General features: G+C 39.5%; 1 protein-coding gene across 4 annotated transcripts; it reads right to left on the reverse strand.

Moving 5' to 3' along the window:
* Window positions 1-2443: 2443 nt before the first annotated feature.
* On the reverse strand, window positions 2444-115957 carry LOC136883449 (calponin homology domain-containing protein DDB_G0272472). 4 transcript variants are annotated; one of them, XM_067155744.2, is made up of 6 exons: window positions 115690-115811; window positions 115436-115562; window positions 102630-105292; window positions 52047-52541; window positions 37356-37401; window positions 2444-4425 (listed from the first exon to the last, which is right to left on the reverse strand). In XM_067155744.2, exons 2-6 carry the CDS (start codon window positions 115458-115460, stop codon window positions 3287-3289), a joined length of 4368 nt encoding a protein of 1455 aa, XP_067011845.2. In that variant the 5' UTR covers window positions 115461-115562; window positions 115690-115811; the 3' UTR covers window positions 2444-3286. The 4 variants fall into 4 exon arrangements, with proteins under 4 accessions (XP_067011845.2, XP_067011846.2, XP_067011848.2 ...); XM_067155745.2 differs by having other exon boundaries at window positions 115451-115562; window positions 115690-115810; XM_067155747.2 differs by lacking the exons at window positions 115436-115562; window positions 115690-115811 and adding an exon at window positions 115903-115957.
* Window positions 115958-144179: the final 28222 nt, after the last annotated feature.

The following is a 144179-nucleotide window of genomic DNA, read 5'->3' on the forward strand; positions in this document are numbered from 1 at the left end:
GCTTTCTGTAGTATTTTGCAGTCCCAGAGGCGATTTCTGACTCGACTGTAGAAGTTCGATGCTTTCTGTGTCCTGCTGAGTATTTCCTGCCTAATAGTGTTGTCTTTCGAGATTGTGCTTCCGAGGTACTTGAAGTGGGATGCTGATTCGATTTTTTGCTCCTTCCAGAAATATATTTGAGCTTGTTCCTTTCCTGCTGATGGTCATTTCCACTGTCTTTGTTTGGTTTTAACATTCATATCCTTTAAGTGATAGCAGTTTGTTTATGTTTTCCTCCTGCGTAACCGGTGTGAACTGTGTTGAATACTTGGTGTTCTATGGATCTCATTTTATTGAGTGTATTAGTGTAGTTGTAGTGACCTAGTTCAGTTTAAAAGTTGCTCTGCAGATGTAAGAACTATGGCAAAAAAACATGAAAAAATCAGAATGGGCAAGGTGTCGCTAGAACAGGAGAACTGGCAAAAGGATCTGGGTAGATTTAAATGGGGCATGTAGGAAGAAATTGTGTTTTCTAATATCCAGGCACTTTAATACAATCCATTAGCTGTGATGATGGGTGGATTGTGATCTTAATTTATTTGCATGCAACTCTTTGGTCAAGGAATTAGTTACTCCCTGCCTCAGAGGCGAAGATCAAGCAAGTGTTTGCGTTCAGTGTGATGACTGCGTGTTGTGTAGTATTTGATGAAAACTGAGGATAATGAGATATGGACAGGCTGAAACCTGTGTCAGTATACAGCCTGCTCCTATCGAATAACACCCCGGGGGCTTCTTAAAGTTCAACATCCCCATCCAATGGACAAATCACCATCAGCAGCATTAAGTGCTCTTACCCCATAGGTTTAAGATTGAACCCAGGCTTTTGGCACACAATCTAGTGATTAGGAATTGTATACCACTAGCTCTCCCATCCTGCTGGCCACATTATGATGGAGCATATTTTTTGTACTGATGGGAGTTTGTTTTAGTGCTACAAGGTTTAATTTTGGTACATACGACATGCCCAACAATGAAGAGAGTACAGAAATTGCTATGGATCCGAGTGTCAGTTGCATGTAACGGTATGTTATGATTTGTGTAAAGAGCTGCTTTAAGTGAAGGGGGGAAAAGTAAATTGTTTTAAGCAAATACTTAAAAATGATCACTGCACTTGAAAGCAAAATATAAAAGAGGCAACAATGGTGAACTTACTGGAAAAATATCTACTGAATATACTGTAATAAAAAATACTGCAGAAGGAACATTTTATTAGTACATCAAATAATTTCATAACATAACTCGAATATAGAAACAAAAGATTTTGAAGCTATTCTCATAAAATTAATAGCTATTAGCCATAAACATTTTCGGAGTTTTCAAATTTTCAAATTTCAATCATGGCTAAGACTCTGATGAAGGTGTCATAATGATGTTTACAGTTTGGTTATATTTATCTTAGTCTCTTTATTTGTAATTCCACTATATAAATACCAATAAAATGTCTTATAATAGTAAATAAAGAAGGTTTCAACACAACAGTGCTATAGGTTGAGGTCAAATAGGAGACAGAGAGTAATAAGGAATGTTAAAAAAGTAACCAAACTCTGAATTTACGGTCACTCTCTATGGGGCTAACCTGCAGCCTAGTTAGTTTTTATCTCCTTCAAAGTACTCTCCTCCTCTCTTAACAACCATGCACAATGCTACTTCTACTAATGAAGCTGCCCTGGTAAGCAATTTAGGGGATCATGCGCAGTTCTGCCTGCAATTTCAGTTTGATCTCTACAACTGACAGAAATAGTCGTTCTTTCAAGATGAATTTCAGGTTGAGGCATAGGTAACAATCTGCTGGGGCTATATGAATTGAGTAGGGCAGGCAGGGAAGCATAGCTGTCTTCAGGTTCATGAAAATATTCACGGATCAACAGCGATGCATGAGCTGGTGTACTGACATGGCGGACGTTGCAGGAGTTTCTTCTCCAAAAGTCTAGCCTCTTTCTCCTGAAATTTTCCCTCAAATGCCTCAAGATTGAGATAATACCAATGGTTTGACCCTCAGGCAAGAATTTATAGTGCGCAAAACGGCTGATGTCAAAAATGCATCAAAAACACTTTCAGATTTGACCAGATTTTTTATGCTTTCTTTGGTCTCTGCACATTCTTTCCATATTACTGTGATCATTTGATATGTCTCCAAAACGCTTTCCCAAGTTTGAAGAAAATGTTGATCTGCTGGTCGTAATATTCATATATCACGGCAATCGCATCTTATACTCAATGCGTTGTAAACCAACAGCTGCTTATTGTTAACTAATTGTTTCACAAATGTGCAGCAAACTGATAGTTGCACAGAAAGGATACCACTATAGTACCACTTAATGGACACTAAGAATTTGCATCTGTGCAGAATTTTCAAAGTTTGGTGAAACTTTTTTTTTTCTTTTGGTAGTGTTGACAGTTAATATTTTGAAGTTTTTTTCAGTTTGTTGAAACATGAAATACAAAATTTATCACATTACATACCTTTAATGTGTTGTCTTACAGGGGTTCACCTTGGTGTTATGTCTTATTTTGTGTTTTGAGAAACTGAAAAATCTTACAGGTTATATAGTATTTTTCAGTGTTTGGTCACTTTTAAAACAAGCGTCGTATATTATGCAGCTCAGGATGCCAATACACACACCAAACAGTGACCTTTATACATATATCGGTCACTCACGCAACAAAATACCGTAAATATACAATAATAATATCCTTAATTACAAATCAATACTATGCAATTTACATGGTTGAGATAAGTCTCAACAGAACAAACTACGCAAGATCAAAAATGGCTGGTCTTACCTGATAAACTTTAAGAATAAGAAACATTTGCTCAACTCAGGCACTGAATATGGGAGTCTTCTGACATTAGTAATTTTGTTGTTTGCTGTTCATTTAGACTGCAATGCATTTCTACTTTCCCTTAGAGGAAAATTTGAAAACATAAAACAAAGGAATATACTACTAGCTTTATTTGCAAGACAATTTAAGAATGAAATTTCTTGATAATATTTCTGGAAAAAGGAAAGTAACAACAAGCAGGATGGACTAGTGTAGGTGGAATAACAACTGTGCACTGCACAACACAACATATCACATAGATCTAGACTTATAAGGAAATATAATTCACAATAAGCTGTTCATACTCATACTAGTCCAAGGCAGCATATGCCACCCTATGAACATTCTGGAATCTATGCTAAACATAGAGAGATCACACCTTCACATGAATTCTTGTGCTTGAGCCATGAAACACAATGGATGACTAGCGGGTCTGCGAATAGGGACCCGAGGAGTTGAAGAATGGTCCAAATTTGTCGATTCTCTGCTGGTTTGATAGTCCCATGAAGTATCTCTGGTACTCTTCTCGGGTCATTCCAGATGGGATCGATGAGAATCTGTTGTGGAGATCTGGATTATCAGGGCCACCAGACAGCGCCAATGGTTCCGGATCACCGCCATACGGATGTCCAGAAGAACTCAGTGGTCCCAAACGAGACCACACATCTTTCGACTTGTGAGCTGGGATATCCTGTTCTGGTCTTGCAGCAAACATGTCAGATGCAGACTGTCGTGATGACTTCAGGATTCCCTTCAGAGGTAAGCCTGAGAATGGTCCGCTACTGGAGTGAGCTGGTCTATTCAAGTTTGGTGCATTGAGGAAATCAGATGAACGAGGGTCAAAAGGCATGGATTCTCGCCTGGGTGGACTCATGTTAACAGAACGCGACTCTGGCAACACATCATTACGGGCAAAGTCACGGAAAGGCAAGTTACTGGGAAAATTCATAGACTGACTGAAATCAGAGGGCCGCCCATGCTTAATGTCTAGAGGCAGATCCTCTCTCATCATTCTAGAGAATTGCTGGTTCTCAAATTCACTACCAACTCTGCTTCTGTTTGCTGCATGAAACATATCACTTTGAACTCTATTCTGCATATCAAGCCTATGAAAATCATTTTCACTAGAACTCTGATAATCAGACTGAGTTGCAACAGAACAAAGGACAACTTCATTTGTTTGTACACTAGAATCAACAAAAGTCTTTTTGTTGTACTCCAAACAGCGTTCGCACGGTTTCGGAGGCTCTGGAACAGGAAGGCTTCTTTCAGCTAACAACGATCGCACAGCATTCAGGACAGTCTTCTTCACGGTAGCAGGCTGCTTCTTGGGCTCGGGAGGTTTGGTGAAGCTGAAGGTCAGGTTCTTTCCGCTCAATAACGGAGAGAGATATGCATGGGGTCCACTTGCCTGATTGTCCAGTCCAATGTTTTGGGATGCCACAGGAACGAAAGTGAAGCAGCCACCATTCACAAGATGTTCATCTGCCTTGAGGATTTGGATTGCCTTCTCGCAGCGCTGGATTACAGCATCACGCTCACTTCCAATTTGTTGCTTTGAAACTGCAATGTGATGTATCCATAAGGTTCACTTCATACTATGCTGTCAAAAGGTATAGTACAGTGGACTCCCAACTATTACACAGGTCTACAGAGACAAACCCTACTGAATGACACACACAACAAAATTCTATAAAGTAAGAAATTATCAAACAAAATCAGAATAGGAACACTGGACAAACACAGTATTCTGTCAGTTGTTTCATTTCACACCTACCTTCGTTTAGTGAATATACAGGGTGTTTCTGTGATAATCACACAGAATTTCAGGGATGCTGGAGAAGGGCGCAAGTATCAATTTGAGGGAGGGGAACCATGGTCTGGACATGTCTCAGTTGCCCCGTATAAGCCAAATTTGTTTTGGGATACCACGAACGCAGGATAATAATCCTTATAAATATTTGTGTGATGTAATACCTTTATACACCCGCACTACATACACACGCAACAAAGACATTCACAAAAGCTGTTTAAAATTGCGTCTCCCAGCTTTGATGCAGGCAAGACAACGTAACAACACTGGCATCATTCTAACAATATCCCAGGTAGTGAGGATTTTTTCCAGGAACTCCTCTTCAGTCTACTGGTGGCTGGTAAGAACTCTTCACAGGATTCCACAAAAACAAATCAAGTGGGGGTCAAATCAGATAAACAAGCTGGTCACGCAACAGATCTCCTCTTCCTATGCACTTGTCCAGGAATATCTGATTAAGGTGTTCAAGAGCAGCATATGAAAATTGGGCTGGGGTCCCATCGTGTTGAACTCACTTGCAATGATGAAGCTGCAACCTATGAAAAAATACTTTGGTGTTCAAAGTGCGGTCAACGCATTTCCAGACCGGGGTTCCCTGTCTCAAATTTATTCACATGCCCTTCAACATCCCTGCACTGACTTACTGTTGCCCAGGTGGTTTCTGGTTTAGTTTCCAGTTCTACCAAGACTTTTCAACCCCTATTATGAGGTCTTCAACAATGAAGATAACTATAATAAATAGCAACGACAGTCTTAAAAATGGACTTTGTGTTTATCTGGAATAGAAAATTGTGAGAAGTATTTCAGGAATAGTCAATAGTTTGATTTACACCCATCTGCTTCCTGAGTAAATGGATCGGGGCCAGCATTTTACAGTACAGGCAAGAGCAAGAAATTATGCCGATTCATCTAGTTTTCAGTCTGCCTCTATAACGTACCAGTTAGCATTATTAGCTGCCGACCTCGGAGGACCGGGTTCGGTTCCTGGTACTGCCAGAAATTTAAGATTAGCAGGAGGGCTGGTAAGTAGTTAAAAAAGTACATGGAGATCACCTCCACTGAGCCGTGGAACACAACTGATGACTACTGGGTCTGCGAATAGGAACCTGAGGAGTTGAAGATTGATTCAAATTTGTCGCTGCACCATCTCGGGACGAGGATATAAATTTCCTTTTTTTTTTTTTTTTAAATCTAGTTTCCAATGGTGTTTTCCCTCATGTAATGTTGGCACAACCTTTTTCAGGTACACCAGCCCCTTTTTGAGTCAGTCTGTTATTGGTTTGCAGTAAACTCCAGCACACAAACACCAATCCTATGTACAATGGTCAACTGGGGTGAGACTGACCATAACTGTGGTGGGTCCTTTACTACAGGAAAGTGCCCATAACCGGACCCCTCCCCCTAATGTGGACCCCCGGTCTCCTGGCTTTGTATTCTCCTGAACACTAGCGGGACAGAGTGTAAATAGTAGTTTAGGTATCTACCACTTTGTAGCGAAGCGCACATGCCACCTGCTTCACGTGTTGCTTATCAGTTCGCCATTACGTGTTCTGACAGTGGTAAAAGTTTTTACATTGTGATATACGATTTGTTATTTCTCCCAGATATAGGCAGGTAAGCCTTTCAAACTCTTTATATTCGTAAATTGTAAGGTTTAAGGTTAATGTTTATCACGAAACCATTTCATATAGATCTGTAGTTAGAAATGTATTGGGTTAATAAAATGTTGGCTATAGTCGCGCATACTGGACCCCCCCCCCCCCACAGTTGCCTAAACCGGACCCATTTTTTTTCATGCTTAAAGTCTGCCTGTATTTGTAAACACTCTTATTCACTTGGAATTCTGTTGCAGATTCCAAGAGGACAATGGGGAAGGTTGATCAAAGAAAGTGGAATCCGTCTAAAATGACTAAAGCTATTGGCGCTGTTCGGAAAAAGAAGATGAGTTGGAAGAAGGCCAGTAAACAGTTTAATGTTCCGAAAACAACACTCATGAGATTGTCCAACATGAAGTACGGTACACCTGAGGAAGCAGCAAAAACAAAAGAGGCAGACCTACAGTTTTGGGTAAAGATCTTGAAGAAGAGCTGGTTCACTACTGTCTTGCTGTAGAAGGTTCTAAGTGTATATAATGTGTATACATATAGTTTCTCTCTACGCTCTATATGCCATGCGAAATAAATAAATTAGAAGGTTCTTTTTTTGGACTTACTCGTAATGAAGAATGGCCGTACAATTGGCAGAGAGAAATAACACTGACCATCGTTTCAAAGATGAAATTGCTGGGAAGAAGTGGGTTAAACTTTTTCTTCAACGCCACAAAACCAAACTGTCAGAAAGAAAGCCTACTGGATCATCCTATAGCAGTGCTCTTGGGTTCAGCAAAGAAAACACACGGAAATTCTATAACCTTCTGGAAAATCTATATGAACATGGTAAATTCACTCCTGACAGAGCTTACAACGTTAATGAGAGTGGCATTACTGTGATACAATAGTAGCGAAAGTAATTAGGCTTAAGGATACAAATCAAGTAGCCACTTTGACATCAGGAGAACATGGGGCCCTTATAACGATTGTTGTTGTATGAATGCTAGTGGCTCATTTGTGCCCCCTTTAGTAATTTTTCCAAGGAAAAATGAGTGAACAGTTGAAAAAAGGGGCTCCGCCAGGAGCATATATCCAGATTTAGCTTCATCCAGTGTTACAAAGAAGAAAAAGTGTACTAAACTAACAATGCAATGTTTGACAACAAAGACCAACGTTAACAGTCGCACCGGGTCTGCAAGACCCAGAACAACCTGTAACGCTCAAAGTTTCCAAGGCAACTGAGAGCGGGCTACTGTGTTCGGTTGGAGGTCGGGAGCCAAGAAGTAACCAGGGAGGAGGGAAGTGCTCAGTGCATTCCAACAACAGGAATACCAATAAGTAGCCTATATCCACCCGGGTCTGGTAGACCCAGTGCGGCCACTCCAGGGATATCCATGATATGTGTTAAGTAAAATCAGAGATAAAGCTGTTTTCAGATGATGATATTCTGTACAGAGTAATGAATACGTTACAAGATTGTGAGCAACTGCAAAATTACCTCGATAATGTTGTGAGATGGACAGTGGGCAATGGTATGAGGATAAATGGGGTTGAAAGTCAGGTTGTGAATTGCACAAATAGGAAAAGTCCTCTTAGTCTGAATTACTGTGTTGATGGGGTGAAAGTTCCCTTTGGGGATCATTGTAAGTATTATCCGCACACTTTATCTTGGCGCATTTGCGTACGGTGGTGAGGAGTAAGGGGGGAGCTGTCCCGGTATCGATAGTGCTGCCTGGTGCTGCCAACCGAATGAAAATGAAATCTGAATTGAATCGAGAATATGATCGATTGATATGAAATTTCTAAACCGTTATCATCTTAAGCCAACAACTATGTCACATACACATTATATAACATTATAAAACATTTCTCGATGCGAATCTTGTTCCTAGCATGAATTCTATACTTTGGTTTTGTTGTGTAAACAACAACAGTACTAGTACGTAAAGTGTACGCCAGATGTCGCACAACGATGCTTAAGCGATTCATAGTTTGTGTTTCAAAGGTTGCCAGTACGAATCTCGAAGATCGACGAGGTCGACCGATTCAGTACTAGGGTGTAAATGCACTAACATAAAGTGTGCGGATAATACCTAGGTCTCAATATCAGGAAAGATCTTCATTGGGGTAATCACATAAATATGATTGTAAATTAGGGCTACAGATCCCCACACATGGTTATGAGGGTATTTAGGGGTTGTAGTAAGGATGTAAAGGACAGTCCATGTAAGTCTCTGGTAAGACCTCACTAGAGTATGGTTCCAGCGTATGGGTCCCTCACCAGGATTACCGGGCGAGTTGGCCGTGCGGTTAGGAGCGTACAGTTGTGAGCTTGCATCCGGGAGATAGTGGGTTTGGACTCCACTGTCAGCAGCCCTGAAGATGGTTTTCCGTGGTTTCGCATTTTCACACTAGGCAAATGTTGGGGCTGTACCTTTATTAAGACCACGGCTGCTTCCTTCCCACTCCTAGGCCTTCCCTATACCATCGTTGCCATAAGTATGTTCCGAGCTGTCAGTAGAGTGATGGCGTGGAATGAAATCAGTAGACGAATAAGTTTGAGCGGTGTCTTTAAAAGTAGGAAAGATCAAAATAGGAAGATAAAGTTGGAATTCAAAAGGACGAAGTGGGGCAAATATTCTTTTATAGGAAGGGGAGTTAGGGATTGGAATAACTTACCAAAGGAGATGTTCAATAAATTTCCTTTTTCTTTGCAATCATTTAAGAAAAGGCTAGGAAAACAACAGACAGGGAATCTGCCACCTGGGCGACTGACCTAAATGCAGATCACTAGTGATTGATCTTTGCAGCGCACCCTTCAGGGTGGATCCAAACCAACTCCTTCACGCAGTGGTTTCGACACTTCATTGAGTTTGCCAATCCTACAAAGGAAAAACCTGTCCTGTTGCTCTTGGATGACCACTTTAGCCACACACAGAATATTGATGGGATCAACTTGGCAAAAACAAATCATGTTACCATTGTGTCGCTGCCACCTCATTCCTCACACAAATTACAACCTATGGATAAAACTTTCATGGGTCCTCTCAAGGTTTACTCATCATCATCATCCTAAACCATCTCCACCGAGCTCGATAGTTGCAGTCGCTTAAGTGCGGCCAGTATCCAGTATGCGGGAGATAGTAGGTTCGAACCCCACTGTCGGCAGCCCTGAAAATGGTTTTCCGTGGTTTCCCATTTTCACACCAGGCAAATGCTGGGGCTGTACCTTAATTAAGGCCACGGCCGCTTCCTTCCCACTCCTAGCCCTTCCCTGTAGAATCGTCGCCATAAGGCCTATCTGTGTCGGTGCGACGTAAAGCAACTAGCAAAAAAACATCTCCAGTTTCCTGGGTCTGGTATATGAGCCTCCTCCATTTCATCCTGTCCTTGTACCATTCCTCCTCCACCAACTTGTCCCAATCATGACCTCTCGGCCAGTAGCGGTTTCTGGTATAGCGCAATGGAGCATTGAACCTCCAGTTTATATCAAAATGTACTCAACTACTTAATATTCATAAATCCCTTGTCAATCTCAAAGCTTTTGCTTAGCCCATCTATCCGTAATATACTCATACTGGCTTTCAATGCATGTGAACTGCACACGTTCCGTGGCTGGATACTTGTCTGGAATGAACCCCCTTGGAAGGCGATCTCTCCGTTCGTACCTGGGCAAAGGGATTGGCGAGGTGTGCGGGGACATCGGCCGGCACGTAGACAAGACCAGGATATCGCAGAAACAGATATCCATGCTTTATGCATGCGCAATACGCCACTCTCTCAAGTCGTGTTATCGGGGGTGTTGGGGCAAGTATGTGCCTGCCATCTGTTGTCCTTACAAGAATTCAACTACGTAGCAGAAAATAGTGCACACAATTAGCGCTAGTGTTGAAGAGCATCATTTCTACCAGCAGTCACATTAAACTGCCAAATTCCAATTGATGTCTTTTGCCAAATACATCAATACTTACTAAACATCTATTCATTTGCCTTCTTTGGAAAAAAACTTAAAAATCACCGAAGCAAAGAGTAGCGGGAATGTAATACCAATGAAAACGCTACTTGCCTAGCCATAGGAGTTCTTAAAATTAAGTTACCAACATTGTGAACAGTGCGAACATACACCCCTAAAGTTTACTCGTGTTTTTCAAGTGTGATGCAGGTGTTTACAAAAGTTTGCAATAGCTATCATAATTCTTAATATTATTGTACGCTGTGCAAGCGCGAGTGCTTTGTGCCGGTCAGAAACTTAATTTTTAGGACATAGAGAACTTACAATATTTTGTCCGTGTGTGTATTTTTGTCCACTGTAGTTGCGTCCATAATCTTTGTTCCCGGGAAAGGTAAGGAGCTACATAATGAGTTTGAACAGAGATATGATACTTAAGAAGACAAACTTTTCTTCTCTCCCTCTCTCTCTTGAGCGTAAAGTTAAGATTAAGAGTAAGGATGCTGGACGCCCAATGCCTGATCTTGATATAATGAGGCATCCTAAAAGTATAATAATGGCGTATGGTCTCCGGGGAGACCTGGTGCAGGTCTTTTCATGTGACATCCGTAGGCGACCTGCGCATCATAATGAGGATGAAATGATGAAGACGACACACATACCCAGTCCCGGTGCCAAGGAAGTTGATCAATCATGGTTAAAATTTCCCGACCCTGCCGGGAATCGAACCTGGGACCCCTGTGACCAAAGGCCAGCACGCTAACCATTTAGCCATGGAGCCAGACATCCTAAAAGTAATGAAATCGTGCGTAGATTCAGAATGGATATATATATATATATATATAAAAGAATCGAGTGGATCTGTCGGTGCGAAATTACTAACATGTTGATTTGTTTTCCTTTTTTTATGATTAATGAGTGATGAAAGCGAAGGAACTTGGACCAAAGTCAGAGTGGTAGATTTAGGACATCTGTCACAAAAAAATAAAGAAACACAAAAGTTCTAAACCTCAAATGCTTGCCCAGTTACAATACGATCTCTTTTTTTTTTTTTTTTGCTATGGGCTTTACGTCGCACCGACACAGATAGGTCTTATGGCGACGATGAGATAGGAAAGGCCTAGGAGTTGGAAGGAAGCGGCCGTGGCCTTAAGGTACAGCCCCAGCATTTGCCTGGTGTGAAAATGGGAAACCACGGACAACCATCTTCAGGGCTGCCGATAGTGGGATTCGAACCTACTATCTCCCGGATGCAAGCTCACAGCCGCGCGCCTCTACGCGCACGGCCAACTCGCCCGGTATATTCGATCTCCTGGGAAGACACGATAACCGTCAGTAATTTGACTGTGCTTACAGGCAGTTTGTGGAAAGAAACAACGATCAAGTACGCAAAAATCGTTATGTGCTGTGTAAAGTTCTGTGGCGCGTTTGAGATGGCATTGCGCGGGCATGAAGAAACAAGTGAATCATCGAATCCTGGCTTATTTCGAGGCCTCGTTAATTTTAGTTCTGAAATTGACGTTGCATTAAGAGACCATCTGTCCAAAACTACTGTTTTCAAAGGCTCCTGGAAAGACATTCAGCATGATTTGCTTTCGTGCATGTTTGAAATATGTCGTGAGAAAAAAAAGAAAAACAGCACAGCGCACTTTATTTTGGTTATCGCAGATGAGACCACCGATATATCAACTACAGCACAATTTGTTACCGTTCTTCCCATCGGTAAGCCAGTTGAAAGATCCTGAGGTTTCCTCTCACCCTCTAGTCATGATGCTAAGAAAATAGCAGTGTGTTTAAAATTTTCTTTGAGCGAAGTTGTGGATAATCCAGGTAAGTTGATTTCACATGGTTATGATGGAGCAAATGTAATGAGTGGTCACCATTCAGAGTGCAAGTTCTCATCAGGGAAGATTTTAGGCATGCACGTTATGTTCACCGTTATGCCCATTCTTTTAACTTATGGCACAGGTGACAGGGGCGAGAGGAGATATTAAGGGGGGAACTTTTCTTCTGTTGAACCCCCAGCGACAAACGTCATGCGCCGCCACTGCTCTCAGCAGTACATCGTTCTTAACTAAATCTCTCTATTTCCTTCGTGGCCTTACCACGGATCGTCCTGCTTCTACTTTTCTGTCAATTTCCTTCCTTGCAGTTCTGTTAACTGGCATCCTCTTCATGTGACCAAACCATTTCAGTCTTGATATCTGAATCTTATTGAGGAGAGGATCATCTATTCCTACTCCTCTAATTTTCTCATTCCTAATCTTGTCTTTCCTGGTTTTCTGGATCATAGTGCATAGGAATTTCATTTTAGCTGCCTGGAGTTTGGAATTATCTCTATTGGTTAGTGTTGTGGTTTCGAAAACTGTATGTAAGAACTGGTGTATAATGAGACTTGTACAATGTCATTTTTGTTTTCATAGGTATTTGCTCATCCCACAGCAGGTGTCTTACCTGGTGGTAAAATTGTGTTGCCTTATTGATTCAATTGTTCACCTCATGTTTTGCTAGGTTGTCATTTGATAGAACGCTACCCAAGTATTTGAAAACTGGAACGCTGTCCAGTTGGGCTTCATTTAACATGACTACTGGTTCTGCTCCTTCCCCACACACTTTCATCACCACTGTCTTGGTCTTACTGATGTTTACACCAATTTCTTAAACTCCTCATTCCAGCTTTGCATTCTCTCTCCCAATTCCTCTTCCGAGTCACTCCAGATCGCAACATCATCTGAAAATGTGAAGGCTTTGATATCTCCATGTTCTTTCCTTTTAGTAATTTCATTACTACATCCATCACAATAATAAATAGAAGCGGTGACAATGAGCTGCCCTGCTGCTCTCCTCTCTTTGTTTCAAACCAGTCCGACAAACCACATCCTACTTGAATACAACTTCTATTCCCATTATACAACATTTTCACTTTGTCTATGAGGCTGTCTCGCACTTGAAGTTCACTCATGCATTGCCAAATTATTTCCCTTGGTACACTGTCGTAGCCTTTCTCGATGTCCAAAAATATTAGAAATAAAGGCTTGTTCTTCTCCCAGTATTTTTACATTAGCATCCTAATTGCAAATATAAGGTCTGTAGTTGACCTTCCTGGTCTGAAACCATACTGCTCTTCTTCCAAAATTGGTTCAACAATATCTCTGATTCTGGTCTCTATTATTTTTTCAGGACATGAGAGAGTAGTGTAATACCACGATAATTAGTACATTTTCGTCGGTTTCCTTTTTTGAACAGAGGTACAATGATGCCCATCTTCCAGTCCTCAGGAATAGTATTTTCCTCCCATACCTTGTTGAGCAGTCTGTAGAGCCATTGGATTCCTGGAATTCCTGTCGCTTTCAGCATATCTGCACTTAGTTCATCTATGCCCACTGCCTTTCCTTTCTTCAGGCTCTTGAGCACATTTTCAACCTCAAGCCATCTAATTGGTGGTTCAGTTGTGGTTCCCCGACTTGGCTCTCCTCTATTCGTTGTTTTCTGGATCTCCATTCAGCTACTTTTCAAAATAGATCTTGAGTTCCTGTTTAATTTCTCCCTCTTCTTGTGGCCAGAGTTCCACCATCATGTTCTATTGCTTTTATGGTCTCTTGATCCCTTTGCTTGTTTTTCACTACTCTGTATAGCAATTTCATATTTCCTCTGCTGTCCTCTTCCAGTGTGTCTGCAAACTCATTCCATTTCTCTTTTTCTTCCCTTACAATATTCTTTACTGCTAGTTTCTTGTTCCTGTATACTCCTTGGAGTCTGTATTTCTTGTTCATTGTGTTCTTGTCCCTGTTTTTGTTTTTCCTTGTCCAGTGCCATCGATATTTGGTTTCTTTCTTTCACTGCTGTTTCCACTCTATCATTCCATCATGGTGTCTTTTTTCTTTTGATAGAAATTGTAACTCCACATAGGTTTTTGGCTTCTCCCACAAAGGCGTCTTTGAAAGCTTTCCACTCTTCATCAATGTTGGTTAATTCACTCTTCGACAGACTCTGTTGAATCCTCAGTTTGTATTCTTCCTTAATTTGGACTTTGGTAAACTTCCAAGTTTTAACCCTTGGTCTTTTCATAATAATTTTCTGCATTTCGTTAGTCTTATGTTTGAAGTCTACCAGCAATCTGTGATCACTGTCCATGTTTTCACTAGGGATGATCTTTACATCTGTGATGTATCTACCACCATCTTTATTTGTGATTACATAGTCAATGTTCTATACTGGCCATCCCAACTGAACCTTGTTACTCGGTGACTGTCTCCTTTTGAGAAGAATGTATTTTTGATTATAAGATCATTTCTTCTGCACAGATCTAACAGTTGTTCTCCTTATGGGTTCCTTTGTCCAAATCCATGTGGACCAATGATGTTCTCGTACCCCAGTCTGTCTACCCCAACTTGCACATTTAGATCTCCAATAATAATAAAGTTTTCCTCATTAATTGTACCTTCCAGGTCTTGCCGAAATTTCTCTTAATCCGGGAGATAGTGGGTTCAAACCCTACTGTCGACAGCCCTGAAGATGGTTTACTGTGGTTTCCCATTTTCACACCAGGCAAATGCTGGGGCTGTACCTTAATTAAGGCCACGGCCTCTTCCTTCCCATTCCTAGGCCTTTCCCGTCCCATCGTCGCCATAAGACCCATCTGTGTCGGTGTGACGTAAAAAAAATTTCCCAATATTGATATTTTTCTTCTATTCATCATATCCAGGAGTTGTTCTACCTTTCCAGTTAATGATAGAATGTTCATAGTTCCAATTCGGTATTTAAATCCCTTATTTATTTTGGGTTTCCTTTCAGAACACTGTATATCATCAGCCTTGCAATCATTGTACTTTACAATTGTCTGAGAGGACGTGTCAGTCCGGTCTATAATCTTCTTTCCAAGTTTCTTTTTCTTATTGAAAGCGATTGTACTCAATACTCTCCTGCTGACTTGCTAGGCCTAACGCATAAAAGGATTTTCTTTCAGGGTTTACTGCCTTAGCCTTTGAGGATGCCTTCCTCATCCTACAAAACAGTAGGTTCCATTTGTACACCCCCAGAAGGATGAGTTGCCTCTTCCGCCATCTCCACCGTACCGAAGTCCATCTTCTCCGCCGCAGGTGCCGTTGAGGTCTTCACTCTTAAACCAGGGCAAGGGCCCTCCATATTTATGTCCCAGGCACAATAATCGTTCTGTCAGTGCTTTTGATGTAATGGAACTGTTTGGCAAAGCCTGTATTAGATGCCAAAACAGCTCAAATAGCAATCAATGGATTTAAATTAACAGGCATATACCCCTTGAACAAGAAGCTGTTCTCAGATGCTGAATACATTGAAGAGGCAAACAAAAAACCGAGAAAAGAAACAAACAGGAGGAAATCGCAGCTTTACAGAGAACAGAGAAGAATGTGATGTGGACGAACCACAAGTTATTGTTGATTTTCATCCAAACCAACCATCTTTTAGGCAGTTCAGGGTGTTCCTTTGTCATCCATCACCTACACTTGAGGATCCACAGGGTTCCACAACTTCTAAGATAAGCCCGTTTGACATTACTCCCGTTCCAAAAATAAAAAAGAGGACCCGTAATAGGGGATGAAAGACCTGTAGTTCTACGGTTATCACATCTATGCCTTTTAAAGCCCAATTGGTAGAAGCTAAAAGAGCTAACGAAGCCAAGGAAACTGAAAAGCAAGCACGGAATCCTGCTCAAGGACGTAATAGCAATCGTGGCCGGGGACGTCGTTCAGCAGTAGAACCTTCAAGAAAGGAGAAAGGACTCGTGAAAAGGCAACTCAATTTTGAGACAAATGTGAAAGAAACAAGCTCCGAAGATGAAAACATCTCGAACATCTGAACTGGAGCATCTCCTGGGCATTTCACCATCTAAAGATGATGCTTGGTGCATATTTTGTGACAGCAGTTTCGGAGGGTTCCAAAGGACAACTTTGGGTCATGTGCGTTATGTGCTCGCTGTGGGCCCATGTGGATGGTGCTGGGGTTGAAAAGGACTTGTATATTTGTGATTTTTGTGGCTGAACGATTTAATTATGCTATATATTTTTTGTGCCTATTTTGAATACGAGGATTGAGGCAAAAGTCATGGCAACTATTTTTTTCTTGTAGATATGTGAACGGATCACAAACTTATGTGTCGTGTGGAAGTTCTGCAGGCATAGTGTGTATGCAGAACAACAGATGGCTCTGTGATAGCTGGTAGTAGCGCAGCGAGGGCTATGAAATCAGTCGGTTGGTGTCAAGCGAGATGGACGTAACCCATGTTGAGCAGCACGCTTACATAAAAATAGCCGTTCTCCAAGGGAGAAATGCGATGGAATGTCATAGTGAATTAGTGGAAGCCCTTCGGAATAATGCCCTACCATACAGTACAGTAGCATGGTGGGTAGGAAAGTTTCAGGAAGGACGTGTGTCAACCAGTAATGAGCAACGTTCAGGACGACCTGTCATTGTGCGGACCGACGTGGCACGTGCCGTCATCGAGCAGCTCCTGGATGAAGACAGACGATGGATGCTACTGGAGTTAGAGAGGGCAAGTGTCATCGAGAAACGCACCGTCCACAGGATATTGCATAACGAGCTGCAACTGCGCAAAATCGCATCGCGGTGGGTACCGCATGCACTGACGGAAGTTTAAAGGTGGTTGCGCTATGCAATATGCTCCGACCACCTTGCCACTGGCAACAGGACAGCGATCAATTCTTGTCACCAAAATCGTTATCGATGAATTTTGGGCCAGGGCATACAAACCAGAACTGAAACGGCAGTCCACGGAGTGGCGACATGCTGGATCACCAAGGAGGCAGAAGGTCCGTCAGAATCCTACCCCAGTCAAATTGATGGTGATCGTCGCATATGACGTCAGGGGTGTCATTGTTTGCCTCTTTGTTCTACATGGCAGAACAGTGACTGCACAGTACCACAGGGACTTCCTGGTGTGACAGGTACGACGTGACGTTCGGGAAAAACGTCCGGATCTTGTGGACAGTGCAATAATCCTGCACGACAATGTGAAACCACATAAAGCAGAGTGTATAGGGCAGCTACTATGACGTTGGGGATGGAAAGAATTGGAGCACCCACTGTACTCTCCCGACATTTCGCCTTGTGACTTTGATCTCATTCGAAAGATTAAGGAGCCACTACGTGGTAGGCGGTTTGCAACACGAGAGGACATTGCTAATGCTGTGTGCCAACAGGTGACTCGATTCACACATGGTGCGCAAATGCTGAGGCAGATGGTATTCAGCGCCTTCCACATTGTTGGCAGCGTGTGGTCGTGTGGCAGTAGCAGGGGACTACTTTGAGGGTCTTTAGGCCCAGGTTTTTCATGTCAACTTTATGTGTACTGTGTTGTTATTCTTTTACACCGAGAAGGCCATATTGCCCTGTATACTACCGTAATAAATTAGAGTGTTACGATATTTCAGTGCTATTCATTGTCCACACATGTAGTTAACACCTTGTCCTTTCGTCTGTACATGTCACATTTAAAAATTAAATAATTGAAGTTCAACCAATTCAATACATAAAAGAAAGAAATGTAGTAATTACATTCTTATTTAAATGGGACCGGTTTCGACCTTAGTCCAGGTCATCGTCAGCCGTAAAAACGAGTAGGCGAAATCACACAATGTTTATGAATATTGGAGAAATGGGTCAGTTTCACACTCTGTCAGGCACAAAGTCACAACACTATTAAATAATATATGAAGATTATAAATAAACTTGAAGTCGCAGACGAATAGATTTGTAGAAGCAAACCGCCAGTTCCCGGTGATCAGCGCGGCACATTCAAGGTCATGCGCTGCGGTCTCGAACGCCAAAGTAGAGTGGAGAATGTCTTGAAGGTCCAACAACAAAAACAATGTTTTTTTGAAGTCAACTGTTTTCCAAGAACTTAGCAGGAGCACAAGTTCTCATTCAATTATACTGATTTGCGTCGTATATTTTTTATATACGTACTTAACTTCCCGCAACCGAGACAAATATTGGACCTTCAAGACATTCTCCACTCTACTTTGGCGTTCGAGACCGCAGCGCATTACCTTGAATGTGCCGCGCTGATCACCGGGAACTGGCGGTTTGCTTCTACAAATCTATTCGTCTGCGACTTCAAGTTTATTTATAATCTTCATATATTATTTAATAGTGTTGTGACTTTGTGCCTGACAGTGTGAAACTGACCCATTTCTCCAATATTCATAAACATTGTGTGATTTCGCCTACTCGTTTTTACGGCTGACGATGACCTGGACTAAGGTCGAAACCGGTCCCATTTAAATAAGAATGTAATTACTACATTTCTTTCTTTTATGTATTGAATTGGTTGAACTTCAATTATTTAATTTTTAATGTTAATAATTTCAATACGGAACAATGAAATTTTTATCTTTAAATTACATGTCACATTTTTCAACTGGACTGGTATCTTCAAGAAAAAAAAATAGTTGCCATGACTTCTGCCCCAACCCTCGTATTCTATGCATATATTTTACACTGAAACCTGTAATAGTTATATTATACTTTGAAAACTGATTAGGCTATGTTTTCTCTGATTTAATACATTTTTCTAAATTTTGTTTAGTGTTATTTAGATTATTTTTTACAAGGGGTCCGATTTCGGCAACTTTTTTTGAATTGCCCAAGTGCACGATTTTAGGAATTTTTTTAAAATACTAATTTTTAATTATATTTTCTAAAAGTAAAATGTAAACGGTGCATAACCTTTTGAAGTAAATATTACATGCTCTTAAAACAATTTCTTAATATTTTCTATTTTTTCTTAATCAGAAACAAAATGGGGTCCTGTTTTGGACACTTTCCTCTAATATTTGATCTACCCATTCTCATTATGTTATTCTTTCCGGCCTTTTCCCCAATTACCTGGAGTCAGCACTTTGGATCTGGCTCGGTTTTACGACTACATGCCTTTCCCGATGTTAGTCCTATGCAGAAAGATATATTCACTATTGCATGTTTCTGTGGAAGTTTGTAGTGTGATGGGTTGTATGTAAAGGAACATATGTATTAAGAATAACATGAACATGCAGCCCCAAACAAGAGAAATTAACCAGATGCAGTTAAAATCCCCAACCTGGCCAGAACAACAACTCAGGGCCCTCTAAACCGAAAGCCATTACACTGGTCATTCCGCCAAGGAACTGAATGATACATTTTCATTAAGCACAATTAAATAATTATGATTCATTATACACTGCTCAAAGAAGAAATTTGGTCACTTCTTCATATGTTCATACCTCTGTGGTATGTATACATCATGAAATGAAAACAAGCATCCAATGAAAACTAACTTTCTCTTTGCAACAATTATGAAGTGAAATGAACAATTTTTTTGGACACTCAACACACAATAACATTGCAAAAAAAGTAATTTTTTTTTTAAATGTCCGCCTCCATGGCTAAATGGTTAGCGTGCTGACCTTTGATCACAGGGGTCCCGGGTTCGATTCCTGGCAGGGTCGGGAATTTTAACCATCATTGGTTACTTTCTCTGGCATGGGGGCTGGGTGTATGTGTTGTCTTCATCATTTCATCTTCATCACGACATGCAGGTCGCCTACGGCTGTCAAATCGAAAGACCTGCACCTGGCGACCCGAACATCTCCTCGGATACTCCTGGCACTAAATGCCATACGCCATTTCATTTACATTGCAAAAAAATGTAATAAACAAAGTGGTCCCTGGTTATACATCAAAATGGTTATGTGGTAATTAAGCATCTTAATAAGGAGTATTGCAACAACTCCACCTTATACTTTTGATGCACACCGTAACAGATCCATTTCCATAAGCAATGGTAAAAAATGAATGAAATCGATACCCACCAGACAACCATCTGAACAATGTAACGTGAGACAGGATTTATCCAAGAATAGCAAAGAATGCCAGTGTCTCGGCTACCAGTGCAGCTAAGCTCTAGCAAACTGCAGTCTCCTGCCACAATGTCATCTGTCCAGTGCAAGTACTTGAGCGGATCGTCAGGATCTTAAATGAGCCCCCTTGAAGACTGTTTCTGACTTTTTGGTCACCAACTTGTACTCAAGCCAGCTGTAGGTAAACCTGTAGAGTTTATGCTGTACCTTGGCAGTTTCAGAAAGCTTGTAGATGCACACAACAATTCTGCCCTAGGGTCCAGTCTCCAGGAAATTCCCCCTGTGGGTGGGGGTGGTAGAATAACACCCACGGTATCCCCTGCCTGTCATAAGAGGCGACTAAACGATGCCCCAGGGGCTTCTTGGGAGTGTGGGTTGGCGACCACGGGGCCCTCATCTGAGTCCCGACATTGCTTCCACTTACTTGTGCCAGGTTCCTCAATTTCATCTATCCTATCTGACCTCATCTGGTCAACTCTTGTTCTTTTCCAACCCCAATGGTATTACAGTACTCAAGGCCTAGGAAGTCTCATTTTCATCCCATTCGTGGTCCTTGTCTTTCTTTAGCCAATATTTTGCGAGGAGTCTGATTCCTTTCATTTTTTCTCTGATTAGTGTTATATAGAGGTTGCCTAGTTGTACTTCCTAAAAAAAAAAAAAAAAAACCAATAAACACCACCACCACTCCCCTGGAAATGTTTCCATAGATACCAAATCATATTCTGACGGTGCAGCCCTCTGTTATGTAAATACGACATGAGCATTCATACAATGTAGTCAGGAGCATCTGAAGGCACAACCAAATTTTTTCTTTAGCAGTGTATTACTTCTATTACCACTTCTTCAACAACAAATCATTTCTAACAAATAGTTATTGCAGTATAATTATTTTAAATGAAAATGTATTCACTTGTATTTACATTCATGTAAAGGAATAGAACTATCCCAAATTATACGTCTACATTTACAACCTAATATTTAAGCAGTTTCATCTCAATGATAAACACAGTACTTTGCAAAACATAAAAGGGGCTGAAATATTTGTTTTCAAATCGCTTTCTAGCAATTCACTGGGCATATAATTAAACAAAGATAAAGTGAAACCTGTGTGAAAGACCACCCTTCAAAGACTGATTTTTAAAGGAAAAGAGTTAAAATCCCACCAGTGAAAAGATTGTTTGAGGTGGATGTGAACTTCATTTGAGTGATATCGATTGAACCCTAAAACATTTGAAGAGAGGAGTATCTGGTTCAGAAGAGCCACCGAGGGTTTCTTTGAAGACGTCAGCTAAAACCACTTTGTACACGTGATGGAGACAAGCCCAAAAACTAGACCATAATTTTCTGAACATAACTAGTGAAGCCACACGTGGTTGCAACCCCTAAACATGGTCTGTTTTGGCTGAATTTTTTTTCCTGCAATATGTATTTTAGTCAAATGAACAAAGAGAAAATAAAATTTTTGAAAATAGTTAACAGCCTCATTTCTGGACCACATTAATGCACCTATATGCCAAATTTGAAGACTATCAGATTAAATCTGTTGTGAAGGGATCATTTTGAATTCTAGAGAAATACTTTGGAGTAATTTCTACCAAACGAAGGCCCTGCATTAATAATTTCTGACTCAAGACTTGATATTACTTAAGTTAAATGCCTCACCTCATAATTTCTCAATGTCTAAACAAGCATGTTCACACGCTCACTTCCTTTCCTTTCACTGCCCTTAGATACTTTCCAAATATTACAACTAGAATGTACTACACTGGAAAATTCAAAACCACATGTGTGATTCAAACATCTCTGTGGGGCCTTTAAAAAAGGTGGCAAGGGAAAGACTCTCTCTCTCAAAAATTTGGAGTATTTTCTAATGTCCAAATCTCATTTTCAGTTTGTGGGCAATTTCTGGATCAATATTTCAATAGGGCTCCCTTTAGAAAGCCAAATTATTTCATTTCGTAGTATAGGCTACCTCTTCAGTGACGCCTAGGGCATCTATGATAACTGGTGGTGGAGCTGTTGGGGTTCGGACCGGCCTTCGGGCTGAATACTCAACATACAACATTCAGAAAACTGAAGGGTGTACACAAAAGGTAGAAAAGAGAAGGAAAATAATAATACCTTCCAGCCTGCATAAACCAGAATAACAGTTGGGATCCACTTCATAAAACACTTAACATTTGGGGTAGAAAACTATTTTACCGACTACCCTCGACAAGAGTGTCAAGGAGAAAAACGATTTACAGTTTATCACATCACATTAAAGCATAACAAAATATGTAATCTAATTTGGTTCAAAGACAATGTATTCATTCTCAATAAATCAGTAACAAATACCTGAAGATCACTAAATCATTATCAGACTAGTAAACAACTATAACCTTTATTCACTTCTGCTTCCTTTTACCACTATCATGTCCATGTTACTGACAAATTCTTACCTGTTGTAAGTCATACTGCAACATAAAAAAAAAAATTAAAAATAAAAATAAATTTACACAGTAGTTTCTGAAACACATTAATGAAGTTAGATATAACTGATACAATTCAGGATCTTCCCATTCCATCAGTGGAGTAAATTTCACTCTTGTGCACTCTACAAGAAACTTCTGCGGTGAAGTGCAGTGCAGTGCAGTGCAGTTGATGCAACTCAATCTTCCCTTTCCTTCAGCTGAGACAGGATTTACCGTGTGCCACTGCAAGAAGCTTCTGGTTGAGAAGTGGAGGCATTTATAGAAGACAGATGATGAGGAGATGGCTGCTTTGTTGTATTTCACCTTAAAACAATAATCACCAGCGCAACCAAAGATGGATGAAGGAGCCATTGCTGATCCAACATGGGCAGTAAAATTCTGTCAAGGCTGCAGCATAGTATTCAAGTCTACGTTCTTTATGACAACACACTAATATCCGAGAGTTGAGAACCACTGAAACAATGTAGGTCAGTGACCAGCGAGCTAGCTCACGTTTGTCCTTCTGTGTGATAACACAAGGATCTCTCTTTATGTAAGGGGCTACTGATGAAGGACTGAATCATATAACATAATTAAAATAACCCACATATTAAAGCAGTATTAACCCTTATCATTGCCTGACATGTTTTCCTGTATGGTTCTTTGGGTGCAGCCCTCTCGAAATTTTACTTATCTCCAATGATGAAGATACAGTCGAAACCGGTTAAAACGACTCCGAAGGGACCGCCAACCAATGGTTGTTGTAGGCAATAGTCACACAAAGTGGCTCGTGTTTTTCTCCCTAAAAATCTCACAAGATATTATATTGTTTTAGGCTGCACACTCACATGGTTAATTAACAGAATAAAAAAAAAACCCCACGCTAGTGAAATAAGTACTGTATTTGGAATACAGTATTTGTGGAGTGGGACAGAAAGGAATTTTCTTCTGATGTTAAAACAGCACGTACAGCAATAATATGTCAGCAAAATAATAAGTGAGGAAAGAAGTAGAAACAATGGAAATTGATCAATAATGTCGCACACGGTCTCGGCAAAATTAATGAGACGTTCTCTCTGCCCTTCCAAATTGTAGAAATCATTGAGTGAGATACACCCAATTCCTTCGTGATACTGACGTGTTTCCCCGTTTTGTATTCGCCATATTATGTGTGACTTTTCTTCAATATTAAACACTTTCTCTTTCTTTTGCAACATTTCCACAGCGATGCTTGCCTTGACTATTCAACTGACAGACTGATTTGAAATCTACAATCTACTGAAAAGTTTTAAAATAATTTTTACATTGTTGTCAGCAATCTCAAAAAATGTAACGAACAAAAATCAACCTTGGATGTTGTAGTCTATACATTTCTTTGAAAATGTGATAAAAATACATCGTTTTACACGATATGTAATAAGCGTTGTCGTACTAAGCGATTTTTAGAATACCGTGTTTATATAGGATTTAGACGGGACTGTTAGATTTCGCCATTGTATCCAATACGTCGTTAAAAGTGATGTCGCAATAAACGGTTTCGACTGTAGTTGATATTTGTATGAACTCTATGATCTGGTACAAACCACCATCAATTAGGAATACACAGACCAACATTTCACTAATGCTGATGACAAGAATTTCATTCAGTTTAATGATTTCTATGACAACTCATAACATAATGTTCTCTGCATTTATTTACAAAATGGCACTGCAGGTAATTTTAGAGCTGCTGGAAGTGAGTGACAATACAGGTGATGAAAGCGACGACTTATCTGAATAGAATAAGGCTTTATCCAACTCTGGAAAAGATGGGACTACTACTATCGACTTAAATGGCGCTGAAAATGCAAATGTAATACTTTCACCCTTCCTGCCAGAATTTAATATGAAGTTTATTACATGCAAGTGAAAAAGTCGAGATCATGCTGAATGGATAACAGAAATACTGTACGTGAATAATAAAGATTTCCGTAAAATCACTGCAGCACCAGACTGCACGCTGCCCCACAATAAACCGAAAAGTGTGCCAGATCACTTATGTTGTTCTTCATGCCCGAGTTGCTTGCCAAGTTGATAACTTCTACTCATAAAAACACAATATAAATAAAAACTAATAATAAAAAAGTACGATACTGTGAAAAATTACAAATTTTTGATTGGGTGATTTGAAAGAAATTTGTAGTGTTCATATTTAATATAATAATTATGTGTGTAAATATCTGTTGCCAGATATTAGCAAATGCAACTTGATGGACAATACATTACAAAAGTACAAGAATTCAAGTACTTTGGGAGCGAGATCTCAAACACGGGTGGAGCAGGGCAAATACTTAAAGAGTGGCCAAAACCAAACAAAAAAAAACAAACCCCATGGCACTACAGCCCTTGCGGGGTCTTGGCCTACCAAGCGACAGCTGCACAGCTCGAAGGTCTGCAGATTACGATGTGTCGTGTAGTCAGCACGACGAATCCTCTCGGCTGTTATTCTTGGCTTTCGAGACCGGGGCCACTATCCCACTGTCAGATAGCTCCTCAATTCTAATCACATAGGCTGAGTGGACCTCGAACTAGCCCTTAAGTCCAGGTTAAAATCCCTGACCTGGCCGGGAATCGAATCCGGGGCCTCCTGGTAAGAGGCAGGCACCCTACCCCTACACCACGGGGCCGGCTTAAAGAGGGGCAATGGGTCTAAATTCTATAACCTCATATGTTTATTGATTTTGGACAAGTACCCCTACAAACCAAGATATCCTTGTATAAATTGTATCTTATTCCCATACTCACAAATGGCCTAGAAACCTGCATGCTGCAGACTAAAGACATTAGTAAACTGCAGCTCTGTGAAATTAATTTTTTTTTTAGGAATGCCATGCAGAAAACAGGGCAAGATCATGTGAGAAATAAGGATGTCAGATCATCTTTGGGAGTGAAGCAGCCCCTGGAAGAAAGACCAAGGTCTGCAAAGCTTAAATGGTTCAGGCATGTAAAGAAAATGCCAGGCACTCTAAACACCAAATGCATACATGAAACAATCAACAGCAGGAGACCTGTTGAACGACCATGGAAAAAGTGGCTGGACCAAAAGAAAAGAGACAGACAGTAGAGGAGGGGACTGGAGAGTGATCATGGAGGAAGGAACTACATGGAGAGACAACGCTGGCAAGAGCTTGTTCAACACCACCCTTCCTGCCAAGCTGGTAGAATTACATGATGAGCATGATGATGATGATGATGATCCCTCCACCTCACTTAAGATGGAAGTAAGCTCTACTAAGGGAAGCTAAGAAAATCTTTGCATCACCCTCTTTGCCACTGCACCAGGAATTCTGCCATCCATCACAGCAGCGACTTCAATCAAGAATCAAGAAGACCAGCAAGTGTCACTGCAGGGCAACTCATTGCAGATGGATATGACCTAACTGAAAACTGGAAGCAAGTGATCAACAAAAACATCGGGAACAAGTGCCCACCATCTTGATCCCACAAAGAAACCAAATGGTTTTGACCTACCGAGGAACCTGTGGTGCCATATCAAAAGGTTAAGGACTGGGCATGGTTGTTGCAATTATTTCAGGTACAAGTGGGGTTGGATCAGTTCACCAATGTGATTGTAACCTAGAAGAACCGACGATTGAGCACCTGGTCCAACGCTGTCTTCTTCATTTGTACCCTGGCATTCCTGATGATTTGTTCGCTCTCACACCTCGTTTATCTGAATGGCTGAGAAGGATGGACTTTAAAGTTTTTTTAGTGTTGCTATTTTGCTTTATGTCACACCGACAACTTTAAAGTTTGATTTTGCCTTGTGTGTATATATTGTATAAAATCACCATAGGATTAAATAAATAAATCAGGTCATCGGCCCCTAATGGTATGAAACGAGACGAAATGTAACGACAATGTGAAAGTTCAAAATTCGTCCACAGACCAGAATTCAAATCTTGATGATGAAGAATGAATGGATGAATGAATGAAAACCTACAACCTGTTTACCAGTCACTGACTGGGTCAGGGATGGAATGAATGAGCCCCCATCTTGTGGCGAGGATAGGAACTGTGCTGGCTGCCGAAGCCTGTTGCACTCCTCTGGGGCAATGATTAATGACTTACAGATGAAATGAAATGATACTGGAGAGTGTTGCTGGAATGAAAGATGACAGGGAAAACCGGAGTATCCGGAGAAAAATTGTCCCGCCTCCACTTTGTCCAGCACAAATCTCACATGGAGTAACCGGAATTTGAACCATGGAACCCAGCAGTGAGAGGCCAACGCCCTGCCGCTTGAGCAACGGAGGCTACAATGAATGGATGAATATGAATTTAAAATTATCAGCGGATCCAACTCCAATACTGAAAAATATTTCCAGAATCAATCCACTAACTAGAATTCAAAAAACCGATCATGAACAATGATGATGCACTTAAAACAATCAGTGGATCTGACCCGCAATGCCCCACCTTCCCAGAAACTATCTTATAACAATACTATATACAGATCTAGAGATTGCTTCCATAACACAGTCCTGAATCAATGATGCTTGTTGTCTAAAGGGGTCCAAAATCCAGGTCAAAGGCACCTCATAATGGTACTTATCGCTAGTAAAGTAGAACCATGGTATATCACAGGCAATGCAGACCCACGGTGTCACTCGGTGGTACTAAACCCAGGTACTGTAAACCAACAGTGAACCACTCTCTTTTCTTCTTCTTCACCCATTCCCGTTTCCAGATTCTCTCTGGGTAGGGTAGTGTACCAAAGCCCTCCACCTTACTAGATCTTTCCGCCATTCCTCTTCTAGTACTTTATTGCTATCGGCTCCTCTATTTGCAATACAGTCCACAACAGAGCTCCTACATCGCATTCTAGACCATCCCCTAGGCCTCTTTACAGTCTCTGTATCCATGAATGTTCTCTTTGGTATTCTCTCTCCTGGCATTCTCATCACGAGTCCAAGCCATTTTAGCTTTGCTATATTAATCTCTTCTTGAAGTTTACACACTCCCACACTTCTCCTGATTTCCTCATTTCGTATTCTATCTCGCCTTGTCTTTCCCTGTATGCTCCTCAAGAACCTCATTTCAGCAGCTTGTATCTTACTTTGGTTCCGCATAGCCAACGTCCAGGCTGCTGAAGCATAGGTCAGTATAGGTTTACAATAGGACGAGTATAAGACCTTCTTGCACTTGAATGGCATTTCTTTGTTCCAATGTCTCTCACACATTGGTAGAAACTTGCAGACTGCTGTATTCTTAAATCAATTTCTACATCCAAATTTCCATCTTGTGACACCATGCTGCCCAAATATTAAAAAATTTTCACAACTTCAAGAGGTTCATTTCCTATTTTTATTACTCCCCTGGATTTTCTGTTACCTCTCGTCATGATCAAAGTTTTCCTTTTCGCAGTACTAATCTTCTTTCCAAAATTTATCTCCTCATTCCATATATCAACTTGTGTCTGTACTTCCTCTTCATTATCTCCTTTATTTACTTGCTCGAGCATTATCTTCTCCTTGATATTATGTAGAATTCTATCCATGATGATAGTGAAAAGTAAGGAAGACAATACACTTCCCCGTCTTAAGCCTGTCTCAATTCTGAACCATTCAGTTTGACCCACTCTGGTTCTAACACAGCTTTTGCAATTCTGACACAATGCTATTAGCATCTGCATTGTTTCATTCCCAATTTGTGCGTCTCTGCTGCTACTAATCACAAACCTATTGTGTGCCTAACACAGTGGTACTACTCGCAATTCCGTTAACAACCTGGGAAAAATCCGTTAGTTTCTTCTGTTTCTTTCACCCTCGACTGACTGCGTGTAGGATAGAAGAATAGTCAGTGCACTTAAAGCCTGTTATAGTGACAATCCACAAGAGGGTTCATACAGCTCCAACTGCCTATCGTCAAAGCATCAGGGATGGACAAATAAGTCACTATGTTAATGTATCGAAGTCTGATGGAAAGATATACTGTAGTATGTTAAAGAACAATAACACACAAACATTAAAATGTGTATTACACAGCTGACGTTCAAAATTCGAGTTCAAGAATATTTTTAGCTTCTATGGAGGAAATGTCTACTTCAGGAAATGGAGAAATTAGTGTAATCAATTTTTGAGTAATAGAGAAATAAATACGTGTGAAGAATACAACAGACGGCAGGGAAATTGAAATTACTTCGAGGTGGAAATTAGAGTAATGGAAGTTCTAGATATCAAAGTTAGGCCGTAACCAGATTTTTAGATCACTTTAACAGCTTTCATCCAAACATTAAGTTTACCAAGGGGACTGAACGTGGAAGATGTTTGCCATTCTTGGATGTTCTGTTTCTAGGAAATCTGATGGAAGTTTAGGTCGTATGGTTTTCTGTAAACCCACCCATACTAATGTAGATATTTTCATTGATCCTCTCATCATCAATGCCCTTGCCAAAAACATGCTGTTCTTAAGTCTTATCAGCCGAGCAAGGGAGGTTTGTGAGGAGGATGACTTAAAGTGCACACAAGTTTTAAAGAGCTCTCAAAAGTGGGGAGGGGCAGGGAGAGGAAATTAATAGTTTATTTTCGGGGTTGAATTGTGTTGTTGTAAAGTTTGCTGATGTTTTGAATACATTGCAGTATACAACACGGTTCAACCCAGAAAATAAACTAAATAATTCTACACACTATGGAAGCTTCAACTCTAAGATACGAAACCTTTACGGGGAGGATGTTCTCAAAGCTACTAGGCAGTTCAACAACCTTCAGAAGAAGATGAGTAACTACCTGGCTCGACTCGCCTTTTTGAAACGCTGCAGGGACAACAGCATTATACCAGCATGTGTGAGACTGAAATATCACACCAAGAACCGACGGACAGACCCTCATTCTTCACGGAACCAGCATTAAACTTCTCAGGAAATGGATCAGTTACACCAGACAGACTCTAGACCACCTCAACAATAACTTATTTCACCTCCATTTGCAACTTGCCAGCACTTTGTCTCTCAATGACTGGACCACGTTAGACAGCATTAGCAACACACAATAACAGCGTACACTGAAACTAGCACCTGCGAAACAGAACTAGAAATTTGACCACCTCCTACTAAAACAGAAACCAAAACCACCTGTTTCACTACAGAAGAATGTAATAGTTAGGGACCTGAAAAAAATCGCATTTGCGATAAATGCGAATTTTTGAATCTTGTACTGAATCTAAGCCTACGGTAATTCTAATGTGGAATAAAACATTTTTATGCATAAATAGAAGTGCGACAAAATGCGAATTGTGACCCAAAATGCGAAATTAGTATAAATATGCGATTTTGGTGCGAATTCTGCGAAAATGTGCCATTTTACTGGCGAAAACGACATATTTCGACAAAATCGTCAGAAATACTCAAAATATGATGCATAAATCTTTCGACCGTTCCGATCGATGAAGAAAAGTAGCCGATCGATTGCTGCTTGCTGACTTTAATCGAAATTCACAATGGCAATAGCACAAGGGGAATAAGATCTGTATCATTATTATCGAAATGTAAATAGAGTGTTACGGAAAAAAACGAGATAGGCGCAGCGTTGTTTTCCTGTTGTTCAAAATTGACAGTAGTTAAGAGACATATTCTCTTTGGTGAAGAGTAGAAAGTCGAGCAATTGTTTAGGTTATGGGGTGCACGACAAAAACTGCGCACGAAAGGGCTCAGCAATATGCAAAGGATGGTTTGTATGCCACAGATTCAGCGATAGTTGTTTTGCAAGTATTGTAATTGCCGAGTTGGGTGGGAAAAAAAGGATAGCATTGTGAAACATGTTAAATCTGTAAAACACGTGGGTAAGCGACGCGATAACGAAAGTTCAATCCCTGTTGATAGTACGTCTCAAAGAAAGCAATCTTCTGTGCTTACACAGTTAGATAAGACAAAAAATGTCCAGAGATAACTTCTCGAAACGCACAGTTGAAGTATTTGCCAAAGCAAATATACCTCTAGAAAAGCTGGAAAGCAAAGAGCTAAGAGCCTGGATTACTAAGTTTTCAAATGAAGAGCTGCCATGTGTAAGAACTCTACGTGAAGTATATTTACCGGGTAAGTTTCGATTTCATTGATCGGGTACGGTTTAGGTATTTCGACATCAAAACCACGCGCAAAATTGGATACCGAATTTGAGTGCGATTTTCATATCGAACTATCTTACTCGTACCCAATTGATCCAGTAATTTTAAATTATTTTGTTATAATTTGAGGTCGTTCTTCCTTTCTAGAAGTTGCATCTGACCACCAGAAAAGAACAGCACAGGCTCTAGTGGGGAAGAACATCAACATACTCTGTGATGAAACTACAGAATGGGCCGTTGTATTTTTATCATCATATTCCAAGTGCCAGCCGGATCGAAAAGAGAGCCGCACGTTGTTTCTGTAAACTATCTTGATGCAGGAAATGCTACAAACTGCTCTCTTGCTGTTTTAGAAGCTCTCATATGATGCAGTTGAAGTGTTTGTTAGTGACAGTGCCCCGTACATGACCCGGTGTTATGAAACATTAAGTGTGGTCATAGGGGATCATTTAACGCATGTACAGTGCTGGACACACAAGATCAGCTTGGTTAGCAATAGTTGGGTTGCAGTGATGACCGATTTAAATCATGGTTGCGATGGTAAAGTTTGCATTTTTGAACACAAGAAAGCGAAAATATAATTATATACAATTCTTAACATCGAAGTATGGTGCTTCAAAGGAAGCAAAGCTTTTTCTTGTACCTGTCTTCTATTTGAGTGCTTACTTTACTGGTGGTGTTACATTTTTCAAGATGTCTGACATGAAAGACATCAACAACTGTGGTATTAAGTACCTGACTGATCTGAGTGACCGAGAAGTGAATAGGCTTCACTCCCACATGGTTTTTGTCACAGATCATTCAGCTGGATTGGTTGACCTCCTTACTGAACTTGGGTCTCTTTATCCTACCTCTCATCTCCTTTACCCCAAACTGCATAACCTTGACGCAGTTTTACCTTCATTTGTGAGAGGAATTTTTCTGCGGCAACTAATAATGCTTTGATTAAGCGCACTCCTCTACAGCAGGCTGCATGTAGAGACAAACTTGTCAAAGCTGCTCATTCTTCACAGTGCAAGCTAGCCACATTTAAAGCTAAAGACCCCAACCATAAGCATTTTGTGTCAATTTCTCAAGCTTTGTATCCAAGAAATATAATTTTGAAGAACACTGATAAATTAGATGAGCTTGAGAAATTGTTTGGAGTAACAGATCTCTCACGAAACTATATCTGATCTGGTTACTGTTCTCTGAAACATGCAATTCAAACCCAGATGAAAGAAAGTGAAAAATGTGATGTCATGCTTGCATTAACTGCAGTTCAGACAGAGTTCAGCATATTTGCTAAATACTGTCTTGAGTTGTTGTGGACCGCAACGAACAATGTAGATAGCGAGCGCGTGTTGTCTCATTACAACACAGTTGTTACAGACGGTGCAATTTGAAAAAATGCAATGCCAAAGTACTGACAATGCTTTCGTTTGAACAATGAATTTGTATTGTGTGTGAACCAAGGACAATAATTGCACTTCATAAACTTGGAATCGTTAAAATTAATAATACCATGCAATTATTTTAACTTTGTAAATAGATGCTAATTTTGGAAAAAAATAGATGCTCATTTTGAAACAAATAGATGCTAATTTTTCAGGTCCCTAGTAATAGTTAATCTTACAGATAAGCCACTCAGTGAACCTACTACCTCGGCCTTGAAAAAAGGACTCGACTACGCAGTACCTCGTAATAGGATACCGGTGGAAGAAATAATTAGCAAAGTTGATTTGCAATCCGACACCTCCCTAACAAATCTGCAGAAGAGATCAGACAGGATATATCATGTCTACCGAGAATCGCAAAACTGCCGCCATCCAATTTGACCATAGAAGAAATTCATGCCTTCAAAACACGTCAAGATATGGAAACAATAATCCTACCCGCAGATAAAGGCAACGCTACTGTGATAATGACATGCACTAACTACACACAGAAAATAGAACAATTACTCACCGATTCTACACACAGGAAGATAAGAAACCCTACCAACCACATTAAGAACAAACTCCACAAACTAGTATACCAGCCGAAATACAGAAGAAGCTGATCTCCTCGGATTAGATACCTCCTAAATTGTATGGCCTCTCTAAAATCCATACAGGAGGCACATCTCTGCGACCTATCGTGAACGCTATAGGATCTCCGACGCACGATATTGACCATTACCTAGCTGGACTAGTTCAGCCACATACAGGACACACTGAAAAATACGTGAAGTACTCCCGACATTTCATCCAGCTTCTTAAGGATCAATTAATTGAAAATACGGACTTATTAGTAAGTTTTGACGTCATGTAACTTTTCACCAAGGTGCCGCTAACAGAGGTATTTCCGCTATTAGACCAGAAACTTCCAGAAGACCTGTCAACACTAGCTAAAGAATGCATAAATGCCACTTATTTCTACTTCAACGGGGAGTCTTACGAACAGAGAGAAGGGGCCGTGATGGGGTTGCCGCTCTCTCAAATAATAGCAAACATGTATATGGAGAACTTCCAACAGAAAGCCTTAGCCACATCTACCCTGAAACCGAAATGTTTTCTCCGTTATGTGGATGACACGTTCGTGATCTGGCCTCACAGGAGCAATAACCTGCAGCTATTTCTCGACCATCCCGTCTCTATTCACGTAAATATTCAGTTCACCATGGAAATCGAAGTAAACGGAAAACTGACGCAAAGTCACCCCTTCACGTTCCGGAAGACGCGTTCTTTCATGACGCGGAGAAATTTTGAATTACAATTACTCTGTAAAATACTATATTTTTCAAAACGTAAAGGCAGTTTCGAATTAAAAGTTTGAATTTTGGTGACGGGACCGACATTGTTCTTCAAATTACGAATTATCTGTATTTCTAATTAAACGATTTAAATAACATGCAAAACCGTACCTCATGTTTCCGGGAACGAGAGCTGCTTTGAATTAGGCGAGACTTTGAATTAACCGATTTCAAATTATTGAGGTGGTTCTGTATTCTCTGAAGGCACAATATCGAGACCATCTTCAAACCTATCATAGGCAACAGTTTGCGATCTGTTAAAGATGCTATTGGTCTAAACTGTGCTGTTGCTATACATGCAAATCATCAAATTATTTTCAATGAAACATCCCGTCATTTGTAAGGATAAACATTTTACACTTAAGAGTCATTCGTGAGGTGAGAGAAAATTACCGTACACTCCAATAATTTTAACAAAGGCGATGGTTAAATATCCAAAAAAGTGCAAGAGAGATGCCTACTTTTGTATGGTTGCATGTGCAAGAATGGCATTTATGTGGAAAGAAGAATGGTGGGCCTGGAAAAAAAAAGGAAGGAGAAGCAGTTAACACAGCGCATTGTTTGGGACAGAGACATATGGAAATGGCTAGATAGAAACGTCGACCCCAAATGAACGGAATAAGGAGCAGAAGAAGAAAACATGGTGAATTTTTTTTTTCAGAAACAATTTTCTGATTCATTAGACATCCAACTGCCAACATTAAGAACAATAAAAATAAAGAACTGTGATTCAATCACTACAACTGCATCGTCAAGGAAGACAAGGGAGAAAAGTAAAATGCAAGCAACAAGAGAAGTTGGAGAAGATTTTAGCTGAATGGCTTCATCAGCTCCAGAACTCAACGATACTTTGCAATCTGTTACACTGTACATACAAGCCTACCTAGTAGCCATAAGGCGCCAAATCATTATGGCCTTGACACTGTGGTTCGAGTCCCATTTTGGCAAACCTTTTCATTATCAGAATGTTTGCTGACAGGGTAGAAAAGGTAGTGGTATACAATTTATAATCACTAGATTGCGTGCCAAAAGCCTGGATTCGCTTCCAAAACTATCCACAGTGTTCAAGTAGAATGAGACCATATGATTCTGTTGATGGCGATTTGTCCATCAAATGAGGACGTTATGCCTTGAGCCTTGGTGTTACTTGACAGGAATAGGCTATTATCCAACACTGGGTTTCATGCTCTCCCTACATCATCATCATCATCATATACCCATACACACAACCCGTTCATGGGCATCAAATAGAGGCCTGCACCAAGTAAGCCGAACATGTCCTCAATTTTCACGGTACTAAAAGCCATACACTAAATAAATAAAACTGTACGTGCAGTTGGTTGTCTTTCGCTTAATACACAGTTAACACACAAATCCTTGAAGAGGATTTTACTGTAACTGTTTATCAAAATTAGTTATTGAATGATTCTTCAAATATCAATTTGGTCTTAACCAGACATTCAATACAGTAAAACCTCAATGCATCGTTTTTCAAGGACGAGGGTGAAAATGACGATGGATGCAGGAAAACGATAAATGCAGGTGACATAAAATAGGGAGAGAGCAAAATAATAAAATACGGGTACTATATTTGAGCATTTTTTGTCATGTAAATATAATAATAATAATAATAATAATAATAATAATAATAATAATAATAATAATAACAACAACAACAACAACAACGGCGTGTGGCCTCGAAGCTGGGTGCCGATCTTTCGAGTTGTTGCGTGGTAGGCGATCTACGCGCTTATGAAAATGCGGCTCTACCTACGATGAAACCTAATCCATAAGTCGGCGCACACACACAGCCACTGAACTGTCGGAATTAACCATTAAAGTCCCCGACCCGCTCATGACCTCTTAAACTGAAGGCCAACACGTGCTAACCATTTAGCCACGGAGCCGGACATACTCATACTATACATAACGGTATCAAACCATTGCAATCATGATATACACTGTGAACATAAAAAGCGCGGCTTTTACACCATTTCACTTCACTTTTCCTAACATCTCGTAGTAACTGGAAAACCTTCAAGGTCAGTTCTCTTTTTGCAAATTAACGATATACGTGAATATTACGGTGATAACCTGTAATATGATAAAGATTCTGTACACCCTTCGCGAACGATACGTTAGAGATCCCACATGGACATGGAGCAGCTCGGACGATGTCACAGCAGGCTAAGCGATCCTGCCAACCTAGAAATTAGTTTCAAGCCAGGCTAGTGAAACGATGATTGGTCTGGCTTGGTTAGGTCCAGCTTGCAACAAGACAACTGGGCAGGAGGCAACAAAGTGAACAACAGGCCTCTAGCATCCCATACACATCACAAGGTACGATGCGATTAATAACCCTGTAACTAATTAAAACGTACCCGGCGCACGCCGTGACTATTTTAAACTGCGCGATTTTCTAATTTTTAATGAAGCTGGCAGCCCTAGCCAGCCAACAGCAACACAGAAAATGGTGGCAAATTTGAGTTTTACAGTACCTCTGTTTTAATTCTTGTAAATAAGAATACTTCTAGGGCCCAGTTAGTGGCTTAAGCAGAAGCGCTGGCACCAGGAGGCTCGTAGTAGTGAGGTTGCGTGTGAATAACCTGCGCACAGCACTCCAGCCTACGAGATGCTTGCTCAAGACTAGCAACTCAATTGCTTGTACATTCTCGCGTAACAGGTTGCCGCTATTATATGCTAGAGTATTCAGCTGTCTCTTTAAATTCAAAAAAACTTTTGCGTATATTTTTCTTACTTTCAATCGATCCATGTGGGAAAATTGTGGCCGAGGAAAAATATTTTTTTGAAGATCGATGCATTAAAATGATAGTTTGAGGAACGATAGATGCAGGGAAATTTAACATTGGATTATATGGAAAATTTTTGGGACCGAATAAATTGAACAATGGATACGGGAAAATGACAGTTTCGGGAACGATGCATCAGGGTTCTACTGTATTTGGAATCATCTGTTAGTGTATTTTAGTTCCAAGTTAGCTTTCAGGTCGCCATTGGATCTGATGATATTTTCACCATATTGTGACATACTGAACCTCTGCTACATGTTCAGTAATTGCTGCAACAAAGTACATGACAAAATCATGCCCTCAGACCTGATTTTAAAAATGTTAAAATTTCAAATCAAAATCCAAGTGAGCGTTGAAATATATTTTGGTGTAATAAAAATGTCCTTCACACCAGGATTCAGACACCAAAGATTTCAGAATAACATAGGGCCATGTATATTGCAATCTTACCCAAATAGAAGCCGGCTGGAATTTTGAACTTGAGGGATTAACGGAGGCCAAGAATGTACATCCGGTAAAACTCAAGAAATGCCAGCTGACTGTCTTTCTGCCTTTGCTTTCAGCAAGTGCTATCCCTATATGAGGAAAGGTAATGGCAAGTTCCTGATACTTTAAAATGGGGACATCTTGGCTAAGATATGCTAACCCTAACATAATAGTCCACGGTCCAGTAGGCTGGAGGAGGGGTGGTGGCTAACGCATCATAATTTTTTTTAAAAAGAAATCATTGAGAAGCAAATAAATAACACCAGTTAGATCTACTAGATAAATGACCTGGCAAGACAGAGGACAACAAAGGTAGGATGATCAAGACTAACAAGGAACCTATAACATTTCGAGGTTGGGAAAGCACAATATTACTGACATGACTGAAAGCCAGAATCGAACCTGCCAACTTGGGCTCAGAAGGTTCATGCCCCACAATCTAAGCCGCTCAGCCAGGCTTTAAAAACTAATTTGGATAAAAACTGCAAAATCATAACTTCAGTGGGTCTATGTCAAATTTCAGCTAAGGACAACTATTTGAAACATTTTCAATATCTTAAACATACTAGGTAGTAATATAACAGGAGCAGGGATCTCTAATGATTTATAAACGTAAACAGTTCTAACCTTTAACAGATGCTTCCAGTACACTAGACAGGCTCATTTTCTTTGGCTGAAACAGAAAAAGCCAATTCTCATAAAGGTATAATATACTGTACTAACAAAGATATAGTAAACATTCTGGAACATTGTTTATCTCTGGACAAAAGAGGTTGGTTTACAGCAACTTTTACTCATTTTCTAGACACATTACTTGGTCTCTACGTTAAAAAAAATATGCATTAAAAAAATATACAAAATCAGTGTTGTGTGTTTACACATAAAGTTCAATAGTTTACATTTACATATAAACTACAAGTAGACTATGTAATTCAAATATCCTACGTAGGCATATGTAATCTATTTTTATGGTTGGCGAACCTGAGTATGCACAATGCACTAAACAAACTTGTGTCCTCGTATTCCTCCAATGGAGGTGAGGTGCACTTACCTTTTTAACAACATATCTGCTCTTATACCTGTCTTAAATTTCTGGCAGTAGTGGAAATCGAACCTGGGTCTCTTAAGATGGCACTAACCCCTACACTAGGGAGGTGGATGCTTTTGCACAGCAGGTTGGCAAGATTGCCGATCAGTAATGGGTGGAAAATAAGAAGAAAAATCTGTTCTGTTTCAGGTTGTGTTTGTGGAGTGGGCTGGGTAGTGAATACAGGTGTAAAATGATAAAATCATTAATGGTTTGTATTCTAAAATTGCACACACTAAGATGATGTCTAAGCTGTCAAATAGGAAATTTTTAGTATTTAAATGTTTATCTACTAAAAAAAAAATTGGTATTAACAAATGCCGCAGTTTTCAGATTAAAAGCACTCGGATAAGAATGAACCTATAATGTGCAGATTATCACTAACAACCATTTAATGCTAATGCTGGATAACAAGAAACTTTCTAAATAAATTATGCATCATGTTGTGCATACAGTATAATAAGCAATTAACTAATATTATTTAAATTTTTCATACATGTTGAAGGTATCTTAGTGAAAATAAAGTGGAAAACAATAACTATATTTTGTACTTATTTGTTTGGTTTCTTATAAAACAAGTTATAAAACGACTTTTTGAATTTATTCGTTGAAAGATTACATAGTCTACTTGAAGAATCATAAAGACTGCACATAGATTACATGAGGAAAGCATGCACAGATGTAAAATTATATTCTACAGCAAGCCTGGATTAAATAAAGCTAGAAATATCTGGGGAGGAGCAGAGACCTTGGGGAGGGAGAGAGGTACACCTTCCAATGACTTAAATTTAGTATAACTGACGTTCTTACAGGTCAGCAACTAGAAAACTACTTAATATGTTGCATGCTTAACACACATTCATTTCCATTTACTAACCCATTGGCATACCATTTTTCTAGCCCTTTGTACACCCACAATTAGTATTAATTTTCACTGGTTTCATAGATTCTCTTCAATTTATAATATCTATAACATGAGAGATTCATAAATCTTACCTATGGATATTTTTTAAACTACTTCTTTGCAGAGCCTCTTGGTGTAGAAAACTATGAAGCAGTCAGTGATATACTAAACTGCCAAACATGTACATCACATTCACACTGACTAAATACGGGGTTTTCATGGATCATAGAGTTGCTCAAGTATTACTGGAGCAATACCGTCAGATCCAGAAAACGGAAATTTCCCCTTCATTTTCATGGGTTGTTTTTTTTTTTTTTTTTTTTTTTTTTTTTGGCCATGCAACATCACATCACTTTCATAATTTTCCAGTCCCTGGTTGCTTTTCTCGAATTCACTACTATTGCTAAACAATTCTTCACAATATGACCTCTTGACTCATTTTCACACTTGCTTCTGTACAGAATTTTAAAATATCATTGCAGGCTAACAACTGCCTTCTATGCGACATGATTACTTCTAATGGGTTTGGATGGAGACAGGCACAACGGAGATCCTTACTAAATGTCAAACAGAATGTGAAGTAGTAGAGATAATCAAATGCTGTTTTTCTAATGAGAAAGAACAATTTCTCCTTTTTTAAATGGTACATAACACATCATACATCTTTTGGCAGAACACCTGAAATATAGGCTAAAATCTGATCAACCTCACATTATTTGACAGATGTCAGTGTTCATCATTAGCATCATCATCATCATCATCATCATCATCATCATCATAAACCATCTCAAGTTTCCCAGGTGTGGTATATAAGCCTCCTCCATCTCATCCTGTCCTTGTACCATTCTTCCTCCACCAACGTGTCCCAATCATGACCTCTCAGCAGTACATCGTTCTTAACCGAATCTATCCATTTCCTTCGTGGCCTTCCCACGGGTCGTCTTCCTTCTACTTTTCTGTCAAATTCCTTCCTTGCAGTTCTGTTTACTGGCATCCTCTTCATGTGACCAAACCACTTCAGTCTTGATATCTGAATCTTATAGAGGAGAGAATCATCTATTCCTACTACTTCTCTAATTTTCTCATTCCTAATCTTGTCTTTCCTGGTTTTCTGGATCACAGTGCGCAGGAATTTCATTTCAGCTGCCTGAAGTTTGGAATTATCTTAATTGGTCAGTGTTGTAGTTTCAAGACAGTATGTAAGAATTGGTGTATAATAGGACTTTTACAATGTAATTTTTGTTTTCATGGGTATTTGCTCATCCCACAGTAGGTGTCTTACCTGGTGGTAAAATTGTGTTCTCCCCAGAAAATTTCATCTGCCGGGTGGCAGGAATGAGTAGCCGGATGGGGAATACTACGTAAACAATGAAAATGATAACATTTCAATTTAAATAAATAATCCTATGTCCTGACGTACCGGTGCGCAAGCATTTTAATTAAACGCTTTCTAGCTGCTTGCTCGTCAATTTTGATGTTCCGTTTTACTCTAGGCCTACTAGATGGCAGACAGAATAAACCAAATCTCTCTTGGGCATCTATTGCCAAGTTTTAGTGAATTGTAACGGGTAAACACTGAATGTATCACCAGAGATCGTACGACATGGAGTGTCAAATGGACTTTCTACCACCCTTAAAAAATCTGACTACCTCTGCCGAGTTTTAACCCGCTATCTTACGATCTGAAGTCCGACACTCTACCACTGACCCACAGAGCAGTACCAATAATGTCAGAGAGGTAAACATTAACTGAAAATTTGAACTATTTTAGTTTTATTATCACAAACAAGATATATAACAGCATACTTTGAATTTCTAGTGTTCTACTGCTCATTCATAATCATGCAACACCGGGGCTTACCACTCGATTGCTAGGTTTGCGACGTCATGTGCAAGTGAGTGCTGGCATGCGATTCCAAGCTAATCCAGACACCGCTCCCGTACAACACTATGTGATAGTCAAGCTGAACATTTAAATTCCGATGTAAATGATGCAATTATGCTGACAATAATGAAGATTTATCATTTAAATAAACAGTTTTACGCTATTTACTTTTTATTTGGAGCATTAAATGACTCAAATATGTATTCCTATTACGTAACTACCACATATCTAGGTTATGTTAGCCGGGCGGTCTGTAAAAACGGCAGGGCAGTGTGCCCAAAAAAAGTCTTAGGAAGAACATTGGACGTGTATACGTTGTGCCCCGAATGTTTTCGCACTACCCAGAGCTGTGAGTAAATGTTGATATTGTTAGCCACTGGCGTCCTACTGCTGGGCAAAGGCCTACCTTTTCTACAAGTTGCTTTACGCCGCACCGACTCAGATAGGTCTTACGGCGACAACGGGTCAGGAAAGAACTAGGAGTGGGAAGGAAGCTGCCATGGCCTTAAGGTACAGCCCCAGCATTTGCCTGGTGTGAAAATGGGAAACCATGGAAAACCATCTTCAGGGCGGCTGACAGTGGGGTTTGAACCCACTATCTCCCGAATACTGGATACCGGCCGCACTTAAGCGACTGCAGCTATCGAGCTCTGTCGAAGGTCTATCCCAATATCTTCTAATGAACTCCCGCCTCAAGATATCCTTAACAAAGATGATCCTGCCTGGATCTTCAGTTTGTCACATCATCATCTACTCTGCCTTCCCTTTCATCTCGGTATAGCCACCACTGTACTTCGCCCCTACATGCAATCCCCTACTTCATATCAGTGATGGGATAATCCAATACATTTCATAATCAAATAACCTCCAGCCGATTAGTTAAATAATTGAATAAAAATTATCGAATGAGTTTCAAATATCATTCAGTTGTATCACATAGAATAATCAGATCGGGTTGGGGATTTTAACTTTCATTAGTTAATTACTATGGCTCAGAGACTGGGTATTTTTGCCATCTTCAGCCTTAGACTTCATCTTAGGTAGGGCCCCATTAAGTGTATCGGATGGATAATCGATTGAGATAAGCAAATAGATGAACTCTTACAAAAAACAGAAATACACTTATTTTTCCAAACTTAACTAAACGAGTGAATTAACTGTCTTAATAAAATCTGTAAAATAAAGTTCGTTATTTAAGTAAATGCCATCTTCTGGCACAATGGAACTAAGCCCTACTACTACCAATGGACAATTTCTTTTAACTAGCAGCTGGCAATGTACGTACTTTAATCTTTTGTAGTTCAGGTCCATGGACAAATGGTTAGCATGCTGGCCATTGGTCCAAGAGGTCTTGGGTTCGATTCCCGGTCGGGTTGGGGATTTTAACTTTCATTAGTTAATTACTATGGCTCAGAGACTGGGTATTTTTGCCATCTTCGGCCTTAGACTTCATCTTAGGTAGGGCCCCATTTTCAAATGTACCGAGCTCAATAGCTGCAGTCGCTTAAGTGCGGCCAGTATCCAGTATTCGGGAGATAGTAGGTTCGAACCCCACTGTCAGCAGCCCTGAAAATGGTTTTCCGTGGTTTGCCATTTTCACACCAGGCAAATGCTGGGGCTGCACCTTAATTAAGGCCACGGCCGCTTCCTTCCTACTCCTAGCCCTTTCCTGTCCCATCGTCGCCATAAGACCTATCTGTGTCGGTGCGACGTAAAGCAACTAGCAAAAAAAAAAATCAAATGTTCCTTGAGAATTTTAAGAAGTAGTGAGTTTCAATAGTTTTCGTAAGTTTCTATTACATGCGTGTGGTGTTTTTCTTTTTTTTTACCTTTATAGTGAAACGGGAATGCCGTGCCGACATTATCTGCCCAAAGTATATCTGAGACAATGCAAGCTAACACACATCTAGGTGATTTAAAACTACCGCTGTATGCAGAGGCAGTGGATACAACGGCGAGTCGTGTGTCTGCTCGCTGCCCTGAGCTTGCAAAGGAAAAATAACATCACAATAGAACCTTCTATATGTTCTATGTCACTATCTCTTGAATGAAACATGTTATCAAATTTCTAACTACACCATCATGTAGTCCAGTATTAAATATGGTGATGTACCAAATTTCAAGAAGATTGGCGCCAAGATAGCCGAGTAATTAGAAGTTAGAGTTATATGAATTTTGAAGTCTGTAGCCTGACCTCCACATATAAAAGAGGGCCATGAGGTCGGTAGTAAATCAGTATATTGGTGTCGTCACAGCCGTCTCGTGCGCGGACCAGCTGTGGGACTTTGATTCTATAAGTAATAATAATAATAACTTCAATGTTTCCACCTTTTCAATACAATATATTCACAAATTTACAAAATTATACGGTACTAGTTTCGACCCATCTAGGGGTCATCATCAGCCGTATTGGAGCAAAGATCATTTGTGGCGAAATCCTAAGACAATATTATTTTAAAGAATAACAAGTGAATGAGATGTTATGGTAATAGTTAATAATACAAGGAATATACATAATAAGAGGTTTTTAACAAAGAATAAAGTATAAATGGGGTGTTGTAAAAATTATAATCATGGAAATCAGTAAGTTCTTGTATTGAAATGAAATATGGCTTAGGAAGAGGGCTTAAGGTGGGGCTGAAGGGTGCGGGAGAAAGTGTAATTGTCTTGGAAAAGTACCTTTGATTAAATTTAGGATTGAGTTTAGGTTGGCTGCATTATTGTTTATATATTGTTCAATACGGACCAAAAACATGAAATTCATAACCATCTTTGATTCTATGTCGTTACTCTGCCCGGCAAAATGCCGATATTCTACGCGTAAAGTACGAATACTCAGTAAATTTTCCAAGTCCGAGGTGCGAACCTCGAACTCTGAATTTCAAGTGTGAGAAGAGGTGTTTAAAATATTACAAGTCATTTATAGTGACTGACTAACATTTAACGTTGACACGAGTCTGACAGGCTTTATCTCATAAAAGTAACACTCATTCTACGAACAAATATTCGTGAAGTGACTCGTGAGAACTTAATCCTTTTTTGAAAGACTGTGCATTCTAATTATTCCATTTGAGTAACACTCCGAATGTGCATTTACAAAACTGTGCTTTATTTTCTGAAAAACTGTGCCCTATCATACACGAATTGATTGTGCCTCAGTGTTGGAACTTCGCCTCTTGTGTAGACTATGCCTTAACTTCATGACTGTGCTCAGTGAAAACTTTATTTCCATAGGAAATGTGCTCTTTTGGACTGTGTTCATTTTGAATGACTATTCTCACTGAAAGAACTGTGGTGATTTCGAATGACTATACTCCATGAAAGAACTGTGTTAATTTTACGAGATTGTACTTTGAAAGACTTTAAGAAATTTCGAAAGACAGTGTATCGAGAAAGGACTTTAGTTTCTTAGATTCGATCTTGTCTTAGCAATCATTCTCATTTTACGAACAGTGCTGTAGTAAGTTAATGGGAGTGTACTTCATTCATTACGACCCTTGTCATACTTCCAAGTGTTCTATAAACTATTACTCGATGACATTATATCGATCTTAATTAGACTGTGTTTAAAGAAGAAAAAAATGTTGAATTCATTGCATTAACCTCAGTGATAAGGAAGGTTGCGAACTGTGTTTTGCACATTACTCCATTAATTTCTATTTTTCCGACGAATGAATCGGACAGTTATAATTTCACGTTTGAATTATATTAATTTACCTTTCGTTGTAGATTGTAAAACTACTTTAATCTCTTCAATAAAAGCATCACTTGAACCTTATTTATGTATGCTAAAGTTTACGAACAGTGGAACTCTTAACTCGCATGAACAGTGTTATGCAATTATCTCCGGTGAAGTGCTGTAAGGAAGTGCCGTTCAGATTTTATTGAAATTCTGTTCGGTCTTACAAGCTTCTTTACTCCCTTCTTGGGACTTAAGTGGAATTCAATCATTAACTATACACTCCACGCTGCACTTCAGCTGTCATCAGACTCTTGGTTCGAGCCTCTACCAGAACCGTCGACCACCAAGAGATTACGTGGTTCCATTGTGCAGAGAGGTGTTAAATGGTGAAGGGAAGGAGCTCATCATCACGGGACATCCTCGACGCTGACGCCCTCATTTCCCAACCTGGACTCTAAATTCAGCTGTTCATCTATGACAAGGTGATATGATCTGCTCGTTTCATTTGAATAAACAAAAGTTCAAAACTAGAATAACTTACTGTACTAACCTCTCTCTGACATTTCCTAAGCATGGATCATAAATGCCCTGGCGTCAAACCCATGCTCTCCACTGAATAAAGTACGGGCGTCGTAAATATTTCCCGTAGTTATTTTTTAAAGTATGTGTGTTAATACTCCGATTAGAAAATTAGGAACATACTGTTAGTTTCATTTTGTTCGAGGTTTAATTAAGTTTCTAGTGCGTGTATAGTTCCGAAGTCCCCATGAATGTTATTGTGGAGTTACGGTGTATGTGAAGCTAACGTTGTGGTACTGAAGTTAGTTCCTTTTTTGTGTTATACAATACAATAAATATATGTTAAATTTATATTTTTTGGGTGCAATAATTGGTTTCCTAGCTTTGGTATGGTTGAATGAAATTCAAATGTTTTTGGTTTATACGTATTTACAAGTTCTTAAAGTGTATTTTTAAATATTTTATGATTTTTTTTACAGAAGTGTGTGCCTTGTTTTATTGTTTTGGATAGGCCAGCATTTGTAGCTCTTTGGTCATTTTTATTTTCTCATTAATACCATCTACCATTTTCATACAGATGTGTTTGTCCCAGATAAAGGCAGTTTTAAAATTTAAATAATAATAATAATAATAATAATAATAATAATAATAATGTTATTTGCTTTACGTCCCACTAACTACTTTTACGGTTTTTAGGGACGCCGAGGTGCTGGAATTTAGTCCTGCGGGAATTGTTTTATGTGCCAGTAAATCCACCGATACCAGGCTGGCGTATTTGAGCACCTTCAAATACCACCAGACTGAGCTAGGATCAAACCTGCCAAGTTGGGGTAAGAAGGCCAGCGCCTCAACCATCTGAGCCACTCAGCATGACAGTTTTAAAATTTGTGTTACGCTTCATTAAGTTTCAAGTGCGTGTATAAGTTTATAGAGTTTATTTTCAACAGGTTTTCTTATAATTTCATGTGAAATTGTTATGTGGAATTATTTTACTGTTTCCGTGAATTGGTATAACAACATCTTTGATTCCTGTTTGTTTAAAATTTCATGTATATTTTATAAAGCAATTTATGTTTCAGAAACACAAGGTACATATTGAAAAAAGTAAAAACATACTTTAAATTCTTTTAATTTTTAACATAACATACCATTTTGTAATGTGTTGCTGTAATGACAAGATAATATAATTTTGAAATGATATTCTGCAGTATGAGCTGTTTTTAAGTTCAAATTCAACTTGACCTATTCCAAAACTAGGAGGAATGTGATTAAAGATTCTGTTTCAATGAGTCAAAAAGCCTAGTTTTCAGTATTACGATGCTTTCAATCTTGCGACTACAAGCCATGAGTCATTCTATTTTAATTGGAATTTGAATAACAACAATATGCAATGACCGGCAATCAAACCCAGTCTGGCTTTGTGGGGAGGCAGCGATTACGCCACTGGGCTAACATGCTCTCTCAATCAGTCAATTAATTTACCAATCATTTTCTTGACAAAGGGACAAATTGTTAATTCAATTATTCGTAAGAAACTGTTCATTCATATGTTTCATTCAACTGTTTCAGGAGAATCACTCATCGGTTGGAGCGAATAAAAATAATCACATTTCATTTGATTAATTTGAAAGCATTCACTATTCAATTGCCTGATTCATTCGAATGGAGTTTTGAATGAGTAATAAAAAAATAATCAAATGAAAAAATTCACCACCAGTAATTCAAATTAACTTTCGGATGAATAGAAAAATAATTGAATGGAAAAAATATTCACTATTTGTTTGCTTCATTAATTCAAATTGAGTTTCAAATAAATAATAAAAAATAATCGAATAGAAAAAACTTTACTATTCGATTGCTTCATTCATTTGAATGAATAATAATAAAAAAATGCAATGGAAAAATAATCGAATAAAATGAAAATCAAATAAGCGAATATTTTGTATTCGATTATCCCATCACTACTTCATACCATTGCTCCCACAATGTGGATGAGGGGTTGAACTTGTAGGTAAAAAGCAGGAAGTTTTTGAAAATCGCTTAAGTTGCTTGGATTCTTGGGACAAACAAAAAAATATGGGCTTGGACCTCAGTGTGTTAAGAACTAGTACCAATAAGGTCAAAATGTAAATTTTTATACCACAAGGAGAAAAAAAACCAACCAAACATTACATTGTAAAACCAGTCCAGAAGTTTTAGAAACGGTCTCTTGTAATGAAGTAGCACAACTTGTGTGTCCAATAAAAAGAGAACATAATTGTGTATTTGTCCATGTTAGTTGCGCGATATTAGACCGACATTGTGTTAGGTACGTGGTATTGTTTCTTTACCTCATTGCCATACTTTGACAGAATGTTCAGTCCAACGAATGGAAGATGCAAACATATTTTGACGGACATTTCCGTTCGCGCGCATGGACTACCTATAGGCACATTTATGGTTGCCATGCCAGCGCAGTTTGTTCTATAATTTTCAAAATCTAACTAACAGATTTCAGGAACCTGAACTTCATTTTTAATATCACAAATGGTAACCCGCTCCTGGAATTAGAAAAGTAAAAAAACACATAACTGTGTGTCAAGTGATATTGATGAAGACTTACACTATGTAATAATATTTACGTGATATATTGTATGGAAAAGGTGGATTAAGTCAAGGGATAATTCAAGTTTTATAGAAGGCGTAACAACATCAACATGTAGGAACGTCAGTAATGACTGGATTTGGGAACTTTTAAATAATAAGCGCACTGATAACTCCGCCATTGTCCAGTCCCAAGTCTGGAATGTGAAAGGAGGAGGGTTTGCTGGTCTGGCACCCAGCTGTAAAACTGCCAACGCCGAGTGTTGGGTGGCGGGAAACAACCTGACTCCCTAAAGGGGGCAACAGCTTCAGGCGAATGAGCTCCTTTAGGTGGGGTGATGGTCCCCACAGTGGAGGAAATGCCACTGGAATCCATTACGCAGTGTCTGTTCTCCAGGTTAGGGGCGGCTGCACAAGGCGCCTGTACTCCAGAGGACCGGCCTCATTATCACCTCACTGGATCACATCCAGAGTTGTAATTCCGGACTTAGTCCCACACAGGTGACACCTTGGCAGTCAATCATTGAAGGTCTTTTAAGAAATACTTCACCAGTTGAACCAAGTGTTCAGAGAAGGCAGCATTCGGATACGGTGAGCTGCCACTTAAAAGATACCGTGAAGTTGGAGACACGGAAATACCCCAGTACCACACACACGAACGAGACAAAGTCAAGAATCAAACCAAAGCAGATAACCTACTTCTCTACACACAATATAAACTCACTCATGCAAACTGGTAAAATAAAAGTGATCACCGACATAATGGATCAACACAAAATTCTTATCATGGGATTACAAGAAATTAGAAACACTGGCCAGGATGCCTTGGAATCTCAAGTGTACAGACTTTATAAAGGTATACCCAGGAAGAGAGTGATGATGAATGTCCCACAATTTGGAAAAGGATTTTTGGTCAGCCTTAAAATTATAAACTCAGTTCAAGAATTCTAATTACAATCTCCACGACTCAACGCTCACCTTAAAGGCATCTAATAAAATCTGTACTATAATAAATGCCCATGCTCCCACTAATGATGAAAACAATTCCTCAACAGACCATGAGGAAAAAGAAGAATTTTGGAACCTACTGGACCAGACCATAGATAACATCCCCAAACACTATGTAAAATTATTAATAGGAGACTTCAACGCTCAACTAGGCAGAGAAAGAAAAAAAAACTGTGACATCAGAAAATGGCCAGCACATAAGAAAACAAATAAAACTGGAGACACACTTGTTGACCTGTGTAGAAACCATAATTTAATCTCAAAATATACATGTTTTAAGAGAAAACCTGGAAAACTCAAAAAAAAGGAAACACCCGAACTACACTAAAGGAGAATGGCAACTGGATCACATCTGCATGGACAAATACCACCACTAAGAAATCTATAACGTCAAAGTCCTCCCAGGAATAGACACAGGTTCAGATCACTAGGTAGTTAAAATAAAACATAAGCTCACTCCCGAGAGGAGACTACAAAAGCAAGCCCCTAAAACTAAATCAACAATCAACAATGAAAATTACCCAAAAGCAACTGAAAAAATAAAAATCACAGATAAACTTGAAGACTTAGTACACAACCTTAAACAAATTGCATAAGACCTGGCTCCAATTAAACCACGTAAAAAACACCAATGGTGGAACAGTGAATGTGATGAAACAGTGGAGAAAAGACATCAGGCATGGCTATTACATCAGTCCTAAAAATCAGAAATATCCTATCAAAATCTAGTAAAACAAAGGAAGGAAACTACCCAAGTCCTAAGAAGAATAAAAAGACAGCATCATAAGGACACACTGCAATTGAAGAAGAATTCAATAAAACTCAATCAAGGGACTACTACAAAACCTTCAGAAAACAGCTCCAAAAATATGAACCCCCGACCCTACTGATGAAGGATGAAAATGGTAAGCTGGCTCATAACAAAGACAATGCAGAAATTCTGGCTAAATATTTCAACAAGCTTCTAAATTGTGAGGAACCTTCTTCATTTGGACACCAACACCCCAATAAAAACACCACCAGAAAACATCAATCCCCACCACAATAAAGGAAGTCTACCAAGCACTGAATAAATTAAAAACTATAAAGCGCCAGGAGATCACACCTTTGCGGAAATCTGGAAATATGCAGGAAGATCAGCAAAAGTTGCCCTCCGTCATCAAACTTGCCTCTATCTGGATTAAAGAAGAATTGCCAGAACACTGAACAACAGCCCTCATTCACCCACTGCACAAAAAAGAGGAGACAAAACCGAGTATCTCACCCCTAGACATAACATACAAAATATTTTCAATAATCATCCTTAATAGGATAAGTTTACAACTTAAGAAAGAACTAGGAGAATATCAAGGAGGTTTCAGACCCTAGAGGAGCTGTCCTGATCAGATCTTGAGTCTTAAATTGATAATGGATTATTTATTATTATTACAACTTCCCCCATGCGGAGGCTGCCACAAGGACAAAGTATGTCGACTACACAGTATTTTGTCTTCTAAGTTACTGTTGACTTTGCTAGTGTGCCAGGTTAACAAGAGAAGAAACAGAGATATGGTGATAACATTTGTAGATTTCAAGAAAGCTTATGACTGCATCCATAGGGAATCTCTGTTTAAAATTTTAAGACACCTTGGACTACACCCCAAATTAATAAATATGATAAAATTGACTAACACCAAATCAAAAGTGAAGTTTAAGGATGAAACATCAGAGTCATTTGAAATTAAAACTGGACTACGGCAGGGAGATGGGCTCTCACCACTATTATTTAATTGTGCTCTAGAAATGGTAATGAGGGAATGGTTTAAGAAATGTCCCCCAAAAATAAAGATTGGCCAAAAAATCAAAACAAATTGCCTGGGCTTCGCCGACGATTTAGCATTACTAGCAGTGGACATAAAAGAAGCAAAAACAAAGATATCAGAACTTCAAAACTTTGCAAGTAAAATTGGCCTCAAAATATCATTTGAAAAAACAGAAATTAATGCCCCAAAAACCAACACAACTAAAAGAAATATAATAGTAATAAAATCAAAATAGTAACTCAATTTAAATATCTTGGAAAAATAATAACACATAACCTAAATGAAAAAATCTCAATCCAAATAAGAACAAATAGATTAGCTAAAGCATAAAAATTAACATGGGATATCTACAAAAAGAAATGTTTATCTATAAATGCAAAAATAAAACACTACAACACAGTTATAAAACTGGAAGCTACATATGCAGCAGAAACACTTTTTCACCTGAATAAACAATCAAAGACTGACAGACATCAGAAAATTGAAAGGAGGATTGGAAGAACCTGCATCAACAAAAAAATACCAGAAAGATGGACAGTGGAGGATAATACCTAACAAAGTCGTGTACAAAGAGCTAGAACCCATTACAAATACTATGCGTAAGAGGAGACTGGGATTCTTTGGAGATATCATGAGGATGCAGGATTCGAGACTTCTGAAACAATATATAAGTAATAATAATAACAACGTAAACGTTTCCACCTTTTCAATACTAAAATATATTCACAAAATTATAAATTACACGGTACTAGTTTCGACCCATCTAGGGGTGATCATCAGCCGTACAACACAGTCTCGTCTCAAAAAATACCACAATAGGATGTAAATGGACCAGAGAAGTAAGAGAGGATCTAAAGGAAATAGGCCTTACAACAGAAGACACCACAAATAAGATAAAATTGAATACAAAACTCAAGGATACAAACCTCCGCTTTACCCTTAAACGAAACAAACCAACAACATGCACATTTTCAACCAAGGAAAAGGCACGAAGATCAGAGCGTCTGAAGAAGTACTAGGAGGACCGCAAAGCCCGAACAATCCCTTCAAGGAGACCTGAACGATGGACTGACTAAAGTGATCCTATGCAGTCATAAAAGAAGAAGAAACCCACTGATGACACATGTAAGCCAGTTTGTGAATTTCACTCTGTGATAAAGGGAACGTTAGGAGATACTCCAACAAAACTGTAGGTAGGTAATTCTGGGATCATATACCAAAAGAAACCAACGCTTATGTCTATAAATATCGTGCATTCTTATCAAATTCCCCTCACCCTGGTAATATTCCCCTGATGCCTCAGCGTCGATATATTGGCTACTTCCCATTAATAATTGCTCCAACTCAGAATAAATCAGTGCCATCCAAGCAATGCAGTGCGTGCAGCATTGCGACTCTGCAATGCAATCTCATTACAGTACCTCAACTGACAGGTTGCCTTGCATGTGGATACTTTTTCTTTTCCCCAGTGTTCCATACAAAAGAGGACTTCTCCAAACCATAAATGCATGGTGGAAAGCAAAAAGTTTATATTTTGTAACACCGGTGTATATATTCGGTGTATATATATCTGAAAAATAAATAGTGTAGGGGTACAATTTTTTCCAAAAAAAATGGTAGGTCAAAGGGTTAAGCAATACACGGTATACACAGGGGCAAGACTGGTCCGCTATGAAATGTTGAGCCAAATACAACCATCACATTACATTCGATGGCTAGTCTAAACCAGTTTGTGCATGATTCTTAAGATTTACCTCCCTAATTAAGTATGTAAATGCAGCAAGCATTAAAACAATGGGTAGCCGCAGGGCTTAAAAAATATCTATTAACTTACTGTAAGGTACTTACCATGCCATCTGATATCATAGGTGGAGGTGGAGCAAAAGAGGGGGCCTGTGGGTTCTCAACAAAAATATGAGAATTCTGGGGGACAGAGAAAGGGTCTCCTCCATGGTAGGCCTCAGGTGGATAGGGATGAGCAGGATGAATATTGGGATGGTTCATTTCTGGAGGAATATGGCCACCCTGAAATTGAAACATATTAGGGTCCCCAGCAGGTAGAGGACCAGACATGGGTACATCATGTGGTACACCAGGATGGGGATGGGGGAGGGAGAAAACAAAATCTGTAGGTGGTGGCCCTTCATGCTGAGGAGGCATATGTGGCATGTAAGGTTGCATCACATTGGGTGGAAGGTGTTGCGGGTAAGCTTCTGGTGGGTACTCTTCTGGTGGGTACTCTTCAGCTGGAACAATTCCACCAGGCTGGAACATGGGTTGAGGGTACCCAGGCATGAGATGATCCACCGGAGCAGGTTGGTAAACCACATCAGGCGGCACCATCTGAAAAGTATTCTGTGTTGAAGACAACAGTAAAATAAACAAGCTTATATCTTAAAAAGATAGAAAGGCAGTTCTTCCCATCATTTCTTATGTTATACAATGACATATGCAGTAGCATCTACACATCTATATATATAAAATAAGAGTTTTGTCTGTACATTGCTCAGAATTTGAAAAGAATGGTATTTCTGTATCGGTCATGTCCATACTAACAAGAAAATGTACTTTTTACTTTTCCGTAATTTCTGTCTGTCTGTATGTATGTACACGCATCATGAGAAAATGGTTGAAGAGAATTTAATGAAAATCGGTATGTAAAGTCGGGGGATGAGCCGCTACAATCTAGGCTATAAATCATTTTATTCACGCTGAGTGAAGTGGTAGTTTAGGGGAAGGCCTTAAACGAATATATTATTAGCGGTCCTATCGATAAATACTATATAACTAAAGTTATATAGAATTCGATTTCCGGTCATTTATGTCTTATACATTTTTACCGTACCGGCTCTGATAACACAGATATTAATGAATTTGTATTTTTGTTGCTAAGTCCATATCAACGCCGAGCCACGAGAAAATGGGTTAACAGAATTTAATGAAAACCGCTATATTGAGTCGGGGATAAGAAACTACAGTCTAGGCAGAAAATAATTTTATTTTCCCCGAGATGAAATGGTAGTTTCGGGGAAGGCGCCTAAAATTTAATTTTAAATACCGGTACCTATGTTATTGGTGCTATAAAAAAGTATGGTACTACATAACAAAAGTTATAGACAATACAATTTCTGATCATTTATGTTTCTTTCAGTTTTACTGTACCGACTATGATAAGAGTGGTATTTCAGAAGGGCTACAATATCCAAAGCGCTTAGCACTGATCAACAATTACTTTACATTGACCTTTGTTTGTTGTGATGTTCTTCGTTTCTTATGGTGCCGCTCAACTCCGATGGATGGGATTACTACTGCGTATTGAGTATAACAGCGGGAAATAGCTGGGGAGTTGGGAAACTTTCTTCTTTAGCATGCCATTCCTCTGATTCATACATTTTCTGATACTGCAGGAACGTAACACACTGGTTCATTATAGCATTCACCAGTATCCAGTAATCAGGAGATAGTGGGTTCGAGCCCCACTGTCGGCAGCCCTGAAAATGGTTTTCCGTGGTTTCCCATTTTCACACCAGGCAAATGCCGGGACTGTACCTTAATTAAGGCCACGGCCGCTTCCTTCCACTTCCTAGGCCTTTCCTAACCCATCGTCGCCATAAGACATATCTGTGTCAGTGCGACGTAAAGCAAAAAAAAAAAAAATTAAATAGCATCATAGCATTCGAGCTATTCAATCCCTACTCTGAGGCACTGATTGGAATGAGTAGTGTGCATTTTTAATGGAATAATAACAGAGGAGTGTTCATCGCAGTCTGCAACCTGGTTGTTCCAGCTCTGGAACTTTGGACTGTTAGATCGGCACCGTAGTACTGTTCGTTGAAAGTGAGAAAGTGTGCGGTTTTTCGTTTGACCGAGTATTTTATATGATAACATTGCTTTTAATTGCTAAATTCCTATTGACGTTTTTGTAATGACCTATGTTGAATTCAGTTAGGAAAACCACCAAGTCAGTCTTTCTGAGAATCCCGTAGCGAAGCACGGGTACATCAGCTAGTGCAACAATAAAACCGGTTTCATCAACAGTTATTAAATAAATATTAACCAGTTATTTGTTAACAATGAATTAAAAACCAAACCTGTTAAGATTCTTGGGTTTCTCCAAACTTTGAGAAATGTTAGCTAGCACAGTGTTAACTCTCATGAGATACAAACAATGGAAATCTAGAAGACAGTGGCAGAACCATGGAGTTTTTCACCATGTTATAATGTGATTTTATTTGAACACAGCAATAAAACATGGCAGGTGAAGTCAACAAGAAAAAGGTTTTTGACATTTCATTCGCAATCACAAGCTAAGAACAGGAAACCATCTTTTCTAGACCACTTTAATCCTTCCATGCTGTTCTAAGTTTTGAGGTCTTGTTTCAGGATGTCAAGGTGGGGTTAAAGGATACCTATCAGGGTCCCTTTGTAACTTGTACCTACTTCCAACTGTGCTCTGATATGAGAGTTATTAAATATTGTCCGCTCTCTGAACCTGGCCAACCAACAACTACATCCCCGATTTGGAGGTTAGGCCAAAAACATGTTGGAGTTGTTCATCTCGCCAAGCATCTCGCCCCAATGAGGGAACAAACCAAATGAGTCAAAACATGTTAGAGCCGCACACCTCACCCTTCACCAGGAATCAAATTAGTTTGATATTTTTCAGGATGAAGGTACCTGGTACTTGCGTAGTGATTAGTTGTCAAAAGGTCACCGTCCCCTCTATGCGATAGTGCATTGCTGTCATACTATGGTCAAGCTGTGTCGTAACACGGTACTCATGGATAAGAGGCGATTAATAAGCGATAATATCTGCAAAACTGCTAAATGGAATTAGCATCGCAATTCGAACCATAATAGATGCGTTCAAGATAAATGTTGAAAAGAGGTTGTAGAAAACTGTAGTGCCACGGGTAACAATGATGAAACATTCTCTATATTGGCTTGCATTTATTTTGTTGTTTACTCTTGCACGAAATTAAGGACAAATGAAATAAGAAACTGAGTAAAAATGTAAATTAAACATAATATAATTTAATTATCAGCTGTAACGATATAACCTACTACACCCTATAATTTCTTCAAGATACATCAAGCTTTTTCAAAATAACAGAATAATTAATCATTACAATCATTACAGCTTTTGTTTTACACTATATTGCTCTTCAATACGGATTAATATGAAATGTATTACCTGTGATTATGAATTTGGTCTTGGTGATAACGCCGGACACAAACTTGTAAATGCCTGAGAAAGTACTGCATATTTAGAACTTCATAAAAATTGCACCCGATTACTGTAATGTTTACTTAACAGGAAATAACAAATTAATGAACTGAAACATTCTGACTCGGACATCACTCTGGAGAATGGGATCTATGCAATGTCATTTACTGTATTATGGAGCTTTAACAATAGCTTCTGCAGTTTCAGGACATTTCTGTTGCTTTCTCATTTCACGGATAGAATTCTGAAGTTGCAGTCCACCACTTTTTGGGCCACCGACAGTTTCTTATTAAATAGCTCTCCTTTTCATCTAGATGTTTGGGAGCATATAGTTTCAACAAATTCACATATTCAAACTCGGGAGAAATTCTTAAGCAGGGATATTTAGTGCGAGCTTTTCCATTAATTTGTAAATTACTGAGCACCAGGAAGATCCACCATCACTCTGTTTTGAATATGCTATTTCAATAATAATGAATTTAAAGTCACTAACAGCCTGCAGAAAACTGAAATGTATTGTATACCGGTATAATTCAAATAAATTGTTCCTGACTGACATAGACACTTAAATTGAGCATGTCTTTCATAAGTTGCACCTAGAGAGTTTGAAAAACTTACAAAATGATTCCGCCAGGCTGAGTGGCTCGGACGGTTGAAGCGAAGGGCTTCTGACCCCAACTTGGTAGGTTCGATTCTGGCTCAGTCTACTGGTATTTGAAAGTGCTCAAATAAGTTAGCCTCATGTTAGCAGATTTACTGGCATGTAAAAGAACTCCTGAGGGACTTATTCTAGTACCTCGGCATATCTGAAAATCATAAAAGTAGTTGGCAAGATGTAAAGCCACTTAAAAAAAAAATGATTCTGCAATCTCCTTGAATTTCTTGCCAGTGGGTGGTTTTATATGCCATTTGCCTTAGCAAATGTATACAACAATACTCCAGCTACCCCCAGCACCACTTCAGGGTACATCATAGGCAAATAAACAGTACCGAAACTTAATGACCATTAATAAAAATGAAATTAATAAAGACTATCAGTTAATTTTGTCATAGTTTGTATTTTCTGATTAACCAAGTTCTTTTTAAACATATTATTATTAGTATTAACAGTTGCAGTGTGTTTCATTTACAAACTAAGTGTTTATACTTTTTGGATAACATAATTGAAGAATTTGTATTTCTTATCCGGTATGATTGGGAAGTATTGCTGGGAGCATGGAGTGGAAAACTGGTGTTGATGATGATGATTCTTGTTGTTAAAGGGGCCTAACCGAGGTCATCGGACCCAAATCGTATGAAATTAAATAACAAAATGTTCAAATTCATCCACTGACCAAAATAAAATAAAAAATGTCATGAAGAATGAATGGATGAACATGAACCCAACAAAAAAACAAACAAACAAAAAACAGTGGATCAGACTCAAAAAAAGGATCATAAATAATAGTATTACTGACCAAGGGACCACTTATAAAGCACAACGATGCTTGATGTCTACAGGGCGCAAAATCTACGCCTAAGGCCCCACAGAATGGTACATGTCGCGAGTAAAGTAGACCCATGGTATTTGTCATGTTGGGGTACTAATCAAAAGTAGCGAAGACTCACGGTGTTCCACACAAGATGGTACGACTCACAAGTATTGTACTTCGTATAGGTAACGCAAACCTATGGTGTTTCTCACACAATGGTGCCACTCATAGCCAACGCACACCGATGAGGTTCCTCACCTAGGTGTACTAACCACACTATCCCGTGGTGTTCCTCACATAGTCGGTACTAATCACAGGCAACGTAGACCCACGGTGTCGCTCGTATAGTGGTACAACTCACAGGCAACGCCCAGACCCGCGGTGTCGTTCACATGGGTACAACGCAGGGGTACTGGAAAACCCCAGGCCAGGCTCTTGGCTGTTACTAATCACAAACCTATTTCGTACCTAATATAGTGGTACTACTCGCAAGTACAGGCAACCTATGGTGTTCCCCGCGTGATGGTACGAATCAAAAGTAGTTTCGTGGTTCTAATTCAATCATCCCTTAGTTGCCCCTTTTACTCGCCTCTCACGACAGGCAGGGGATACCGTGGGTGTATTATTCGTCTGCGTCCCCCACCCACAGGGGGTAAAGAGAGAGAGAAAAGAAGAAGGGATCCATCACTTCAGAAGATGAAGTAACGGATGAAGAAAGGCAAGGGCCACGAAGGGCGAGAAAATGAGACTCCCTAGGCGTCGAATGCTCTAATACCGCCGGGGTCAGAAAAGAACAAGAGTTGACCAAGGGAGGTCTGACAGGATAGACGAAAGGTAGGAGTCTGGCACAAGTAAGTGGAAGCAATACCAGGACTCGGCTAAGGGCCCTCTGGTCGCCAATCCACACTCCCAAGTTGAGAGCCCCTTGGGCCCCTGTTAGTCGCCTCTAACAACAGGCAGGGGATACCGTGGGTGTATTCTTCATCTGCGTCCCCCACCCACCGGGGGTAGTGTGTTTGGTCCGCGAGAGGTATTTTATTTCCCTCAAGTCCGCCGGCAAGCCGGTTAGGACCCCCCTATCCGCCACCTGGGACACGCCATGTGGGAGTATCACCTCTCTCCCTGCTACACCAGCGTAGTAGGTTCGTGGAATTGTTGTTGACAGATTTTATTTGTAGTAAGTTATATGTACATAAATTATAGATAATTATTATCAATTACGTGAGAGTCACCATCAATACTTCATCAATGACTGGTTGCTTATGTACAGTATGTTAGTGTGCACTTGATGGATTGCAAGTTCTACTAGCTTCAATATATAATTAAACATCGACTGAGACATGCTTAAATATTCTTAAAATCTGTGTGGGCACATTTTAAGCTCCTGATACAATGTACAGAATTCTCCCTGTTTGGTTTGTTCCTCAGTGGCTGGATGTATGCTATATTTTCTTCCTGTACTAGAAAGTAAAAACTCTACTGCATTATCTGCAGATAAATAACTATCACAGTCAGAGTCTGTAAGCATGTCAGGATTACAGTTGTACAGTCCCTTTTAGTGTTCTTTGAAAGCAGCTCGCTGACTAAATATTTTTACTCAATGTATTACGTGGCGGGATGAGTGGCGAGGAGAAATGCTTCAGTATATTGTGCTGAGGCAAGGTGCGAGGTGCATGACGATTTGCACAATGAGATGAACAACTCCAACATGTTTTTGGCCTTACAGTCATTAATCACTAGAGAATTTATTGGAAAAGTATCCCTTCCAATTGGAGTATATTTCAGCTCTATTGCGTCCAGGTGACTGGATTCTTTTCAGTGTACAATCTACTGCACCAAAAACACCAGGAGCCATATTTCATGGAAGTCTTGGATACTGCTGATATTTTTCTATTGAAGGAAATATTAGAGACTTTCTACTCATGGCTGCTATCACTGTAGAAACCCTGCCAACAATTCTACTAACTGAAGTGTTTGAAATTCCCACACTGCCTCCCACTATTACATGAAAAGAAACAGCAGCATAAAATCATAACACTATCAGTACCTCCAGCATGAAAGGAGGAGATAAGTTTCTGTTTCGTGGGATATTCTAACCACACACAAATTTTGTCAACTATCTTACCGACAACAGTTTTCGGTAACCAGTATCTTTATAGAAACCCTTCTTATATCAGTAATGTTTAAAAGACCAAAGCGCAATTCACGGAAGTAATTTTAGTACAGTTAGCAAATGTCAGACATATAACAAGGGAGAATGTAGCTTAACAAATTGGCAATGGTAACATTTGTTGAAGAAACATAGTTTTTGTTAATACGAATGTTATATCGATTCAATAACTTTCTTAAGTATTAGTAAATGTTGACGAACCATGCCTAAGAGAGCTAAAATATTTAAAATACTTCTACTGGGCAAGTTCACTATGCACTTGAGTCATGTACAATTAGCTTGCATTCAGATGATAGTGGATTTGAACCCCACTGTTGGCAGCCCTGAAGGTGGTTTTCCAAGGTTTCTCATTTTCACACCATGCAAACAGGCCGTTCCGTAATGAAGGCCATAGTTGCTTCCTTCCTAATCTTAGCCCTGTCCTATACCATCATCACCATAAGACCTATCTGTGTCGATGTGACATAAAACAAAAAATAGAAAAAAAAATATACTACTTCTTATGACAAAAATACAAACATTTATCACAAAGTTAAAAAAGGATGAGAAGCAGAAATGTAGTTGTTAAAAAAGCATAAATAAAATAATTACCAAATAGGTCATGTTAGGTCAGAAACATCCTGCAATGTGACAGCAGACTGTACTACCTGCAACTGCTAGCCAAGGGTTGGGCAGCCAATACACTACCAGACAATCTAAGAGAGAATCAACAGCAACAAGCAGAAGAGTTCTGTCTTAGAAGATTGTTGAAGCCTTTGTGAAGAAAATACCCCCTAAATTCATCAGAAAGCCGCTGCCTTCCAGGTGTGACCGAGGACTGCTAAGAGCTAAGGGAGTTAACCCCAAAAGAAAAAAAACCCTCAACTGTTACGCCTAGCATATCGGTCAGAGTTTTGTAAATTCACTTTCAATTAAAATAATAGCATTGGCTTATAGCTTGATGATAGGCAGAGTCGTGCGATCATGCACCAATTTCAGAGAAGACATAACACAAAATGGGACCATCAATATCCCCAGCCTTAGAGTGAAGTGTGAAAAACTAGTGAACCTCATGGAAAGAAGATAAATAGCAATCCTGGGGCTGAGTGAGACCAACTGGAATGGTAAAGAGATGAAGAAGTAGAGGAATTGCTTTCACTGCCCTTTAAGTTCTCTTCTTTTTCTCTATTATTTCCATTTTCTTATCTCCTTCCTCCGAGCAGTCATCCTCATTATAAAGTTTTTCAAAATACATTGCCATCACCTTCTGAAGACCCTTTTCGTCATGTACTATGGATCCGTCTTCTCTCTCCAATGCCTTGATTGTTTCTTGATTTATCTTTTTGATTTTGTTACTCTGTATAATAGTTTCTGATTTCCTAGACTATCTTGCTCAATTTTGTTGGTAAACTCTCCCCAAAATTTCTCCCTTTTCTTCCCTGATACTCCTCTTTACTTGTAGTTTCAATCTTTTGTATTCCACATGTAACCTTTCTCTTATTCTCATCCCTCTGATATGTTTTTTGCTTTTCCTTATCCATTTCTTTCTTCACCTTGTTCCTATCTTTTTAAATTTTATCTGTCCATCACCATGTCTCCTTTCCTTTTGTTTTCCCGCATATCTCAATTGCTGCTTCCACAAGCGCGTCTTAAATTGTTCCACTCTTCTTCTCCACTTCGCATTTCCGTGTTAAGCAACTTCCTTTTTATCCAAATCTTGGAATGCCATTCTTTTATCCTCCTCCTCCTCCAATTCCCAAATCCTGATCTTTGGTTTCTTCTTCAGTACAATTTTAGGCATTTTTACTTGTTTTAATTCTACAATTAATAATCTATGATAAACTTCCATACTTTCACTGGGGATTATCTTTGTATTCATGATGCATCTTCCCCATTCTCAGTCCGTTATAAAATTGATAGTGTTCCATACTGCCGTCCCAACTATATCGGCTAATCTTATGGCCATTCCTCTTCATAAACTATGTGTTCTTTATTATCAGGTTATTTCTGATACAAAAGTCCAAAAGTTTCTCTCCATCAACATTTCTATTGCCATACCCATGTGGGCCCAGAACATTCTCTATACCATTCTATCAGTTCCCACATGAGCATTCAGATCTCCCATTAACATGATCCCATCTCCAACAATATGTGTTCCCAGTTCATTGAGGAAATCTTATTCTTCTTCTATGCTACATCCTGTCTGTGGAGCATAGACCTGTACTATCTTCAATAGTTCCTTCTTTACATGTATGCGCATTATTATAATTCTTTCATTTACATACTCAACTTTAGCAACTGGTTCATCATTCTGATTCACTAGAAATCCCACTCCATTTCTTTTCTCTTTACTGTTACCCATCCAGTACAAGGTGTACCCCTTTCTTAGTTTTTTTATTCCTTTCACTTTCCATTTTACTTCACTTAATCCCAGGATGCCGAGTTTTCGTCTTTCCATTAGATCAACCAATTCATTTTCCTTCCCATCCATTATTAAAATATTTATTGTTCCAAATCGGGTTTTGTTATCTGATCGAACCTTTGCACGAACATCAGTAATACAATCATATTGTGCAGTCGTCAGAGACTTGTCAATTCCATTTCCATTTTTAAACTTCCACCCGAGGCTTGTAATATAGTTTAAAGCAAGTACAAATTTACTCATCTGCTGACCTGCTAAGCCTAACGTATCTGAGGGTTTACTCCCTTAGCCTTTGAAGATCCCTCTTCTCCACAAGGCATCCTCTTCTAATTTTCCGCAGAGAGGATGGGTTGTCTCATCCAACATCTTTGCCATTCTGAAGGTCAAGTTCTCTGCCTAAGATGCTGTTAAGTTCTTCACCTGTAATCCTGGGCATGGGTTCCACGTTATACCCCGTTAGACTGGGTCCCTGCCTGAACTTAGCTCTCCTTCATACCGGCCTACTGATGTGGAGGATAGGACAAGAATTACTCTAGTGAAGGATAGGGAGGGTGAACATATCTCCCATGAGCCGGGTTAATGGTTGTGTATGATGCCACAACCAGAACTAATATAATTCCATAGAAACACGTTACCTTACTTACAATTTCACAGGTGTTGACCAGAAATGATGACAGCACGAGTTCAGAGATTAGATGCTGTCGTACGTACTGTATTTGACCCAGCACTCTTTCAGATCCGAACAAATCACCTGTGGCGCCAACTTCTACCGAATGTAGCTTAATGACGAAGCTACTTGACAATTTTATAGTCAATACTTCGTTATGCTACGAGAATGGATTGTTGTTCTTTCTCAGCCAGTGTAAGTGAACAATACAATGTGCTGTACAGATTGATTTCTGCACATTCTGAGTGGAAGTAGTTAACCCTTTTTAGTCGTAAATGTATAGTCATAATCATGGACAAGTGGCTAATTCATAATGGTAAGAAGCGAACTCGTAAAAGTGTTTTGTACAGTACCTGTTCTTCCATGAAAATATGGAATAAAGAACAGGACGTGATTTTAGTTGCATGTTCACCTTCCACATCTGCTTCAGCTCTCACCAATAAGGTAAATTATTCAACAAAAACAAAAGTGCGTAAATATCAGGACAATTATCTAAAACTAGGTTTTACTAACATTCCTGTGAATCTCCAGGAATGCCCACCATGTGTTCTTTGCTTGGATATATTTAGACAATAGATTTTTTCAATTTTTTCAATTTGCCTTACGTCAGACCGATACAGATAGATCTCATGGCGACAATGGAATAGGAAAGGCCTAGGAGTGGGAAGGAAGTGTCCGAGGCCTTAATTAAGGTACAGTCCCAGCATTTGCCTGGTGTGAAATTGGGAAACCACGGAAAACCATCTTCAGGGCTGCCAACAGTAGGGTTCGAACCCAATATCTCCCGGATGCAAGCTCACAGCTGCGCGCCCCTAACGCACAGCCAACTCGCCCGGTCAACTATAGTTTGAAACCTGCAAAGCTTACAGATTCTTCCAGACAAAACATCCCAAGCATGTGACAAAACCTATTGACTCTAACCCAAGGTGCCCACGTGGAAGTTGGGGATCCTGACCAGCAGAACAGCAGTGCTATAGATAATCATACGCCAACTGCCAACAGGTATGCAGGATATTAAATTTAAAGGCCCGTTGTCTCGTTAAATACGGGCCAATGGCACAAATTTTCAGACGCATATCTGTTTAATTTTTGGTGCAGATTAACCTCCTTAAGTTTGAATGAAATCAATTACCCCATAGCTGAGGCCTTCCACCTTATCTTCAATCCAGATCTCAAAGCATCAAAAACATTGTTTTTCTAAAAGGACATTATTTCCAAGTTATATGATTCCCTGCAGAGGTACCATTACACAAGGTAATATTTAACAGAACCAGTTTCCACAAACCGAGACAAAATTAAGAGTCTTTAAGTGTCATTTCTTCTCCAATTTGTATTACGCTGCAAAGGCTTTGACACTCATGACCGCAATAATTAAACGGTAAAATGCCTTCGACCTCTGGTGTTATCATAATATGCTCAGAATACATCACGTAACAAACTATGTTTTGCAGTGCATGAGAAAACAATTGAGGAGCATCGTTTCAAAACGTATTAAATGCAGTCGAGGTCAGAATACGTTTTGATGCGGTTTCCCGCCAATTAGGTTATGCTCTTTAACACTGTTGAGTTAAATCGGGTCATTTCGTATTCTTTCCCATAGGAATTCAGTGCTGAAAAACATGATTCGGAACAAATCGTATTATGTGCACCACGGCGAACGGTTCAAAACGTATTATGTTCAGGATAATGTCTCCAGCCTGCATTTATCCCGCTCTTTTGTTGGCTGTTACCGTTATTTTTATGTCTTACTTGACAATGTGTAATTGCCTGCATGCCCTATCACTTTTGATCACCATGGAGGGCTACTTACCCGTAGGAGAGTGTTTCCGCGTACCTGAAAGTGAAAAAGTGGTTCTTCCAGAATATTTTCCGTACACAGTTCAACATTGGGTTTGGGACACCATCCACGGATGCTTGTGGTTACTGCGCTGGAATGCTCTTTCAGATTAAATCTGAAAAAGATAGTGCTAAAAAGAACCATTTACTACCTGACTTGGAAGCAGATAAAATTCGCTCACAGGCTTTTCACAAACTTACCAGGGAACGACCTGGTGACACAATGTCCTTCTGCTTTGATTTGCAACAGGTACAACCACTTCCTAAGTTATCAATTGGCGAAGCGTTCTATTCGCGCCAAATATCATTTTATGCACTGTGTGTTAGCGATATCAGTATTCAGAATCCAAAATTTAATGTATGGAATGAGACTGAGGCTGGAAGAGGGCCAAATGAGGTGTCATCAGTTGTAACTTTGTTTATAGATGAGGTACATTTCGATAAATCGATCAACTGTATCAGACTGTTCGCAGACGGATGTGGAGGCCAAAACCAGAACATGCATGTTATTCATGCTCTCGTTTACCGGCAACAAACCAAAGCACCCGCTGACATTTCCATGACTTATCTTTCCTGTCAGAGGACATTCCTTTTTACCCGCAGACAGGGTTTTTAGTGTTGCAGAAAATTTTCTTCGTAAGTGCTCTGACATCGTTACTTCCGAGGAATATCGAGAGATCTATCAGTCTGCGAGGACTGTAAAACATCTAGGAAAATAATGGGTTATAAGGGACGACAAGATCCTGGCCAAGCATTTTAAGAAATTGGACAGGATTAAAGAAATGAAGACGGGGATTCTGAACAAATGCGAGAAAAGTAGTCAGTACTACGTTACAGTAAAGATGGAACCGATATACAGGTTTGATGACCCTTCAAAGCGATTCATAACCCTTCTGAAATGAGGCATAAGGCTGGGCCAGGTACATGAACCTCCCGTAATCGATAAACCGAGAGCATTACCTGACGCTAAAAAACTGGAGAGTTGTTACTTATAAATAAAAAACTGGATGTCGAGAACCTGCTGAAAGCCAGATTTGGAGACAACTGGAAGGAGTTCGACAGTTTACAATTTTATGTTTCAACACTAAACATCGGTTCAATGTCAGATACTGGTAGGCCGACTCATGATGACGACTGTGAATGTTTGCATGAGGAAGAAGGATTACTTGCAAGACTGTAAACATCCATATAGCATTACCAATGTGTTAATGATAACTTACTGTACATGATGGGCTGTAGCTAACAATAAAGTCAATAAATATCTTTGGAATCAAATGAACGTTACAAATCGTATTTTGTGAATAAAAGTTTGTATCAAAACGTATTTTGTTCAGTGAAAATGAAAACCCTCAACCTGTTTTCCAGTCTTAGACCGGGTCAGGAATGTAATGAATGAAACATATATAGGCTAGTATTACAATGGGGTCGCCACTCCCAAAGTGATTTATTAATGACTGGTAGATGCTATGAAATGAGAATGAAGAGTGTTGCTGGAATGAAAGATGACAGGGAAAACCAGAGTACCCAGAAAAAACCTGTCCCGCCTCCACTTTGTCCAGCACAAATCTCACATGGAGTGACCGGGATTTGAACCACAGTATCCAGCAGTGAGAGGCCGACGCGCTGCCATCTGAGCCACGGAGGCTTTGTTCAGTGAATTGGTTCAAAACGTATTAAGTGAAATTTTATAATTAGAATGACGCCTTCATGTATTGGGAAATGATATGAATCATGACTGATTCGGGAACATAACCTCAATACCTAGATTTTGCCATTTAGAATTTTGACATCTCATTTGGTTAGGAAGTAAAACGTTTTTTTAACTTCCTGTAAAATTATAATCTGTGCACTTAATACGATTTGAAACGATGCTCCTCAATTAGAAGTATTGTAATGAAGTCCATCATAGAAAGGAAGAAAGCATACTTTGGCCACATTATACGTAAAGAGAAATACCACCTCCAAAAACTCATACTTCAAGGAAAAGTAAATGAAAGAAGAGTCCCTGGGCAATGACGCATTTCCTAGCTGGAAAACCTGTGCCAGTAGTCCAATTCATCATTAGTTGGCTTACTTAGAGTAGCTGTTATATGTCTTTTCACGAAGGTTTAATACTGATGTAAACATGGTATGTCCACACCTCCACCAAGGAAAGAGTTGTGATTCGCTGAGCGTGTAGTACCGACCTCCACCCCGTCAATGTCTCATGTTCGGACATACAGGGCTGCGCATCGCATACGACAACAGTGCGAAAATCTGAAGTTCTGGATAAACAACTAAACCTGGATTTTGTTCACTTAGGTTATTGAACACATTCAGAATGCACTACCTATGGTCGCTTCCGAGTGCTTTTCCTTTCTGTGCTTCACTACACGCGATGTTCCATTTCTCTCACTATGAATATTGACACTGATTGCTGCTGCAAGATGCAACACCTTATCTCCATGCTGTACCGCTTGGGACTTTCCCTCACTATGAGAAGACTTCCTGTATTACACCACGCCTTGTGCCGTCATATCTCGTTATTTAATCACTATTTTATAAATAGAAACATATATATATTTGAATTTGATTACGTACTCTTCCAAACTCTCTAAATGTCATAAATTAAAATTAATGCGACCTACTACTTTTCTTCAAGCTTGGATACAGTGTAGTGAGTGCAACGGTTGCTTCTCCAATCAACTACGTCTATGTCCACGTGCAAAGGCAAGGTGCTCCGCCTATTTGTTTACATCAGGATTAAACACTCGTGAAAAGCGGTATAGTAAGAGGGCCTGGACCAGATCGACTGCCAACGTCCATTGAGAATATGGCACTTCCAGATGAAGAGGAGGAAGAAGTAGAAGAAAAAGAAGAAGAATGGATGCGATTGCATAATGGACACATTTAATTTCCAACAAATATTGTCTTAATATTTAAAATTGATTGGTCTGCAGAATGCAGTAAAAGAAGACAAGTTTGTTGTGTTGACAACACAACACAGTTTTAGCAAATTATTTCCACAGCAAGTGTAGAATAGGGATGACAGTATGCAGTAGTTTTAATGTGCTTCTAGTATCTATTAGCGATGATAAGAAATGAAGGCCAGAAGTCATGATCAAGTTCAAGGTTTAAAACAACAATGCACGAAAACTCTAATTGCAATTGGTCTTTTGGGTATGAATGTGAATTTGTGATCGATGATGATAATGCTGAATGTTGGTTAATGCTTTGTTTTATCAATAATTGATTTCCAATTGTAAGTTATGGTATACTCTATGCCCTCTATCATCTTGATTTGACTCTTGTTAGTTCCTTTCCAATTCTTACATTATCCCATGGTGATACTTCACTCCTTTTGTGTTTGTCCAATGTTCCTAATACGGTATTTAACCACATGTGCTCATCTTTATTTTGTGCTTTTTCTCTTTTCTTGTGTATATTTGGCTTTCTTCTTCCTATGTCAAGACTGAAAATCTGTCGAGAGTCCCTTCAACGAGCATGATGCCCGCTCTCCTGATGAAGTGGGAAACAGAAATAAGCTATTTGGGGCCTGAGAAAAGACGCATGTAGAAGAATGGGGACTGAGGAGGGGCGAGCCTATTAATTGAAGATGGCAATGTACAAAGACGTGGAGATTGTCCTTGTCTTTTCTTTCTATGTATTCATCCTATTATATGATCCTTTACATGTTCCTTTCTCTATACAACTTGATTTGACACTTGTTTGTTCCTTTCCAATACTTCTTAGCCATCTATGTTTCATTACGTAAGTCACACAGCTAACTGATGCTACCTATCAACTTATCAAGTGAAGACTTGTTTGCAGTCTTTACTAGTTTACTATATTATTTAAAGTAAAAACTTCATCATGGGTCCGTATTGAACTGAGAATTTAAAAAAAAAGTAATATAAATTGCAAAAGATCCACCTTTCCAATACAAAATGATTATGTTGTTCAGTTTAAATTACAATATTTTAATTTGGTTACTCGGTACCGGTTTCGACGTTGTTAGACGTCATCATCAGCCGATCTTAGAATAGGGCAAATATACAAGAAATATTCACAATATAAAATACAATACATAACCCTTTACACTTAAAAGATCACTAATTAGATATTAATTGAAGACAAAGGCCCTCTATTTATGACAAGCTTTTCATTAAGTCTTTGCTGGCATGTTTTAAAACTTGAGATCATGTGTGATGTTACTAGTCACGATGACCTTTGTATAAAAGTTTTAGTTTAAAGCTTGAATACACGTTTTTAAAAAAAAGTTCCTCTGTGGAAAGATGAATTAATTGTGGAAAAACACAGCCATGAATAGCAACATGTTGAATTGAATCTACTAGATCAGGGGTTTCCAAAAGGCGGCCTGCGAGAACTTTGGAAAAATTGTATATATTTTTTTAAGAAATTTGAAAAAATGTACCAAAAAATATTTCATAGCTCGTTCAAGAAATTATCCCAAGTCAGAACTAATTCATTATTTAATATTATTTCCTGTTTCTAAGTATTCACTTGATCTGAATAGATTTTATTTTTTTAAATGTAAAACCCTCATTCTTGCGAGAGCGCATATTTTCGTATGGATAAAATTTTCACCTGCATGTATATCTTGCCACAATTAATATTAAATCAATATTTAAACATTTGGGAATATTTTTCACTAACTTACATTTGCATATTGTCATACATATCTTAATGCTGACATAAAAACGTTTGAATTGTTATGCAGACATAAATTATGTGCAACATTCAACTGTTTCATAATTTCGAAGAGTTGGGTCGATTTGTGAATGAATTGTTCACTTGAACGACTCAAAATAAAGAATCGTGTGAATAGATTCGCAGTATGGATGATTAGTCATTCAAATGAATCGTAGAATTTGGAGTCGCACGAGTAAGTATGAATCGTCGTTCAAATGATTTGTTGTGAATCGTTGAATTTGGAATCGTCTGTGGTTGTAGCCAACTCCGCGCGAAGTTGGCAGCGACCATTACCAATCCGTCCCGAAGTCTGCTAGTGAGAGACGAGGGTAATGGTGAGGACATATGTTTATAACACCTATGATTTCGCCTTCATGCTGTTTTATGAAAGGTATTTCCGGCCTATAGTATAGGTCACCTACAGTATCTATGACAAGAGTTGAAACAAAATTTTACATTTTCGCTTCGTAGAATTTTCGTGGCCGGGGGTAATGCTGTCAATCAAAGTTGAATTCCGGATTGATGGACAGCGACTATTTCATAGTTGACTATTCGTCATCGTTCCAGATGACTTAATCACCAGCATTAATTATACAGATGGTAATAAGTTCGATTTCCTAATAATTTTACGGCTACAAATTACTGCATTAGAAAGGAAGAAAATATTAATGTAACTGCATAAAGCCTATTGCTCACGGTAAAATATTTCGTAAAATTCGTTGTACAATTAATTTTATAAAAATTTGGTGAAAACAAGTTGTGTTGCTCACGGTAAAATTATTTTATAAAATCCGTTGAAGCATCAGGATGGCCATCTATGCACTCACTCCTGAACTAGGATGTGCATATGCTGCCATCTATCGATAAACTTTTAAATCAAGAATCAGCTGTTCAACTTACAGTGTGTTTGAGAGTATTGCTCCAACAAACAAAGCAAAACTTGCTGCTTTAGCTGCAATTATATGTTGTACAGTGGTAAAAAGGAAGAAAAGAAATGCCAGGAAATGCTGGACTTGGGCTGGATCAAAAGAAGAGAAGAAGGTAGAGGATTGCTGTCCTTAGTCGAAAAATAGTTTAGGTTAGAAGACCAGCATTCATATAAGAATTCGGCGATTGTGTTTTCTGCCCCTCTTCTTGCATTTCTGTTGTGGTAAAGTGGTGTTTTAATTTCGTACAAACAAGGATATTTCTGGTTTTCGTCCAGCAAAACACTAACAGCTTCCTTAGTCCACCCGGATCCTGCCATTTTAGAAAGAAGTGTTTGTTTACAATCGAGCTTCACAATCTTCTCACGACGTAGCGCCAGTATCATCGTGATGTCGGCTTCGCTGATTGGTTCGTTTCATAAAATTAATTTTACGGAATTGAACGTCATATTTTACGAAAAGTTTTATAAAATGTTTTATAAAACTTGAATTTGACCGTGAGCAACAGAAATTTTATAAAATTATATAACAATAAATTTGACAGAAAATTTTACCGTGAGCAACAGGCATAAGAGTGCTTGACTGAGATGGCTGAATCGCCTATTAGAGGGTACAGCAGAAAACAGGCAGAAGAGGATAACAGTAAAATCGAAACAATGATGTATGAAAACAATTAGTATTCATACCTTATGTTGGAGGATTTAGTAGACACATGATGCAAAATACATGCTTGAAATTTCACTTGAATTTATAAATTATGGTTGAGCAACACTATCTTCGATAATTATGTGGACGTAAGGCGGCGTCTCAACTCAGTTAAAGTATTTCCAGCTCTGGAAAACCACCTTACGCGGAACAAAACTACCAACAACACACAGTCGTTTTAACATCAGCTGGTGCAGCCTTGGATATCTGTTTCTTGCCGCCACCACCGCCTTCCTTGCCCGATTTTTTTTTTTTTACAATTGGCTTTAAGTCGCACCGACACAGATAGGTCTCATGGCGACTATGGAATAGGCCTAGGAGTGGGAAGTGGCCGTGGCATTAATTACAGTACAGCACCAGCATCTGCCTGGTGTGAAAATGGGAAACCATCTCTAGGGTTGCCGACAGTGGGGTTCGAACCCACTATTTCCCGGAAAAAGAGGAGAGGAAGGAGGGAAGGGGGGGGGGGGAGAGAGAGAGAGGTGGAATCCGACTTGAAGTAAGTTCTCCTTTATCAGATTATAATTAGGTAAAGTGTATTTTAATTTTCTTGAATATTGGCTTTCCAAACGAGTTTCCCATTTTTTTTACGTCGCACCGACACAGAGAGGTCTTATAGCGACGATGGGATAGGAACGACCTAGGAGTAGGAAGGAAGCGGCCATGGCCTTAATTAAGGTACAGCCCCAGCATTTGCCTGGTGTGAAAATGGGAAAACACGGAAAACCATCTTCAGTGGTTCCCCAGTACCTCCCGGATGCAAGCTCACAGCTGCTTTATATGTGGTGTTGTGATGGATTTATTACGTTTGTACCTTTTGGGCATATCCTCAAATCAACTAACCTTCCGTAATTTATTTATTTTCTGAGATGTCAAATATTCAGATGTGATAAGTTACTCGCTTGTTGTTTATTCCTCCAAGATAGTGAATTTAATTTGGTTCGTAATCCTTATCAGCATGGCATTTCATCTGCACGTTGACGTCAGTCGTATCAGGCAACAGTCTGGCTACAATCAGGCGAGGTAATGACAGTAGACAACCACACATCAACACGTGGCCCTTGATGTGCTCTCGAGAGTATCCCGGTCATTCTCCAATCAACGTGGATACCGCGGGCGGATACATGATGTTGAATGTTTACATCATTTTCGATTCCCTGGATGACGGCATAAATACTGGAATATACTTTGATGATGTAACATTATGGCATGTGACGATATTCATACCCTCCCTTAGTTTTAGGCCAATTTACTATCCGTGAGCTCACGAAATTAAAACTACGTGAGCAACTCATTTATAATTATTTTGTATATCCTACTCATTTATAATTTTTGGTAAAATCCAGTATTACGAATTACGTTGCTTGACAAAATTCAATAAATGAATTTCAATTAGAGATTCAGTATACTTTAATGTTGCTGGTGATATGTTGTATGTACACAGAGTAGTGACTAGTGAAGAAACCTCTCGTGCATCTATGGGTCTTTGGAATCTTTCTCCGTCCGGCTTGAACGAGTCGCAAAAGAACCGGAAAAGAATTGTGAACGAATCGTAAGAATCAATTCGTAATGCATGAATGAATCGTTGGAATCGATTCTTGAAAAAGAATCATATTGCCCAACTCTAATTTCCAACCTGTCTAAAAATGTTTTCGTAGAAATGCACTGCCTACTTGATACAAAGAATCTTCACATTCATGTGAAACCGGTGCCAACTCCACAGAAACTGAACTGTAATTGCTAATGTTAATGAAATGTATAAAAGACATTCATAACAGCAAGTGGATTGTCTGAAAAGGATACAGAAAAAAATGAGCAAACGAAGTTGATAAAGAATGAAGTCAGGTGTTCTACGAGTGACGCGCCGTATCTCACAGTGCAGGATGCGGCAAGAGCGGACGTGGGCCCCTCCACTGACCTCCATCCCCTTCACTCACGCAGCAATAGACTCGCCCAGCAAGGCTTGCTGGCTATTCATCCTGTCTCCACACACTCAGTCGCGCTTGCTTGACCTGTAGTGAAGTTTCACAAGTTACCGTACTGTCCACTTTGGAGGCTTTGTTTAGTGTTGAGTGTAAAGTGCTTGCGTATTTTACGTGGATAGAAAACGAGCGGAAGCTCAGTGAAACGCAAAATTGTGAATGAAAACAGAATTTATAAGGAAAGCTGGGACAGTGACTATTTAATTACTAACAACAGTGGGAAGCTTCAGTGTTTGGTTTGCATGCAAACAGTGTCTGGGCTGAAGGAGTACAATGTTAAACGACATTACTCAACAATGCACGAGAAAAAGTATGCAGCATATAAGGAAGAAGCCCGACACACACTGGTTGCAGACTTCAAAAGAAATTAAAACAGCAAACAGGTATGTTTAGTAGTCTTACAAAATCAGTCTTCTCTGTACGCCTCCTACGCAGTGTCGCTTGAACTTGCAAGGGCAAAAAAAACCCTTCACTAAAAGCAGTCTTCTTAAAAAATGCACTATGGAAATGGCAAAGGCTTTTGGAGATGCTAACATGGCTGAGAAATTTGAATCAGTGCCACTTTCCAATCAAACAGTACAGAGAAGGGTCAGTGATATGGGAGAACAAGTACAAAAAAAAGCGGTCATTAAACTAATTAAGGAAAGCACATATTTCTCGCTATGCCTTGATGAAAACACTGATCAGTCAGATGTCAGTCAGCTAATATTTGTACGCACCATCTTCGAAGTTTTCAGTAGTAAAGAGGAGCTATTTGATGTCTGTTCTCTTCAAGGAACAACAAAAGGGAGGGACATTTATGATGCTGTTAAAATAACTGTCGACAGAGTTGGAGGCTTCAGTAAATGTTCAGCCATTGTGACAGATGGAGCGGCAGCGATGACAGGTGTGAAGACAGGACTGACTGGATTGCTAAAAGAAAATGGCGTAACATGTCCAATGATGTTTGTAAAAACTGTAATGAGAATGTCAGAAAGAATCTTAGGTTTTTCAGAAATGTCATTCAAATTTAGGTTGGAAGTGAAATATTGGTCCAGATGTACATAGCAATTTTCAGTGGTGTCAAGTAAAGGACCTTTACTTAAAGTTTCCAGTATCTGTATGTTTGATCTATACTAATAAATTTGTGTTTTAAATCGTGTACGTGTTGGTCCACTGCGGAAAACCTGTTGTACTTAATTGCGTTAACATGCTCCGCATACCTGATTTTGATGCTCCGTCCAGTTCGACCGATATATGAACAATTACAGTCACTACAACGAAACCTGTAGACTCCTGATTTAAAAAAAAGGGTTGGTTTTGTTTATTGAAGTGGAATTATGCAAGATATCCGTATTTCTGTTATTGGTGCGGAAGGAGATATTGACGTTATGCTTTCTAAAGATTTTAGTGATGCTGTATATATCTTTATTGAAAGTAAAAGTTGAAAACATACTAGGAATAGGTTTGTCTTTTCGTAAGGATGATTTAGGACAATGTCTGAATTTTTAATTATGCGTTCGAATCCCACTATCGGCAGCCCTGAAGATGGTTTTCCGTGGTTTCCCATTTTCACACCAGGCAAATGCTGGGGCTGTACCTTAATTAAGGCCACGGCCGCTTCCTTCCAACTCCTAGGCCTTTCCTATCCCATCGTCGCCACAAGACCTATCTGTGTCGGTGCGACGTAAAGCCCCTAGCAAAAAAAAAAAAAAAATAAATTATGCGTTCAATAAATGCCTCAATAAAACCATTAAATCTAGCGACAGAGCGAAGGATGTTTAACTCTCCATTTAAATTTACTTTGGTCATAGGAATTCTGAAGGAGCGATTGACCAAACTGTTGTAGGTGGCGCATTTATGTGTTTGAGGGTGTGTTGAATCTTGTCTTACTGTTGTCACTGTGTGGGTAGGTTTTCTATAAATCTTGTATGAGAAGGAAGAGGGGAGTCTGGTTATCATTAAATCTGGGAAGTACTGGGCGAGTTAGCCGTGCAGTTAAGGGCGCGCGACTGTGAGCTTGTATTCGGGAGATAGTGGGTTCAAATCCCACTGTCAGCAGCCCTGAGGATGGTTTTCATGGGTTACCCATTTTCATACCAGGCAAATGCTGGGGCTGTACCTTAATTAAGGCCATGACCGCTTCCTTCCAACTCCTAGGCCTTTCCTATCCCATCGTCGCCATAAGACCTATCTGTGCCGGTGCGCCGTAAAGCCATCGAAAAATCTAGGAAGTTAATTAATCAGTTGGTTTCTGATTCTAGGGTGAATTTAATGTGAGGATCTATACTATTAAGATTTATAAGGGTGGCCGGCACATCAATGCGGTCGTCGAGAATTATAAAGGTATCATCAACATACCTCGCTCACAAATGTATGTTTGCAAATTTATCATCTTTTTAAACAGCCGTATGCTCCAAAAAGTCTAAACAAATATTGGCTAAAATGCCGGAGGCTGGTGACCCCATCGCTAAGCCTTCTTGTTTGTAAATGACTGTCAAAGGTGAAGTAGTTGTTGTTGTTGTTGATTAATAATTTTAAAACGGACATGAAATCTAGAATTTCGGGTTTCCTTAACTGGCTGTTTGTATTTAGGTTCTTTTCAATGATGGGAAAAAGTTTGTTAGTTTTTATACTTGGATACATATTGAAAATGTCAAAAGAGTGCAAAGAACAGTAGAGTTTAAGTTCAAAGCTATCTAGCTTCCCAATTAATTCTATAGTGTTCTTAATGGCTGTACTAGAAGAAAATTCGTAGTGTTTCTGGAGAAATTTCTGAATAAATTGAGATAGCTTATATAAGGGCTAAGCCTATAATTAAATATAGAGCAGATGGGGACATCGGCCTTACGACTTCTTGGTAGCACTTTTGCAGCCGGTAAACTCAGATTCATGTTAATTTAAGTTTTTCTTATTCAGTAAAAAGAAAAGTAGTATTCTTCAATGTCTGTGGACCAATACGTACACGATTTAAAACACAAATTTATTAGTATAGATCAAGACATAGAGATACTGGAAACGTTAAGTAAAGGTCCTTTACTTGACACCACTGAAAACTGCTGCACACATCTGGACCAATATTTCAATTCCAACCTAAATTTGAATCACATTTCTGAAACACCTTTTCACGGTATGCTCCCCTACCGCAACCCCCTCCCCCCCACCGCGACTCTACTACAATTTCGTCCTTCATGCCCCCTCCCTCAACTCCCCCCTTACTACCGAAGCATACACCTTGCCCTTGATCCATGCATGTCTCAGCCCTTGTTCCTCTTCATTCTGTGCCTTACAGCAAGCCGAACGAGGTGACGACAACTTTGTCTTCTTTTCCACCTTTAAACCTTCTCATTTTTTAATGGGTTCCTTATCTCTTTTCATGCTTTAGGTCCTGCCTTGGACTGGGAAACTCTGGTCACACAATATCTTTAACGACAACATGATCTCCCCCTGGTCAATTACAATACACTATAGATCTAGAAGATTCCATTCAACATGTCGCTACCCACGGCTGTGCTTTTCCATCTTTCCACAGCAGAACTTTAAAAAGAAAACATGTATTCAAGCTTTGAACTAAAGCCTTTATACAAAGGTCAATTAGACATCGTGACCAGTAACGTCACACATGATCTCAAGTTTTAAAGCATGGCAGCAGGGACTTAATCAAAAATCAACATTTAAGTGTTTACATTTTCATTGTTTTACACTGACTGTCAAGATTTCATCTCGTCATAAATAGAGGGCCTTTGCCTTCAAGCACTATAATTTCTTTTATTTTATCTAATTAGTGATCTTTTAAGTGTAAAGGGTTATGTATTGTATTTTATATTGTGAATATTTCTTGTTTTTGTCCTATTCTAAGATTGGCTGACGACGTCTAACAACGTCGAAACCAGAGTAACAATTAAAATATTGTGATTCAAAGTGAACAACAATCATTTTGTATTGAAAAGGTGGACCTTTTGCAATTTATATTGCTTTTTGTTAGTTTACTATACTGTTATTGATGCTTTCGATTGTTTAACATTTGTTTGATTTTCTTATTCACAAATTTTTCCTTCATAAAAGAGACACCGTCAAGTTTTGTTGTCTGTCTGTTAGGTCATCAGCCCAGAGGCTGGTTGGATCCTCAAATAGCACCACCAAAGGCTATGCAGTTATAGGGAAACTGCAAAAACCAATGGCAGAGCCCAAATGAGGCATACTAGGCAAGAAGAGGAGTGAGGTAGTTTGCCATTGCTTTCCTCACTGGACCAGAAGGTGCCACTGCAGCACGACTGATCCTATGAGCAACACCTTTCATAACACTCAGACACTAGTTGTGCCGCAAATGTCATTACTCAGCACCACCCATACCCCAGCAGCTTCCATATTGTCACATCCATGAATGAGACAGGGACTTCGGTGGAAGCTACACTTTGTTCTGGCCTGTGCCAAGAGACGGATACAAAAATACTGCATCCATCAAAATATGGCAACAGGCGGACAAGTTTTGTTATAAAAATTGAAAAATAAAGAGCGTGTATTACACAGATAAATACGGTATTTCTTAGGTTCACGTGCTTTAATCCATGAAAAGAAAATGAATGAAAATCCACAGCCTGTTTCCAGTCATTTGACGGGGTCAGGAATGGAATGAATGAAGTTAGCGGCGAAGATAGGAATTGTGCCGGCTGCCGAAGCCTGTCGCACTCCTATGGGGCAATGATTAATGCCTGACAGATGAAATGATATTGGAGAATGTTGTTGAAATAAAAGACGAAAGGGAAAACCAGAGTATGTACCCGGAGAAAAACCTGCCCCGCCTCTGCTTTGTCCAGCACAAATCTCAAGTGGAGTGACCGGGATTTGAACCATGGAACCCAGCAGTGAGAGGCTGGTGTGCTGCAGCCTGAGCCACGGAGGCTTTGGTTAAATCCATGATTAATCTTAATTGTTTTCTAAATACCTCACCCATGGTCTGGTACTTTGACGTGGTAGGAAGGTTTGCATGTCATCGATTCCAAGAGCGATGCTGGCAGGAGCTTCAACTCCTGGCAGAGTCACTCTAATTGAAATAATAACATTAAGTTATTTATTAGACCACCTAATCAATACAAAATCGTCTTGGATGATTTACATAAATAATAATAATAATAATAATAATAATAATAATAGAGTCACACTAGCCGGCAAGGTTGAGGGCGAGAGACTGGGCTAAATGACAGACCACACCCATATAAAGGCCCCTCACCAAGAACATGGTAAAGACTTTAATGGCAGGTATGGTAGAGAAAGAGAACTTTTGGCATGGCAAAACTGAGAGGTAAGCTCCTTGGGGTTAAATGAAGAGGGAAGCCACAGCCTTGTAGTAAAGAGCGATCTTCAAAGGCTAAGTGAAACAAACCCAACAGAAAACAGCACATTTAGGAAGAATTAGGCGAGAGCTCTGCCACCAAGCTCAGGTGCTGTAAGCCAATAATTTGGACATCTTAATTAAGCCATTAAAGAAACAACAAAGAAGAAAGAGACTGATTCTAAGATGACGACTTTTAGCTTGAAGAGATCAAGAAAAATTGGGTTATGGAACACGAGAACCTTGTGGAAGATGTGAGACGAAAGCAGGCAAATGCCTCTATGAAAATACTGCCCTGAACACCGTTGGCTTGACTGAGGGGAAACAGGGTGAGTATGGGGACAGTCACTCAAGACGGAGCTGCATTTCTGTACTTTGGGAAGACTTGAGTGTCTGAGTGGTTCAAGAAAGTTGAGGTGCTGGATTTCTGACCCCAACTTGGGAGGTTCGCCTGCCTCAGTCCAGTGGTATTAGAAGGTGCTCAAATACGTAAGCCTCTACTGGCATGTAAAAAAGAACTCCCACAGGACTGAATTCCGGCACCTCAGCATCTCCGAAAATCAAAAAGGTAGTTAGTGGGACATATAGCCAACAACATTATTATTATAGACCTGAGGGTGACAGGGTGAGCCAAAATGGTGAGGGCATAATGACGTACAAGGTGGCAACGAGAAGCCTCTGAGTGGCAGCACACAGTGTCGAGGATAACTGGGGCACGCTTTAAAACCGATATCAGATATACTGCTGTGATGAAAGCGTGCTATGTACCCACTGGGGAGCGCGGAAGAAACCTCCACGTGTGCAGCCACAGAATAAATTGTGCAGTTAATTTTGATTAAACAGACTGTGACTGACGGTGCTCCCTGGAAACGGTAGAAAGTGCACATATCTACCGGCTAATTCTTCCATTCCAGAAGTGTTGAAAGATGATTTTAAAAAGGTCCTTTTCAGGACCACAGTTGTCGATTATGTCTATAAACATCGAAGGAATGTCCCTTGTAAAAGAAGAACTCTTGCAGTATTTATGTAAGGAACATGGCTGTGATGTCCTTTGTGCACAAGAAACCCATCGAGACAATAATCAGAGCAGGCCAAGAATTTCTGGCATGCGTTTAGTGGTAGAGAGACCAAGTCAACAGCATGGAAGTGCAATATTTGTCAAACCTGGTATAGCAGTCCTATCCACTGATATATCTGACTGTGCTGACGTAGAACTCCTTACAGTTGAGTTAAATCATTGCACTGTTTCCTCTATATATAAACCACCAAATTCTGCATTCCATTTCCAGAAACCAAGGAATTTCGACAATCAAGCCGTCCACATTGTAATTGGTGACTTTAACAGCCAAAGCAACGTCTGGGGATATGAACATGAGAATGAAGATGGAGAGGCTGTGCTGGAATGGGCTGAGACCCACCAGATGCTACTGTTACACGATGTTAAACTTCCTCCTTCTTCTAACAGCAGGCGTTGGCAACGAGGTTATAACCCTGATCTAATCTTTGTTAGCGAAGGAATTGCTCAGCAGTGTATAAAGAACATCGGCACCCCAATACCACACACACAGCATAGACCCATCATGTGTCAGGTATTTGCTGTGGTACGTCCTATGAGCGTACCTTTCCGCAGGCGATATAATTTTAAGAAAGCAGACTGGAACAAGTTTACTGCATATCTGGAAGATGCTGTAACTGATATAGGTATTTCTATGACTGACTACGATCTGTTTGTAGATGCAGCTCCAGACAGTCAATTCCCAGAGGTTGTAGAATGAATTATGTTCCTGGACTCAATCAACATTCCTCAGCTCTGATGGCTGAATACATTGATCTATTTGAGACGAATCCCTTTGGCGAAGAGACTGTGCAGAAAGGTCTAGAGTTGACAACAATGTTAGCGGAAGATAAACGAAATCGTTGGATATCTACCCTTGAAGAGCTGGACATGTCTAAAAGTAGTCAGAAAGCCTGGCGACTTTTAAAGAGGCTTAATAATGACTTCACAAAAGCACCTGTACACGTCAATTTGTCCCCAGATGCCATTGCTCATCAACTTTTGCTCAATGGAAAAATAGGGGGTTATATGAATAGAGTTAAAATAGAACGCCAAATAGATAAGGAGTCTAGCGACCTCACTAATAATATCACCCTAGAGGAATTAGAAAAAGCCATAAACAAATCCAAAAATGGCAAGGCTACAGGTCTGGATGATATGAGAGTGGAACAAATAAAACATTTTGGTTCCAGAGCAAGGAAGTGGGTTGTTGATTTTCTAAACAATTGCCTGCAGAGTAAACAGATACCTAAGGTATGGAGGAAGTCTAGAGTGATAGCTATTTTGAAGCCAAGTAAGGATCCATTAGATCCTAAGAGCTACAGGCAAATATCATTACTTTGTCACCTATATAAGATATTTGAGAGGATCCTACTTGAGCGCCTCACATCTAAAGTAGATCACCTTCTTATTCCAGAACAGGCGGGCTTTAGATCTGGAAGGAATTGTACTTCACAGGTGCTCAATTTAACTCAGCACATAGAGGATGGGTTTGAAAGACGTAAAATCACAGGTGTGGTATTTGTGGACCTTACGGCAGCATACGACACAGTGCACCATAGAACTTTGATCACCAAGCTCTATAACTTCACCAGAGACTATGGTTTCACGAAGATTGTTGAAACTCTCCTGCAGAATCGCCGGTTCTTTGTTGAGTTTCAAGGAAAGTGCAGTAGGTGGAGGGACCAACGGAACGGACTTCCTCAGGGCAGTGTCCTTTCGCCAATCCTCTTTAACATCTACACAAATGACCAGCCAAGGCCTTCCTATACAAGAAGCTTCATTTATGCCGATGACCTGGCTTTAGCTGTCCAGTGCGACGACTTTCAAACCACTGAAATGCAGCTCTCAAATGCACTTCAGGAACTTTCAGTGTACTATCAGAAGAACCGGCTACTACAAAACCCGACTAAGACCCAGGTGTGTGCATTTCATCTTCGAAATCGAGAAGCTACTAGACGGCTGTGCGTGACGTGGGAGGGTAAGCAACTGGAGCATTGTTTTACACCTAGGTACCTGGGTGTCACTTTAGACCGGACCTTAACATACAAGAAACACTGCGTTAATTCTGGACAGAAAGTCTCAGCCCGAAATAACATCCTCCGTAAACTTGGCTCAAGCAAATGGGGAGCCCATCCAACTTTGTTAAGAACCTCAGCTCTTGCTCTGAGTTTTTCTGCAGCTGAGTATGCGTGTCCTGTATGGTTTAGGTCAGCCCATACGAAGCGGGTGGATGCAGCCCTTAATGAAACATGTAGAATAGTAACTGGGTGTCTGAAACCTACTCCCACTGACAAATTCTACTGCTTGGCTGGTATTTCTCCTCCAGACATTCGGCGAGAAGTGTTTGCAAGGCAAGAGAGGTCGAAGGTGGATCTCACAAGCAACCACCCGTTATTTGGACATCGACCTCCACCCAGAAGACTGAAGTCCAGGAAAAGTTTCCTCAATGTCTCCAAGCCTCTGGATAAACCAGCAAGAACAGCACGTTGTGATATGTGGCGAGCAAAAATGGAGCATCTTTCTGATTGGATGGTGCCTTCTGAATCTCCACCCCCTGGTCATCATTTGGAATGGACAACCTGGAAGGCACTTAATCGTTTGAGGAGTGGAGTAGGTAAATCCAAGGATAACCTTAAAAAATGGGGTTATCTGAAAGATCAGTCAGACTTCTGCGATTGTGGGGAGCAACAAACTACCCAACACCTGTATGACTGTCAGTCCTGCCCTGTTCGTTGTACACTTCAAGACTTGATTCAAGCCACTGAAGAGGGAATTTCTGTTGCCCATTTCTGGGCAGACATTGTGTGAAACATGTTTTGTGACATAAAATGTATTCTGTTTTATTTGTATATAATACCTTATTTATATTTTTAAGTTTCTCAACACTCTGACACGAAATAAATAAATAAATGTACCCACTGAAGCAGAGGCCACAGAAAAGCAGGAGTTTTAACATATTATTTACTGGCACATCAGCCATAACTCTAATTTTTCGACCGAATATTTGCATCAATTCTCATGCCGATTAAGAGCTGCACATCCAATCCGCGGACTTGCTGCAAGAATGTGCGTCTGCAGTAGGGCTAGGAATTTCATGATGGAGCATATATTTTTTGGCAAGACTAATAAGTTTCTTAAACACATATAAATGCTTGTTATGAAAAATGTATTCGAATGATAGTACTTTGTTAAGTCATGTTTATGCATAAATGGTCATTTCTATGTGACAGAACATATTTTAGATAGTAAATGGTCATATTCGTCATATTTCCACTCTTTTAGGTAGTAAAGACCTTTTCTCATTCAGTTTCTTTCTTGTGTTCAACTGAGTTGTTGTATTTCTCAGAATTACACATCGCATTTTGTTTCCTGGAAAATGGTAAGAACCTACCTTCTTCCCACGGAAAGACACTGCAGCAAATGTTCCTAGGACAATCTCGCCAATCTTGCTCACCATTTTGTGAAGAACTTTGTATAGCCTTTCTTTGTGCCAACATTCCCTTAAATAAGTTGAATCATCCAAAATTTTGCGAATTCTTAGAAAAACATACTGGCAAATTTCTTCCGGATCCTTCCACTTTAAGAAAGGACTATATCAGCCGAAGCTATGAAAAAACTATGCAAGAAATCAGACAACAGGTTGCAAATAAGAAAATATGGGTATCAACTGATGAAACTACAGATTCAATGGGAAGATATATTGTGAATGTCATCATGGGGACATTGGGAGAAGATGGTCCAGGAGAAACTTTTCTAATAAACTGTGAACATTTAGAAAAAGTCACTTTTTCTACCATTAGTAAACTGTTTGACAGATCTATGTCTGCCATATGGACCGAAGGCGATCAGCATGACAATGTACTGCTCTTCGTAACGGATGCTGTGCCTTATACGGTGAAAGCTGCCAAATCACCAAAAGCATTACAGTATATAGTAAAATGATGCATGTGACTTGTTTAGATTATGCCTTACACAGAGCTGCAGAAGACGTAGTCAATTCAGTGACATTGATAAATTGATTGGGTGTGTCAAGAGGTCTTCTTGAAAGCCCCTTCACGTGTTACATCATTTAAGTTGCTAGCTCCAGGCATTCCCTTGCCGCCTTCTCCCATTTTGAAAGATGGGGATCCTGAACTGAATCCTGCAACTATTACTGCCAGAACTTCAACATTGTGAAAAGTATCATCAATTCATTTTATAGCAGTGAAGTCGCTTCAACTGGAATAGCCCCCCAGGAATTGATGTCTAATTCTGGCATTTCAGGTCAACTTTCATACATCAAATCAAATTTTGGTTTTCTTCCCGCTACTATAACTGCTTTGGAGCAATCAGAAGTGCCACTAGTGAAACAGACAGAACTAGTGAAAATAACTGAATAAATTTAATGTTGTTTCTGGTTAAAGTGGACAAGAAGAATCAAAGAAAATGGAAAAGGTGCTAACGAAGGGTATCACACATAGTGTTCCGTTTCAATGATTTTGTTGGGTGAAAATTTTTTTTGTCATCATTTAGAATTAGATTCAAATTGTATTGTCCATTTCAAAAATGCCCCTCTGGAGTCAGCTGAAGTAGAACAAAGTTTTTCAAAGTACAAGGCTTTGTTGGCTGAAAATAGAAAAAAATTTTATTTGAAAATTTGCACAAGGCATTCATTGTATATTGCAACTCAGGGCTCATAAACTGAAGATACAGAAGCATGTGAAAATCACAGCATGCTTTAAATATGTACTGACCTTTTTAATAAAATAACACTACAATATCAAATTGCATAGTTTAACTTCTCATGTGCATTTTCATAAATAAATGGTTTGTTGTCATAAACTGACTTATTAATTGATTTTACAACTGTAATTTTACCTCAAATATAATACTGTTAGGTTATATTTATAAGGTTACTGTGCATATTTTGGTAAATTTTAAGTCATAAGAGCATTTATTCAGTGCATATTATGATTTGGTCATAAAAATCCTATCCCTAGTCTGCAGTAACAAACTGTAAAGGCCACTGCCATGCACAGTCTGATCTCAACCATGTGGAGCTTGTTAGGAAATATCTACCATGGGGAAATTTAACAGTTACACGGATTCATTCACGCTAAAAGAAGTGAAATTTGCAGAAGAAAATTATAACAGAGCAGCGGGTCTTGAGTGTTTGTTCACAAAACAATTCAGAAATAAGAGAAAGCAGCAAGTGGCATTTTGTGGCCCAAAACAGGACAAGTTTTCGGTTGTTGAGGAAATGTTACTGGAATGGTTGAAAGATGCGGAACAGTGGTTGCAGTGTTTCTCATGAAATGTTACAACTAAAAGCACGGGAAATAGTGCGATCCCACGGTATTCCGGGAAACTTGTTCAAGGCAAGTTGCGGATGGGTTACTCAGTTTATGCGACTTAATATCCTGTCATTACGGTAGAAAATTTCTTTGTGCCCAAATCTGCCCAACGACTGCTCGGATAAATTTACAAAGTTTCACAGGCATATGATCAGGTAAGACAGCAGAACTCCTATCTTCTCTCTGACTAAACCTCTGTGTATATTGACATACCAGGGAACACTACTGTTCCTGAAAAGGGAACAACAAGTGTTCTGATTAAAAATACCAGCAATGAAAAGTTACGTTTAGGGTGATGTTAGCTATTACTGCTGACGGCTGTAAACTACCTATGAACGTTATATTTAAATGCAAAACATTATCAAAGGACATCACATTCCCAACTGGTATCCCTGAAATGAAATAAAACTAGCCACTCCGCTTGTGATGCCAACTAAATGTTCATAAGCAGTGTTTTTTTAATGATATGTTTATAATGTAAAACAATCCAGCTTTCTGTAAGTGAAAAGTCTACAGTTTTGGTAAATTACGAATGGAATTTGATCCAATAAATAGCCTCTGTGTACATTTTCCATCTTCCTTTCTTTTTTGTACATCTATATATGTTAAAAATTAAATAACTGGAGAGGAGGTTCAACCTATTCAATACTCAAAAGAAAGAAACGTAGCAATCACATTTCTATTTGAATGGGACCGGTTTCGACCTTAGTCTAGGTCATCATCAGCCATAAAAAACATGTAAAATGTTTAAGAATGTTGTAGGTCAGTTTTTCACTCTGTTAGGCACAAAGACACGACATCACATTATGTTCTGCACAAAGTCACAACATTAACAATCAACTTGCGAAGATCAAAAAGGCTTGAATTCGCAGACGAACAGATCTGAAGAAGAAAGCCGCCAGCTCCCGGTGACTACGCGGCACACTCAAGGTCACGCGCTGCGGCCAAACACCAAAGTAGAGTGGGGAACGTTTCGAAGGTCCAGAACCTGTCACGGCTGCGGGAAGCCAAGTACGTATATAAAAATATACGATGCCAATTAGTATAACCGAATGAGCACCCGTACTCCAGCTAAGATCTTAGCTCAGAATTTGAAAAGAATGGTATTTCTATATCGGTCATATCCACAGTAACAAGGAAATGCACTTTTTACTTTTGCGTAATTTCTGTATGTATGTATGTACACAGATCACTAGAAAACGGCCAAAGAGAATTTAATGAAAATCAGTATGCAAAGTCGGGGAATAAGTCGCTGCAATCTAAGCCACAAATAATTCTATTCACGGTGATAGAAATGGTAGTTTAGGGGAAGGCCTAAAATTTAATTCTTAAATATTTACGTCATTAGTGGTCTTATCTCATTGAAAACTGGTATAAAAAGTCTGAGAATGAGCCACTACAATACTGGCTATAAATAATTTTATTCACGCCGAATGAAATGGTAGTTTAAGGGAAGGCCTAAAATTTAATTCTCAAATATTTATATTTTTATTGGTAGTATCAATAAATATTACATAACCAAAGTTATAAATTAAATTTTCAACCGTTTATGTCTTATACATTTTTACTGTACCGGCAATAACACAGACATTCATGAATTTGTATTTTTGTTGCTAAGTCCATATCGACGCCCAGCCACGAGAAAACGGGTTAACAGAATTTAATGAAAATCAGTATATAGAGTTGGGGAATAAGAAACTGCAGTCTAAGCTATAAACAATTTTATTCACCCTGGATGAAATTGTAGTTAAGGGGAAGGCGCCTAAAATTTAATTTTTAAATACCTATGTTTTTGGTCCTATCGAAAAGTACTACATAATAAAATTTACAGAGAACACAATTTCCGATCATTTATGTTTTATTCAGCTTTACCGTACCGACTATGAGTGGCATTTCAGAGTCGGAAGAAAACTAAATGTGAAGGCCTACAATATCGAAAGCGCATAACATTGATCAACAATAACCTTACACATTGACCATTGTTTGTTTTGATGTTATTTGTCTCTTAGGCTGCCCCTTAACTCCGATAGATGGGATTACTGCTGCGTACCAAGTATAACAGCCTGACTGAATATTGGCGGGAAATAGCCGAAGAGTTAGGAAACTTCCCTCGTTAGCATGCCGTTCCTCTGGTTCATACATCTTCTGATACAGCTGGTACGTAAGAAACTGGTTCTTCATAGTATTCCAGTTATTCGATCCTTCCACTGACGTGCTGTTTCGAAAGAGCAGTGTGCATACTTAAGGCAGTGGCTGACTTAGTACTAGTATGGCCTGGTCCAGAGTAACAATTTAGGCCTATTCCAAATTATAGCACCACAATACACTAACTAACTCAAAATTCAACCCTGAAAAGAGCCCTCTCTTCAGAAAAGCTTCTTCCTCTTCACTTTTATTAAATTATACATTCATTTTATTCCAAATTATCAGTGAAGAGGGGGTTTCTCCTCTGGCTTGGAGGAAAAATTTGCCTCCAAGTTAAATACATTTTTCTGCCGCCAGTGTAGTGAATTGATATTTTTGGACTCATCGGGTCCTCCTAGGAAACAGATTGGTAAAAGGGTATAGTTTTTGCCCTGGGAGTCTCCACTATTTGACCCTCTCCCTACCGAAAAAAGACAAAGTGTTTTCACGAATCATGGCTGTCTGCGGCTCGGTCATTCCAGCTCTGGAACTTTGGACTGTTAGATTGGCAGTGTATTCCCGTTTGTTAAATTTGAGAAAATGTGTGGTGTTTCATTTGATTGAGTATTTCATATGAAAGCATTGCTTTTAATCGTGCCATTCCTACTGACATTGTAATGCATGTTCAATTCAGTTGGGAAAACCACTAAGACAGACTTCTGAGGATGCAAAAAGGGAGGTGGAGAGTGAGTGTCTACCATGCAATTTAATACAATCTTGCTCACAACGTGTACACTAGAATTCCGCATACAATGTAGAATTCCGTAGCGAAGCACGGGTACATCAGCTAGTTTGTAAATAAGTTAAAAGCTTTTGAGTGTATCTGGTAAAATATTTTGTGAGATAAGTTCAACAACAGGGGAAACATTTAATTTCATACAGTATGCATTACTGTGTTACTGACTGCTTCTGGCTAATTCCGGGCATCACGTGTTTACATTTGTACAATTTTTAAAACATATATATGAAACTTACAATCTAAACAAATTGAGATTTATGAATAATACGTTTAGATGATACTTAACAACCTACACAAATTTAATTGTAGTAAACCTGATGTATGCGATTTTAAAACATTTTAAACGTAGCGATCGGTGTTTACATGGAACAGACTCTTATTTTTACATACCTTTACGTTTTTCTAAATTCTGCAAATTGTGGTAACTTTTATTGGTAATGTCAAGATATTGTTAACAACAAGGTCAAACGTACATTTTATGAAATAAAAAAAATGTGTAAGTTGCGTAATGTCTGCTTAATGTAGTTTAAGGCGATAGTCACGTGTATACTTGACAGCGTCACAGGATGACATACGTCAATCAGTGCTATGGCGACATGGCATGAGGGGCTAATAAATCTTAAACTCTGCATCAAATACGATTACTGTATGATAAAATGTATATTTAATATCACAGTAAGTAATAATAAAAGAAGGGGTGTGATGACACAGCGGTTAAGCTGCGTGGAGCCATCAAGACGGTCTGGGTTCGAGTCCCAATTAAGGTACGGCCGGTGGTTCGGATTTCGCGTAAAAAATGAGGTCCCATGGCTTATGATACTGAGATTATCGGTCACATAAAACTACAAGCTTCATTCCTCCTAATATTATTATTATTATTATTATTATTATAAGGTATATAATACAGATACTGGTACTGAGATATGGCCTATTTAATAAAGTGTTTTTATGAATTGTCACACATTTATTTAACACTAATAACAGTGAATGTAAAATGAAATAAAATATTTAAAAAAACTAAACATTCAACGCTTAAGTAGCCTACAGTTTGAATGAAAGCTTGGTCAGAAAAAAATAAAATGAAAAAACAATTTTTGTTCATTCTGCTTCTGGTATAGACTCATCAAAATAACATTTCCCACGAATAAAATGAGTCACCGGTAATTTTCTTTCAATTTCACTTGCATTTAAAAAGCACTCGTCTTTCGTCGGTGGTTCACAAAACAGTTCAGTTTCATTGTTGCACTTGCGAAAATTGGTTACGAATAAATATCACCATTACTTTCAGTTATGGTGCAAACATATTTTGAACGTTTCTTTCCGCTGTATTTTCCAAGTACGAAGTCACCCACTTCAAAAAAGCCGTATCACGGGGTGGATTTTTGTCATCTGCTTCGAACTTGTAGCGAGGATGTAGAGAGTTGAGATAGTAGTTTCAGAATATTTTCTTGCCTGAACCACTTTTTTGAATGGCTCCACATAATGAATATCATGTGTTCCTAGCAGTGCACAGAAAGGTACTTTAGTCGAAGTCCACAAAAAGAAGACGGACTGATTGCGTGATGTGGGTATTCTTGTTTATAAAAACTTCGTATGCGTCTTGCATTATGATGCACATGAATTTTTTAAAAACTTTTGTCCAGAACTGTCCTTTACGGAGATAAAATCTCTTGCCCGAGGGGATGGCCAACTGATATCGTCCGGATTGAGAAATTTAAGAACCTAATGATTTGGAAGTCAAGACTTCCTGCGCTTGCCGGTGGTAGATGAACTTACACAAAATTTTACACTCATCGCAGAAACAACTTCCCGTTTCTTCCGTGGACTCACTGGTAAAGCTTTTTTTTTTAACGCTTTACAGCTTTCTCCATTTTGTTTCCATTTATAAACAGACGTTGGTGTACTCTGCTCTGCATTGATGTTTATGGTTGTGTTGTTGGACTTGTACAACAGGAAGAAACTGTTGATAAGCCCTGAAGTTCTTTCTGAGCTCTGGGTTTCTTCACCGACTCTCGTACCTATTGGCGGCGTACGTGTAACTGGGCAGGTGTCCTCTTTCTTCTCGTGATACAGTTTACAAAGTTCCTTGTAAGTAAGCGGGATTATTAAATATCACCTCAGTGTGAACACCAATTACTATTCTAAAATAAATGCTTTACAAGTGAGTGTGACGAAGAAAATGAATCCTGTGGGCAGCATGTTGTGGCAGCGAGGAACTTCCCGGTCGCCTGCTTGCAAGAATGCCGCAAACACGCAACGCAGTTTACTATCAGCTTCGTATGAATCCATTTGAAATTTTAAACGAATGATATAGCAGATTGAAATGGTGTGCAGTATTGGCTTTGCATACTAAGTTAAAACAAACTGAGCCACGCACTTTTTGTCCACAGAAACTTTTATACCTTTTTCGTCGCTTGTTTACATGGCCAATAATAGATAACTAAAATTAAAAATCCACCTTTTCAATACTAATATTAAAATAAACGCAGAACACATTAATGCAATAAAATATAACAGGTTCCCTGCAGTAGGCCAACATACGAAGAATCCTAGTCATACCATTACTGAATTTGATCAAGGTCCCTTGCTTGATGCTATGGAAAATTGTTACATTCACTTGGACCAATATTTCAATGAGAGCCTAAATTTAAATGACATCTCCGAAAAACCAAAAATTTTGTTTGATTTTCTTATTTTACTTCTTACTAATAACAAAACTCCTAACTGCAGCTCCATCTTTCGTATTATGCATAACACTTTCTTACGTTACGCATTTCCTTCGCTATAACCTCCATAGTTCCCTTCTATCTCTTACCTGTTTCACCTCCTCTTGTCCCTCTACCTTCATCTCTTTACTTTTCAACCTGACAATTTCCTTTATTTTATTTTCAACTTTTCCTTCCCCTTGTTTCTTTCTGGATTATTTACTTTTCTTTATTCTTCTTTTTAATCCTTTGACCCTGCACTGAACTGAATTCCCTTGAAGTTCTTATTAATATTACAACTTCCACCTTTTTATATTCAAATTAAAGGAAACTATCCACAGCTGTAATACAGTTGCCATAGAAACAATTTACAACATTTAAAACAGGCGACTGTTCACAGTTTATTTTTCAAGAATAATTTTAATGTTTATAAAGGAACTTTATACAAGTTTCATCCTTTGTACTTCCGATCAAGTGTGACAAGACCTTTTATTTAAATTGAGAATCTTCCTACTCTAAGTAGGACTCAAGACTTTCAAGATTCCATCTTGAGTTAAATAACTATGTTAGGTGTCGTTCTAATTGGGACTGTCATATTTACAGAGAAACTCTATATGTGGTTTGACCTTTGTATAACATTTCATTTATGACAAGACTTTTTATTTATTTGCGAATCTTACAGTTCTAACTTGAGTGAAAAGAATTATGTTGTGTTAGGTGTCGTTCTAATCAGGACTTCTTCAAGATTTTGAAATTGTGATTATTTGAAGTTTTCTCCAGATATTTTTAGGGGCATCATAAATGCCATATTAACTCATTGGGCCCGAGCCACGGAACCGTTCCGTGCTTCGTCTCGGTGGACCAAACGCCGGACCACGGAACTGTTCCGTTGTCTCATTTTACTACGTAATTCTACTTTTCCTCAAGAGATGGCAGAGTGAGTTGCATTTGTGATTTGTGTATGGACTCTTTCTTTGCAATGTTATATGCTCTTTGGTAATATATATCGATAGTGTGCTTGGTAATATTAGTTTGAAGTGGGCTATCTCTACCTTTGAGATTCGCTCGTAAACAAGATGGCTGCCAGTATACAACTGATATGTACAGATATATAACCCCTTTTAGGAAGTAATGATGATTAGGAATGTAATTTTTTTCAGTGAAATTAGTAGTAATATTAGTACTAGTGTGAGCAATGCTCCTGAATAACAAATAGATGTGGAAATCGAAGAGAAAATGCAAAGAGAAAACTGGGTTACAGCTCAGCAGGCGGACTGAGTAGGCCTACGGTCCCGTGATGCTAATAAAATTAAGTGTTTTACAGTATTCCTTGTTCCGCAGTTTGTGGTATGGAAGCCTTTTGTGTTCATGTATATTTAAATCTTTAATGGTCTTGTAACTAAGAAATTTCTCATGATATGAAGCTACACTATATTTCCTCCAAAATAATCCCAGCGCCAATGCAGTTTCAATCCAACAAATATGCAGGACTCAATGGGTTAAGGGTGTTTATATGTGCACTGATTTAATAATATGTTTATTTACGATTGCTTGTTCTCATATTTGGCTGAAGATGATGCTCACCAGCGTCAAAACTAGTTCAAAGTAAATGTAACTTATTTAGTTTAATATTAGTATTGAAAAGGTGGATTTTTAATTTTACTTATCTATTATTCTCTGTTCAATATGGACTTTAAAAAAATGAAATTCTTAAATTTAAATTTACACGGCCTGCAGCATTAAATTTGTTGCTTTATAACACCTTATATAAACTGTTAATAAAGTAAATAAGTACTTTACTGCGAAAAGGAAGAGCATTAGAATTAACATTTAGTATAATTATTTACGTAACTTTTCATCATAATAAACAGGAATTCCTAAAACTATTGAGAAATATCAAATGAATTAAGCCTCTATATAAATGTTGGTTGTAAAGGAAAGGTGTGTGGTAGAACATCAGGAAATGTGAAAGACAAAGAAACACACTGGTGGAATGATAGGGTAAAGATTAAAGTGAAGGAAAAGAAAATGGCATGGAAAGCATGGAAAACATCTAAGACTGAAGAAAGTAGAAGAAAATATGTGGAGGCAAAGAATTTGGCCAAGAAAGTAGTGGAGGAAGAAAAGAGGAAAAGCTGGGCCTTATTCACACAGAAATTGAGAGATGATACGCAGGGCAGCAAGAAATTACTGTATGGTATCTTAAGAAACAAAAAGAGAGATCAAGTAAACACCAGATTTGTGAAGGATGAAGGTGGCATAATTTTAACAAAGCCAGAAGAAATCTATATATATAAAATAAGAAATTTGTCTGTACATTCCTCAGAATTTCAAAAGGATGGTATTTCTGTATCAGCCGTGCCCACGGTAACAAGGAAATGCACTTTTTACTTTTCCGTAATTTCTGTCTGTACGTACAGGCATCGCGAGAAAACGGCTGAAGAGAATTTAATGAAAATTGGTATACAAAGTCGGGTAATATGTCCCTACAATCTAGGCCATAAATAATCTTATTCACGCTGACTGAAATGGTAGTTTAGGGGAAGGTCTAAAATTTCATTCGCAAATATTTATGTTATTAGTGGTCATATCTTAATGAAAATAGGTATACAAAGTCGGGAAATAAGTCACTATAACCTAAGCTATAAATAATTTTACTCACGCTGAGTGAAATTCTAGTTTAGGGAAGGTCTAAAATTTGATTCTCAAATATTTGTTATTAATGGTCTATCTCAACGAAAATCAGTAGGGGAAGTTGAGGAATAAGTCACTACACTCTAGGCCATAACTAATTGTATTCAAGCTGAGAAAAATTATAGTTTAGGGGAAGGCCTACAATGGAATTCTCAAATATTTATGTTATGAATGGTCGTTTCTCAATGAAAATCGGTATTCGTAGTCGAGGAATAAGTTGCTATAATCTAGGCCATAAATAATTTTATTCACACTGAACGAAATGGTAGTTTAGGGGCAGGCCTAAAATTTAATTCCCAAATAATTTATTAATGGTCGTATCGATAAATACTACGTAAGATATGTAGTATTATATTTCCGATTATTTATGTCTTATACATTGTTACCATACCGGCTATGATCAGAGACATTCATGAATTTGGATTTTTGTTACTAAGTCCTTATCAGCGCAGAATCACGAGAAAATGGGTAAACAGGATTTAATGAAAATCGGTATGTAAAGTCGGAGAATAAAGAAATAGAGTCTACGCTATAAATAATTTTAAAGACGCCCTAATATCACAGAGTCTAAAGGAAACTAAATGTGAAGAACTACTATGTAGAAAGCTCACAAAATTGATCAACAATATACATGGACCATTGTTTGTTGTGATGTACTTTGTCTTCTGTTTCCACTCATCTCCGATAGATATTGTCCGGCTCCATGGCTAAATGGTTAGCGTGCTAACCTTTGGCCATAGGGGTCCCGGGTTCGATTCCCGGCAGGGTCGGAAATTTTAACCATTATTGGTTAATTTTTCTGGCACGGGGGCTGGGTGTATGTGTCGTCTTCATCATCATTTCATCCTCATCACGACGCGCAGGTCGCTTACGGGCGTCAAGTCAAAAGACCTGCACCTGGCGAGCCGAACATGTCCTCGGACATTCCCGGCACTAAAAGCCATACGCCATTTCATTTCCGATAGATAGGACTACTGCTGCGTACCGAGTATTTTTTTTACATTTGTCTTACGTCGCACCGTCACAGTTAGGTCTTATGGTGATGATGGGATAGGAAAGGGCTATGAGTGTGAAGGAAGTGGCCCTGGCCTTAATTAAGGTACAGCCCCAGCATATGCCTGGTGTGAAAATGGGAATCTACGGAATAACATCTTCAGGGCTGACGATAATGGGGTTCGAATCCACTATCTCCTGGATGCAAGCTCACAGCTGCGTGCTCCTAACCACACAGCCAACTTGCCCAGTTGTACAAGTGGAACAGTCTGCCTAAATACTGGCGGGAAATACCTGGGGAGTTAGGTAACTTTCTTCTTTAGCATGCCATTCCCCTGTTTCATAACTTTTCCGATACTAAAGATACGTAAACACACTGGTTCATCATGGCATTCGAGTTATTCAATCCCTACTCTGAGGCACTGATTGGAATGAGAAGTGTGCATATTTAATGGAATAATAGCAGAGAAGTGTTCACAGCTGTCTGTGGCCTGGTCATTGCAGCTCTGGGACATTGTACTGTTAGATTGGCACCGTAGTACTGTTAGTTAAGAGTGAGAAAATATGTCGTTTTTCATTTGATCGAGTACTTTATAACATTGCTTTTAATCGCTACATTCCTACTGACATTTTTGTGATGACCTATGTTGACTTCAGTTAGGAAAACCACAAAGTCAGTCTTTCTGAGAACCCCGTAGCGAAGCACGGGTACATCAGCTAGTAAGAAATAGATGTAGAGAGTATTTTCAGTAATATCCCATGTTGCTAAGATAATGGAAAGGATACTGGAAAGTAGAATAAGGTTGAGAGTTGAGAACCAGATACAGGAAAATCAGTTTGGTTTCAGAAGTGGAAGGTCAACAATAGAGCCCATTTTCATTATGAGACAACTAATGGAAAAGCATTGGGAGTACGGGAATAATATGGTGATGACATTCATTGACATTGAAAAGGCATATGACAGTGTCCCCAGGACGAAAGTTTGGGACAGTCTGGTGCAAAAAGGAATTGGACAGGAATTAATAAAAATGATCATGGCATTGTATAATGAATGTTGTAGTTGTGTGCAAACACAAGTTGGCAGGACAAGTTGGTTCAAAATAACTAGTGGGCTGAGACAGGGAAGTGTTCTATCACCAATCCTGTTTACAATAGTAATGGATGACATCATGAGAACCGCAAAAGCAGCATATGGAGGAAGAGAAACGAACATGATGTTATTTGCAGATGATATTGTCATTTGGGGAGAAGATGACAGGAAGGTTCAAGAACGGTTGAATGTGGTGAATGCGAAGATCGAAGAATGTGGATTGAAAATAAGTGTAGACAAGAGTAAAACTCTTGTTATGACTAGAAAAAGTGAAATGGCGTATGGCTTTTAGTGCCGGGAGTGTCCTAGGACAAGTTCGGCTCGCCAGGTGCAGGTCTTTTGATTTGACTCCCGTAGGCGACCTGCGCGTCGTGATGAGGATGAAATGATGATGAAGACGACACATACACCCAGCCCCCGTGCCAGCGAAATTAACCAATTAAGGTTAAAATTCCCGACCCTGCTGGGAATCGAACCCGGGACCCCTGTGACCAAAGGCCAGCACGCTAACCATTTAGCCATGGAGCCGGACGTTATGACTAGAGGGGAGAAAGAAGGGAAAGGTCAGATTAGACTTGCAGACAAGCCCCTGGAAGTAGTGGAAACGTTTAAATACCTGGGGAGTGAATTAATGGAGAATGCTCGACTGGATGCTGAGATTAGTAAAAGGATTCAAGCTGGAAGTTGTTTCTATCATAGTGTAATAAACATGTTATGGGACAAAGATGTGCCAACGGAAGCAAAGGATACTATGTACAAGATGTATTATGTACCCATAACTTACGGAGCAGAAACTTGGACAATGACAAAGAAGGATGAGAGCCGAATACAAGCAGGCGAAATGAAGTTCTTGAGGAGTATGATACAGAAGAGTAGAAGAGACAAAATAAGGAATGAGAAAATCCGGGAAGAAATTGGAGTGGAAAAAATGAATGATAGAATAGAGAAGAGCCGACTAAGATGGTTTGGGCACGAAGTGAATGAGCGACGAAAGAATGCCAAAAACGGTGATGGAAATGCAAATCCAAGGAAGGAGAGGCCGTGGACGACCACGATTGAGATGGAAGGATACAATCCAATGTAGCATTATAGAAAAAAACCTGGACTGGGACACAGTGTTGGAGGAGGAGTGGTGGAAAGACCGAAGAAAGTGGAGAGGAACCATATTTGCCCCTACCCGGCTACAGCTGGATAAAGGGAAATGATGATGATAAAGGTTCAATTAAGCACACAATTAAAAATTGAAAGACATCAATAAATTAATAAACATCGTTTTAAAGGCACATGGTTAACTTGTTTCAAGTAATTGGACTGAACACAACGGGCTGCATGTTATAAAATTACAATTAACATTTCCACAGCTTTGATTTAAAAAGCAACACCATCACTGTCTGCTCCCAGACTGTCGTCTTCATACGTAAGGATAGACCATTAAATTCCATTATGGCCTTCGGTAAAGTTGCATTGAAATCATTGCTCATGCACACTTACCTCGGTAGAAGCGAGTCCTCCGCACATCGGGGCCAATAATAAGGAATAAAAATTTTATCCATTACCACACAGAACTTTACCATCACGGCCCCGATCTGACTTAAAATTCTGAAGCATTTAAATTTTATTTATATCGTCTCAGGAATGCTTATTAAGTTTCAACAAATCTTCTACCAAGAGATACACATCAAGTGTGCTATTTACAACAAATGATATTTTAAGATTTTATAAGCAAAACTGGTATTTCCCAAGAACATCAACAAGAGAAATATGGACAATTTAACTGTTTTATCTGTCTTATGACTTGCAATTTTAAACAAAATTTCGAAGATCTTATTTTAAATGTCAAAAAATTTTAATGTGTCTTTCCAATTTTAATAATATTTATTTCTGATATATTAATGTTAATTTATTATCAGCTGATGATGTCCCTTAGGGGACGAAACATGTACTAGATATAATAAATTATATATTGTATTGAATAGGCGGACCACTTAATTACAATATTTAAGTTTATCTTGAATATTCATTGATTTTTTTCTCGCAAACAGGAGACAACACGGAAAATATGAGATATGCATTTGGAAATATAGGGCATGTAATTATGCGTAGTTCATGGAGACAAATTCTGACTTCAGGAGATTCTCGTAGGAAAGTGACAGAACACAGGCCATTAGTTTTTTTTGTTGCAAGCTGCTTTACGTCGCACCGACACAGATATGTCTTATGGCGACGATGGAACAGGAAAGGGCTAGGAGTGGGAAGGAAGCGTCTGTGGCTGTCCCTAGCAGCCCTAGCATTTGCCTGGTGTGAAAATGGGAAATCATGGAAAACCATCTTCAGGGCTGCCGACAGTGGGGTTCGAACCCACTATCTCCCAAATACTGGATACTGGCCACACTTAAGCGACTGCAGCTATCGAGCTTGGTAAGGCCATTAGTAAAGATTGTTTTATTATGGTATAGACAGCAAATACACAAGACTATGAACAAAGGACAGGTCTCCACTAGTTACAGACATTCGAAATAATCACCCAAGAGTCCAGCGCCTGTCCTCACGTAAACAATGATCGATCACCATTATCCGTACATCTTTGTCCATGGACACTGGATGGCCTGGGCGAGGCAAATTGGCAGTTGATACTATACCCAGGTTGAATGCCTTCACCCACCTCGCCACTGTTCTATAGAGCATGGCATGCACACCTAATGCATCCCGCAGCTCTGCATGGCATTGGTGTGCATTTCTGTCGCGGAGAACTGCTATTTTAATATACGATCGTTGCTCCTGCTGGTTGACTTCCATTTTGTGTGTGTGTGTGTGTGTGTGAGAGAGACACGCACGCACACACACAGACATACACACACTCACTCTCTCTGAACTTGGAGGCATGCTTAGACCCACACCGTTGTTTACATACACCATCTAGTGACATCATATGCAAGTACATACTGTACGTTTCCAAATGCATATCTTAGATTTTTTGAGTTGTCGCCTGTTCGCAGGAAAAAAAATAGTTGCCATGACTTATGACCCGACCTACGAATAAAGAATGGCCAATATGCAAGTAAATACAGTATGTGGAGAGAACCAATACCGTCAAGAAAGAGAAGATGAAGGACATCACAGTTGGAGGAGACTTTAATATAAATGTGGGTCAGGACAATAAAAGACTTGCAGCATGTTATGGATAGACAAGGAATAGGAAAAAACAAATAGAATGGGCAATTACGTGGACTTCTGTGATAGCCACGACTTGCTTGTGGGGGTGTACCACATTTCCAAACAAAAATTGTCAAAGAGACATAGGTAACACCAAATCGTACGATAGAGAATCAAACAGATCAAATACCTAATGGATGGAGATGTAAGTACCTAATGCTGGATGTGACAAACAAGAGAGGTGCAGATATTAGCAACGATCATCATCTTGTTATGATTAACTTTAGAATGAATATCCCGGCTTAGGAAAAGAGGTCAGAACAAACTAGCAAGCTCCGCTGATGATGATGCTTGTTGTTTAAAAGGGCCTAACATCGAGGTCAAGGGCACCTAACGGTATGAAATGAAATGTCACCAAAAAGTTCAAAATCATCTACTGACCAAAATAAAAAATGTCATGAAGAATGAATGGATAGACATGAAACCAAAAAAACAAAAAAAGAACAGTGGATGCAACTCAAAAAAAGATCATAAATAAGAGTATTACTGACCAAGAGACCACTTATAAAGCACAACCCTGAATCGAGGATGCTTGATGTCTAAAGGGGTCCAAAATCCAGGTCTAAGGCCCCTCAGAATGGTACTTATCGCTAGTAAAGTAGAACCACGGTATTTGTCATGTTGGGGTACTAACCAAAAGTAGCAAAGACTCACGGTGGTCCACACATGATGGTACTACTCACAAGTATTGTACGTCGTACAGGTAACTCAGACCTATGGTGTTTCACACACAATGGCGCCACTCATAGCCAACGCAAACCGATGACGTTCCTCACCTAGGTGTACTAGTTACGGGTGCCGGTATTCCCGTGGTGTTCCTCACATAGTGGGTACTAATCACAGGCAACGCAGACCCACGGTGTCGCTCATATAATGGTACAACTCACAGGCAATGCCCAGACCCGCGATGTTGCTCACATGGATACGATGCACGGGTACTGGAAAACCCCAGGCCAGGCTCTTGGCTGCTACTAATCACAAACCTATTTCGTACCTAATATAGTGGTACTACTTGCAAGTACAGGCAACCTATGGTGTTCCCCGCGTGATGGTACGAATCAAAAGTAGTTTCATGGTTCTAATTCAATCATCCCCTTGGTTGCCCCTTTTAGTCACCTCTCACGACAGGCAGGGGATACCGTGGGTGTATTTTCGTCCGCGCCCCCCACCCACAGGGGGTAGAGAGAGAAAAAAGAAGAAGGGATCCGTCACTTCGAAAAATGAAGTATCGGACGAAGAAAGGCAAGGGCCACAAAGGGCGTGAAAATGAAAGACTCCCTAGGCCTCGAATGCTCTAATACCGTTGGGGTCAGAAAAGAACAAGAGTTGACCAAGGGAGGTCGGACAGGATAGATGAAAGTGAGGAGCCTGGCACAAGTAAGTTGAAGCAATGCTAAGACTCGGCTAAGGGCCCTGTGGTCGCCAATCCGCACTCCCAAGTTGAGAGCCCCTTGGGCCGCTGTTAGTCGCCTCTTACGACAGGCAAGGGATACCGCTGGTGTATGCTACATGTGCGTCCCCCACCCGCAGGGGGTAGTGGGTCTGGTCCGCGAGAGGTATTTTATTTCCCTCGAGTCCGCCAGCAAGCGTGTTAGGCCCCCCTATCCGCCACCTGGGAGTATCACCTCTTCCCTGCTACGCCAGTGTAGTAGGTTCATGGTTAGCAAGCTCCAAGATGACGAAAATGTTCAGGAAGTTTTCAGGACAGAACTTCAGAACAGGTATGAAACACTCCGATGTAAAAAATGGAACAGTAGAGATTAATGGGCAAAGATTAGATGTGTCCATACTGAAGTGATTGAAATCATCTAGGGCTTCAAGGATATGAGGAATAAAGACTGGACAGCGAACTGAGGTGGTTGTTGATGTTGTCTAAGTCATCAGCCCATAGACTGGTTTGATGCAGCTCTCCATGGCACCCAATCCAGGGCTAACCTTTTCATTTCTACATAACTGTTGCATCTTACACCTGAGGTAAAGAAGGCAATAAATGAAAGTTTTACAAGTTGCTTTATGTTGCACCGACACAAATAGGTCTTATGACGATGATGGGATAGGAAAGGGCTAGGAGTGGGAAGAAAGTGGTCATGGCCTTAAATAAGGTACAACCCCAGCATTTGCTTGGTGTGAAAATGGGGAAACCATGGGAAATCATCTTCAGGGCTGCCGACAGTGAGGTTCGAACCCACTATCTCCCGAATGAAAACTCACAACTGCAAGCCTCTAACCGCGCGGCCACTTGCTCAGTAAGAATTAAAATAGGACGCAAGCAAGAAAGGAAGGAAACATGTTGAGAAGGATTGGGAAGTGTGGTGAGGGATAAGAGGAAATGAATAGGATAGAAGAAGAAGCCACCAAGGAGAACCTTAACCCAATTGCTTCACATGACGACCCTAGCTCGCAAAAGTTATTTGTGGCATATGAATCCAATGACGAGCTCAGCTTGCGGCAATGTGCTGTTGTATATCAATACACGTAGTTCAGTTACTAACTCACAGATGCTACTTGTATGCATTCTGAGCTAAAGTTTTGACATGTGGCTTCGGTTATTTCCCGCGCTCCAGGTTATCACACAATTCCGGAACAAAATATAAAAGAATCTTTGTTCATATTTTGCTCATGTCAGTTGCAATCATGGCATCAAGCAGATGTGTTGTTGACGAAGATGGAATACAAAAGCTAATGTGTTTTCGAGAGTGATTATGAAGACAGTGATGTTTGTGACGATGAAATAGACCCTGAAGGTCTTAGTTTGAGTGATGTGTATAATAGTGCTGATGACATGGAAAGTGATAAAATGACGACAGTGGGCAAGTCTACAGCGAGACCACGTGACCTCCCGAGAGGCCGTAGTTTTGTGTAGGCAGGGGATATCGCATTGAAGATCTACACACTTTTAACTCCTAAAGGGGTAACACCCCTCGGTGTGTTTTTGTGGTGCCGACTTCACCGTGGCCCACATCTTCACAGTGTGTGCCGTAGTGCAAGATTTAAATGTGTTTTCTCAGTGAACTGCTACGGAATTTAAACAAGATGCGAATGGATTAAGGAACTCTACACCAACACCAGAGTTCTGTCAGCAGAGCAGATGCAGAGAAACAACCCAATGAAGGGCCAAGACTGCACCCTCCTAACAAAGAGGACCAACTGAAGCGATGGCAGGCAGCATTTTGCTGTCATTTTAAATTGCTCCCTGGATGTTCAGCAAGATGGAGTGGATGATAAAAGAGGTTGAGCCTGATGACAGGATTAAAACCAGCACTCCAACAGTAGTAGAAATCAAACAGGCATTGAAAAAGTTTGGCAAGGGGTCAGAAGTTGTCATAATTACACCGGAAGTGATGAAGATCGACATGGACACCACTGTCAAAATGTTGCATCCTCTATTTGTGAAGGATGATGGAAAGATGCCTAAAAATTCGAGATGTGGTCTCCTGGTGAAATTGCACACCCCCCCCCAACACACACAAAAAGGGAGTATGCCAAAATGCAACAACTGGAGGGGTATCATCATGCTGCTTTCCATCCAAATCAAAGTCTTCACCAGGGTGATGCTGAAAAGAATAAAATTAAAGAATATATCAACTTGAGACTTCAAAAAGAACAAGCAGACTTTCACCCTAATTTTTCAGAATTGTGCACTGACCAATGAACACCTTCTGAATAATCTAGTGTTGAATTGTCAGTACTTCTATATGCAGTTTTCATTGACCTTGAGTAAGCACAGAAGCCACGCGGAAGGAAATGAAGCATTATGGTGTGCCAGCACAAATCATCAAACTCATATGAGAAACATACTGTGATTACATGTGTAGAGTCATTCATGAGGGCTGTGTCCAAGCCAATATCTATGCATTCAAGAGATCAGCAAGCTAATACATTTTACTACCATGTTCTTGATTGATTGTGATTGATATTGTAATGCGAAGAGTGACTAGTAATGTGAAATGACATTAAATTGGATTTATTAAGCGGGTTGGAAGACCTTGACTTTGCTGATGACTTGAGTCTTCTTTCTGACGTACACAGCGAAGTGCAAGCAAAGCTGGAAGGCTTGATAGAACAGGCAAAGAAGGTAGGATTCTGGATTTACTTGAAGACGAAAGCACTAACGATAAATACCACCAAATCAGACCACTATTAAGAAATCAAAGATGTGGATAGTTTCATCTGCATAAGCAGTGTAGTTGTTACACAGGGTGACTCACAACACATTCACATTGCAAACAGCACTTTTGTGCAACTCTATCTAGGGTAGATGAGCAGCAGAACCAAACTCTGCATCTTTAGAAGCTGTATGGGTCAGAGACAGAGAAAGTAACGAAAGTGATCACCTTTGAACTGCAGACGATTGGTTTTGAACATCTACTGGCCAGAAGTGATTTCCAACCAGGAACTCTGGAGGACGGGGCAAATCAAGATGTACATACAAATCAACCGGCAAAAATGCAAGGGAAAAGAAGCTGTCAAGAGTCTTGGATTGGAACTCCAGGGGAAAAGGAAGACCCACGCACTTGTGCCAAAGATCTGTCCATGCTCATACACTGGAAGAGGGAAAGACATGGAGTGAAGTAAAGAGGCTGATTATCAACAGGATGAGATGGTGAGGCTTTGTTAATGACCTGTGTTCGTTTTTTTTTTTTTTTTCAATCTGCTTTATGTCGCACAGACACAGATGTGTCTTATGGAAACAACGCAATAGGAAAGGACTAGGAGTGGGAAGGAAATGGTCCTAGCCTTAAATTAAGGTACAGACCCAGCATTTTGCCTGGTGTGAAAATGGAAAACCACAGAAAACCATCTTCAGGGATGCATACAGTGTGGTTCGAACCTACAATCTCCCGGATCCAAGCTCACAGCTGCCTAACCATGCAGTTGACCTATATTCAATTAGGGAAAACCGGAATTCAGTCAAGTAAATAGACATCTGGCAAATCTGTTCTGAAAGACATGTGCGATTTTATATTTCTACCTTACTCTCTCCAGAACAAATTTTGACTCTCATTAACTGTTCAGGCCTAAACTTCTACTCACCTCAAGATGTGGAGTGTTCTGTGGTCCATCAACATATCCTGGTGGAGGTGTTGGATAAGAACTTCTTTTAGCAGAATCTGCAGCTAATAACTCTGCTAATTCTTTCAGAAAAGGGGGTTTACGTTGTTGCCTTGATCTGTTATAATTCCTCTTCTTTCGTTCATATTCTGATTCTGAAGTCAGGGACAGAGAAGAATCAGACAAACTAATCGGTGAAAGAGAATGACGGCGTGATCTGTGCCGCCTGGCTCTCTTGTACCTCTCACGGCTCGGAGAACGGGATAGTGACCTTTCCCTTGCTGATGATACAGGAGACAGTTCCAACGATAAGCTGGGAGAGGAGAAACGCTCGTATATCGCTGGAGAAAGAGGTCTTGGTGTACTCTTTTGCTCCTCTGCAGATGTACTGTGAAGTTTTAAATCTCCCTCAAATGGTTTTTCTCTGTTTCCAAAGCGGTCTTTTTGTCTTTCCGGTAACCGCCTGTCTACTGATCTCTCATTCTTCCCCAACCGTTCTCTTGATCTTTCTCTGGTGGTGGGGCCCGAAAATCTGGAGGTTCTATCTCTACTGCGACGACTCTTTTCATTAATCTCAGATGTCCTTTCCTGTGTCTGGTTCTGTTCTCGAATAGCTCTCTGCTGTCGAAACCTCATATTGAAATAGCGATTTATTTTTAACTGCTTTTCCTCCCGCAATTTTCTGGCTCTTTCAGTACTAGTTGACCTTGATCGTTTCTTACGTTTGGGAGATACAGATCTCTTATCAATATTCTTAGCCTTTCCTTCTTTTGTATGATCTGAAGAAGAGACTTTACTTTCTACTGCTTCCGTTTTTTCTTGTTTGGTGTCACCTGAGATTATTTTATCATTTTCAGTAGTTACGTCTGATTTGTCTTTTGGAGTGGTTTCAGGTACTATATACTCATCTTCAGTACCAGGGGGCACCGGTTCATTGGGAGCTATGGGAGGCAACTGTTTAAAAAAATTACCTTCGTGATCAATATTTTCCTCTGACTTGTTCTCTTCTCGTAGTTTTTTATACAGGTTAGGATGAGGATAACTAACTACTGATACTTCCATTTTCAATTTTTCTGCAGTCACTTGTTGCACAGAATTACTTTCAACTGGTTTATCTTTGCTGCCACCTACACTGTCATCCTTTCTGTTTCCATGCTCTCCCTGCCTGTCTTCCAATTTCTTCGCTTGGTCTATTCTTTCACCCCTATCAGATTCTTTTCTCCTTTCTTCCTCCCCTTCTCTCACAGACCCTGAGACCTTCTCTGAACTTTTATCCTTGTTTCCTCTGTCATAAGATCTTCCTTTAATTGGTTTTCTCTCTAAGCTTTTCTCTCTATGAAGGACCCTCGTATTTCTACGACTATCATCTTCCTTTTCTTGACTTCTTTCCCTATGAACACGATTGTCTCTTTTTTCAGGAGTTTTACGGTAACGAGCGTATCTTCTACTATTAAGAAGCCTTTCCCTACGACTTTCATCCCTTTTCTCAAGACTTTTTTCCCTGTGAACACGATTATCATCTCTTTTCTCATTACTTCTTTCCTTCCGAACATGATTATCATCCTTTCTTTCAAGACTTCCTTCCCTATGAACACGATTATCCTCTCTTTTCTCTTGTACCCTTTCTCCACGAGTACGCTTAGGATCGCTATTCTCTAAACTTCTCTCCCTACGTGGACTTCTTGCCCTTTGATTACGACTGGCATCCCTTCTATCAGAACTTCTTCCCCGTCGGGAACGACCGTCGTCCTTTTTATCTAGACTACTGACCTCTGGAACACTTCTATCTGTCTGACTGCCTCGCCTACTGTTGCGGCTATCACCTTCCGTCCTATCCTTCCTATCATCTGTAACCCTGTCTCGTCTGTCATAAGTTCTCCTCCTTGTGTCTGTCCAACTCCTGATTCTTCTATCATCCCTACCTCTGTCTTTCCTTTCATCTGAATTTCTATCACTTCGTGATCTGGTCTCTTTATTACTCTTCTCTGTTTTATTTTCATTACCATCATCATTCCCTTCATCTATCCAAGAATCTACAATATCCAAACCCTCTAAGAATTCCTCTCGAAAAAAATCGTCAAAGAAGTCACTTGGTGGATCACCTTCGCCCGCAACTCTACGTTCCTCATTGCTAGTGGATACAATATCATTTCCACATCCCTCATTGCTAGTAGTCACAATATTATTTCCATATCCCTCATTGCTAGTGGACATAGTATTATTTCCACATCCCTCACTGCTATAGGATGCAATATTATTTCCATCCTTTCCTGGCATCTTCATTATATCACCACATCTATCACTGTCTGCCAATTTGCAGGTTTCACTACAGGTCTCTTGTCCAGAAACAACTTCAGTGGCAACCTCTGTACATGTTTGTTGTCCTGAAACTTCTTCAGTGTCTACCTCTGTACATATTTGTTGTCCTGAAACTTCTTCAGTGGCCACCTCTGTACAAGTCTGTTGTTCAGAAATTTCTTTAGTAGCTACCTCTGTACAGGTTTGCAGTCCTGAAACTTCTTCAGCAGTTACCTTTGTGTCTCCTTGCTCCATGTTTCCCTTATTGTTTTGATCTCCAATCTGGATGTTTGCTATCTGTAGTTGCCTTCTTCCAACTCTATGGTTTAGCACGAACTTAAGGTACTCTGAAAAAAGAAAAAAAAAGAAATAAAATAACTAAGAAACGCAGCAAGAACAACATTATATATATTTCACGATCATTAAATCAATTCTGATTAGTAATTGGAAACCAAAAAGGATATGATTTATAAAACCACATGAATGACCAAAACAGATAGCAGGGTACAGTAAATAAGGATTAAAAAACAGTCAATCTACAATCCGACAATGCAGTCAACCAAGTGAAGAAGGCGATGATCAGGCAATATTAGCCCTCTTCTGGGCAAGCCCTTTTTGTGCAACAGTCGAACAAGTGAGGCCCGATGAACCCGATGGGTCTTTAAGCACCTCTCTGCGGTAAACATGAATTATTTGGTGGTGATAATGGATACCGGTATTCCTAACAGTTAAACTTAATTGTTTAGAGAATTTCTTATATTACAATACCACTTCATAAATTGTAAAAATAATATATAGAAATATAAGAACAATTCAATCGATTCATTGTGTCAATTTCTAGTACATTATAAACAAATTCACTCATATGCCTTTGTTTCATATATGCCACGTCTTTCAAATCAAAGGCCTAGTTTATTCTGTCCATATATGGCACACTTTGAACATTATTATTTCTTGTCACATACATTGCTTATTTTTACTGTGTTCATCCCTGACTGCTTCACTTGATGCAAGTTATTTTTGAATGTTATAGGCAAGGTTATGTATTTAGATTTAATCATGTGTACGAGGGGCGTTTGAAAAGTCTGTGCAAAAATAAAAACTACTTACATGTTTGGGGTAAACCATTTTAATTTTTCGACATAGTATCCTTTTAGGCTTATACACTTCGTCCAACGATGTTCTAGTTTGTTGATCCCCTCCAAATAATAGGATTTGTCCAAGTCTGCAAAATATCCATTAGTGTTTGCAATCACCTCCTCGTTTGAATAAAATCTTTGTCCCTGCATCAAAAAAGGCGAAGACCGTTCCTTCAGCCGGAAAGTTTATGGTGACTGTCTTTTGGGATTCGCAAGGGATAATCCTCATAGACTATCTGGAAAAGGGTAAAACTATTACAGGTGCATATTATTCATCGTTATTGGACCGTTTGAAAACCGAGCTGCAAGAAAAACGCCCGCGACTGGCCCACAAAAAAGTTCTTTTCCATCATACAACGCACCAGCACACACCTCAGCAGTTGTGGTTGCAAAATTAATGGAAATAGGATTCCAACTTGTTTCTCTCTCTCACACACACACACGCACGCACGCACGCACGCACGCACACACACACACACACACACACACACACACACACCAACTTTCAAAAAGAGAAATCCAGAAGATTCTAAAATGGAAAAATTTTAACAACGCGCGCATTCGTCGCAAAGTCTTGAGAAATAGTGAAAAAGGACGGCAAGCGGGGAGATTACAAACAATACTAATACAAGTAGAATACAAGTTATGATCACCTCTGAAATTAAATACTTACACAAAGTTACATCTTGACGAGTGCTCATTTGTTTTCACTTAACACTGGGAACAGTTCACAAAGTACACAAAACAGTGTTTTTCTGCAATTTAACTTGTGGGTCACAATATGAATGTCACAGTCAAAATTAAAATAAACATGTACACTTATTTACAAAATTCTGTCAAGTTCACAGTATGCAGGCTATTATCCATCACAGGTTGGAGAGGACAGATGGAGATGAGTGGCTTTCTTTGCTTTCTTCAGAAATTCTGGAGAAAAACTACTCGAGTAACATGGACCAGTACTTCTGGTTTTCAAAAGAGAAATAGAATCCAGAATTTCATTTGACATTGAGGACCTAAACTGATTCTGGTTCTTTTTCATCAAGCTGAACACATGTTCACACTCAGCATTGCTGTGCGGTAGAGTCAGAACAAAAAGCATTAGCCTGGATATCCTATCATATTTAGGAACACCATCAGCTCCATGATTGTTCATCAAGCGAGCCCATTTGGTGTCATCTGTCAGATTCTCACTCTCAACAGTAGCACAGTCATCAATCTGAAGAGCTACAAATTGGTTCTGAAGCACATTCATTACATCCTCAAACAACTCACTGTCCTTTCTCGGCAGCAATGATGGAAATCTTTCTATACAGAACTGTACAGAAGAAAACTGGGCATCTTCAATTTTCGAAACATCTGCAACCTTTGCATGTTCCAGTACTTCATCACTGAGAGGGAACTTGTTAAAAATATAATCGCATGCTGTGCAGAAGTAACTCCAGGCAGATGAAAAGAATGCTGATTTATCTCTATCATTAAGTTTCTTCACCAAGTTCATTGTCTCAACGCCAATGACTAGCTTATCATTGTCTCTCTGATTCTCAGTAGAATGGTATGGAACTTTTAATAAAAGAGAACTTTTGATCACTTTTGGTTTAACAAATCTGGAAAGCAGCTGCTTTAACAGGTTCGTCATTAATTCTAGTAGTTTATGAATGTGAGGGGAAGCACTCTAAAGTGTAGATTTAAGATTCTCAAATAAAGGAATGACAGCATACAGGAAGGCACAGCATGCCTTATTTAAGCCTGATGACAGAACCATAAAAAAATTTTCTTCACGATTTTGAATAATGTTCTTATTCTTTAGCACAGGAGTGTCAAATTTTGAGACACGTGCAAATCTTTTGGGAGCGACCAATTCTGATGACACAGTAGCTTTCCTCTTTTCATGATCTTTGGAACTACCAGGCTCGGCTTTTGGGATCGTAAATGATGTTAACCTAGTAGTTGATGCACACTGAGCATTGACAAGCACCTCATCTTTAAAGAAACCCAGTAGTGGAGCCCATTGCTCCAACAGCCTCCGCAGACACCTTCCTACCGATAGCCATCTTTTGCAAACATGTTTCAGTATCTTCTTAGTTTCCTTGTTGTGAAGCTCTTGGAATTTCTTAAGGCGTTCCTTCCTCTTACAACTCTTTCCTAAATAATAAAAAATGTCGACTAATAATTCATCAACTTTAACAGGCAAACTGCTTGCACCTTTCTCAGCAGCCAAGTTAATCAAATGGCATGAGCAACCGAGTACAAAGACAGATGACTGTGCTTCCCTTAAAACAGCAGCAACTCCATTCTTTTTTCCAATCATGACTGGAGCATTGTCGGAACAGAACACTACACAATTTTGAATTGGTATTTTGTAACTCTCTAATTGTGAAATTATCAAATTACCAATATTATGTCCCGTTGAATCACCCACCAAGGCTGGGACAGACAACACTGAGCTAACTATCTTTTTCTGCTTTCCCACAAAACAGGTGACGACAATAGGGTAAAGCTTCGCATTACTTTCATTACTCCCATCTGTAGCTAAAGAAAATGGTTCACGTTGCATATAACCAACAAGTTCACTTCTTGAATCTGTAGCCATTTCCTTTAAAATGTACGTGGTTTTCATACGACCACAGCCATATTTTTTTTTGCAATTTCTGAACCTGGAAACATTTTCCTGAACAGAGCATCAGCATGATCGGCAGCAGCTAAAGGGACATTATGTTCAATTAAAAATGAAGTGAATAAGCATTCCGCTCTTACTATATCAAGGTCAGCTCCAGAAGATGTAAAAAGCGAATTAATTTTCTGACTGCTATCCTTAAATTTTGTATTAGAGACGTGTTTAATAGACTTAATGTGATTTACTAATTCTGTTCTACCTCCGTGAGAAACGAGCACATGGTACAGAATGCGAATGTTTCGCCTTTTCGTGATCGTATAAAACAAGGAAATTCAGTAGAATATGCCTCCCTAAAAGATTGATAATATTGTTTCTTAGTTGAACTCATTATGAACACCACTAGAAATACTAAATCTTTTACAAATTCGCTACACAATTTCACCAGTTTCAGAACAACCGCCAATGTTACTCATAATCTCACACCCACACGCCACACACAAACAACACTACGCAGTTACTAAAACGTTATATATAAATTCACAGCCTGCTACTTTTCACTGATTTACTTCCTTCTAAAACACAGCCTGCTACTTGTTTGGGAATATCTCAGAGAATGAAGTAGTAGTTCAGCAGTTGAGGTCGAACAGGCGACAAAATCACGACGATAATCGATAATGTGATTATCGATACCGTACATTTACCGGTCGAATTTCAGCTACTATCGAAAGTCAAACAAATCAGATTTTGACGCAGAAAGCGAAAAAAAGTGCTGATATTGAAAATCCGTACAATAACGTTGTTCATCCGTACAACCGCAAAACACACTCAAAATCCATACATTTTATGGAAAAACCGGAAAACTTGGCAGGTATGCCCTTGGTAACCCATTGTTTAGAATGTTGTTTGGTCTCAGGAGCATACTAATGTATCCATGTTTCATCAACAGTGACAAAACGACGCTTAAACTCCTCCGGATTCTTCTGGAACAGCTGCAAATCATTCTAGCAACACTTCACACGATTCCGTTTTTGGTCAAGCGTGAGCAATCGCGGCACCCATCTTGCGGATAGCTTTCTCATGTCCAAATGTTTATGCAAAATATTATGTACCCGTTCAGTCGAGATGCCCACAGCACTAGGAATCTCACGCACCTTAACTCTTCTGTCATCCATCACCATATCATGGATTTGATCAATGATTTCTGGATTCATAACCTCCACAAGCCGTCCAGAATGTTCAGCGTTACTTGTGTCCATATGGCCAGTCCGAAACTTTTGAAACCACTTATAAACTGTTCTAATCGAAGATGCAGAATCACCACAATGGTTATCAAGCTTCACTTTAGTCTCCTGAGGCGTTTTGCCTTTCATAAATCACCACACAAAATTCTTTTTCATCCATTTCTTAAAAAATCATTCGACTTCCTTGATTCACACGAATGCCAAACACAAAGAAATACACCAATATGGCTGAAACTTGGAGTGCGTTCATTCAAGAGATGGTACTAACTAAACATGACCTCGATACATGCCAGTGCCGCCATCTCTCGGACTTTTTAAACCACCTTCGTATATAGCTCATATATTATACCGGTACTGTAGGTAAGGTTATGTTTTCCACTTGTATATAATCTTTCATTTGTTCCACATCAAACAGGAAACAGTTGCATGTGTGTTGACTTACGTGAACTTTGGAACCTTGATGTACCAAGGACATCTGCACAGTATTCTACGTCTTTCTATTGTCTGCGCGAAACTACAATGGGCTTGATTTTTAAGAAAGCAAGATGTTCGGTGTTGCCAAGTCTTGTTACTGAACAAAGGCCTCCTCACAGCAAAGTCAAGTACTGCACATTAAAGAATTCAACCGGATATTCAAAGGGAAAAAAAAAAAAAAAAAAAAAAAAAAGCCTATGTAATGCATAATTAATATTGGTATTCCCAACAAGAACAAATATTTATCAATGTCAATAATTGTAATTCCAATTAGACAATTGCCCATTTACAATAACCAAAAACCAACACAACAAATAAGAGGATTCATGCAAATATTTAATGTCACACCCGAGATGATGATGATAATACACTGAAGAAAATGGAAATTGCAACACTCAGAAGGAGTGGTGCTACATTGCTGCAATTGAACATGCAGGACGAGGTTGGTTGTGATTCGATGAATATACTTTCAGGTCCCTCTGACCGCAAGTTTGGACAACAATCAATACAGCATGTGCCCACCACGAGCTGCAATACATTGATGAATTCGTCGAGTTATGGAGTCAATAAGGCCCTGGATCGCTTCCTGAGGAAATGTGGCCCATGCTTGCTGCACTGCGCAGGTCAGCTGTTCCAGAGTTGTGGGTGGCTGAGGACGGTTGGCCAGTTGTCGACCCATCATGTGCCACACATGCTCAATAGGACTGAGGTCCGGGGATCTGGCGGGCCATTCTAAGGTTGTGATGTCGTGGAGAGCTTCTCTGGAGATGCGTGCAGTATGAACCCGAGCATTGTCCTGCTGAAACATCCCATTAGCAATGTTCGCCATCATAGGGACAACCACTGGATTGAGTACCCTATCAACGTACTGTCGAGCAGTCATAGTGCCCTCAACCTCAACAAGCACTAATTATGATTTCACATTAAAGCCAATAGCTCCCCAGACCATAATGCTTGGTGTTGGCCCTGTGTGGCTCTCGACAATAAGATCTGGGCGGCCCCTCTCCCCGGCATGTCGGCGCACACGATTCCGGCGATCACTGCGGGAAAGACAGAAGCGCGATTCATCACTAAAGACGACCGTATGCCATTCTTCGACCCATATTGATCTTTCTCCGACACCAGGCCAGCCTTACACGTCGCTGTTGTGGGGTCAAAGGAACACCTTCTGCAGGGACACGGGCTCGTTAGCCAGCTGCATGCAGGCGATTACCAACTGTTTGTTGTGTAACGTGGAGTGCCACAGCTGCTCGAATTTGCGCTGCTGTTGCATGGGGTTCCATCCGGGCCATCGAATGATGCGGCGATCCTCTCTCACAGTTGTCTGTCGCGCTGGGCCTGTGCCAGGTCTATAAGTGTAGGTACCTTCATTTGACCACTGCTGCCATACACGTACCGTAGATGCCTGTCGGCCAATACGTGCAGCGACAGTCCTTAGTGATAATCCAGCCTCACACGGCCCAATTATCCGAGCCCTCTCAAACGGCGACAGTTGTCGTCGCGGCATGTTTGACAGGGAACACTTCGCTGCACAGACTGCAAGTCAACTACGCTACACCAGAGTCCGTATACTGGAGTTGAGCCCTCCGTGACCAATCACGCGGGCAGAGACCTGTAGCAACAATCCAATGGGTCTGAAACTTTGATCGTTTTCACACCTACATGGCATCGTTCCATATCTTGAAAATTAACACAAATGACCAATGCCTTCATGGTGTTGCAATTTCCATTTTCTTAAGTGTAATAAGAAGAACCTGCAACAAATTCAGAATCCGCATACTTTCAGTACAAGGAACACAATTTTGCGACTAAGATCACCGACTCTGGTGGATATCGCATCTACAAAGGAAAACCTCCAACCAAGCTTAGAAAAAGTAATTTACGTATCTTGGGAATCGCATTTCTAGTACACAACAGTATCAAGAATTCTGTGATAGATTTCACATCACTCTCGAAACACCCCTCCCAACTCAAAGTTAAATGCGCCAACAAAGCCTACAACTTGTGAATGCATATGGCCCAGTTAACACTGACCCTGACACGAACAATGTTGAAAAGTTCTGGTCAAAACTTGAACGGGCACTCACCGAGATCTCTCGATACCATGTCAAGATCCTCCTTGGAGATTTCAATGCACAAATTGGCAGAGAACAAGAGCACAGACACATCATTGGGAATTTCTCAGCACACTAAAAGACAAAGGATCTTAGGTCCGGTCAGTTTAGTCTGCCAGTTCCTCTTTAACTTCTATCAGCTTGGCACCTGAGGTTCCGTCTTGGTTCGAGACCATTCTAGACCCACCTATGTAACCACAGATTTTTCATGTAAGATCCTTTTTTGACACACTGCTTTAACAAGAGCCTTGGTCATTTTATATTAATCAACCTCATATCATAATTTATTATGACAATCATGGACATGAAAGTGAAGCAAGCTGATATAAAAACTCTATTTGAGTACTTTGTTTTTAATGCCAAGACACCAGTGACCTATAAACTCAACCTGCCTACTTTGTTTAAATTGGCAATTACTATATTTTAATCATTATTTCTGTTAAGTACAAAGCTGTATGCCAAATAGAATGTTCTAACACCATCATTGTATATACTTTTGTGGAATGACTTATAATTGAATACCTGTTTTTTAGCCTCATGAAACTTAATTACAATATCTATTTTATATAATGTATTAAACTGTGTGTAAACAAAAAAAATATTACACTTATTTAGTACTGAAAAATTGACAACTGTATACATTTTACTACAAAGCGTATTGTACAAAGATTTTTTAGCATATCTCTCAATTATAATTATTATGGGGTACACCTCATCATATAAAACATACACGATTACCAATTCACGTTTGTATAAACATTTTAGCCCTAATAGGAATAATTTTGTAAATTATTGGTATAATTTTACTTCTTCTTAAGACGCTGTCTCCGAGAGGAGGTTGGCGATCCACGTAACTAGCTCTGATCTTGACAGCGCAGAATGGAATGCCATTTCTGAAGTACAGCAGTGCCATCTTCGAAGGTCTTTCAGCCATAAATTTCTTCTCCCAACAGATCTCTTCCCCTGTATCTTCCCTCTGATAATAAGCTTTAATAACTGATACCTCTCACGATATGTCCTAGATATTGATTTTTCCTCTGTTTTATGGTGAGCAGTAGTTCTTTTTGCTTTTTCATCTGACGAAGGACCTCGGCATTTGAGATTTTCATTACCCAGGATATCCGCAAGAGACTGCGATACAGGAACATTTCGAAGGCATCAATACGTTTTTCTATGATTGGAATAATTTTACTAGAGATGTAAATTTTAATGTATTTCTAATGTCTTTATTTTCTTTTCTTGGCTGAAGATGACATACAATTTCTGTCGAAACCGGTCCCATATGACTAAATGAAATGTGAAGATTTAACAGACTTGTGGAATCTATCACATAATTTTCTTCAGTATTGAATAGGTGGACCTTATAATTCCCTTGTTAATTTGTGATACTTTTACCAGGAAACAGATCCTGATATGTCTCGGCATCCGTTTTTGAGTCAACAAACGGCACTACACCCAGTGCACATGGGAATCTCATTCTGTCTACAGTGATTTCATAATATCTACTTTGTGGTATATTGGAAATATAACTGCCATATGAAACGGTTTTCAAAAATGCTAAGGTGCCGAATTTCGTCGGGGGATTACTTTTGCATGCCAGTAAATCTATCAACATGAGGTTGGCATACTTCAGTACCTTCATATATCACCGGACTGAGCCAGGATCAAACCGCACAACTTGACCTCAGAACGCCAACACACTACTGCCTAAGCTACTCAGCAACCATGAGTTCCTTAGAATGAGTAAGGACAAATATTTGAGAATCATTCCTAGGATAATCAGAAAAGGAAATGTGTCTCACTTGAATATTGGGATTTAATTTATTCTCCAATTTCATGATACCTCTTACATCCAAGTCAACATTTTAGAGAGTCTTTATGGAGATGGTAAATGTCAACTTATTCTACATACGTGTTGTACTTTCCAACCCATGCAATGATGGCAATATACCAGAATTTTTTTTTTTTTCCGGAGATTTGTTGTTGGCTTCAATCCCTCTGTGGGCGGGGGCAGTAGAATAACACCCACAGTATCCCTGCCTTTCATAACAGGTGACTAAAAGGGGCCCCAGGTTTCAACTTCAGAGCATGGGTTGGCAACCATGGGGCCCTAAGCCGAGTCCTGGCATTGCTTACGCTTACTTGTGCCAGGCTCCTCACTTTCATCTATCCTATCCGACCTCCCTTGGTCAACGCTTGTTCTCTTCCGACCCCAGCAGCATTACATATGGAGGAGGGAATCTTTCATTTTCACGCCCTTCGTGACCCTAGTCTTTCATTGGCCAATATCATTTTTCGACAAGATGGATCCCTTCCACTTTTACTCTGATTAGTGTTATATAGAGGATAGTTGCATAGTTGTACTTCCCCTTAAAAGAACCACCACCACCACCACCACCACCTTGTTGGCTTCAATAGCAAAGCATCTCATTGGTCCAATTTCAGTATACATGCTGAGCAAGGTGAAGCAATGAACGTTAGGCTTTATTTACAATACGTACAGCACTTTGAACATTGTGCAGACAGTCTAGCACTTCAACAGAATAGCACAGAACCTCAATGACACCCATCTACCAAAAGTTTTATCCTTTTAAAATCTGCAGAATAAGCACTTACAAGGAGGACCAAAACGAAGACCCTTCTTGAATTCTTTAAACGGTGCAACTGAGAAAAACACAGTTTTTCTTTCATTTCCATGTCTAACAGATTTTGGTTGAAAGTAAAGGAATTCCTTGGAATGAAGTCCATGAAGAGCATTAGACCGAATGATTGTTAAATGTTACAAACTAATCAAGAGAATGAAGTATAGCAAAATCCTACAAAATGATGAATTACTGGCCCATGCACATAAGTTCAGCAAAGCAAAACATGAAGGGTTAGGATTCATATGCGTGTGTAAGTACATTACCCGGTAATTTATTACCGTTGATCATTAATGCTTTGGTTCTGGTGACAAGCAGAACAGTGTAGCAGCCGAGCACAGTCAGATGTCAGAAAGAGGGGTATACGGATCATCTCTCAAGAATTGGATGCCACTATAAAAGATAACACACCGGGAACCTTAAAAATGAAATTCTCACAGATTTTCTCCACGACAATAACACCAAACTGTAGTTATATATTCCCATATTCCTCTGATTTAAGGGCAAAGATATTCCGTACCAGTATTCACTAAATTTACTTGCAGTCTACCCTTACATAAATACATAACGTGCTCGAAACACCGACGCAAACTACAGCTGACAATCCATGGAACGGACAGAAACTCACATCGGATGTTGGAGAAGAAAAACCCCTAAAATGAAACAGATTCCCTAAAGCTTCGCTCTGAAAATAATCTAACAAAAAACACATATATCAATGCCCATTACTCACCAAGTCCACCATGATTGATATTCTGAATGCTTCCGTGGTACTACCATGATACATTACATGTTACCAAAGAGTGTACATATACACATTTTAAGAAACAGGAAATAATAATTAGAGAAAATGCGCACAATGTGCATAAATGGTGCAGACAATATGCTTAGTTGACTCTAGCCAAATAGCTTAGTATGATAATAGTGGAAACTCTCCTCACTTAGCACGCAGAGCAGCGGCGACAGCACGTAGTGCTGCCATCTAGCGGCTCGCAGGGAACACTAACATAACGCGCCATTCAAACACTACACATTTCGACTTCCAACCCAACGAAATACTGATTTTAAGACGTTTGCGTCGTTCTTGTAACATAATATAGGGAAGGAAAAAGGTGGATATTGATCTGAATGAACCAGGGATAAGAATAAAACAAATGTATTATCAAATTAAAACATTAGATCGTCATGTTATGACTAGGGCCTACAGTCTTCAAGAGCAAATCACACATGCAATATCTTTTTAAACTTGGTATTTTTACAGGCAATATTTTTCACTGTTGAATCATAGGTTATATTCACATGTGCCTTTATAAGGACTTTGAAATACTTGTCAGTCAGTAATTTTACACAGCTGTTACATAAGCCTACACTACATTCATTCAATGACAAAAACCTGTCATTTAATTTTCTTCTAATCCCATCTTTGCTTTCTAACAAAAACTAAAAAGAAACTATCTTCAAATGTTCTTGATATTTTAGCATCTAACTAAAAACATAATTTTAGACATACTTTTTCATTTCTTTTCCCATGCTATCATCATCATCATCACCTGTTTACCCTCCAGGTTCGGTTTTTCCCTCGGACTCAAGGGCAGTGTCCTGGAGCTTTAGACTCGTGGTCGGGGGATACAACTGGGGGTATGACCAGTACCTCGCCCAGGCGGCCTCACCTGCTATGGTGAACAGGGGCCTTGTAGGGGGATGGGAAGATTGGAAGGGATAGGCAAGGATGAGGGAAGGAAGCGGTCGTGGCCTTAGTTAGGTACCATCCCGGCATTCGCCTGGAGGTGAAGTGGGAAACCATGGAAAACCACTTCGAGGATGGCTGAGGTGGGAATCGAACCCACCTCTACTCAGTTGACCTCCCGAGGCTGAGTGGACCCCGTTCCAGCCCTCGTACCACTTTTCAAATTTCGTGGCAGAGCCGGGAATCGAACCCGGACCTCCGGGGGTGGCAGCTAATCACGCTAACCACTACACCACAGAGGCGGCTATCATTATCATAATGATGACAATACATCCCTACACTCAGCATGGAGAAATTTGCTACATGCCCAGCCCATGACATAATTGTCTGCATTTTTCCTGTATTATATCATAGTCATAATCAGTTACCTGATCACTTAACTCACACTGTCGAGTGACATTAGCATCGATTATGAGTTAGTAGAAAGTCTGCAACATCAGATTCACAATTGCTGTCATCAGAAGCACAGATCAATTGATTTATCATAACACTCCTTATGGCACTGCGAAATTTTGTTGCATCTGGAGTTACATTGTTACCTCCTCTTGCTCTGATGATGGAAAAAATGCTTTCAATGCAGTTCTGTGTGAGCCTCCTTGTTAGCAAATAATGAAAACCATAATCACTATATAATTCAGACCACAATAGTTTCAGTGCAGAAATATTGTCTATCCAACCCTGAATACAGAGAGGGTTGCCTTTGCGGTTATTCAAAACTTTGAGTTGTTTTAGACAATCACAAATTTCATCCAGCTTTTTCATATGCCCTGAGTCATTGTTTAAGGGTCTCTTGTACTCTTTGGGGCTACTGAGAATTCAAGAATTAAAAATATCAGACAAAATATCACACATTTCTATAAACTCTGCAGTGTTTGCAGCACTTGATTGCAAAGAATTGAATGACACATGAACTAGCATTCCAGAAGCTACAGAATGGCTGAGGACCCTGGTGGCTAAACATACCCTCATACCTTTCATCTAAATCTGTCCTTCTGCTCTTCACCCACTGAGTACACCTAAAAATCGATTAAATTCATAGGTTTAATCATAACAATATTTTAAAGAAAGTATGTTCTCATAAATAGAAAAAAATACCGGCACGTAAACATTAACAGGTAGGCCTATACTCACAGCACTTTGTTGTTAGGAAATCTGTAAAACGGCTTGCAATCACTTTGTCTTCTGTAATGAAAACACCCATGCACAGCACAAATAACTCCTTTTCCTGCCATTTCCAAAATCGTGATACATAACAAGCACAAAACTATCTGAAGTACAAATAATTCACTTCTGGCGTACACAGCTGACAGCAGTAGCAAGAGTAGTTAGCCTCTCGAACCGCTAGATGGCACGCAGAAGCGGTGTCGCCAGTTTCTCGCTGGAGTTTCCACTATTATCATATTAAGCTATTTGCTCTAGCACAGAACATAGTCAGTGATACGGTCCTTTGCTTGCAAAAACATCGCATGATATCTCACATTATCCACCACAGCGCTTGCACACACATTCTTGTCCTAGCAAATGGAAACCTACTTTCCGGCATAATAGGCTATGTGGTGAAAAACATGTATTGCAAAACGAGTCGTCACATGTCTGAGGTCGTAATTAGGTAGGAAATAATACGGCCGAGTATGCTATGTAGGTAAGAAAAAAAGACTAATCTGTGAAATAAACGTGAATAACTGAAACTGTATCACAGTCTAATAATACAGTCGCAAATCTCTAATAAGAAGAAAGTTCATCCATTTGACAGCTGGCGCGACACTAGCGGCGAGGTAGAGGCAACTTGTTAGCAGACAACAGGAAACGTATTGCCACTACAGTCTAAAATGGCCATAACTTATGAACCATTCATTCAAATAATGTCCTGACAAGGTTATTGTAATCATGATAATATACTGGAGGAGGTCATATAATTTATTTCGATGACGAGTTCGAGGAAAATATCGAAATATTTATTTAATTTTAAGGAGTTATAGTTTATACCGCGGACTATAACACAAAATCGCTTCTAGAGGGCAACCGCTTGGAAATAGGTATATACAATCGCAGACTTTTTTTGTAGAGGTTTCTATTTTCTACAGTTCGTACGCTTACACTTGGGGCCTATCGTTGACGGTTCAGGCAGCGTAAGCGAAGAAAGCAAGTGACCGACCGACCGATATTTTTGTCTCTACGTACTGTATTTACTGTGTATAGGATCTGGGATACGGTATTATTTCACGAGTTTCGAAATATATTCAGAAATATAAGTTATTATCACATAATAATGTTAATGTCATTGGCTTCACGTCCCACTAACTACGTATTTGAGCACCTTCACCACCGGACTGAGACAGGATCGAACCTGCCAATTTGGGCTCTACCAGCAGGAGGAACTGGCTCTACCATCTCAGTTGCTACTCAGCCCGGCTATTAGCACATAACAATAATTATAGTGGTTCACTACTTGAACAGTGTTTGTGTTGTCAATATTCAAATTGAACCGTTGTACTGATTAAAATGCAGTCAACATATTATGGAAACGCGTGTGGTGCTATAAATTGTCGGCACGTAAAAGAACTTCCATGGGACAAAATTACGGCGCCTAGAGTCTCAGAAAATCGTAAATGCTGTCAGTCAGACGTTAACACAAATAACATTATTACTATTATTATTATGTTTATTATAAAGACAGCCACGACAACAACCATCATAGCCAGTTAGTTTTGCTACTATGATGGCATAACAATACTTCCTAGTCAGCAATGCTTGGCTGTTGATACACTTTGTAATAAACACTTGAATATCTCCATTGTTACAATTCCTACGGTAAAAAGGTGTCATATATAAATGACTGAATGAAAATTATATTTTCTACAATTATTGTCATGTACCGGGCTGTGTGGCGACTCAGATGGTAGAGCGCCGGCCTTTTTAGCCCAACTTGGCAGGTTCGATCCTGTTTCAGTCCAGTGGTGAAGGTACCCAAATACGTACTTAGTGGGACGTAAAACCGATAACATTAACAGTATTATGTGCTAATAACTTATATTTTGAAGCTCGAGAAATAATAAAGTATCCGTGATCCGATATACAGAAAATACGAAGAAAGAGACAAAAAGTCGGTCGGTCGAACGGTCACTTGCTTTCTTGGCTTACGCTGCGTGAACCATCAACGATAGACCCCCAAGTGTAAGCGTACGAATTGTAGAGCACAAAACCCTCTACAAAAAAAGTCCGGGATTGTATATACCTATTTCCAACCGGTTGCCCTCTAGAAGCGATTTTATGTTATAATCAGCGGTAAAAAAATAACTCCTTAAGAATAAATAAATAGCTCTACCGTATATTATCCTCGAGCTCCTCATCGAAATAAATTGTTTGACCTCCTCCAGCATTTTATAAGAATTGCAATAACCATGTCAGTACATTATATGCATGAATGGTTCAGAAGTTGTGACTATTTTAGAATGCAGTGGTAGTACGTATCTATGCGAACCAGGGAGTAAAGAATACAGGACCGAGCTCGATAGCTGAAGTCGCTTACGTGCGGCCAGTATCCAATATTCGGGAGATAGTAGGTTCAAACTCCACTGTCGGCAGCCCTGAAAATGGTTTTCCGTGGTTTCCCATTTTCACACCAGGAAAATGCTGGAGCTGTACCTTAATTAAGGCCACGGACGCTTCCTTCCCACTCCTAGCCCTTCCCTGTCCCATCGTCGCCATAAGACATATCTGTGTCGGTGCGACGTAAAGCAACTAGCAAAAAAAAAAAAGAATACAGGGAGATACCTCGGAGCTCTGAGAGTGAAGCCCAATGACAGTGGTCTTCATAGGGGGCGTGGTCGTAAAATAGGCGCGAGAAAGCATGCACTTTCTTGAGAGTCAAATTTGTCACACGTCATTGAAGTGAATACGGTGTACGCAAATTGTAATTGCGGGAATTTTCAGATGCAAAAACTGTACGACACGCAAAAATGTAAAAGAGATACCAATATTTAGTTGATGTTATAGCTCTTACAATGTCGTGTTGTGCATACGGTTGCAAGAATCGGAAATCCAAAAATATTCCTGCAATAACATTTCACAGGTAAGATTCTAAGTATGGCTTTTAATATGTTCATTATACAACCTCCGTTGTATTTCGGAGTCTCAGATTCACGGTCCACTTTTTGTAAGAATTTTTAGGTTAGACTTGTTGTTTCTTCTTCTTAAGGCGCCTTCTCCTAGTGGAGGTTGGCGGTCCACATAGCCAGCTCCGAACGTGATGTAGCAGCATGGAAAGCATCTTCTGAAGTGTAGTTGTTTACGTATGTCCTTCAATTCGAACTTTGTTGTCGTAATCTTTTCCAATTTTTCCTGAGGTTTCCTGTTCATGAAGAAAGGAGAGCAGAGTGGATTAAGGCCATTAGAAGAGAAAATTGGATACCTTCCCCTTACACCAGAATATGTTCAGCACATTTCAAACCGGAATTATTTGATCGGTCAATGAAGAAAGTTTTTTGAAAGTGAATGCAGTACCTACTAGTTTTGAAGCGTTGCCTTCTTACCGACAGAATTAAAGCACTCCAGGCCTAGGGATTATTTCATTTTCACGCCTTTCGTGGCCCTTGTCTTCCTTTGGCCCATACCTTAGTTTTTGAAGTATGGGATCCCTTCCATTTTTCTTCCTATAGTGTTAATAGAGGATGATTGCCCAGTTGTACTTCCTGTACGGTAGAATAAGGCCCACGGTATCTCCTGCCTGTCGTAAAAGTCCCTGGGGAGGTGGGGTAGTAGGACGAAACCCACGGTATCGCGTGCTTTTCGTAAGAGGCGACTGGAAGAGGCCCAGGAGCTCTCAGTTTGGGAGCATGGGTTGGCAACCACGGGGCCCTTAGGTGAATCCTGTCATTTCTTCCACTTACTTTTGCCAGGCTAATTTTAATCTAGCATGTACGACCTCCGATGGTCAACTCTTGTTCTTTTCCAACCCCGAGGCTATAAGAGGATTCGAGGGCTAGGGAGTCTTTCATTTTCTCGGCCTTCAGGTCCCTTGTCTTTCTTTGGCCGATATCTTCATTTCTCTCTGATTAGTGTTAATAGTTGTATTCCCTCTTAAAACAATAATCACCACCGCGTGTCGTAAAAGGCGATTAAGGGCCTAAAGGTCTCTTAACTTTGGAGTGTGGGTTGGTGTCCAAGAGGCCCTTAGTTGAGTCCTGCGTTGTTTCCACTTGTGTCAGAGAATGGTTTACTTGATAATTTTACTTCCTATTAAAACAATAAACACCACCACCACTCCAGAATATGTAGTAAGCAATGTTGCTGAGCCCATTTTGGTGATTTATTGCGCATTCCCCTAAAGAATTCAGACTGCGAAATGCCATTGTTAATAGCCTACTCCTTATCTTTACTGATATCTGGTGAAGATTTGCATCCACTGTTTTTAATATACTGGGTTTATAGTACCGATATTCAACTAGCGAGAGGGTACATTTAAGGCTGCGGGTCATGAGAAACGCTTCCTTAGAGCTTAGTAAAAATGCATTAATAGGTCTGTTTGCCAAAAAAAATGTTACAGTTAATCGCCGTGTTATTTTGAAACGATTCTACTTAACTGAGCGATTCGAAGTTTTCCTACTCCCGAGAAAATGTCTTAATTTGTATATATCCACAACGTAAGAATTGCCATGTTTTGGTAACCATGGGGGGCGTGGCCGATGGCTTCAAGCGATAGCCACAGAGAGTAGTGTAGCGGGCAGCTCCCTGTACAGCGTTTCCTCTACCTCGTCGCTTGTAGCGCTGTAGTTCCCTCAGATGAAAAACATCATCAGAAATTCGCGACTGTATATATTAGGGGAGGCCTAAGATTCACCGCCATCTAACACCACGCGTGACGTCACGCAAAGCTGAACATAGCCGACTCCGCTCCGACCCGGAACAGTCTCTTACTGTAGCACCTGACAGGGGCCAGCGGCTTCGCGCGCACTGGGACTCATTAATGTAATAATTTCATTGGCACTCGCATAAATATAATAATTTCAACAAAATACTTAAATATACACTTTCACTGTAGTACTAATGATAACATGAGATCATCCCCAGTTGTAACTATTAAAAGTAAAATGAAGTATATTTTAAAATTCGAAGTTCTATATCTTTTCAGACATATAAATACAAAGTACACAATAAATTAAATATCACTTTGTCAGGAACATAATGCTGAACTTCAGCGAGATAAGAATATATCATAAAATAATTTTATTCTGGACTGTTCTTTTAGTTTTGTACCTTCAGTCAGAATCCTTGGAAAATTCCCTGAAAATAAAGAATATTCACCGTTACAAAAAAATATTTTCATGACAGCAAACGATACGTTTAATATTCGGTGTATCTTTATGATTGAAGTAAAACGGAGATTCGTTTAGATACCAGTTCTCAATAAGTAATACAACTATACAAAGATAATATTATACACAATTTTATTCATGAATAGCCAGTTATCTATCTAGGAATTATGTATTTAATTAATCTCCGTTTCAACCCAAACTTCGTAATTATATATGTTTCTGTTTATATTTCCATGACAGTGAGAAGGTGGTGGTCATTATTGTTTTAAGAGAAAACACAACTGGGCAACCACCAACGCTTAACAAACTGATCACAGAAAAAGGTCCGACACTTGGACAAATGAATGAATCGCACAAAGAAAGACAAGGGTCACATAGGGCGTGAAAATGAAAGACTCCATTCGCAGATCTAACACCGCCTGAGTCGGAAATGAACAAGAGTTGACCAAGATAGGTTGGATAGGACTGAAGAAAGCGTGGAGCCTGGCACAACTAAGTGGAAGCGATGCCAGGACTCAGCTAAAGACCAGACCAACCCACGCTCCCAAATTGAAAGCCCCAGGGACCCGTTTTAGTCGCCTCTTACGACAAGCAGGGGATACCGTGGATATATTCTACAGACCCCGCAACCTCAGAGGGTATCGGGCGAGTTGGCCGTGCGGTTAGGGGCGCGGAGCTGTGAGCTTGCATCCGGAAAATAGTGGGTTCGAACCCTCACTGTCGGCAGCCCTGAAGATGGTTTTCCGCGGTATCCCATTTTCACACCAGGCAAATGCTGGGGCTGTACCTTAATTAAGGCCACAGTGGCTTCCTTCCCATCGTCGCCATAAGACCTATCTATGTCGGTGTGGCGTAAAGCAAGTTGTAAACAAACCTCAGAGGGCTCCATGAAAGCCGCTATATATTACGTACAACAAGCCTACACAGTACTTCAGTGAAACTTCTAAAGATTTCTAGATTAGATACTAATTCTGAATTTTTAAAAATAATGTGCATAGCTATAACAAATACAAATGTTTATTTAAATCACATATTACTCTACGCTGCTATTAGCTCCGTAGCTTATGGCCAGCGTGAAGACCTCCATTTCAGAGCGTCATAGGTTCGATTCCCGGCCGGGTCGCTTTTTAACTGCGTCTAGTTAATTTAACTCGGGGACTGGATATTTTCTTTTCTTGCTAGTGGTTTAACGTCGCATTAACGCATTTTCAGGGCTGCCGACGGTGGGATTCAAAACATAATCTGTCGCATGCAAGCTATCAGCTGCGCGACCCTAACCGCATGGCCAACTAACTCGGTACTTGTACTATTGAATACATCCCTCCACGTATATTTGGCGTTAAGAATGGCATCCGGTCGTAAAGCAGGCTCCAACAGTGCTGCACAGTTGGCACCCGATTTCACAAGAATGTGGGAAAACGGAAGAAGAATACGAAAATTCCATGGCACTATTGCTTTCCTATTTCATCTGTTATAGCTGTGCACATTATTTTTAAAAATTCAGAATTGTTTGATTGTTTGTTTGTTTGTTTGTTTGTTTGTTTGTTGTTTAAAGGGGCCTAACAGCTAGGTCATCGGCCAAATTCAGAATTAGTATGCCATTTAGAAATCTTTAATATTAAAGTTTCACTGAAATACTATATAGGCTTATTGTTGGTAATATATAACGGCTTTCATGGGGCCCTCTGAGGTTGCGGAGTCTGTAGAATATAATATCCACGGTATCCCCTGCTTGCGGTAAGAGGCGAAAAGGGGTATCAGGGGATTTCAGCTTGAAAGCTTGAATTGGCGACCACGAGGCCCTCAGCTGAGCCCTGGCATTGCTTCCACTTAGTAGTGCCAGGCTCCAAACTTTCATCAGTCCTGTCCAGTCTATTTGGTCAACTGTTGTTCATTTCCGATCCCGGCGGTATTAGAACTACGAATGGTACGGAGTCTTTCATTTTCTGACCCTTTGTGACCCTTGTCTTTCTTTGGCCAATGCCTTCATTTGTCAAAGTGTCGGACCTCTTCCTGTGATCAGGGATATGCGTTGATGGTTGCCCAGTTGTATTTTCTCCTAAAGCAATACTTACTACCACCTTCTCCCTGTCATGGAGATACAAACAGAAATAGAGATAATTACGAGGTTTGGTTTGAAACGGAGATTAACTAAAAGACATAATTTCTAGGGAGATAACTAGCTATTCACGAATAAAAACTGTGTATATTTCCTTTGTGCAATTTTATTATTTATTGAGAACTGGTAACTAACCGAATCTTCGTTTTACTTTAATAATGAAGTTACACCGCATTTTAAACATATCGTTTGCTGTCATGAAAATACTTTTGTAACAGTGAATATATATTCTTTATTTACAGAGACTTTACCAAGGATTCTGTCTGAAGACACAAATCTAACAGAACAGTTCTGAATAAAATTATTTATGGTATATTCCTATCCCGCTGAAGTTCAGCATTATGTTCCTGAAAAAATGATATGTAGTTTATTGTGCACTTTGTATTTATATTTCTGAAAAGAAATAGAACTTCGAATTTTAAAATATACTTCAAGTTATTTTCAACAATTTTCAATGATTATTACTACTGGGGATGGTCTCATGTCATCATGCGTACTACAGGGAAAGTGTATATTTCAGTATTTTCTTAAATTATGACATTAATGCGAGTCCCATTGCGCGCGGAATCACTGGCCTTTATCGGGTGCTGGAGTAAGATACTGTTTGAGGTCGGAGCGGAGTCGGCTATGTTCGGCTTTGCGTGACGTCACGCGTGGTGCTAGATGGCGGTGAATTTTAGGCCTCCCATATATTAGAAAGTGACTGTACCCACCGTGCCACCGTGTTACCAAAGAGTGTACATACAAAATTTTAATACACAGGAAATAGCAAAACGAAATATATTACCCGTTGCTTACGTTATTATACAAGGCTGGGAAATACAAGGTCCCGCTGGTCGTGAAACAGGTTTCCGCTCGGGCTCCTGAAAAGCATCGTTTTACCGCCAGGTGCGATCTTCTTAGTCATAAAATTGCGTCGGTGAAGTATTCATTCAAACATTCTAGAGAATGTCAAGACGTATTTTTGTACTTTATGAGCTTTCATGTGCTATAATTTATTGACTGAAATTAATGGCCATGTTTTACATAATACGAACACCAATGTGTACTTACTGTAGTATTCCTTACTGTAAATCAAAGACCTCAAGAGGATGGCTAAATGACATTTGGCAATTGCTCGTCATGGAAATACAGTACACTGGGATCTCTGTGTAAACCTAGTGTGCATTTCACTGTTTACAGTAGCCATTTTAAGGACTCAGATTAGAGGAGAGATATGAACTATTTGTTTGACATGAGTACGTCTGACTGCAGAAAAAAACTAGAGCACCATAACGAAAAGGTTGCTTCTCTCATAATAGATAAGATGGCAATAAAATCAAGACTGGTCGATGACAGGTATTTCGATAAGCTTCTTGGAATTGCATATGTACTGCAGAGAGAGATCCCGTCGGTATTGAAGACAAGCTTTCTAATAATTGCTCTGTATTCTGTTTAAAGGTATTTGCACACATTACAGGATTCCTGTGTCATATTACTTTACACACAGAAAACCTTTGACAAAAAAGTGTTAAAGCTAAGTTAGGCAGGGCTGTGATCTGAGATTCAAATGGTGACTTTGAACTGGAGACAAATTACAAAGACTAGCGTTTACGTGTGTATAAACTGACTATACATTTTCACAAACACTTCGAAACACCTTTTACCGGGCGAGTTGGCTGTGCGGTTAGGGTCACGCAGCTGTGAGATTGCATCCGAGAGATAGTGGATTCGAACCCAACTGTCGGCAACCCTGTAGATGGTATTCCATGGTTCCCATTTTCACACCAGACAAATGCTGGGGCTGTACCTTGATTAAGGCCACGGCCGCTTCCTTTCCGTTCCTAAGCCTTTCCTGTCCCATCATCGCCATAAGACCTATCTTTGTCGGTGTGACGGAAAAGTAAATAGCAAAAAACACTTTTCAAATATGTATACTGTACCAGGAACTGTTCTAGCCCTGCACATTGTTTTATAATTGCCGGAACATATGGAAAAGGGACGGCAATAATATCTGTTCGTATGCCCGACATCTTGTGCGAACGCAATACGAAGTTCCTCGTGGCGAAGTGGACAGGTCAAGAGCAAGGAATCTGCGGGTGACGTCACTACTACACGTTGCACGCCTCTCTATCGAATGTACTAGAAAGTAAATGCCTAACTCCTAAACCGATTAAGTTACGGAAATGAGACATACATCATAGTGTAGCTCATGTTCTAAATGTAAACATATGATAATTTCAATAAAATCCATCGCGGCATTCAAGAGATATATGCACATTTCCCCTCCGTGACGTGGCAAGCAGCCTTGAGTCGTACGGGATATAAGCAGCAGTTTTCTGTCTAGTGCTGGACTTGTCTAGGATTTACAAACTCGAAATTTCTTTTTTCATTTTTTCACCTAGTCTAACATTTGACTTAATTAACGTGTCATTGAAGGTCCCTCTGTGGGTTACCCTCAGTCTGATGATCCTAGCGACATTGATCGCCTTGACCTAAACCATTTAAGGGATGCTGAAGCTAGTCAATTCCGCGCCCTGTGTAAGGAGTTTCCGGATGCTTTCCCTGGAAAATTAGGCTTGACTGACCATCTGGAGTACGACATTGAGTTGTCGGACCATCAGCCTTTTCGATCACCCCCCTTACAGTCTTTCCCCTCCTCGAATGCTTGCATTGAAAAAGATTATCGAACAAATGTAGAGGGATGGTGTAATCAGACACTCTACTTCACCATATGCTTCCCTCTGGCGGCTTTAGAGCTGTTGTAGATTATCGTGTCCTGAACCGCAAAATTGTGCTTCAATCTATCCCCCTTGCCGGACCTGCACACTTGTTTTTCGGGAGCAAAATTTTTCACTGTGTTAGACTTGAACCAAGCGTAGTACCAAGTAACCCTGTCTAAGAAATCTATTCCCCTTACTGCTTTCATAACTGATTGGAACCTGTATGAGTTGTTGAGACTGATCTTTGTCTTTTCGTGCTGTGCCGCAGTGTTAAATAGACTGTTAAATTCCATCCTCTCGGACATAAAAATTAAAATCTGTATTCAACTATTTGGACGATTTAATAACTTTTCCAATACCCTTGAGGAACGTATGGACCACGTTAGGGAAGTCTTGCAACGGCAAAGAAGGCCGGACTTACGCTGAAGTTATCCAAAGTATCATACTCTAGACCTAGCATGTCCTTCCTAGGGCATGTAGCTTAATGTGAAGGTGTTTCAACTGATCATTCCAGAACTCAGGCCACCAGGGATTTCCCACCACCTTGGGATGTTAAGAAAAGTCGCCCGCTTCATTTGTATGGTGAACGTTTTTCAGAAAATTTATTCCAAACTTTTCAGAAAATATCACAGGTCACTTGACCATCTCTCAACTTTATTTTATTCAACATTATGTTTCAAAAATACGATTCCGATCGTCATTTTCATTATTGTCTATTTCTAACTGCTAGTTGGTCAACATCACTTTACAGCAAGTTTACCACATTAACAAACTGTTGGTTTATTCACTTTTCTCATATTAATAGTCCTTTAATGTTACTATTTTAAATGCTTTCCCCAATTGTAAACTTCTCACTCATAGCTTAGTCTTTAAAACCAACGTTGGACTAGTCTTTTACCATATGTCAATTTTCTTTAAATTCTCTTAAAGGCTTTTTATAAATTAGTTTTATTTATATGTAAATCAGGTGCCTGATTTTATTTCAAGGCTAAACCCATGGTTGATGATGCCTATATGTAAGGCGAAACATGTAACATTTTAATTAACATGTCAATGTAATCCAACAAAGACAAGATTTATTGTATTGATTAGGTGGACAAATTAATAAATTAACTTATTTTTTTATTTCAATCAATGATTTGAGTTGCACTCTGTGTCATTTTTGTAGTGTGCGATTACTGGTTATGATGAGGTATGGTTGGTCGGTGTCGGAGATCGTAGCCTGCTTGCCTAGTGCATCGACTGTACGTCTTAAAGGTGTTTCGTTTTCTGAATACTGATGTCTTGTATTCATCTATGACTAAGTGATCTAACTCTCTACTTTTCTGTTATTTTGGTCAACTGTTTCTGGTATTTTATTCTATGCGTGACCCATCGCTAACCTATTTTTCTTGTAAATATTTTAGTGTGGCATTTATTATCCTAACCTATTCGAGTTGAAGTTGTGTAGTAATTCTTTCTCTCCGTTCATTACCTAAAGGCGTTTGGCTGGTGCACTATTGCGAGCATTGTGGTTGAGTCTCCTGTCTTGCAAACTGGTAATATCTTAGTGGTTGGTTTTCATCCTCTGAGTTGTGGATTTTTAGTGATGAAGTGTGTTTTACCTTTTCTACTAATTGCTGTTAGTGCTGATTGGCTCTGCAAAGTGGGATTCTTTACCTGAGGGGTGCAACTCCCTTGAACATAGCTGGTATGGTACCTGTCCTCGGTTTATGCTTTCTTTCTGCGGGGTAATTTCTATTTAGTATTGCTTTGAGATTGTGTGATGGCTGCTAAGCACGTGTTGAGGATGGGTATCATTTAACCTCTTATGGATTGGCTCGTGTATCTGGCTGGCATTATTTCGTCTGGTGTTTGGTTCGCATGACACTTTGGTAGGGATGTGAATTGTCCCTTAATTTACCTCTGCGTTGAAGTAGATTTGGCCATTAGTTAGTTTGGTCTACATCTCTGATTTAATTACCTTCCTTGGAAATATTTATCGATTCTTAGTCGGCTCTGGTTTCTTCAACTTATGCTTTCCTGCTTGGTCTTTGGCCCGACGTCATCATTTAATATCTTGTAATCTTAGGTTCATCTTAAGTACCCCGCCAGCCTATGGCATTGTCCTTAGTGGATCCCTTGTATCGATTGATACTGTGTATTAGTCATCCTAGCCTTCAGTGGTTTTTCTAGGTGAGTATGCGATTAAGGATCTCCCCGTTGGTACCACAGCAACACAGCTGGAGAATTATGGGATCTTTCGGTTGTTTCCTTTCCTTCCTCATTGTTCTGTCAAGCGTTTCCTTTCGAGCGGTTTCATTATCTACCGTCTATACCTTATTGGCCTATTCTCCTGCGATCCTTTTTTGACCATGTCTATCCTGTTTCCCATAGTGTTTGGTGAATGGTTCATAAGTTAGTTTCCTTCTATCTGTGCGTTATTCCTTCTGCTGTCATGGATGACCTACTGATCGCGAACCCTACATTTTATAAACAATCGGAGTCTCCTAACGTGTCCGTCAACTCTACGATTGCTCGAATTTGTGCTACTCTTTAACCATGAGTTATTTTCAAGTTTCCGTGTCGTTCCGGTTTGTATTCTTTTGGTCTATTAGTAAGTATAAATTGAATCTCCTTGCTTCCTTCTATCGAATTGGTGCGTAACTATATGCATAAGTTGGTGATCCTATCCTAGTGAGTATGTTTGTTTACTGTTAATTTCTGATCTTGGGCAAATTGACGAGTTCACCACTCGGTAGTTATGTGCGCATTACTTACGAATACATACATGTAATTCGATGTTTCTAGTCCAGCTTATATTATTCCAATTACTCTGTGTAATGCTAGCTAGTCTTGTTGTCTTGCCTTGTACTTTTCTAGTTGTCCTTTTTGAAAATTTGTGATACCGTACGTTCCCTCAGCGCTATTACACTTGTATATTCTCGTGCCTTTAATTGTGAGGCTATTAGTATTGTGATTTCTCATCATTGAATCATTTCTATTGCATCTTCTTCTGTTGTTTTACTTACAATTTGTGCTATCTATTCTGGTTCTCTTGTGTAAGTATGTATCATATGCCCTAATATGTTCTAGGTGACTAGTTTCCATGTACCCTGTATGTAATGTTGTGGATTAATCAAGTGTATTTGTTGTGGTCCCTTTATTTTGCTTCTTGATTGTTGTTGCATTGTCTCTGTCTCGGTGCAACTTTGTGTACCCTTTTAAATGTATTTGCTTTTCCTTCCGGGTGTGACCGTTCCTGTGGTATGCTCTGAGCCTCAGTTTGTGTACAGTTAGCTAATGGTAAGTAAGGTAAATATGTAGATCGGCTGATCCTTGCAACCATATACGTACTCACCAACTTAATTCTATATTCCTGTTCCTTTAAACGTGCCCTCCTTGCTACTTCTTGTTCTCCCCTTGGGCTAAATTGTAAGTTTGGTTAGCCTGCGTTAGGCTAATTAATGACACGAGATGATGCACGTTCTTGAAAACCCAAGGTTATTTGTAAAACTTTATTAGCCTTAAATATTAGTAGTGGTATCTACATCTTGAAATGAGAGTAAATGTAAATTTGTGTTGATTCGCTCAGGGGTATGTTAACACCGTGCTTTTAAGAAATAATACGGATGCATGAACTAGCAAAGAAAAATACATTAATTTGGTCTTGCATTGGAATCTTTGAAACCTATGAAGGATTTTTGAACCCCACAAATGAACTTGGTGTGGTGTTTAAATCTACACTACTCTGTGACACTTTGGTTGAAAGTATATCGTGTGCAATTTGTGATTCAGAAAACTCTGGTAAAACTCTCTTGACTTAATGTGAAATTTTACAGCTGCGCCTTCTTGAGTGGTCGAATAATGTGACTGGTTATCTAACTAAATTTGATCGCATCCACTCTACTATATTGAAAAGGAACATAACGTGGAATTATAATTGGTACTACAAATTTGGCCATGTGGAACTTTGAAAGGGACAAATTTTATCCCGGTGCTCATTGCTCATTGGACTACTTCACCAAAAATTAGTTTGTTTATGGACCACCGCACTGTTATGGAAATATGCATGTGAATATATTGCGCATCAGGGAGGAAGGACTGTGACAGTATTTAAGTGAATATGACCTACCTGACAAACCTTTTCGGACTGGTATTATTACCACCGAAATTCGTATCAACCGGCTCCTTGCCAACAAACTCTGATTTATTTATGTAAAGCGCATTCTCTGTCATATTCGCGTTCACCTAGAGTGAATTCTACTATGGTGCGTGTACGGAGCAGCGCTCTAGCGCCTAGCCCTTGAGTTAACCGTAACTGCCTCTGTCCATAGGCGCACGCGTTGCGAGCTGCCTGGCAAAGCCATTCTGCCTGGGGTGCTGACGCACCTCTTCGAGCCGAGAAGCCATGGAGAGTAGACGTGTGAAAGTTTCCTACGCAATGGCCAAGGTCTAGATGATAGATCCTGGGTGAATTTCACCTTCCACGGGTATTGTTAACCACTAAGTTGTGATATTGGCCTCTGCTGTTATTGTGTTTCAAAATACCATTAGATTTTCTTAATTTGCTCCATCTGCATTTCTTCGTGTGGACCGTAAGCTTCTGAGCTGATTCGCCTGGTGGTAACAACAACAACAACAACAATTGCAGGTTTAGACATAAACATATTTATGTTTGGAAAACGCATGTACCTTGGAGTACTGGTCTGATATTAAGTGACGAAAAAATGCGATGTGTGTGCCTAAAGTACTTCAACCATGTCAAGTGGTATAATAAAAATAATATGATTAATAATAATAATAATAATAATAATAATAATAATAATAATAATAATAATAATAATAATAATAATAATAATAATAATAATAATAATAATAATAATAATAATAATAATAATTGTACCGGGCGGTACACCTCCACTCCGCTAATTTAAAATGTGCGCCAGTTGAAACTCCTCTGCTGGAGGAAGTCTGAACTTTATCTACGCTATTAATTCTCTACTTTCTCAGAAGATGTCACCACGTGGAAAATTTTGAGTTTTTGAACTGTGTCATTTTTGATGTGGTTTTGTTTCGCTTGAAGTAAGAAGTGTGAACTTTCTCTTCTAGAGGACACTACTGAAGATCAACAATAGTGCAACCTAGTGCGGAGTCAAAGAACTATTTTGTTGGAGAAATTTTTATTTCAAATGTTTGTTCTTTGCTAAATTTTTTTCAGTCTTTGGTTAAGTTGGCAATATTAACCCCTTCTTTCCCCTTGTTTTAAATCTAGCCTATCCCGAATTTCTTGAATTAATTTTCCACCAATTATGTGTTTCTTCTTAGTATTGTGTAGGGGGTTTATTGATCTACCAATAAAATCATCGCGGGAGGGTGTTTTCATTCCCCTAACGCCTAGAACCTTCTGCGAGAGTATTTAAACTGCTGATTTTAGGGTCTCCGGGCCACTTCTGTTCCATCTTTCAGTGTATAAAGTACATAGCAGGAGGCGGGAAGCGCCTCTTTCCTCGGCAGCGGTCATCAATAAGGTAATGGCCGATTAATAAATTCTTTCTTTGCTAGCTCAGCAGTTTAACTCTCGGGGCGGGTGCGAAGCGTTCCTCCATGTAACCTTTTCCTAAAATGTAACGATCTTTTCTTCTATTCTCTTTTAAGCTGCATATTGGGATAGAGAGTGCTAACCCTCTCGAGCTCCCACTCACATTGTCTTGAGGTGAACTTATTTTCTCAACCTATTCTTCGTTAATGTAAAACAAATTGCTCTTTTCTAAAGTCACCTCGGTAGTATGGGATTAGCCCTTGCATTAGTGGTCTAGAGCCAGATTAGGTTTTTAAAAACAAGTGTATTAGGAGTGCAAGATCGCCTCCTCTCAAATTGTTATTTTAGAGGTCATGTAATTGCCCATTTTTATTTAATAGACCTCAGTAGGTTGGGTATTTTACCCCTGTGTCTATGTCCAGTGAGGACAACTTGAAGGTGGAGTTTGGTGTGGCCTGGGAGAGGCTTAAATTTTGAGAGCGAGTGGCTCTTTTGAAAATTGAGTGTTGTATGCCTCGTGGAGGCTTTTCTGTGTAATTTGGAGCAAGGGCTCCTAGGTATGAATGGGGTTTTCTGCCCCTCTGTTAAAACTCGTGTTTGGGGTAAAACTGAGCTGATTGCCCAACCAGTGTAAAATCAGGGCGCGAAGCCCAATTCCTGTAAATATTGTAACTACCCTTTTTGATTTGCTACTTTGTACCTGCCATGCTTGTTATTTCTTTGTTTTTGAAAAGAAAATATAACCTTGTTAAATTTTAAATTAATTTTGCTTTCGTAGCTGGAGACCTATTCACACCCGCACCTTCTTTCACCTCTACCTACCACGGAAAACTCCGTAACAATAATAATAATAATAATAATAATAATAATAATAATAATAATAATAATAATAATAATAATAATAATATCGATTTCTGAGTTGGCGTTGTGACTGCACATGTGTTACTTAGTGATGCGTTCTACTAACCAAATTGTTAGTTGGCGCGTGGAAAATGCACGGTGGACAGGTTTTCAAACTTTAATTTTACATTTAATAAAAAAATATAGGCCAGAAATGTAACATTTTCTTGTAAACCAAGGAGGCTTTTCCAAGGTTTTGCCCTTATCTCACTTACACTTTACCTGTTTTTGATTTCATGAGTGTTTCTGCTCTGAGTCTTATGTTTTCTTTCCTGTTCTGTGTATTTTGGCCCATATTTAACTATGGTGCCGGGTCCTGTTCTTTCTTGCTTGGGACGGACGCTTTGCGTTGTTTTTTGTTGCTCTAGCAACATGTTGAATTGATTGTTGTTAATGATTGAAAAAAGGTTTGAACTGATACGTCTTGATTTGCTTTGTATTCGGTGGACGTTTATCGTTTCTTGTGGAGTCTGTCCATGACGTAATTCTTTTAATTCATTTCCGCCACCAATTTAACTTTGAATTTCCATTTTTCTGCGAGCGTGTTAAGCTTGTCTTATAAGTAGTTACCAACCTTGGGACGGCCCCTTGGTAGCAAATGGGTCTTAACTAAACGAATTTCCGCGTTTGAAGGGAAGTTGTCAGCATCTGATAAAACTTGTAGTAAAGTTTAATTAAGTTTAATTTAACTAATTTTAAAGAGGTGATCGAATACAATTTTGTTTTCATTCTTCAGATTTTCGTGGTTCTCTGTGGGATTTTTAAAACATGTATGGAGGTCAACATGTTATTCGTCTTATCTAATTTCAAACAATTTTTCAATTATCCCAATTAATTTAAGCTATTCAAACGTAATTGTCTTTATCCGTCTTGAAGCTTACCGGTCTGACAAAGTTTTTTGAGTATCTAAAGTCGGTTGGTGTTCATTACTTTTGATCGATTAAACACTGCCACTTTTTCATTTTTTATTAATTTCGACTTCGGCCTTAAGTTAATTTTACCGCTTCCTGAGGTAAGTGTTTTTCTCCTATTTGCTGGTTGCTGCGATGTGTTGTAATTGTTTGTTTTAACCTTACTGTCTTTTGTCCCTCTCTTTTGTTCGCTTTAACTCCCTTCAGGAGCGAATACGCTACCAACCTTCTTACCTAGTGGACACACCTCTACGTGCGTAAGGTTAATGCCCATCTTCCAAAGGGTTATGGGTTTGCCCTGATGATGGTTTCGGTTGACTACTGCACCACAGAAACGGAAACAATAAGTATAATTGTACCGGGAGGTACATCCCTACGCCTCGCATTCAAAATTAGCGCCTAAAAGAACTCCTCTATTGGCAAAACAGTGAAACTGAAATTATACCTACTTAGAACTTTACTCAGAAGATGTCACCACAGAAATATGATGTAATTTTGTTGTTGTGCAGTTGCCAAAACTGGGTGAATTTCTCCTCGTTTTGTTTGCCATTCATCATGCAGTTTGGACATTCTTCCACAGATGACACTACTAAAACTATGATCATGCACCCTGGTGCGAAGTATAAGAAGTTATAATTCAAAGAAATTTTGTATCCATAAGTTTTTCTGTTTGATGTCCATTTATTTTTGGGTTGGCAATATCTCCTTTTATTTCCGCCAGGTTTAAATCTAGCCAATCCCAAATTTCTGTAATTAATTTTCAACCTATCGCAGTCTTCTTCTTCGATTTTGAGTGTACTTTAAAATTAACCAATAAAATTGTGAGGGTGTGGCTGGTTTATTCGTAATAGATCTCGAACCTTCCTTGAGGGTTTATAAACTGCGGTTTTGCACGTCTCTTGGCCAATTGATCGTCATCTTTCTGAGTGTATGTGTTAAGCAGGAGACGGGCGGCCTCTTCGTCGGCAGCTAGAACATCTACAAGGTAATAGCCACATAACTTTATCCTTTCTTGCTACCTCCGCAGTTTAAACCGAGGGAAAGTTCCGAATATTTAACTATATAACCAGCTTTTCTAAAATGCAAATCTTCTTTCCGTTAACGTAAAAATTTCATAAAATCTTTAACTGCAAATCGGGGATAGAGAGTGAAGTACCCTCTCGAGCCCCCCTTCATCTTGGTTTGAGTTGCCACGTTTTTGAACATTTTGTTTCTGCGATGTATCAAAGTGCGTCCTGCCTCAGTAGTTTGAGTATAGCCTCTGTTTCGTCGGTCAAGCGTCCTATAGGTTTAAAATTTTTGGAGCCGAGTCTTCGCCTCCATTCAAATTGTACTCGGGCCGTTTATTTAACCTGTTCTTTTTCACTAAGGCCCTGTAGGTTAGGTACTAGATACCTCTGTGTCATAAGATTTCTATTTGTAAATAGTGCCTTGTAAGGCCAGAGATTATCAGATTTTCATGCAATGTTACCTTGAGTAGGCTTGGAAAACTGAGAGCCTGTTAGCTCTTTTTCAAAGTAAGAGTACTGTATGCCTCTTGAAGGCTAGATGTTGTAATTTTTGGAGCAAGTGCTCTTTGAATTAGGAGATTTCTGTCCTTGTAAAAATTTGTGGTCTTTTGTAAATTTGAGCTAGGAGCTCAGGAAAAGTAAAGCGAGGGCTTGAAGCCCATGATCTGTTAAAACCACTAATCTTGGATTTTTCCCTTCTTGTTTAATGATTGCTACTTGTACCTGGAATATTTTCATGAAAAAAATTGCTAAGTTTGAAATTTTTGAAAATAAAACCTTCAGTTCAAGTTTTAAATTCAATTCTTGACATTGTAGTTAGACCCATTCACCCCGGCACCTTCTTTAACCTCTTTCTGCTCCACGGGCAACCCCGTAACAATAATAATAGTACTAATAATAGCAATAATAATATGTTGTAAATATTTGTAGATATCTCTTTGCTTAGGCCGAGTCAGCCCATTATGTTTCCGGCACAAGCCGAGTCTTCATAAGTGGATGTAATGATGATGATAATAATAATAATAATAATAATAATAATAATAATAATAATAATAATAATAATAATAATAATATTACTGCAACCCTTGGTTACGGGTTGAGTTTTTGTTTTGGTTATATTAGTAATTAAATAATAGTGGTCTTGGTCTCTTCTATTCTATGATATGTTGTAAGGAAGCCAAAATTACTGTTAAAATTAGAGTGGAAGGATTGGTAAGCTTGCATAAATCTATAGGTGTTAGGTTTATTATCACAAGATCTTATTGAATATTTCTTAGGATTTGTGGTAAAGAAGTTAGTCAATTCTCTAAAATGTGATATACTTGTAAGGAAGCAGTTGTACAAAAAAGTCCTTATCCATTGGTTTCTTTGAAGAATGGGGGAAGTATCTATGTTTCTATGAAATAAGTTGTTCATATGTGAAAACATACTGAGATGTATTTTTGAGAGAATACATGTAATGGCTAAAACTCAGTCATGAAAGGGAACATGCCTAATGAAGCCACACCTCATTCATATGAAAGAAATTTGTTTTCAAGTTTAAGCTCACATGTTTTAGATCTAAACCCAATGGACATATATGTTTATCGCCTTATTAGCCTAATTTCACCACTGTTCTTGAAAATACATGTGAATCATGCTGTATGGAAGTCGAATGATAAACAGATCTGACTACAGGAAATGAGTTGCAGAAATCGAGAGCAGGTTGTCATCAGTGGGGGAAGGAAGAGAGAAGACGGGACTGTAGTGTCAGCGGTCAGGTGGCGAGGATTGCAGAGACCTTGGAGAGTCAGAACAACGCAGGACTGAGTGAATCAACAGATCGGTCTTAAGAGGGTGGCGATTTTTAAACTTTTGTAAATTGATATACTTTTGTTCCTTTTTAACAGTAAAATAAAGGATCTAACAGGTTTAATTAATCAGTATTATTGTTATTATTTCGATATGCTTTTAATTATTTTACTTATTTCCTGTCCATTATTCCGTGAGATGTGTAAAGAAGAAAGTTGATTTTGGTTGAATTGTACCGGGCGACGATAGGTCGTTGGCACGGTAGAGGCAGGCCCACGAGGCGCAACATGGGTTACAGAGCCGGACAGCAGGCGAGTCTGATTTCAATTTTGATGGCTGCATCAGTGATGGCAGTGTTGTTGGTCATTGGAGGGGTTGAGATGAACCCTGAACCTGACCCTGCAAATGCGGTTGGATGGGAAAAGATGGATCTTCTGCCACACCTGGTTTTCCATTGAGAGACTAATTCCTCACCAAAATCAAGGGTCAAGCTGAACAAATGAGAGAGTTTCTATGAGAGCAAGCCAGTGAACTACGAGAAATAATGAAAGGGGAGATAGGCAAGGTGACAGAACTGGTGGTCCAAAATAATAAAGAAATATCAAGTTTGAGGGATAAGGTGAGAAGAATGAAGGAAGAGATAAAAGAATTGAGGTGGCAGGAGAAAATGCACCAGCAGGAAATCCGAAAGAAAAATATTTTTATATATGGGTTACCCGAGGACACTAAAGAAGATCTGGTATCCAAAGTGCTGGAGCTAATAAACGAGAGGTTGAAGATCAGCTGCAGGGAAGCCGAAATAGACGAGATACAGAGAATGGGGAAGGAAAAAGGCAAGAAACCAGTGAAAGTGAGGTTTGTATTAACCCTACTAGTGAAGAATAGTTTTGTTACGACCGCTCTACTACGTCTTACCTTCTGCCGCATTCTTCTGCTTGCTCGCCCAGCTGTTCACTAACTGGCCTGCTATCTGACACTGCTGCTGCTTCCTCGTTGTGACGTCACACCTACGTATTTTTCATCGAGTAACTTCTCGAATATGTTCACCACCTATATAAGCAAGCTATTCCTTACTCTCGGCAGTCAGACATTCAGTTGGAAAACAACTCGAGTGGAGAGAGCGGAACTGTTCGCCAACGGCTGGTCCGTTGCGACGTTTTACTTACTTTTATTTGTGAATTGCTGCATTGATGTATCAACAGACTGGGTGAGCAAAAGTTACAATCTTTTATATCTTTCGCGCTCAATATCAAGATTTGAACTTTGAATGTGGAATTATTTAGGGGTTTCGTGGTTTCAATTCTAACTAAGTCCTTCAGACTGGAACCTTTATCAACCTCATACGCCAGAATCAACTGTCCTTGGACAAGTGAGAGTAGTGTTGCCACACCTTGAACTTTTCACTGACCCGAGTGGTCGTTTACATTGCCAACGTGATAGCGTCTAAGCAGCCTGGAAGGATCCCCCCCCCCTCTTCCTTTTTTTTCTCTTCTTCCCTCCTTACTCCGCTTTCTTTTTCTTTCCTTTTCTTCCTTTCGGATATTGAGTTCTAAAAATTCTTGTCCTCTGATGCGTTATAACTTTCCTGCCCTCCTTTGGGTGCAAAATCGAGATTGTAAGGGTGGCCTTAAATCATTGTTTATATAAAGATTTAGTGGCTTTGTTTCTTAATTAAAGTGTTTGTGTACTTATATAGGTGTTGATTCTAGTTTTCCCTGTCGAACCTTGCTCTTGGGCTTTTCTTGAAAGTCATAATAATAGTTCCCAAGAAATCTTAATAATTATTATTCTTGATTGTGTCTTGGTTGTCAAACGGGCTGAGCCCTTATCAAAAGTTTGTAATTCCCCTTCTTTGCTTGTTGTACCCTGCTTATTCTTGTCATTTGGAGTTTAAAATACAACTTGTTTTAAAACCATTCTCCTTTTCTTACATTTGGTCAGTTGTGCGTTCTCTCTCATTCTTTACCTTTCCCTTTTTCTTTCTTCTTAAAAAAAAAAAAAAATTGTACTTACCACGGACACCCCTCTCGGGTAGCCCGCCGTGGCATCCACTGGCTCTGCTGATTGGTGAATGATAAAATCTGATATACTAGGTTTCACCCAACGAGGCATTGACCGCAAGTCTTTCCGTGGTCCGACAAGTCACCACCAGTGAAATAACTTTGGTTTACCTTGAGCGTTGTGGTGTCCCAATGATTATCTTTTGACGATCTTTGTTGTTGTGGGTCGACCATCTCATTTTCTATGCTAAGGTTTCCGTTCCTTTTGCCACTGGTATGAATAAAATATTTATTGGCACCCCACATTGACTTACCACACGCCACAGTTTGTATAATACAAGCCGATTGAAAGGTGAAAAATTATGGATCAAACAGGAGCCGGAGAAAGAAGCCTTTAGGAACCAGAAAATGCTACAGTTTCACCTAGGAAAAGCTAGTCATGCAGGATTAATTGCCTACATAAGGGGTAACAAATTAGTGGTAGGTGATGGCAAGTGGACTAGAGCATTGGGGGTGGAGCAGTTAAAGAATATGTACAGTACAGAGAGTACAGTGGCCGATAAGAAAGATGAACATATGAGGCAGCTGAGATCAGCAGAATGCAGAGCAGCGAGCGGCGACCAACAAGTGAAGCGATAAGGAAGAAGCCGACGCAAAGACAACTAATAGTGAGGGCAGTCCTGGTGACCTACAGCGGCAACTGAGTGCTGACTCCGTGAGAGACGCAACACCGAAATGCAGACGTGTGAGTCTGAAGGACTTCTGGCACAGAAAAGGTAATTTAAACAAAGGTGGCCTCGATAGGGCATGTGTTAATACACTAGATGAGAACTCTGACGAACTGGGTGTTACTAGGATTACGAGGTCTAAGAAGAGCAGCCAGAGTGAGGGGCAGGGGAGGAAGAAATAACTAGAGATAACAGTAGGGTGCATCAATATTGAAGGCCTTAGAAATAAGTTACAGGATGAATCTTTTAAAGAGTTATTACAAAGCTTGCATATCGTCGCGTGTGTGGAAACCTGGATTCCACTGAAAAGTAATGTAGAAATAGAAGAGCTCATGTTTTACTATAAGGCAAAAGAAAGACGAACCGGCAGGGGCAGAAACCCGGGTGGGATAATGGTTATGGTTAGGAAGGATTTGCAAGCTAGAATAAACCAAATTGAATCAGAAATGGAGGAGATGATTTGGGTTAAAATAAAGATGTATGATGAGTGTGAGCGAGATTTATGTATCGGTTTTGTCTACAACCCTCCTGAAGCCTCTCCATTTGCGAAAAAGGATTTCTTTGATGAGTTGATGAGTTGGCACTAGAAATTAATAGAATTCAAAACATTTTTGAGGATACAGGTATTCTAATAATGGGGGATTTCAATGCAAGGGTTGCAGATCAGAAGCCTGTGTACGACAAAGAGGCAGAAGAAGTTTATGTACAAAAGAGAGTGAGCCAGAATAAGGGTTGTAATAAAAATGGAGAAAAGTTGTTAGAGCTGTGTGGTACGGTAGAACTGTATATTTTGAATGGATGGTGGTATGGTGACGAATTAGTGAACCTGACATACATAACGGAGACAAGGGGTAGTATTATAGATTTGGCACTATGCTCTAGGAATGCGTTGCCTGGGATTAAAAGCATGAAGGTTAAAGAATGGGGTTAGTCACATCACCTACCAATTATTGTCAGAGTAAATGATAGAGAGGGTAGGGCATTAGCAAGCAAGACGATCAAATTCAAGAAACGTTAGTTACTAAATACAGGTGGAAAGAGGAGCTAAAGAAGGAGTTTATGAATTATTATGAGGGAGAAATAGGCCAGATAGTGAAAGATGGAATAGACTCAATGATTGATAATAACCTAACGAGTGCAGCAGTAAAAATAATAGAAAACACTGTAAAGATGGCAGGGGAGAAGATGAGGATAAAGGAGGGGAAGAACATAATAGGAAAGGGTTGGTACAATGACGAATGCAGGCATAAAAAGTATGAGGTACTGAAAGCATTGAAGGCATATAGAAAGCACGGGGGAAAAAATCATAGGATTGAATTTTGTAACTTGAGAAATGAGTATAAAGATATACTGTATACAACTAAGTCTGAATGGCAGGAGCAGAGAGTTGTTGAATCGAATAGCAATGCAAAACAGAATGATAGTAGAAAAGTATGGAGTACAATTAAGAGGATTTGCGGAATGCGGATGTTTCCTCGGCAGGCTGAAATAAGTCAGGCTACCTGGGTGGAGCACTGTAAGAAATTATTAGGGGATGAAGATGGGTGGAGACCGAGAATAGATGAAAACAGTATATTGGTAGGACTGGGGTGTACTGTGCCTGCATTAGGTAAGGAAATATCAATAGAAGAAGTAAGAGAGGTCTTAGGGAAAGCCAAGAAAGGCAAATCAGGAGTGATTTCAGGCATCATTAATGAATTTTGGAAGCAGAATAGAGGTGTCCCAGAAGATGATAAGAGCGGTTGAGAACGTATATTCAGAAGTGAAGTGCTCAATTAAAACTAAGGAGGGAGAAGTATTTAGGGAAATATTCTCTAAAGTAGGACTGAAACAGGTTGTCACCTGTACTCTTCTTATTGTTTATAAATGATCTTTCAATCAAAAGGTTTTGAGGCAGAGGTTTGCCCAAGTCTTGAGAACCAGGATATTCCGGGTCTCATCTGTGCTGATGACATCCTTCTGCTCACTTTGACACCCAATAGTATGCAGGGTAGTATAAATGTAGTGGTAAATTACTGTAAAGAGTGGAATTTAAAAATTAATGCACAGAAAACCAAGGTAATGGTGTGTATAAAAGGATATAAATTGTCAAAGAATGAAAAATGGTGGATGGGCGAGATGAGATTAGAAGTTGTCAAGAAAGTAGAATATTTGGGTCTGATATTAAGTGGAAATGGAAAATGGGCAGAGCAAATAAAAAGAGCTAAACTAAAAGGTATGAGTGCACTGTCAGCCATTAACATACTGGAGAAAAAGATGCCTAACACAGATCACAGAATGTATAAAAATGTTTTTAATGCATTAGTTAAATCTAGAGTGTTGTACGGAACAGAAATCTGGGGAGTTAAAGGGAGGGTTGATTCACTTGATACAATTATGACTAGATTTGGTAAAATAATTATGGGACTACCCAGTTGTACAGCTAACTGTGGAGTGAGAATGATGTGCAATGATGTAAGTCTGCAAGCGGATATTATTAAAAAGATAATAAAGTATTGGCTGAGACTGAAGCTGCGAGAAGGTGGCGAAGTATAACAGATAGCATATCAACACCAAAGGAAACATCAGAACCAAGGATACTGGGTGGATGGCGTACGGAACATTTTGGAAACGATAGGAATGGGATATTACTGGAAAAGAGACTGTATAGAGAAGATGAGAATATGTAAAAAAAAAATAGTCCTAATAGTTAGGGATATTGAAAAGCAACATATTGTTGCACAATGTAGAAGTAAAGAGGTCATTAGAAGAATTTTGTAATGTAAGTGGGAGAATGAGGATAAATGTAGAGATTATAACAAAAAAAGGGAATGAGGGGTATAATATGGTGATTAATGAGGATACATAAAAATAAAGCTACAGACAAAACAGAGATGAAAATAAATGTTTACTATGTTCTGAAGAATCGGGATAGGCACACCTTATAAAAGATTGTTCAAAGGTAAAGCAAAACGAGAGAAATTTATAGATGAGGAGGATGTAAGGAAAATTGAGAATGAAAATCAGCTGTATACAATTGTAAAGTTATTGAACAGAGAATGGATGCACCCAGGGAGAATCACAAAATTATTTAACATTATTAGGGGAATGTGGAGCATGAAACAGAGGGAAGGAAAGGATGTGATACATGTCAGCCAGGAATTGAATTTTGCCTAAGGTAACCTGGACAATATAACTCTGTTGAAGTCTAGAGCCATTAGGTACGTAGACTTAAGGTAAAGTATGGAACTACTTTGTCGTAGTATTAGTCTGCTGTATTGCCGATAG

The sequence above is a fragment of the Anabrus simplex genome, chromosome 11, assembly GCF_040414725.1.
Source record: "Anabrus simplex isolate iqAnaSimp1 chromosome 11, ASM4041472v1, whole genome shotgun sequence".
In the NCBI taxonomy this organism is placed as follows: domain Eukaryota; kingdom Metazoa; phylum Arthropoda; class Insecta; order Orthoptera; family Tettigoniidae; genus Anabrus; species Anabrus simplex.

What these genes read in the sequence shown, in the direction of transcription:
- LOC136883449 (XM_067155744.2), bottom strand. Translation starts at nt 115,460, where the DNA reads ATGATCAACGGTAATAAATTACCGG. An exon ending in CAACGGTAATAAATTACCGG is followed by an intron (nt 105,293 to 115,435) that starts GTAATGTACTTA and finishes TTCTTTTTTCAG; the next exon opens with AGTACCTTAAGTTCGTGCTA. An exon ending in CTATGATATCAGATGGCATG is followed by an intron (nt 37,402 to 52,046) that starts GTAAGTACCTTA and finishes TTTCTGTTTCAG; the next exon opens with CCAAAGAAAATGAGCCTGTC.